The 143,261-nt window shown below is 51.6% G+C and overlaps 1 protein-coding gene across 5 annotated transcripts; it reads right to left on the bottom strand.

Annotated features, from left to right (window-relative positions):
• Positions 1 to 2,346: 2,346 nt before the first annotated feature.
• On the bottom strand, positions 2,347 to 70,138 carry Shisal1 (shisa like 1). Of its 5 annotated transcripts, none has more exons than XM_034517343.2 (5): positions 69,797 to 70,138; positions 44,399 to 44,494; positions 41,143 to 41,356; positions 29,925 to 30,242; positions 2,347 to 7,649 (listed from the first exon to the last, which is right to left on the bottom strand). In XM_034517343.2, coding segments are annotated over exons 2-5 (600 nt in total). In that variant the 5' UTR covers positions 44,466 to 44,494; positions 69,797 to 70,138; the 3' UTR covers positions 2,347 to 7,648. The 5 variants fall into 5 exon arrangements, with proteins under 5 accessions (XP_034373234.1, XP_034373236.1, XP_076767896.1 ...); XM_034517345.2 differs by lacking the exon at positions 69,797 to 70,138 and adding an exon at positions 69,143 to 69,245; XM_076911781.1 differs by lacking the exon at positions 69,797 to 70,138 and adding an exon at positions 67,050 to 67,072.
• Between the last annotated feature and the right edge of the window lie 73,123 nt (positions 70,139 to 143,261).

Consider the following 143,261-nt stretch of genomic DNA (forward strand, 5'->3'; position numbering starts at 1 on the left):
CACCCTGGGCAACATGAATGGATGCAGACCTTTGGCCTTATTTCTGGACTCATTCGGTTTTTATTTTTTGAGCAAATATTTTTAAATGTAGTTTCAAGTTCATGACACCTCCAGCCCCCATCATGTGTAGTGTCCCCAAAGCCAACATTCCACTAGAGTCATGTCCATGTCACAGCCAGTGACCCACGTTGACATATCATTGCCACCAGGCTTCTGGATTTTCCTGAAGGTTCCGTGTACTCCTGGATATATATCCTGTTGGTTTTGACACAGGTGTAGAGCTAGGAACCCAACCTTATAGCACCATGCAGGGCAGCTTTACTGCCCTGAGAATCCCTGAGCTCTTCCCTTTTGCCCTTTCCAGAATGACACAGAATTGGGAATCATGAACCAGCATAGTCTTCAGATGAGGCTCCTGCACTCAACAGTATGTACTTCAAGGCCCTCTCCCACCAGTCTTTCCTAGCTTGATAGCACATTCCTTTTTAGCCCTGTATGATATCCCATTGTCTACTGACTCATCCTTCTGCTGAAGTATGCTTGGCTGCTTCCAAATTCTGGCAATTCTGGACTGTGGTGGTCTGACTATGCTTGGCCCAGGGTGTGGCACTATTAGGAGGTGTGGCCTTGTTGGAGGAAGTGTGTCACTGTTGGGATGAGCAATGAGACCCTCCTCCTAACTATGTCTTCTAGTAGCCTTCAGATGAAGAGGTGGAACTCTCAGTTCCTCCCACGCCATACCTGCCTGGACTCTGCCGTGCTCCCACCTTGATGATAATGGACTGAACCTCTGAATCTGTGAACCAGCTCCAATTACATGTTGCTCTTAAAAGGAATGCCTTGGTCATGGTGTCTGTTCACAGCAGTAAAACCCTAAGACAGGGACAAAGTTGCTGCGACACCTCCAAGGCTGTGTGTGGTCAGGCTGTCAGTGTGTTTGAGTAAAGAGTGAGAAGCATGACTGTGGCGAAAACACATATTTGTTTAATCTCATTTATTGAAACCCGTTGCCCGGGGGACTAGAAGCAGTTGACTCAGGTTTGGGAACTGGGGGATGAGCTGTGAGGGCTCATGAATGCTAATTCCTGGGGACCAGCCTTTGGGGTCCATAGCGATCCCTAGTTCAATGCCGGGCAGCCTGGCCTCACCCTGTGCTGTCTTCTCAGTTTCCCCTCCATCATCTCCCATCCCTGGAACCATTGAGGACCAAATGTTCTCTGGGGTGGAGGGTGTGTCTAAGTGACCCAGGCAAGGCTAGCTGGCAAGCTCCTGTCCCCTTGGTGAGCACTAATAATTATGGTCCAATAAGGAAGATGAAGAAAATCTTCCACTAGAGAGAGGAGAGGAAATGGAGGGGCAGAAGTACCCCCATAGCCAGGACCTGATGCAGGCAGGACAGGCTAACACCTGTGTGGATTAGGGATGACAGTCTAAAACAGTCTTTTGGTCTGGTCGCTGCATGTAAGTACCTCCCTTGGGGACCTGGGCTGCTACTCCCCTCCTCAGGGAAGCACCCAGCCTGTCCCAGGACTCAAGGACCACGAGGGAAGCCAGTGTGTCTTTAGTGTCCACGGTCACCATTTGGCTACCAGGAGACCGGGCTAGGCTGTCTTTTCAAGTTCAAGACCCATTAGATGCCCCAGAGGATACACCAGTGAAGTCTCTCCTACCCTAAGTCTGCACCCAGCTTACTGCCCATGCCCCATGTCACTCAGCTGCATTCCCAGGGCTTGAGACTTCCAAGGCTAAGAGTGTCTGGTGTCTTCCATGTGAGGGATCAAAGGAACGAACAGCAGTTCTTCAGGAAACCAATGCTTACTGAGGAAGGTTACTCTGTCCCTTCTCCAGACACACAAGGAGCATACTGTGTTCACCTGGAGGAGCGCTGGTGTGGGTGGGTGAGGCTGTGCTCCTGTGTGCAGCCCGTGCCCTGGCCTGGGGACTGCAGCAGAGAAGATGCATTGTCTTCTCCTGAGAAGCTCAGCTGTTCCCAGGAAAGGACCCAGGAGGGCATGAGGACAGCCATACCTAGGCTCCCCCAGCAGGGTACCCAGGCTATCAGGACAGTCACACCCAAGCTCCTAAGCCTTATCTGGCTGTCACCCTCCTCCTTATGCAACTCAGGCTGCACCCACTCAGGACAGCGTCTACCTGGCCTTACTTTTGACCCTTGACCTTGAACAAACCTTGAGTTCTTCACGATGGATCTATGACTTCCCCCCACCCCTCAGCTGAGCCCCCAGGGCCCAATCCTCTCCCTCCTCAGCCCATGGGAACAAGTTACACTGCCGGGTTCCCGGGCATCTGTTTTGAAACATCAAAACCAGCTTCAACCAGGGAAAACAGTTGACTTGATTTCTCCTTTATTAAAACTAAGGACGTCGTTATAAAAACCACTATATAGAAAGACAAACGCAGCAAGACAGCTTCAGTGTAAAACACACCGTTATTACATCAGATTAGGAAGGGGGAGAATATCGAAACCAGTTTTGTTTTTTGTTTTTTTGTTTTTTTTGGTTGTTCTGGTCGTGGGCTCTGAGAGAGACCCCCGTGCCTGCTCAACACAAGCCTGGCATTTCTAGCACAGAGATACCTCCCTGCTCCATCCTGTCTACCTGCTTTGTCCCATTGACCCAGGGAGGAGCAAGTCCTTTGCAGGAAGGTCTCTTGCCTCTCTAGGGTGACTGGGCTCTGGCCCTGCAGCTTTGTTAGTTATTGCACGTCGCCCATATGCTCACCTGTGGGTATTAGAAGGGGACATTTCCCCCTAGCTTGAACACAGACAGTGGGGGGAAATGGAAAGAGACTGGATGTGAGAAACCAAGACACGGGCCTAAAAGCTCACACTAGTCAGGTACTAGCTGTAACCAAATAGGAGGCCACGGTGGCCCCATGACTCTAGCTGCTAGCCCCATGCTTAATTTACAGTTGACGCTAACTGCAAGGGGACTCTGTATGTTTTTAGAGGACAATTCTAGTTTCTCAAGGGTAAACGGGTTAGGGCTTTGACGTAAAGATAGGAGTGTTAACCACCGAGTAACTGACTCATGGTTAAATCCATTCACTCATCAAGCATTGCTAGCACCAACTACCTGGCAGGAGTCTGGACTGGAAACAGGGTGGAGTGGGACAGGCAATGCCACCTCCAAGGCCACTTTTGTGGGAGGGACAGAGAAATGTTCTGTATTTTTTGAGGGGGAGGTGGGAGTGTTTCTGTTAGGCACAGAGTCAGGTCAGCAATGGTAGACTACCAACCTGTCAGGGGACCACTGCATGTTTTCTGATACAACACCTGTGTCTGCACAAGAGCGGGTGGTTTCAGGTGGGTGCCAACGACACAGCAGGGGCGGCCGGAGCTGCTCAGCAAGTGTCAGCTGAACAGATGTGGATTTGAGCAGCATGGGGGGTAGTACTTGTCCCTGTGCTGATGGCCTCAGCTGTCAATCAATCCAACCACAGCCATGAAGTGCAGGCACATTGTTGAGACTGCGGAAGGGGCAGGAAACCATGGTGATACCGACACATGGTAGGCACGAAGCCTCGTTTTCTAGAGGGTACAGAACACCAGCTTTGCCCTCAGGACATCATCTCCTCACAGTCCTCTGACCAGGCAGACACTGGCATACGTACACACACAATGAGCTGTGTGACTCAGCCTGAGGCTGCCGCTGCCCCAGCAGAGCTCCCGGCGGACGGTGTGCTGGCACCGCTCCTTCGCATACACAGGAAAGGCTCAGGAGAACGCTCAGGTTGTCACCTGTGCCCAAATGCCTGGGGAATTTCATGTTTACCTCCCAAGCAATTCCCGTTGGTAGGAGCCAAGCAGCCAGATTGAAAAATTAAAACAAGCCACTAAGAAATGTCTGGAAGCCGGAGGATCTTCTCACAGCCTCTTTCAGAGCATTGTATGTGTGTGTTCATGTGTGGGTGCATGTGTCCGCGTGTGAATGTATTTGTGGACACGTGTGAACATGTGCATGTGATATTCATGGGTGTGCATGTATACATAAGTGCTTATATCTGTTTTCAGTATACATGTGTATGTTCACAGGTGTTCATTACTGAACATGTGTAAAGTACACTCACAGGTGTATCATGTCACACATGGATGTGTGCATATGTGTATACATTGTGTGTGTGCATTTGCATGTATGGACACATGAACAAGTATAAGTTATGTTCACATGTGCAGGTACATGCATATGTGTGTGTATACATGTGTGTGATTCCTGGGTATGCATGTTTGTGTGTGTGTATGTGTGTATGCGTGTGTGTGTGTGTATGCACACGCGTGCATGTGTGTGTGTTTGTGTGTGTGTGCACACGTGCTCCTGTTTGGATTAAGGCCTGTTGCACACTGGTTACAGTCACCATCAGATGCTTGGCCACTCCCACATGGGATGAGCAAGCCATTTCCTTGGTGAGTCCAGCCAACCAGGGAGGAGTTCTGAATGGAGGCTCCAGAGCACACAGGACAGGGCATAACACTGATCACTAGGGACATAGAGTTCCCACTGGGAAAAAATCAGGCAGACACGAGAACATTCCATGCCCCTCCATGAGCACACAGTGTCTGCAGCTTCTCTGCTTCCTGTGGCTACTTGTTGCTGCAGGCCTGTACTACAGCCTCATGGGAAGATGAGGACAGATGCAGCTGGAAGAGACAAATGGGAAGCTTGGCAGAGACACAGCTCAACAACTGTTCGGGACCTTGTCTCTACTCTGTGTCCTTTTAGGACATGCTACTAATTGGCACATCTGTCACCCACAGACACCATGGGCAGGAGACAGATTTTCATCATGGCCACCTGGGGTCCTGCAGCCCACCTGGGCTCTCACACCCACATGGCCGTAGATCCTGCCTCCAGTAGCTCTGGAGGCAGCATTGGGTAAGACCCTGACCTCTAACCCCTGTTTGCCAAGTGAAGAGAGGAGGCTCAGAGAGGTTGGGTGGTGGGTGAGCCAGGGGGTGAGCCAGGGTCAACCAACCGGGAGAGAGCAGAGTGCCCAGGGACTTCTAAATCAAAGGCTATGTTGTCCTCTGTGGATAGGAGGACTCCTGTGTCCTAGACAGTGTCGAGACTCTTAGCCTCAGACACATACATGAGAGATGCATCCCAGCAGACCCCAACCAGAAGCTTCATGGGGACCTTCAGCTATTCCCTAAGAGGCCTCTGATGGGGACCTCCATGCCCACCCAGTATCCTGCTGTCTGCATGGCCATGACCCTTCCTGTGTCTGAGGAAGGAGGCTTCATAGAGGAAGTAGCTCCAAGCCCTGTGCAAGCAGCTGCAAGAGTGTCACCCAGAGCCACCCAAAACCAGAAGTTGCCTCAACACCTGGTATGACTCCTTTCTCTCAGTTTTGGGGAAACTGAGGCAGGAGGGCCTGTGATCACTCTGCTCATGTGCTATCAGAATCTTTATCTTATGCATCCCAGGATCCTTTTCCCTGCAGAGGCTCTGCCTAGGGGCTTTAAGTGTGGCCTGATTCAGCCAGTCCACTGCTAAGAACCCTCCAGGGCGATGGCTGCCCCATACCCTAGGATGTGGGTGAGGATCCACACCCATCTTTAATCAAGATCCAAGCATAGGCTCTTCGGGGTGTGTGCAGAACACAGTAGTGTGTCTGAGAAAAACAGGCTGGGTGCAGAGACGGAGGCCAGAAGGTCCAATAGGCCTCTAGAGCCATCAGAATGACAGCTTCCATGTCTACAAATTGGGCCATCCCTCCCTCGTGTGGGCTGAAGAATGAAGAGCCAGCCAGAGTGGAAAGAGCTTTGTGTCCTAGATCACAGCATTATCAATGGTGAAGCATTGTGTGTGTACGCCATTACGGTCACCACAGAGATCAGCACGTGGATCTATCCCTTCACCTCTGCCACTCCTGGCCATCCTGGATTGTTTACTTCCAGGAACCTGACAGGCATGTGGCCTTTGGCTTGGCTGCCGCTTGCCTGGGCACACTCCTCTTTTCTAGATTCCATTTAGACCCCGGCTTTGACATCTCTGACCACCCAAGCCCCACTTGGCCTCCACGATATACCTCTGTGGTCTTCACGGGCACCCCCATGCTGGCTTGTCCCTCCTTGCTGCCCCTTGCTTATTGTTCTCCACAGTGTGGGGGAGGGAAGGTCACCAACCCTGTGGGGACAGCACTGACCAAGCAAGGAAGCAGCTTCAGGAAGAATGAGCCACAGGGCTGAGGGGAGGGGACACTTTGGCCTCCTTCACAGGGATGAGATGGCCGTGTCTACATTGGCAGTGTGACCTCTGGAGATTTACAGAGTCACTTCTGGGGGATGTCCTTCCTTTTGTGTGGCTTTGGAGCAGAGATGATGAGTTCTTTGGGCAGATGTCACAGGCACCCAGGCTTACTTGGAAACCACCATTTTAAGTGGACAGATTCACAGAACCCTCTGTTCTGAGTTTCCACAGGACCCATCATTTTGGCTGTGTGGTTTCCTCCCGCCAAGGTGTGGCACTCCAGGGCAAAGCGCAGAGCGCCCCCCCCCCCCACACACACACCTCTGGACCTTATCGCTGCCTGGCCTGGTGCACAGCAGGCATGTGGCTAGGGCGAGCTTGTGGGTGAGGCTCTGGCAATGATAGCAGAGGACCTGGGCTGTGGAGGTGCTGCACTCACTGGGAAAATGTCAGGCACGTGCTCCAGTGACCACACTGGGGGACCTGGGTTATGGAGTCGGTTACACCCTGGGAATCCAAATCTGGACTCAGGTTCCTGACATCCCGGGACTAAACTGTGGAGCAGATCCCTTCCTGCCGTATGAATGTGGCACCCTTCCCCAAGCTGCACTGTTCCCAATGACATTAGCACCCCCACCTCCCAGGGGCTGTGAAGGCACACACAGCACATCCAACCTAGGCTACCCAAAGCCAGTTAAGATGCTTCCTCTGTACTGCTGCTATGGGAACGGATTCCATCAGAACCAACCGTCCCTGGTCTGCTCCAGTCCCCACTGCCTGTGGCACAGGAAGGCTGGGCCCTGTGCCTACGGACTCCACCGGCTCACAGTTGCTGGCCACAGCAAGAGGCCTGGGCCTCAGACAAGGACAGGGGCATGACTCCTCAGCCACATGGCAACTTGTACTCATCAGAGAACCTGCAGCCAGTGGCCATGGGGCTCAATTAAAAGCTAACTGACTGAACATATAGAAACACCCTGATCACACACGTGCGCGCACACACTCAAGTTCAATATTCCGACACGGATAGGCCTAAGGGGGCCGCTATTGGAGGGAGTGGAGGCAGGGGAAACATCAGTGTTTGGACCATGGTACAACTCACGGCCCCAAATCCCTCTGGCTGGGATCAGCCAGGGCAGCTTAGTGTTGGTCACCTCAGTCCACACCAAGTCTCTTCTCAGAAGCCACCAGCCCCAGAGAGAACTATTGCTTGCAGACAGGTGGCTCAGAGCCCCTTTCCTGCACCCTGTCCCCGGACCCTGAGTTTGCTCCTAATCTCAGAAGTTCACGGAAGGGGGTTCTGGGCACAGGTGGTATTTCCTCTTTTGTTACCACGCCACTGCCCCGGCTCTCCCTGGTGTCTTGGTCGAAGCTGGTCTTGGAGGCTGCACCAGGTGCTCTGGGTTTAGCCTCCTCCATCCTGAGGCACAGCAAAAGGGTTTTCTGGAGAGAGTGGAAGAAAGAAGTACCAAGCGTTAGAGTGAGGAAAAAGCCAAGAACATATGGCATTTGTACTTTGGACACAAGAAAGTCTGTGACGCTGAGGTTCCATGGGATACCAGAGCTCCTGGCCCGTGCAAGAAGATAAGAAAAAACATATGGAGTGCCAGGACTTTGTATACAAAGACTCGAATCACAATTAACTGTATACAATCTATCTGGGAAATCCAACAGAGCCAGCAGGCTTCTTATTAAAGCAAGGATTGCGAAGGTAAATACAATTCTCACTCTTGAAGCCATCAGATCAACTTATAAGGCCAGTAACATTCATGTCCCACAGCTTGTTTATATATCTTGGCTTGAAACAGTTCCAGTGAACACCTGTCATTGAGCTTATTTTTTTTTTTAAATACTCTTTTGCCTTCCAAAGTACTCTGATTTGGGTGAGAATAGATCCTTGTGTAATGAGCTAACAATTGTTCAGAACAAATACAGATGCCATTCATATGAATTTTAAACATCCTGTTATGCCCTGTGGACTCACACCTTTGGAAGGGTCTCCATGGCTTTGGGACAGATAAAGTCACGGAAAGGAATCCAAGGCTTTCCTGGACCGGAGATGAGACAGAAGACCCGTGTGTAAGAGCAAGGACGCAAGAGAGGCCTGATGACTGAGGACTGAGGGCCGTGACTGACTGAGCCAGGCTGCAGGCAGGACAACAGGGAGCATGGACAAACTCATCTATGCCTGTGTCACAGATCACCGTGCTAAGGACAAGTGAGCTGGCTCAGTGGTGATGGTGCTTGCCCCAAACCTGATAACCCACACAGTAAAAGGGAGAATCGACTCGCAAAAGTTATTCTCTGACCTTCACACATGATTGCAGTGCGCATGGGCACACACACACACACACACAGACACACACACACACACACGAAATAATGAAATGAATGTAATAATAATTTTTTTTAAAAAAGCCCAAACAACAATGAAAAAGCAGCTACCCAATTTCAGATCCCTGACTTCCCAGAGACCTTTGCGGGTAACCACATGACAGGGTGACTGGAACAGGGAAGTCAAACAAGTCTACCCAGTTACAAGAGGGCCAAGGTGGTTCGCTGTTTCCTTATCGTGTACTTTCAGGGCCTAGGATGGCAACTAGCATACAGTAGGACCCAATAAATATTTGTTAAATGCATGAATGAACCAAGCAATTTAGAGCCTGGACAAGGGAATCATCTTTCAAACAGGAGGTCAGCAGAAAGATTTGCTTGATATGGTTTTGAATTTCTGTCCCCATGAACCCTTCTTAAATAAATCACCAGCAGGTAGGCTTGGGCACGTGAGGGGGCACAGAGGAGGCTCTCGCTCTAGGAGTATGTTTGAAAAAGCTTAAGGGTTCTGACAAGAACACAAGAGAATGGGAATGAAAACAGGGAAGTGGTATAAATAACAGACCGTAGGAGGGACTAGGTGAGGAGGAGGCGGTCTGGATAAACCAGGTCTGACTCATTTAGAGTTGGGGGTCTGAAGTATTCTTCAGAAGTATAAGTCAAATTACAAGTATGAAGATGCTGAGGACAAAAGAAACCGGTGATTAGGAGACAAGAGGAGAGGAAGGCTAAGTCAGCGAGTAATGACATTGTTCATTGTGGGGAGAAAAGAAACACCGTATCAAGAAATAAATGATTAAGCCCATCACATCCCGTTATAATTATGGAGGTAACCATGGCATCCAAACACAGCTTTCCAAGTGATCAGAAGACATTTACACGGAAAATAAAACAAAGAAAACCCAGGCCATATGGGGGAAATTGACAGCCCCCACCAAAGCTATAAACGCAAAAAATGTATCATAAACCAGGACGACAGAAATGGGACTGTGTTTGCTGCAGCAGTAGACATTAATGAGCCGTACAAACTAGCTAAAAAAGTGGGGATTGCAGAGACATTTCACTTCAGGCCAAGTGACTCAGAAAGGCCCACACTTCAAGCCGCTGGAGCCCACGCTTCAGAACGGTCAGATGCTAAGTTCTGCTCCGTGTACTCTACCTCATTTCAGAAGAAAGCATGCATGGTGACACACAGTTGCAAACCAGGAGGAACTGAGGGTCACGGTCCGAACAGCAGACAAAGGTGAAGTTGGGTAAAGCCCTGTTGAGTGCTTTCCTGATACATAGTCTTGAGGGTCCATCTTCAGCACTGAATGAACTAGGAGTGGTAGGAATTCTAGGCTACCTAAAACAAAATGGGTGTTTGGGTGGTGGTGGGCGGGGAGAAGCAGAGAGAATAAGAGAAGCAAGGGCAATTGTGAGGGTGGAGGGCCAGTTACCATCAAAGTCCGACACTAGTGAATCCCTGTGCACAACACAACACAGCCTTGGTATTTGTTCCACAGGAACAGCTTGGAAAGAGAGGCAGATGGACTATCATTGGTACCCCCAGTTCTCCCTCCATTATATACAGAGTGGCCAATTTACATAAGGGAATCTCTCTCTCTCTCTCTCTCTCTCTCTCTCTCTCTCTCTCTCTCTCTCTCACACACACACACACATACACAACCCTCACACATGTGTATATTAAACGGAATCTACCCTTTATTCAAGTGTTGTTGAAAAAGTGTCTAAATTTCAAAAGCAAAATTAAAACATTATCTGGTCATAACACAACAGAATTTGAACAAACAACACAGGTCAGATGTAAGAGGTGTAAGTGATACACACTTATAATCTCAGCTTTCAAAACACAGTTTGAGGCCAGCCTGGGCTACACAGCAAGACTCAAACAAACAGCTGGAGCTTAGCTGGGGCTTAGCTGGTGCTTAGCTGGTGCTATACCTGCCATACAAGCATAAGAACCTGAGTTCAGAGCCCCAGCACCCATGTAAAAACCTAGGTGCCATGGCACACTCATGTAATCCCAGAACTGAGGAGACAGACAGGAGAATCCTTCGGCTTGCTGGCCAAATGGTCTAGCCAAATGGGTGAGCTTCAGATTCAGTGAGAGACCCTATCTCAAAGAGTAAGGTGGGAAGTGATTAGGGAAGATGCATGGTTTTACCTATAACTTCCACATGCATGTGCACACACATGCACATATATACACGTGAACACACATGCCAGAGGAAAACAACAAGACAAAATAAAGTCTACAGTGGAAAACTTTATAAACTCTTTGAAATAACTCCTGAGTCAAAAAATGTGAGGAGGCTGGAGAGATGGCTCAGTGGTTAAGAGCACTGGCAGCTCTTCCAGAGGTCCTGAGTTCAATTCTCAACACCCACATGGTGGCTCACAAACATCTGTAATGGAATCTGATGCCTTCTTCTGGTGTGTCTGATGAGAGTAACAGTGTACTCATATGTAAAATAAATAAATACATTTTTTAAAAATGAGTGAGAGAGTGAAGAATAAAAATTGTAAAACACCAGGTAAGAAAAATGGGAGTTTCAAAAGTGGTCAAAAGTGAAAGTAACATCTCCAAATTTGAGTGGTGTAGCCAAAGCTGTACTGAGAGGTGGTTTCATAGCCTTAGATAAGCCCTTCAGAAACACAAAAACACAAGTGGATCACCAGACTCGAAGAGACAGGACAAAAAGCAAACAAAGCAAGCAAAACCAAGGAAGTCACGGGAAGCAAGAAAGATTAAAACAGAAACACCAGTGCAAAGATGACACTCATAAGTAAATCTAGCTGTTGGCTCTTCAGAGAGCAATGGACTATGTGAACAGCTGGGGATTCCAACACCTCGCGGAAGTGAGGAGAGACAAAAGGGATGATGGTAGCTGGGAAAGGAAGATGCTGCAAAATCTGTGGTCAGCAACTATTAACCCTGGTGCTGGCCTAGTGGTGTTGCCTCAGTGATACCTCCTGCTCTAGGATGCTACTGCTCTTTCTCCTGATTCTTTCTGGTTTCTGAGGCTGCTGCTGCCCAGGTCCCTGATGGCCAACCCTCCCAGACATCTTCATCTCTAGCTTACAGGTTACAGTTGCTCATGGAATAAAGCCAAGGCAGGAACTCAAGGTGGGAACCTGAGACAGAAAGAGTACTGCTTAGTGGTTGCTCCAGGCTCTCCTCCAGCTGCCTCCCTTACTCAGCACATGGCCCTCTGCCTAGGAGAGATATCACCTACAGTGGGCTGGGCCATCCTACACCAATAGACAATCAACAAAATGCTTCACAGACATGGCCACAAGCCAATACGATGGAGGTGATTCTTCAGCCCACCTTCCCTCTTCCTGGGCGTGTCAAGTCAACAATTTGCCATCACAGGCTAACGTTACTTTTCCTGTTTCAGTGACTGTGAGAAGTAAAACATGAAAATGAAAATGGACCATCAGGATCATGGGATCAGCTACGCATGATCAAGAAGTATTGGACCTGCTAATACCTGTTCATCTAACTTCCCCATCCAGGCTAAAAGTTTAGAGTAGAAAAAAAAAATTGCTAACTGCCAAACTTGCCCAATGACTCAAAGACGTTGACTAAGTCATGGACCCCATAGGCATGTAGGATGTACAGATAAAGCATGCGCCGACTTTGTGAGTGATGGATGGTGACATGTGCCAGTGTACCCATTACTCGGCCAGTGAGGACAAGGGGGAAGGGCATGGGTTCAGGGCTATAGAAACAGTCCTTTGCTGCCCGAATTCATGAAGTCAAAATAAACTAACAGTCTTTGTTACTCAGTCACTAGTGGTTATTATGAGTGGGGTTCTTCGTTCCCCACAGTGACATTTATGTGACTGGTCTTCCACACGGACCAGATTTATCTGGGTCCATGGTTTGAGGGTACAGTCCATCATAGCAGAGAAGGTCATGGCAGATGGAACAGCTTTGGGCAACAGCCCACAGAAGTAGGATGCTTCTGCCTCAGATCTGGGAGGATCAAGAGGGAGACATCAGACAGGAAGTAGAGGCCAACCCCAGTTACCTAGTTCCACTGAGGCTCTGCCTCTCAAAGGAAACTCTGATGAGGTTAGTGTTTGAATGGGAGATGAGTGAAGGGGGAGGGGCTTGTCACTGTGGCCAGCTGTGTCCCTTCCACAGAGGCTTGGGGAGGGGACATCACCTCTGCCAAATGTCTCTGGGCTGGAATGTTGGTCTCTTGCCTTCAGACCCAGCTGGGGCTGACACTCATCCCTTTAGTGCATGTGATGATTAACACCCATTGGGAACTTCATAGACTCTCGAATGACCTAGGAGACAAACTTCTGGTCCTGTCTGTGTGGAAGCTTCTAGATGAACTTCACTGAGGTAGCAACAGTTGCCCTAAATGTGAGTGACACAATTCTATAGGTGGGGTCCTAGGTGACTAAAACGCAAAGGTGAGGTGAACAGGAGCAGCCCTCCCTCTCTCTTTTCCCTTACTAGATGTGGCCTAACCAGCCACCTTTCATTCCCACTGCCACGCCTTTCTTGCTATGATGGAATAAACCCTTCTGCTCTCAAGTGGCATTTGTCAGCTGTCTTGTCACAGCATTGAGCAAACTGACACACAGTACCCCTGATTGCCAAACCCTCATCTGGAACCTTAACTGTCCTGTAGTGGTCCCTGGCTTGCCGAGGCCTGGCTCAGGGCATCCTGGTCTCCATGTCATGTGATCTGTCATTATCAGTCACTATGGACACAGGATACACATATCATCTCCCAGCATGCTCTGTCCATTCTCCCCCAGTGGTACCTGTTGGCTGCCAAGGTTAAACCATGACTCCCTCAGCTCCCTCTGTGGCAGCTGCTGACAGCCCAGGTCATTTACAATGTGTCTCTCCTTAAGCTGGGCTTGGTGTTGGTTTGGCTACACTGAACCCCCCCAGGGCCATGATGTTGGACAGCTCACATAGACTACAGGTTAAACTGAGTGAACCAACCAACCAACCAACCAACCAACCAACCAACCAAGAGGGCCAGACCCAACAGACAGTGTTCTACTCGCCCCAGCTTTATGAGAAAGCCACCCTGACATAACTGCCTCTCTGGGAAAGAAGTATGCAAAAGAGCTTGTTAAAATTAAAGGCATCTACAGTAGGTGACAGGGCGGATCAGAGCCCAGACTGCCTGGAGAGGCCTATTTCTTTACAATTCCTCACTCACTGCATGGGCCAAGTTCAGAGAGGGCTCAAAGGAGCACACAGCAGGGACACTCAAATCCCACATCAGGTGGAAGGGTCTACACCCATGGGACAGATGCCTGTGCCCTAATCCAGTGATGTCACTCAGTTCCTCTAGTCACTCACAGGGTGAGAAGAATCTGTGAAGCAACAGGGGTCACAGTGGAAGGCTGTCCCAGCTCAGAGGCACTGACTCCCACACCCGGGTGTGGCGGGAACTCAACCAGCAACCAGAGTGGCCAGGATGCTGAGCTTGCCCCAGGTCCTAAACTTCTAGGTCTCCTTCCCAGGGGGTTAACAGTGACCTGCATGGCATTGATACAGGCTGAGTAAGACCTCAGCATGGAGGTCTCAGCCTCCCCTTGAATCCCCCCTCCCCATGGTTCCCAGGCATCTTGCCTTTATCAGGTCCCACACCAAACTCCTACCTATCCCTCTAAAGTTAGACCTGCTCCTTCCTCCCTCCGTTCTGGCCTCTCTAATCCCTGCAGCTCCACCCTCGCCTCCTTTCCGTTGTTCATTCCCAGGATGTACAATCCATTGCCAGGCCCACTGAGCCCACTTTCAAAACAGTTCAAACACACCAGGGCCATCTTACTTCTGCAGTGTCTGGGTACCTCTGCCTCAGGGCCTTTGCTCCTCGGGTCTCTCTACTTGAACTGCTGGCCTGGCCATTGATGCAAGACTTGATTTTCAACAGTCTCATGTCTCAATATAGATCTCTCTCTCTCTCTCTCTCTCTCTCTCTCTCTCTCTCTCTCTCTCTCCTTCTCTCTCTCTCCTTCTCTCTCTCTCCTTCTCTCTCTCTCTCTCTCGCTCTCTCTCTCTCTCTCTCTCCCTCCCCTCGATTCCTCTCTCCCTCCCCCCTCTCTCTCCCTCTTCCTCCCTCTTTCTCCCACTTTCACTCAATCTCTCACCCTCTCACATCCCAGGCTCAGTTTCCCCTCCTGCCTCTCCTCCCAGCCCCTCCCTGCCCCCTCTCACCCCCCCCCCCCCGGCCAAATCTACCCCTCCTCTGTTTCCCTTCAGAAAAGGACAGGCTTCCCAGGGATATCAACTGAACACACACAGCATGTCAAGTTACGTTAAGACTAGGCACAACCCTCATGTTAAGGCTGGATGAGGCAATCCAGTAGGAGGAAAAGGGGCCTGGGAACAGGCAACAGAGTCAGAAACAGCTTTCCACTCCCACTGTTAGGAGTCTCACAAGAACACCAAGCTATACGACCATAGCATATTTGCAGAGGACCTAGATGAGACTCATACAGACTCCCTGATTGTCAGTTCAGTCTCTGTAAGCCCCTATGAGCTCTGCTGACTTGATTCTGTGGGCCTCATTCTCCTGGGGTTCTCCACCCCTCTGGCTTCTACAATCCTTCTTCCTCTTCTGCAGGATCCCCTGAGCTCTGCCTAATGTTTGGCTGCTGGTATCTCTCCACCTCCCTCCCCACACACACACAGTTTCTGGATGAAACCTCTCCGATGATAATCACGCTAGGCTTTGGTCTATGGGTATATCAGAGTATCATTGCACACCTGGGTTTTTAACGTGGGTGCTGAGGATGGAACTTGGGCCCTTATGTTTGAATGGCAAGCACTTTACTGACTGAAGTCAGGTAATCCCATTCCCCACCACCTGACTGCATTTTAAATAATATCTTGTACACAATGAAATGTTTTAAAAGTCAATAAAGCCATTCTATACTGGCTTCCTCAATGGGTTCAGTCCTGATATCTGAGCTGAGATTTTAGGGGCCTCTCCCTGTTGGACTCTATTCCTCTTCCAGGTTTGTGGCTTCTGCTCTGAAAGTCTCTCCAGAAGTCCCAGGATACGTTCCACATGCTAGACATATCCTCCCTGTTTTCACCTGGGAAACTCCTACACATCCATCAAGAACCCTCACTGGGTGTCCTTTATCCAAGCTTCCCTGCCTCCCACAGGCCTCAGTAACATATTAACCCAAATCCCACAGCCCTGCAGAGGGACCTGGGCTTTACTGACTATCAAGCAGTCCTGGGTTCAGAAATGCTATGTGATTCTGGGCAAGTAAGTTACTTAATACCTTAGGGCCTCAGGTACCCACTAGTTGCCACCCCAAGCCTGCAGGACTTTTTCACAGCAGATGGTTGACCACAGTGACATGCCTAGGCTGGATATTAGCCACAGCAGAGACCACGTGTGGTAGGATGTCTGGAATTGCCCTAACTTTCTGGAAGGAACTTTCACAGTGATCACAGCTGGTCACACAGAGCCCAGGATGAAGAAACTGTTCCTGATTGGTTGCTGGCACCTGTCCCACAGGAGCGCCTGTTCACTATACGTCTTGCTGGCCCCCAAACCTTCACTGGCTCCAGCCCTAGAAGAACTAGGCCCAGTGGCAGCCACATTCCTTCACTCGGTGCCAATGCCACTGTCTCCCACGTGACTTTTGGAAGCCTGTCTTAATGGTGTCTTCTGTAGCCTGTTTGAGTTAGTGCTGGGATCATGGGACTAAGTCACAGGTCACTGCCTCCCTCCAGGACTCTGAGCTGAGACAGAAAACAAGAACCCCAAACAGAATCAGGGGATTTCCTGCTATGTGTGGCTGCATTAAAAAATTGGGTCCTGGGAGACCTGGCCTGGTCCTCAGCTCAGTGGGGCCTGAGCAGAAAGTTGGTTGATTCTGGGTGATGGGTGGTTGGGGGTACAGCCAACCTGGTTGAAGATATCCAGAAAGCCATAGCAGATCTGGTAGGAGAGACAATAGCTGCTATAGACCTCAACTCTAGATGAAGGTCCTTGGACTCCATCTCAGGGCCCTGGGATTTTAGAAAATTCTAAGAAAGACAAGTTAAGGCTGGGCAGTGCTGGCACTTCCAGGCTAGGCCTTCTCAGAATTCTCCTCTGTATTCTCCATCCTCAATAGCCCACTTTCAAATTTTACTAGGAAAGGACTTTGGGCTCTAAGGGGACTGTTGACTTGCCCAGGGTCAATGTCCAGCCAGTGCTAGGGTTTGGAATCTGGCCTGTGCCACTAGCCACTGGGCAACATTGTCTCCAATCTGCACTTGAGCCAGGCAAGGGGCGGGGGCATGAGAGAAGAAGCTGTGCAGCTGGCAGGCAGGCTAGGCCAGCATCTGCAGCCTGGTTGAAATGAGATAGAGCACCTGGCAATTTGAATAGTAATGAACACTTCCAGAATGCCAGGCGAGTCTGGAACAATAAAAGCAAAGGAGAGATAAAAGCCTTCTGACTAACTGCAGGTGAAGTGTGGACACGGCTCTTGGGATGACAATAGCTCACAGCCACTTAGCGCCGGCTGGATGCCGGGCCAGGGCAGGACCGTGACACATTTCCTGGGGTGTTCTCCCAGCAACCCTATGGTTGGGACAGCGTTAAGCAAGTTTTACAAGGGAGTAGAAGGCAGGGACGCTGGAAGAGCCATGGGGTGGTGGTGGCAGTGGATGCAGTCCCAGGGCACAGCGGCAGCCTGGGCATCAGATGTGGTCTCAGCAAGTGGCAGGTCTCCAGTAGGAGGCGCTATTCCTGCAATGATGCAAAACACATTCAGATGCCACAGGCTCTCACTGGGGCTGGATGAAGATGTGAGCAGGCCAACACCCATCCTTAAGCTGCAGGGGAGCTGAGCACGCAACTGCCCTGACTGCCACACCCTAAGTAGATAGAAGCAGGCAAGGTCTCAAAACAGGTCCCCTGCCCCCATCCCCGGGAACTGTGGCTCTACCTTACAAGTCAGGGAGCTTGGTGCTGGGAATTCTGTTCAGGATCCTAACAAGAGGCATGGTCAGTCGAGCACAGAGAGGACAGTGTTAGAGACAAAAGGTCTCAGAAGCAGTTAAGAGCACTGGCTGCTCTTGCAGAGGGCCCAGATTTGATTCCCAGTACCTACAAGGGAGTTCACAAATGCCTATAACTTCAATTCCAGGGCATGTAACTCCCTCTACTGGCCTAACAAGAAACAACCTTGCAAATGGTACACTGACTTATGCTAAGCACATAAAAATTAAATTTATATATATATATTTTTAAAGAAACAGAAATAGAGGTCAGACAGCAGCTGCCATGGGTAGGGCTGTGGGCCAGCGAGGGCCTCGAGACATCCCCTCATAGCCTCCTGAGGAGGAGAAATGCCAACTTGATATTAGGGTCAGACATGCCATGGCTCTGGGGTCTCTCAATTCTATAGTCCCTGGGTTCCAGGGTCCCATGACTCTGGGGTCTCTGGGCTCCAGAGTCCCTTGGCTCTTGTGTCACTCAGCTCTGCCCCATACTGTAGGCGTCTGTAGCTTGCCTCTGCACCCGACCTCCCTGCACCTCAGTGTTGTGTCCTTTCTTTGTTGTGAGTAAGTCTTGGGTAGTCATCGAGGACTGGCTTGGCCACTAGCCATGTGGACCAGGTCCTGGCTAACCCCCAGGACAAGCCATTGCCTCCCTTCCTCCCAGTTGTTATCACCTGCTTCCACGAGCCTCCTCCCTCAGATCTGCTCAGCCGGGCTCAGCATGAGTACTATATAAGTAGGGAGAGCCTCTGAAGGACAGAAGTGACCTTCAGAAGCCAGTGGCTGGCGCCACCTTCACTCCAAGAGTTCCAAGTTAGCAGTCATAAGCTCCTGGAGCAAGCTTCCAGGTCCAAGTTCAAGCAGCAAGAGGTAGGTAGGGTAACCCATTGGTTCCAACACAGGCTCTAGAGGGGAACAGACGTGTGTGCGTGTGCGTGTGCGTGTGCATGTGCGTGTGTGTGTGTGTGTGTGTGACCCAACACAGACTCTGGCTGTGGCCTCAGTGCATAAGAGACAATTTGTGAGGGTGGTGTGCAGGAGAGTGACTCTGGCTTGCACGCATCTGTGCTGGGGACATGGAGGCCTCTTGGGACCAACTCCTCCTTTGCTGTCTGACCTCGGCTGTGCTCACGACCTTTTGGAACTACTGTAGTATTAAATGGCAGGAAGAACTCCCACCATGAGGTGGGTAAGGTAGCATCCCTTTCCTTCTCCTCACTTGGGGTCTGGCTCCCGTTCTCCCCCCACTGGATCTCCCAGAGAAACAGGGTGGCCTCACAGAGGATGATGCTGTCAGCAGAGAGGGCCCAGTGAGTCCGCCTGAGAACGCTGTGCTACTGTGAAGAATGAAGGTGTGGATCGATTGGTGGAGGGCTAGCCTAGCATGCATAAAGGCCCGTGTTCCATGCCTAGGACATCATAGAGTGGGTATGGGAAGGCAGGAAGATCAGAAGTCCAGGGCCAGCCTGGGCTACATGAAACTCTGTTTCAAAACAAAAGACTTTTAACACGATCCCTGTCCTTTCCATCAGAGGGAAGCTGTCTGGAAGCTGAAGGAACGTCCTTGTCCTACTGGCCAGGGGGCCTCTGTGGGGATGGGCCAGGCATTTCTTTGGCACAGGGTAGTGGGCAGCACGGCTTGGGAGTGGGGCTACAGGTGGGTTGTGCGCTCTGGAGCTCCTTTAATCTAATCTTTCCTGCTCCCCTCCTCCCTGTCACCTTCCTCTCTCAGCTGTGGGAGGCTCAGGCCTTTTAACACACACATCCTGCCCGTTAATTTTTAATGTCACGCTGGTCAATAATTGATGGTGCCGCTTTAACAGGAAACCCGTGTTCTACATCATCCGCCTCTCAGTGCCGCCCTTCCCTCGAAGGCCTCTGTCTGGAACTGCCCACCTCCCGCCCCACGGGAATCAAGACTCCTTCATCTCCTGCATCAAAGGTTTCAAACCACTTACCCACTCTTGTCCCATTAGCATCTCCGGCAACCCGGGAAGGTCAGGAGGCTCTGTGGAAAGGTGGAACCCAAACATGAAGGGTCATGGCTGCTCACAGTCAAACAGCGAGAAGGGGTGGAGAGAAGAATAGGGTGCCCACTCCTGCCCAGGATTCTGCCCTGGCCCTATGGACTCTGGCGATTCAGGTATGCCCTGCTCTCCTCCTGGGCAAGGTTCAGGCCTAATGGTTAGGGCTCTTACTGCAGCAGACACAGGAAAGGAGGGTCTGCAGAAGTATCACTCCGTCAAAGAAATGGCCTCAGCAAGGTTCTGAGGGATGAATAGGAGTTTGCTATGGCTGGGAGCAGTACTAAATGTTGGGATCAGGTCTATTGTGTATCCTCAGCCCTGACCTGCAGCCCAGTCTTCAGCCCTGTGTCTTGTGGAATATGTCTATGGCCCCTAGGGTGTCATCCCTGATTATCCATGGCTGTCTGTCCCTCTGGTCTCACTTGCATTCTTTTAAACCTGGGTGCAGACTGGGACGTGTTGCTGGTTTCTGCGATCTAACCTGTTAGTCACCCAGGCCCGGCACAGACCCTCTATCATGGTTAGCTTTAGCAGTCAACTTCACACAAACCTAGCCTGGGAAGGAGAACTCTCAGCTGAAGAAATGTCCAGATCAGAGCAGCCTGTGGGCATGTCTGTTGGGCATTTTTTTATTGCTAATTGTTGTGGGTGGGCCCAGCCCACTGTGGGAGGTGTCACCTCTAGGCAGATAAGCCTGGGCTGTATAAGAAAGCTAGGAGCAAGCCACCAAAGAACATTCTCCTGTAGTCTCTGGTTTAACCTTCTTCCTTGAGTCCCTGCTTCGGCTTCCGTAGATGGAACCTGCAAGCCAAATAAACTCTTTCCTCCCCAAGTTGCTTCTGGTCAGTGTTTTACCACAACAATAGAAACCAAACTAGGACACCCTCCTACCACTCTCTCACAGGGGTGGGGTACGGAAGAGACACTCTATCCAGGGTCAAACCCAAGCACAGCATGTGAACACATTCACTTCCTGCATGGTACACAAGGACATACCACGTCACATGGACCTCATAGCACACTCACATGCTGGTTCACATTCAACCATGAATCAGAGAACATGCACATACAGATACACACACACACACACACACAGACACACATACACACAGACACACACAGAAAGTCTCACACACAGAGAGACAGAACACACACACATAGACACACACACAGAAATACAGACAGACACATAGACACAGAACACACACAGACACATGTACACACAGAAAGACAGACACACAGAGACAGACATACCCAGACACAGACACACAGAGACAGACACACCCAGAGAGACAGACACAACCAGAAAGACACATAGAAAGACAGACACATAGACACAGGACACACACACACACACACACACACACACACATATTCCTCATCTTTGTTCACTGCTGCCAAGACAGCCAGAGACAAGCCATCTATCATGGGTGGTAACCTACCCAGCCTCCCTGCTGGGCCTCCATGCCTGCTGGAGACCCACCTGTCCTTTGGACATCTTCCTCTTTTTCACCTGCAGCCTATCCTGTACTTAGGATCCATCCCATCCTGCCTCTTCTCTCCTGAGACCCAGAGTGCCCCATCTTCAGTACACTGACCTACCTGCCTTGCCCAAATCTCTGGAGTCGCTGTGCTCTCTTGCCTGCCCTGCACCCACCTCTTTCAGGTCCCATCCACTCCAGAACAGACCTTGCAGCCCCCACCTGCCCTGGCCTCAGCCACTGCTCCCCTGAGCACCACCTGCCCATTGTGGCACTGGCCTCCCCAACCCCCATGTGGAGGCTCAGATTTCTCAGACTAATGGACTCTTTGCTCTTGTCTCCAGGCACCACAAAGAGCTCTGCCCCCTCCTCCTGCTGTCAGCTGGGAGACACACTATTGCCATCGACTGACTAATGGCTTTTAGGAAGACAGAGTATCGGTCCATTACATGCGTGTATTGATCGGGACCCATCTGGATTGGAGCTCTGCAAGGCAACAAAGACGTGCGTCCTTGGAAACACAAAAGTGGCACAGGGACACAATGATTACAAGAGGGAGACTTGGAAGTGCCTCTCTGAGCGTCAACTAGCCCTCCATATATCCTCTGACCCCTGATCCCATCCTACAGAATAAGGTGTCTTATAGGGGAGTCACATTCCCTCACTGTAGGGGCATTGGTCAGGAAATGCCTAGAGAGGCCACTGGGCAGCTCAGGTCAGGAGATCACGGGTGGAGGAGCAGAGGAAGCAAGGCCTGACCCCTGGTAAGTAGAAGCCAAGGGTCCCTGGATTGGAGGAGGCTCTTGTCTCCATAAGTCTCCAGTAGAGTGTCAGGTGGTTACTTGGCTGGGGTGGGGGTGTTGAGTACTGGAGGCTGTGGGCCTGGCCTAGCTGTGCATCCTGGCTCTTCTCACCCAGACCCGGAACACCTAGCTCCAGCTGCCGAGTCTTTCTGAACCCCAGCCAATGGCAGCTGGCATGACTGAGGAAGTAGATCCTGGAGTACAGAGACCCAGGGACAAAGCCGACGACGGCAACAAATCCAACCCCAGGTCTCTTCTCCATGTGGCTGAAGGAGCAATGGCATAAGATGTCCTCTACTTCTAGCTGGGGTGGGGGATGGGGCAGTGACCCTTCTTCCAACTCACATGAGTGGGAGGAGACAGGTGGGTGTGGGCTTCCTTGTGGTCCTCATGAGTAGGTTGCTGGGGCTCAGACGGTGATAATATGGACTCTGTCATGGATCTGAAGAGATGTCCCCTCTTGGAGGGTCACTCCTGGCCTTTACGAAATGCCTCTTTGTTAATGACTCGTCGCTCTGGTATTTCTACTTACACAATTTCTGTATTAGGACACTTTAGTGAAAGCTCCATACAAGTGTGTGGGTTGGGTCACCTCGGTCCCAACACCAGGGTACAGGCCTATGTGAGGCAGGCCAGCTGAGAAATGGATGTCATATTGCCAAGCTCCCAAGCTCCCAGCATACCTGTCTGCACTCGCTCAAAGTCCCTGCTCTCCCCGTGTGGGCAAGTAGAGGCTTACTCAAAGACATGGGAATCCAGACCCAGAGCTGCCCTCCCCCAGCCCGCTGAGAGGCTGCTGGTCTTTCAGACCTACAGTCTGCTGGGAACTGAGGCTGGAAGAGGCACCTGTGACCTCCCTGCTCCACTAAGGTCACCCTGGAATGGTCTTCAACATGGCTTCCCCGCCCTCAACAGAAGGCATTGATTTTTCCAAGCAAAGCAGGAGGAGGTCAGTGTGGGCCTTCTCTGAGTCGGCAGTGGCTTCTGAAGGCTCTGAGCTCTACCTTCTTTGTCCCTTGACTCCTAATCCTCAACACAGGCCTTGGACCCGGTAGGCAGCTTCCAAAAAGCACTGGTTGTCCAAGTGGGGATTCTGTGATGTCTACTGGAACCCTTGGCGCCAGCCAGGCTGGCATGGGGGCAGCCTGGAGCTGTGAGGCTGGCAAAGAGGAACCCATGATTGCCCTATCAGGGACCAAAGACATGGCAGTACAGAGCCAGTGGCCAGCCCTACATTCTACTCTCCCCTGTTTCCTATGTCCTGGAATGGGCTGGAGTTGAGGAACTGACTTTCTAGAACTATGGTAGGACCCATGTGCTGACCATCAGCTGCCTGTCTGGGGGTAACCCTGCAGACGTGTTATTTTTTAACATGAACAGAAAAGACACGTTTGTCCCCAGAGAGGTCACAGCCCAAGGGGCAGGTGAGGCTATTTGAGGAGACAACATTCCAGCACTGGAGTCCGAATGCCTAGTGACAAGGAAGGAGTTGGCAAGCACTGGACACCATGTCCTCAGGGACCAACAGAGTCCTCCTATACTGGCTGAATCCCAGCATCCTGGACAGGCATATGCCACCTGCTTCTGAGGTATAAACACCCCAGCTCATCATTACTAAATGCAGAAGGGATGCCCTAGGCCAGCCAGCCCATCCCGCAGATATCTCCTGGACAGACAAGATGTACCAGTACATACATTCCCTAACTCAGGAGACAGTCACAGTCAACATGGAAACAACAAGAAGTGTAGAGTTTTGAAGGGCCACCCTCTCCCTGTCCATTACAGTGTATTTAATCATCAGCTTCTCAGTTTGTTTGGTTGGTTAGTTGGTTTGCCATTTAACAAGAGGCTCCCAAATTCCCACTCTCTTCTTGGCCACTCTTGGCATGGGACAAGTAAAACCCCATCGCATGTGGGAGACGCATAGGAAACCCTGAGTTGTGCCATCCAAGGCAAGCCTGTTTTTTTTTTTTTTTTCCAGAAAAGCAACTTGACTGAAAGTTAATTAAAAATGTCTTCAGTAAACAGTAAGAGGGGGTAGAGGAGAACCCCAAGGAACCAAGGTTTGAGAAATAAATGCTGCTTTATGGAAACGGAGACAATTATCAACGGTCTTAGAGGCACAGTAAAATAGATGGGAGGCTCACAGAGACAGGAAACAGAATGGATTAATAATAACACCATGACAATTAAAGAGATGAAGCCCCAGAGTTGCGTCATGAGGCCATCTGTAGTGCCACCAGACCCTGCAGCTGTGCATGGAGCTGCCTGATTGTGACCTCAGGCTCCAGCTTCTTCCCGCCTGGAGTCCACCTGGAGGAAGGAACTCAAGTCAGGGAGAGGCCGGAGCCTGTGAGGTGTTTGTGCACCCCTTGTTTTCCTGCCCCCCCCCACTGTCACTGTTAGTTGTCACAGCAAAAGAAAAAAAGAAAAAGTGTGAACCATCTTAAATGTCGCTCTGTGGGGAACTAAGTTAATGCCAGCGCGAGGGAACTTCACAACCCAGTAGATGCTAAAATGATGTTTAGAGACATTAAGGAAATTCGCATGATAATGGCCAATTTACTGTGAATAAAACTGAATGCAGAATCCCACACAGCCTTTCAGGGAGGGCAAAAAAGCAGGCACAGGGGACGGCAGGAAACAAAACATCAGCCAGGTGGGGCCTGGTGACCTTCCCCTCCCATCGGTTACTAATTAAATAGCAGCAATAACAATAGCTCCTGTTCACCGAGAAACTGGCCATACCTGGACCATTGGAGTCCTCTCTAAGAGTCCCTGCAGCAATCTGCTTTATACCCACTTCGCCTATGAAAACACTGAGGTTCCAAGAAGCTAAACGATTGTGTATGAACCCAGGTACAGCTCTGAGACAGCTGCTCTCAGCCCTGCAAATCTGCTGGAGTCTGACCAGGAGATGAGGGAGGGCTGTGCCGCCTGGCCTCCTGTGGCGGGGAGGGGCTAGCTGGAAGACAGATAGACCAGGGGGCAGGTGAGGAGCAGGTGGCTGGCTGGTTGGGTGGACTGTCAGAAGGGTGGGTAAGTGTGTGGGTTAGTAGGTGGGTAGGTAGGTAGGTAGGTAGGTGGATGGGCAGGCAGGTGGGCATTGAGTGGGCAGGCAGGTGGGTGACTACTTCTGCTGGGACCTTGAGTGCTAGGAACAACCTTGGTATAAGAGAAAGGACAGAGACCTTAAACCCAGGCCCCTGGGCCAAGCATGTACCAGGACAATCCATCAGGTCTCTTCAGCCTTCAGGAAGAGGCTGGAACAGCAGGAGCCCAGGCTGAGCTCAGATCACTGCTGCCCCAAGCCAGAGAGCGCTTTTTTGGGGGCTACTTGGAACTCCGGACTTCCTGTGGTTTAGGGGACCCTTGGAGTCTCTCCAGGGATGGGTGAGGCTGGGAAGCCACACTCTCCAGCCGGCTATACACCCAGCCTGAACCAGGTGTCTCAGGAATCTCAGGAGGTAGATGTCCCAGACGGGAAGGGACCTACACTCCCAGGCCATGCTGAATTCAGACATCAGCCACGCTGAATTCTCCCTGGGCCTCAGTTTCTTGCATTAGCCTGAGGACACTCATGCTGTGGGGCTGCTGGGGAGAGTCGGTGGCCCTGCCCATAGGCGCTGTGACACTCTGTTGCCTCAGCCTGCTGTGCACTCTGTGGTCCAATCACTGAGCTGACCTTCACAGGAGCCTTCAATACACCATCCCACAGGCCATTCACTCAGAGTGTGCCTACCGTGAGCTAGGTGTTTGTTCTCTGTGCCAGAGCTCTGTTGAGTCATCCTGCTTTCCAGGGTTCCCTTCTAGTGGGACAGACAGACAGACAGACAGACAGACCAGCAAACAGGAAACCAGACACAGTGCCAGGTGTTGATAATGTGCCAAAGAGTGTGCAGGGAGTTCTGTGTGGTGGTGTTGGGGTACGGAGGAGATGGAGGTGAGGGCTGAGGACAGTCTGTCTGGGAGGAGACTCTGGGCTGGAACCTGCTGGGAGGAACCTAGCTAGCCCCACAGGTTACTCGCTGAAGTGGTGACATGCTTGTTAGGTTGGGAGCAACAGCTGAGGCCCTGGGGCAGGGAGGCCACTGTGCTGGGTGAGCAAGTGAAGAGGGTTTTAATTCCATTAGCTGGTTTTGATTCTGTTTTAAAAGGGTCACTCTGCTGCCAGGTACAAAGATTAGGGACAGGAAGACAGGCTTTTGTTTGCCTCAGTGTGGGCAAGACAGGGATGGTCAGCCTCTTCCAATCTGGCTGGAATCAGTCCACCTGTCTTCAAGTGCTGACCGCTGACTTGCTGGCTGACCCACGGCCAGTCATCAAATTGCTATGTGCCTCAGTTCCCTTGTCTACTGACAGAAGTGGCAGAGTGTTGGGCAGGGAACCCAGTAGATGGGCTGTACAGATGTTTGAAACACCCTCTCCTGGAGGAAGGGAGGCAACATAGAAAAGTCACAAGGCTCAGAGACCCCAGCAGGAGGTGAACAGAACAGTGAACCCTCTTGTTGCTGGGGAGAGGAGACCCTTTCAGTAGAGTTGACTTGGAGGTTCCCCGGGGGGCAGGGTAGGGAGGAGGTGGCGGATGTCCAGGGAGCTTTAGGAGCCACCACACATATTGGAGTGGGCTTTTTGGCGATGTGGCTCCCTGAGTGGCCCATGCTTCAGCTCTGCCCTGTGGCCCAAGTGCACATGAGGCCTCAGTTTTCCCATCCATGAAGTAGGAACAATTTAACCTTTGAGACCCTGATAAAAAAGATACCAAGTCCCAGTGAAGCTTGGAAGAGTGGTGTGTGTGTGTGTGTTCTCACACACGTGCGTGTGTGCAAGTGCATGTATGTGTGTGCATGCATATTCCCCTACACATGTGCCCGTGACTGCAAGGACAAGGATGGGGTGGCCAACATGACAACTGACCTCTCTCCACCTGTCACAGGATGCAGAGGCAGATATCCTTCATGAAGGGCACCAGCAGCTCCCTCCAGATGGCCCTGGGGGCCTGGGCTGGAGGTGACCATGCTCAGCCAGATCCTGCACCACGCCTGTGCATCAGCTGACCTGCTGCACTGTCAGCTGTCAGCGCAGACTCACTGAGCATCTGCTGTGAGCCATAGGCAGCCCTGACATGGGCTGAGAGCCTGGAACCACCAGAAACCACAGGATAATAAGCTGCTGGGACCATCAGCAGGGGACAGAGTTGGAGAGGAAACCTAGAAGCTGGTCTGGGGACAGTGGCCACTATTCTTTGTAGCCAAGGAGGAAGCTGGAACACTTCTGCCTGAGGAAGGCAGAGCCCCGGAGAAGGTCAGGAGAGATTCCAGGTGTGGAGGACACTGAGGCCACAGGGAACGGAGAAGTCTCAGGTCATCCGAACAGAGAATCTGAACAAAAGTTCCTCTGTAAAACTCAATGAAGGCAGCGACTCTCCAACTCACCCAGACTCCACTACTCCCTAACTCAGTTAGAGACATAGAGCTGGCTGAAGCTCCGTACGCCTGGCGACTTAATGTGGCGCCTGGTTTTGCCTTCAGTCAGTCATATTGCTTAAGATAGAGATGAACAGAGTAATGAGCAGAGAGACTGTTGTTCACAGGACCTGAGGGGCCAGGGCTGTGCTACAGCCCCCGGGGTCTTCAGTATTGCTGCAGAAGTGGCAACTTAGGGGCCACCCAGAGCTTGTCACTTATCAAGCCCCAGCTGGTAGCCAGGGGCCTGGTAGTAACCCTGCTGCTAGCTGGGTGGCTGGTAGCACAGCTTTCCTGTCTCCTCTATAACAGGGCAGGGGTACCCTAGAGCCTGGGCAGCCAAGACCACCCATAGCTGCCTGGATTTCCATCTTGCAGGAGCCTTTGACCTTCCCTGCCAAGGTGACATATGGGTCTGCCACCATCATCTTCTTGATGACCTGGCTCCTCTGCTGGAGGCCGTGTGCCATAGAAGCCATAGAGTCAGATAGCCAAGATGCAGAGGTCTTCTACACAAGTCAGGATGAAGAGGGGAGAAGCCACGGGCTGAGCTCAGAAGACATCCTCCAGAGTCCTGCACCTGCCCCTCTAGTCTCCCAGGGGACCATGGGGTGACAAAGGAGGAGGTCTCACAGGACTTCCTAACCCTCTCCCCTTGTTTCTCCTCTGGAAAATAAAACCCCCTGAAGCCTCATGCAAAGTCACAGCATATCCAAGGACAGAAAGTAACTGAGAAGTGGTATGTGAATGTGGCCAGAGGCTAGAACATTCCCCAACACGTAATATGCGGGCCTCTGAGCCGTGGTTTGAATGGGTAACCGGGTGGCCTCAGGCACAACTTTCCAAGTCTGAAGAGGAAACCAGGAGGCAGGGACAGTTGGGCTTCACAGTATTTGTGTCCCACACGGCCAGGTAGACACCTCTCAGACTCCATAAACTCCAGCTTCTGTACAGTTCCATGCTCTGGGCACGCTCCTGCCACCTCCTCTACGCCTGTATCCCAAAGATGCAGCATGGCACTTGGCATACAGTAAGTGCATAATATGTCCATGTTGATAAAAACCAGTGTGGGGGAGGGGAACACTGAGACAGACACAGAGCTCACAGCAGGTAACCCCAGGACATCAGGAGCAGAGGTGGGAACTACAGCTCTAGGCACTGTGGGCCCCCAGACAGCCGAACACTCCATCTGTGAGTACAGAACACTAATAACCTTCAACATCCACCTGGGCAACAGGCGGGGACCCCAAAGGAAAGGATAGAAGAGGCCCAGTCCAACTAAACCCAGGGTGCCCATAGGCACCCCACCAGGTCCTGTTAGCCAGTGGGCTCTGGGGGTTCTGTTACACAGACATGAGCTGTATACTTTGGGATTAGGTACAGTAAACAAACTGCTCACTGTCCAGCTTCTCCTGGGTCTGGGTCTTGCTCTCCACCTGATGGTGGCTCTCCACACCCTCCCCTCCTACCACAGGAGTCAGCCCAGGGCTCGCCCAAGGAAGTACAGACAGTGGCTGTCTCCTACATGATAGACAGGCAGGTCCTCATTGCCTAAGCGCAAGAGTCTGTAAGTGCATCTGATTAATTATTCACGTCATTCATTATTGAAAAAGGTCGCTACCTGGGAGCCGCTCCAGCAGTGCCTAACAAGCTTGCTTATATCTCCCAGGAGAAGCAGCAAAGGTGCACCGCGTGCCTACTATGCGCCAGGCAGTGCCAGAATAACCCAAGGAATGGTACACCACACTGGCTTCTCACAGGGATGGAAGATCAGAGGGTGATATAACAAAACTGGCCAGCATGTGCTGGCCGAGTCCAGTGGTCACTGTACTAGGAGGTATAGGTGGCCAGTCACCCACAGAGCCTGGTGGTCACTGTGCTGAAAGGTGCAGGTCACCAGTAAGAGGTTCAAGATGATCTTGCAGGCTGGGCTCTGGGCTGCAACCCCCAGGGATGCCTGTGTTCAGAATCTGAATACTACAGCTACCACCCAGGCTGCAGACCCCGCCCACCCATGACCCTGAGCCAAGGCCTTGCTTATCTCTGTCCTTGGGCTAGCTGACCTCATGAGACACCTGTTCTCAAAGTTCTCAGTTCTGGGCAGTAGTGCTACCTCCCCCCACCCCCCACACACACACCAACATCATACTGGAGTAGGGGAGAGATGACAGCTGCCCAGATGAGACCAGCCAAGCCTTTGATATGTCACATCCCTTGCCAGCATCCCTTCTCCTGAGCTTCCACGGGACAGCCTGCCTGAGTCACCTCCGGGTATGTATGGCAGAGGAACTAAAGGATACATTGAGATTTACTTCCTGACCTCATGCTGAAAACTCTTCTCCCAGTCATGGATAAGCTTTCTCTCCTTGGACCAGACCACAAAAACTTGATAAGCCATCCAACTTCCCCTTTTGCCTTGGCCACTAGGAAACTCAAGTGACAACCTATATTTTCTGGCTTCTCCTCTAGACATATGTACCGCCATGAGTGAGTGGCTTTAAGCCCTCCTTGGCAAACATTAAGGACAGCAAATAACCAGGTCACCTGCGGTCTGAACGCAGCTGCGGTCATAGAGTCCGGTCCACCCAGGCTGCTGTTGCAAACACTCACCAGGCAGATGAGCTCTGGAAGGTCATCAAGGGTGGGCTGTGTGTGTCTCCCCGCAGTGTGTGCACGGCCTGGGGGGCTTGCGGCAGGGCACCAGGGGGAGGCTGTGGCTGTGGGGCCGGCTGTCCTGGCCGAGGGGCTCGAGCAGGGTTCCCCCACCGCCGGGGGTCCTGTTTCATCCAGCGTCCCTGGATCCCCCACCGCGTCAGGTAAACCTTGCAAATATCGTAGTTCATGGCGGAATAATAGAGCAGATCCAGGACCAGCAGTGTGAGCACGAAGAAGCCGTAGATCCACACTCCCAGCAGTGCCGTGTAGTTGCTGGGAAAGAGAAGCAGAGACTGAGCCACACTTCCAGAAGCCCCAGCCCTGTCTGCCAGCATCCACCACAGGTTGACAAACATACTTCAGGCACTAGGCTCCACCCCTACCTGCCCTGTCCCTCGCACCCCATAGTCCACTGCCCTGGCTCTGCCCGCACCCCATAGTCCACTGCCCTGGCTCTGCCCATGCTCTAGGCTAGACTCCGTGGATCCTTCCCTAGCAGGCACTCTGCAAGAGCTCTGGTTTTGCTAAACTGAATATTGAGGTTCCCATGACTCAGGGGCCCTACCTCACCCACCTCTCCTTGTATATGCCAGGCTCCCTGCTGGCTTTGCGCATATCACAACTGCCCCTGGGACACTCCTGTTCCATCCCTCCTGGCCTCATTCCCAAGGGTACATGCTGGAGTCCTATCATGGTTTTGAGGAAACAGTAAATCTTGACACCCCATGTGCCTCAGAACCCCATGGCACCCCTGCAGGGGCAACATCTTCAGAACCTCTGCAGAATTCCCTACCCAGCTGTCCATCACTCCCACCTCAGCTCAGCCCCGCCCTCGCTAATCGTTTCCTTCTGACCACAGAGAAATCTTAATCTCAGTGACTTATTTATTTCTTTTAAAGATAAGGCCTTTTGTAGCCCAGGCTGGCCTGGAGCTTGCTATGTAAGCCAAAGATAACCTTGAATTTCTGGTGCTCCTGCCTCCACTTCCAGAGCGTTTCGATGACAAGTGCTTGGTTTGTAGGCCAAGGGAATAAAGCTTGGGGGCTTTGTGTGTGCTAGGAAAACACCCTACTAGCCAAAACACATCCCTGGCCACTCCATCACCCCTTTGTTCCCCCACAGAGGCTGCAGTCTCCTGGCAGAGGTGGCAAGAGTCCTTAGAATTTAATACTTCAAACGCTCCCAACCCATTGTAAGCTCGGCTGTCTCTTTACATGTGTTGGGCACTGAAGCACACAACTGGCCACTCCCTGCCCAGTACCAAGCCCTCTGCCAGGTAGCCTTTCCCACATCCCCACCTCCTTCCCCTCTGTCTCACTGTTTGGGGCACCCTCATTTGAGATTGCTCCAGTCCCCAAAGTCTTCATGAAGCCCAACCTCTTTTTTGCCCCCCCCCCCCGTCATCTTGGCATATCTGTGCCCCTGATGCCCCCGCCCCAGGTTGGGGTCTTATTCCTTCAGGGTGGGCTGCCTCAAGGTTTGCCACCACAGCTGGGTTGCTGCCTCAAACTTGTCAGGGACTGGGACGTTTAAAGGGACTGGTTTATTAACTGCTCAAGTGACACCCACTTCAGTCTGTTCCCTGCCATGGGCATCTGCTTGAGTGGGCATGGGCCAGCCAGGGTGTTGAGAAGAGGCTGCTGACCAGCCTAGAAGAAGCAAGCTGGAAACCTCCACTCCAGAAGGACCTGGAGCTACTGCCTGTATAAGCTAGGAACTGAGCTTAGCCTGATCTCCTGGGTCTGCTTTGCTGTGTGGTCTATGAGAAGCCACTCCCATCTCTATGTGGTCTTAAGTCTCTCCTCAACTAAAGATGCCCTTCCCTTTATCTTTCAAGGCTGACCCCTAGTTCCAGCGGTGGGCTCTGGTGGTGAGATAGTGGCTATCCTCCTGCCCAGCCCTGCCAGGGCAGAAGCAAAGCCAGTAAGCCCACTTTCTTTCTATATTCAGGAGTGTTTCCCAGCTGGCCAATTTCTTGAACAGAAGACTTGTCTTGGGAGTCAGGGCAGTGGGGGTCTAGGGGGGAAGGGCTATTGGTAAGGCTCTGCCATGCTGTGCACATGGAGCTTGGCAGCCTCAAGACAGGTGCTTAGAACTCAGTACCAGTCAGTACTTGGGCTCAGTACCCAGCAGAATCCTAAACAGGGAAGTCTTAGCTTCTTTCTGCAACCTCAGCTCTCAGCCAACTACTACGATGAAAAGGTGTGAATGACTGACAGCCAAGCGTTGAGCCTTTTATTAATGGACACTGGCTTTGCCTGGAAGTGTCAGGGCACAGAAGAGAATGCCTGCCAGAGGAAAAAGGCCAAGAGCCCAATTCACTTATAGGCTGGAGTCGCGTGGGAGACAGATGTCTAGGTGGGCTCTGGTCCCAGGCACCCAGCTCTCCCCAGATTTCTCTCTCTTGCAGCCCCCATGGCAGGGCTTTGAAAACCAGGCTGTTCCTGGTGGTTCCTATGGCAGCAGCCTGGGGGCTGAGGAGGCGGGGAGGGAGCAGGGCTGCTCTCTGCAGATGCTGTTTGGCATCCAGAGCAGGAGGGGTGGTGGCCCTGTCTAAAGCTAGAAACACTGGAAAAGTGAGCACAGGGCAAGGGGCAGCTGAAGGTCCCCTCTGCCCTGCACAGTGTTAAGATGGAAAGAAACAGACCTGTCATGTCTAAGGTGGAAATTGGGTAGGGAGAGTTACCTCTAGGGGACCAAAGTCTTCTCTACGATTTCCCAACCATGACGACAGTATCAGGATTTGAATTTCCCAGAGCACCTTGGTGAAGCCCAACATATGCAGTTCCAAAGTTACCACACGAGACTTAGAGATCTAGCCTCACATCTGTGATGCACCTCTGCCAAGCCGGCTCCCTGCTTCCTGTGCCCGGCAGATCCTGATGCTGGGTCGCAGTGTGGTCATCAGGAAGCCTCCTTAAAACTTCATGTGGGTCACAATGTCACTAGGTTTTTGTAAGACTGTAGTAGCCCCATGAGACAGCTCTAAGGCAGGTTGGGGTCAACCTTGTCCTTGCATGTCAAACACACCCGTGTGGTGCCGACACTGTGAGAACTGGGAATGGGCAGGACACAGCATGATACTGACCAGCACTGGCCAGGTGCTACAGTTGTGTGATGAACAGGGACACTTTCAGTTCTGACCCTGTGCCACGTGCTCTGGGCACAGAGTGTGGACCCCATTTTACAGGTGAGCCCCATATAGGCAGCACATGCCATCACTCACAGTGACTAAGCCATTTGTGTTTCGCAGAATTGGAAACTGGGGCTCATCTCCTTAAGACTACAGAAAGTGACTTTTGAATTTGGGTCCCAGTGGCTCCCACCTGCTCAGCCTGCATCTCCATTGTGAGGATGACAGGGTCGCTTCCACAGTATGTTCTGTGATTCCCGGTTTATGGATGAGGTCTGAAGAGGGCTATTCACAGTTCCCACCCAGCCAATCCAACCAGCAGGGCTGGACTGCTGCAGCCAGAGTCTTCCTGCTCTGACTGATGGGCTGGACCAATCCTCCCATGACTTCCGGTTGGAGGGGGACAGGAATTTCCATGCCAGGCCAAAAGTTTGGAGTCAGGTCCCTACAACCTCAGAGTGTGCTAAATCTTGGGAAAACCCAAGGTCAAATCTAAAACAGACACCAGAGAGGGAGTCTCCAGCCTCTGTGTTCTCCTTCTGGCTCCGCCTGTATTAGGGATGAAGAGCAAGTCCTGTCTGAGCATTCTCTCTAATGAAAGCCCCATGTGTGTGGAGCTTGGGCTTAGGCCTTTGCAGCCGGACAGTATCCCCACCTGTCTGTTTATTTATTCCCAATTCTGCAGAAGGTGCTGCCTACAGGGGACATGCCCTGTGTGTGGCAGGTGGGGTGCCAGGACCACAGAGCTCTCCACGACAGCTTGCAACCCCCCAGGCCATGCTCTCTAAGGCCTGCCAGCTGCAAGGATTTGAGTCTTTAATTTTTAAAATGCCATTTAAAATATGCAATCTGGAAACTAACTGCACCCAGATGCCGGGTCTTGGCCACGCCTGCGTGGAGGGCAAAGATAAAAGACAGATGCTGCGGCCAGGCTTCTGTGACCGCCCAGCCTCAGACGGTGGCAGGCGCCGCGTGCAAGTCTGTGTGAGTCAGCTTCCTTGGGGTTTCCAAAGCGATAATAGAACCTTCCCGCTGGAGGACTTGCAATGTGTCTGCGGAGCAGAGAAGCCATTAGCAGACAGCTGCAGCCTGGCCCAGCCTGGGATGGAAATCACCACCACCACCACCACCACGCCCAACCTGGAAGTCATGGGAGCAGTAGCCCAACCCATCAGTCAGAGCAAGAAGACCCTGGCAGCAGAAGTCTTGTCCTGCTGGTTGGGTTGGGCAGGTGAAAATGGGAACAGCCTGTGCAGACTTGATCCATGAAGTAGGAACGCAGAGAATACTGTGGAAGTGGCCCTGTCAGCCTTTCAATGGAGACTCAGGCTCAGCAGGTGGGAGCCACTGGGACCTATATTCAGCTCCTCAAAATTCACTTTCTATTAGTCTTAGGGAGATAAGCCTCAGTTTCTGCCTTGAAGTAGGAGTGAGTACATGTCCTGCTTTGGGGGTGTAACTGTAAGCCTTTACAAACTGGTATGAGGTCCAGAAAAAAGAAGGGACTTTGGAGGCAGGGGCTGCAGTTCAGCTTGTAGAGGGTTTGTTTGTTTGTTTGTTTGTTTGTTTTCTGGTGCAGGAAGCCCTGGGTTTTATCCACATACTACATAAAAGGTACATAAGATGCCTTTAATCTCAGCTTTTGGAAGGTAGAAGTAGGAAGATTAAGCCTTCAAAGTCATCCTTGGCTTCCTAGAGAGTTGGTAGCTAGCCTTGGCTACATGGGACCCTGTCTCAAACAAAACAAAACAAAACAAAACAGATAGAGAAGAAACCTATAAGGACAGGCTCATGTGAAGCACAGAGGAAGCCAGATGTGGTGGTGCACACCTGTAATCACAGAGGAAGCCAGGTGTGGTGGTGCACACCTGTGATCACAGAGGAAGCCAGGTGTGGTGGTGCACACTTGTGATCACAGAGGAAGCTGGGTGTGATGGTGTTCACCTGGGATCCCAGCACTGGAGAGACTGAAGAACAAGGATCTCGAGTTCATGGCTAGCCTGGGCTATAAAATGAGACCCTGTATCTAAACAATCACAAATAAAAATCACTGAGGATGCCTCAATAGGTCTAGGTGCAGACAAGCATGAGACCTTGCCTAAGGTCGAATGTCCAGGAAAAGGCTGGCTGCTGTGGTCATGGGTGGCATGGGTCTTATGTTTACTAACTTGGGAGGTAGAGCTCACTTGTATAAAAAAAAAATAAAATAAAATGTCCCTTTCCTTGCCAGGAGATGGATGTTCCAGTGGGGTCAACTGCTGTCTCTTTGGGCCTTGCTGCTAATAGGCTTAACCAAAGCACAGGACCACAGGGTCAGGAGGCAGGATGCTGCACACAGAGCCAGTTCGACCTATAGCCCACCCAGACTCGGTCCCTGAACAAACATGCAGATGCCTCTCTCCAGGGCTGGAGTGGAACTGGGTGTGATGTGGACAGCACTGGCCAGAGCCACGTGACACTTCATTTTTGTGGCTTTTCCTCTGCCACAGATCATCCTGCACTAGATGGGGACCACGACACCAGCCTGGGCCATGACATTCCATGTACAGAGCTACAAGTGTCCCATGAGGATGTTACCTCAGTACAGCTGGGTCCAGGTGACAATGGGATAGGTATTGCTATGGCCTCATGAGCTGTGTGGTTTCAGGCACACTTCCTCCCTCTCTGGGTCTTAGACCTGCTTATTGGACTTGCTCACATGTTATAACTCTGTATGGATGGCAGGGAAGTCCTGGGGGGGGATATCTATTTGTAGGGTTCGGGGAAGAGGTGTTCAGGCAAGAAACTATGATAGTTCTAGAAGGCCCTCTCAAGAAGGATACTGTGGAAAGAGATTTTACACCTGACAAGCCTTGGCGAGACTGTGACCCAGTGATTCCTACCCTACTCTGGGTAGCCAGGCAAAATTCAAAGCTAGTCAACATTCAAAGCTGGAGGCCACATGATAGGCCACATGGGGTCACTAGGGTGCTGGGACTCAGACTGATAACTCCACACTGGAAGCTTCACTATGACCACTGAGAAAGGAGGGCTTTGGCAGAGCCCAGGAAGAAGAGGCCTTGACTTGTCTGTGAGGCCCAGGAGCGCCAACTGCTCTGTTTTTTTGGAGACTCATCTCCACACCTGCAGCCTCCTCTTCCCTAGTCACTGCCTGGCATCCTGCCCCTGGTGGGGGGGGGGGAGAAAGAGAGAGAGAGAGAGAGAGAGAGAGAGAGAGAGAGAGAGAGAGAGAAAAAAGAGATTCAGAGAGAAATTCACACAGAGAGACAGAGACAGAGACAGACAGATTCAAAGAGAGATTCACACACAAAGAGAGACAGAGAGAAACAGAGAGAGACAGAGAGGGGGAGAGAGAGAGAGAGAGAGACAGACAGACAGACAGACAGACATAGACAGAGAATGAAACAGACACCCACACAGAGAGAGCATGCATGCAGGCATGAGAGAGAGAGAGACAGAGAAACACAGAAAGACAGACAGACAGAGACAGAGAGACAAAGAAAGGGTGCTGATTGCTTTCTTCTTCAGCTCTGAGCAAAGCTCTCCCCTGACTTGTCAGGGACAAGGCCTGCCTGGGAGGGGTGCAGGATGCCTGGCTGGCCCTCATTTGGCCCCTGGCTGCCTGCTGGGCTGGAAGCAGGCATCTCGCTGTGGTGGTGGAATTGGCAAAGCACCCTCCTTTCGTTCAGTGGCTTGCTTTTCTGCCAGGCAGCCGGAGTCGCCACACAACACTCTGTTCATCCAAAAAACACAAATAAATAAGATCAGGTCACCAACCCACCTCCTGCTGACTCACTGCGGTGGAGGGGGAGGAGCCTGCACTCTGAACAAGGCCCTCTGGGGGGTCACAACTGGCTTGAACCATTAGGACAGGTCTGAGATTCTGGATCTCCAGCCTCAGTGGAGAGTGGACAGCTTCCCTAGCTTCAGACAAGGCCCAGCTTTCTGGACCTGTGGCTGGATGACAGAACAAGGGTGTCTGTGTCCCCAGCCTTGACTCTTGTCAACCTGCTGGGGTTTAGGACAAGGGATGTCATCAACATGTTTTTGGTCCCTCCCTTCTCCCTCCCAGAGAGTCTGAGGCTGAGAAAGACCCAGGGCGGCTACGACTTTGGTATGACAAAGGCCCTAAATGGTAGTGAATCCACAAGGGGTCTCCACACTGTGAGCCCACCCTACAGTGACCTTCCTTGACCATGTTTCAGGCCATCATCCTGACTTCTAACTCCCAAAGATTCACCTCGTGTCACCCCTCTATAACTGAGTCCACCTGGAAGTCAATCCCTGCTACAGGTCCCTGGGCCTGGGTCCTCGCCACAAAGCCCCAAAGCCTGGAAACAGGACAGAGGCCTCCCATTGCCCCTCTGTGGAGCTTGATTCCCTTCTAAGCTACATTCTGGCTTTTGTGGACTGATTAGGTCCCCAGGGTCCTCATGCCAATAACTTGCTCTATGATACAAAAATGCAGCTTAGAGCTTTCAGGAAATCCCAACCAATTGGGATTTTCTACCTCTAGCTGAGAAGCCCCGCCCTTGGTTGGGAGGACCCACCCCTGACTAGAAAGCCCTGCCCCTGGCTGAGAAGCCCCACCCCTGGTTGGGAGGCCCTGACCTTGCCTTGGAAGCCCTGTCCCATCTGGGAGACCAGGGCTAACACAGTCTCATGTTTGTCCCCTCCTCCTCTTCGAGGAGTCAGCCCAGAGTTACTCATCCCACCTGCTTTACTTTACTTTGCTTTACTTTAGATCTGGCTGCCTTGGCTCCCTTAGAAGAGGTGCGGGCTTGGTGATGAGGAGCAGGTTCCGGCTATCTCACCTCACACCCCCATCCATGGAGAGGAAGTATCAGGAAGACGGCTAGACACTAACAAAAGGTGGATGCCCTAAGTCAGCAGGCCCCACATCTGTCAAGGGTCACTGGTGTCAGCGGGGTGCGTGTAGGATCTCCCTATGATCAGCACAGCGATTCACAGATACCTTGCCCCGGGAGTGCTTCTGAAAGCCAATGATTAAAAACCCAAGTGAAGCTTCAGAGCATCACGGTTCCCACTCCCTCTGGGGGAAGGCCCTTGGTATTGGCAGCCAGCAGCAACAGCCAGGCCCCTGTGCCTGCTTTGTGGGAAACCCTGTGGGAGCAGATTATAGAAACCTGTGGGCTTCTAAGGGAGGCTCCCAGACCCCAGGTGCCAGACCTCGAGGAAGTCTGGTTGTGGAGCCCAGCCTCTTGCCTGACTTTCACAGGGCACCTGTAGCACTCTGAGTCCCAGCCCCAGTCCTGGCACTACCCTCCCCCCTCATGGAAATAGCCCGTGGTCTTACAAAAGGCTTAGGCCAAATTCCAGGCTCGGTTCCAGCCCCTGCTATGATGGACGGGGCTTGCTGAGCCACTTCACACACAGGATTATTCAGAGGCCCAAGCAGATGGCAGGATATTCAGGGGAAGCACCGTGCATCTGAGAAAGGAGCTCTCAGGAGCTTGGCCATGGTGGGAGGAGGAGAGGTTTGGATGATAGTCAGAGAGTCTGCATCTCCTGCCCACCCAAAGGAAAGAGGCACCTTCTCCAGAGTGAGCAGAGCCTGGTAGCAAAGCCTCAAGCTCCAGAGGCAGACAGAGCTAGAGGCTCAGCTCCTCAGCCCTGTTGCTCCCAGCGCTACCACACGTCTTATCAATAGCCACTCCATAATATCCACATTCAGTCCATCCTTCCTACATGGGAAATCCTTCAACCCCCCAGGGAAAGATTTGAAGCTTCCCATAACGACAAGGATAATAGAATGCCTGACCGTTGGCATGTTTTAGGGACACTAGCCTATGTAGCTGGAAAAAGAAAACCAAATAACCAAACAAAATCAAACAAAACCAAGAACAACAAAAAGCCACGCCTTTAAGCTCAGCACTGAGGAGGCAGGGGCAGGTGGATCTCTGTGAGTTCAAGGCCAGCCTGGCCTACAGAGAGAGTTCCAGGACAGCCAGGGCTACACAGAGAAACCCTGTCCGAAAAAAACCAACCATCCAACCAAAACCCTGAGGCCACAAAATGTGAAAGTAAGGCTGGCATCAGGACTCAGGAGGCTGCACGCAAGTTCGCAAGTTCAGGACCACCCTGCCTCACAAGCCAGGAAAGGGGGATATAGGGTTATTTCTTCCAAGTGGCATAACTGGAAACAGGAGAGAATCGATTGACAAAGTGTTACAAAAACTGAGGACAGAATTCATGAATAAAGATTCCTAATTTTTGATCATCCCTAGTCAGGAGGGTAAAAGGAAAAGAGGCTATTTCTGAAAGCAACGTGAAAAGAACAAGCTAGAAACAAATGCAGACGTCACCCACGTCTTCCCTACATAGAAAACCAAAAGCATTACAAAAGAAAATCCGAAGGGCTGGGGACAGATAGCTTGACGGTGGAACATTTGCCTAAGAAATCTGAATCAATGGGTAAACAGGCTGTGTGTTCATGAGTGGAAGCAGTCAACACCAAAAACTGAAAAAGAAACAATATCGCAAGAAGTTGTTCCTTATGTGAAGCTAACTGCAGTAGGGGGATACTAACAGGACCTTTTGGTTTTGTTCTGATGGGGCTGGCAGAGCAGGAGAATCACATAAGCAAGTTTTAAAACTTGGGGTCTAAAGAGCCGGGACGATTGAACCATAGAAACATGAAGTCAGACTAGAAGTCAGCAATTCACACAGTGTAACGCTAGCATATGACACGGACCAGCAAAGGCCATAGAGTTGTGACACTCTGCCCTAGGGTTCACATGTGGCACATTATAGCATAGGGTGAGCTTGAATGTCACACCAGTAGACAGAAAGAAGGCAGACAGCTCAGCAGGAACATGGGGCTCCACAGGCTGGAGTGCTTGGACACTGGCCTCCAGCTGGTGGCGCTGTTGGGGAAGGCTGTGGAACCATTAGGACAGGGAACCTTGCTGGAAGAAGTGAATAACCAGGGCTGGTGACCAGTCCTTATAACCTGGACCCAGTTCCTCTTCACTCCCTGCTTCCCAGGTACAATGTGGCCAGCCAGCTTCCTTCTTTTTCTGCCAGACTTTCCCTACCTGCTGCCATGTTTGCTTCCTCATGATGGACTGTGTTCCCAGAAACTGTGAGTCAACTAAGCCCTTGTCAGGGTATCTTATCACAACAATGGGAAAAGAAATTAAGACATTCTCGGTATGCAAAAGATAATAAAACCCAGTTCTTGTTGGAATATTTACACTAGAATAAGTCTGACCCTAACAACAGGTAAGAGACTGGGAAGCAAAAATTTGAAACATGAAATAGAAGACGGGAGAATTTTTCAATGCTCTTAGAAGAAAAGGCCTTTCTCAAGAGGGCAAACATTAGACGCCATAAAAAAATAAATAGGTATTCTGTGATTCCCAAGACTGTGAGCATGCGTAAAAAGCACCTCAAAGTGAAAGACGTGCACTGGAAAATATTTGTAGCATGTTTCCGTCATATATCAAGATTTCTTGTTAAAAATTAAAAAACACCAAAAATGTAGTAGGAAAAGAAATTGGCAAAACCACATTGACAGCCAGCACACAAGAAACACAATAATCCCTCCTCCCCCCAACACAGTAAAAGACGGTCAATTCAAATAGAATTGTGTACCACTTTAACCCGCCATGCCCCATGCAGTACAGCTCCTGCTTCTGTGCCAGCAAATTCCTCTTGGAGATTTGATCTCGATGTGTTTTCACTACCTCTGAAGGATCGAACTCAGCATCAATGCTATTACCAATATTATTGAGTGAAAGCCATCAAAGAGTTCTGAGGAATTCCAAGCTTCACCGACATGACCCCACTCAACCTCTGCAGCAGGCCCCGCCAGGTGGGCTCCCTATGCCCATTTCTCAGATGGGAACTGTAAAGCTCAGAGAGCAGTCAGGCCAGGAACCCAGGTTGCCTCAAGTCTTTGCGAAGCTCCTTCTAGGCCTGCCTCCTGGCGTGTGTTGTCTGGAGCATCCCCAGGGCAGGGGTGGGCCAGTGGCCAGTGGCCAGAGCAGTTGGGAGGTGAGGGGAGTTGTTACTCACTTGTGCATGTAGCCCTCGGGGCCGGCCGTAAGGTTTGCCTGCATGACCGCCTGGAACTCCGTCTCGTTGCAGCAGTATTTGAAGACCGTGTTGTTATGGTGACAGCAGAGGACAAAGGTTTTGTTGTCTGAGAGCCGGGGGCAATGGAAGCCAAAGTGGTAGCGGCCTTTGTGGTCCGTGTAAGGCTCACAAACCCGGAAATGTGCAGACAGGACTGGAATACAGAGACATTGGGTTTGCCAGGGACCCCTTGGCAGCCCACAGGTGATGAGCAGAAGGGACTGGGAGCCTGCTCTGGGGTCCTACTGCCTCCTCCCTTCCTTAGGAATTCTTCAGGGTCCAGAAAGAGCCTCACTTCTGCCCCAAAGCCTCCTGGACCTCTTATCCCCAGCTCTGACACAACAACAGTCCTAACAGCCCAGGCTGGATGCTCCCTGGGGCTCCGTGAGGCTCACCCGTAGGTGGGTCACCTCCAGCACCTCAGCCCATAGTGACTAGGCACCTATTCTGTGTCCCGGGGGTCTCCTCACTAAATTCACGGTCACCCTAGCAGGCATGTGATGTCACTTTGAAAGTAGAGACACTGAGCCTGGGAGGCCTAAAGGACTAGGCAGGAGCTGGTCAGTGGTGATGGCACAAGACTCGAAGCCAGCTTCTGCAAACTAACTCTCTCTCTCTCTCTCTCTCTCTCTCTCTCTCTCTCTCTCTCCATCTCTCTTTTTCTCTCTGTTTGCCCCAGAGCAGGTTGGTTGTGAGCCAGGCTTTCCTGGTGTCAGGCCACAAAGGAGTGCATGACCTGGGGTCCACCTATATTGAAGGTAGTAACTCCATTATAGAAGCTGTTGTCGTAGGCCTGAGCAAGGTCCCCTCTGGGTTCCACACATACAGTGAGACAGCTGTGCTGGCCCATGATCCTCTCTCCCTGGCCCACAGAACGAGGCCCCTATTCAGCCTTCTCTGCCTCAAAGCAGGATGAGCTGATAGTGATAAACAGGACCGAATTCGAACAGAGCAACAATGGGAAAGCAGAGCGGCTGTCTCTGGTTTAATTAGTATCTTCATAAAGGGCTTGCTGTATCTAATTTGTATCACTGAAAAGGGGCTTCTTGGCACAGGCAAATCGCAGGCACAAAGGCCCTGGCTTCTTAGAGCTCCCACAAGAAGCTGTCAGTTGAGAGGTTATTAGATTGCAGCCCACACAGCGCCACCACAGGGGACCCCAGCGGGCCAGCTGGCAGGGGGGCGGACGCCCTGAAAGCTGGGGCCTAGGCTGGCTCCAAAGGCCCTTGCCTGCAGGATAGTTTCTCCTTCTGTGGACACACTGGGGAAGTAGTGACTCTCCAGTGTACCCCTGATCTTGAGAAGAGCCTATCCAGGGACACAGAGACCACTTGGTGTGGTGCCCCAGGGAGACATACCACCGAGTCCCATCTACTCCCACCAAACAGAAGAGAGAAGGGAGGCTCAGAGCCTTGACCCACCAAGCATGCTAGTCAGAATGGAAGCTCTTTGGCCCTGCCATAGCACAGAGCTTTAGGGTAGGGAACATGAGACATACCACTGCCCCAAAGCAACTGCACATGGGGAGACTAACAGTGGAGGCCGAGGACAGCAGTCAATTCCCACGACTCCTGCATGGCTTGAAGCCCTGCCGTGGCTCTGTGTGCTTAGCATGGACACCTAGGAATGCTGGACACACCTAGGGTGCTAGCAGAAAGACCAAGCCTAGCTCTAGGACTGCCCTCTTAACTATGAGATACAACATATAGCAGGGGGCTGTCAGGCCTTGGCAGAGGGCGAGACTGGCAGGTCCTGCCCAGGACTTAGCTCACAAGCCCATAGCTGTCCCTGGACACTCCGGCCTTAGCCATTAGCCAGTGACCAGGAGACCCTGCTGCTTCCCCAGGGACAGAGGATTCCTGGGCTGGGGACCAGGATTAAACCTCCCCCTTGCCTTTTCCCCTCTTTGGAGAAGGATCGGAGCCCCTGAGGTGGGGTTCCAAGGAGCTCTGAACACTGGTGGGTGCAGGTTCACTGCCTTCAGCTCTTGTGAACCCCAGTACTCCAGTACTTATGTGAAGCATGGTGAACCCCAGCTCTGGTGGCCCAGGCAGAGTCAGCTCTTGTTCAGCTGTGTGACCACCACTCACGTGTCTCCTCTGTGTCCCTGTCCTCAGTGGCAATAAGAGGTGACTGGGTCCTCACACCCAGCATAGTGAAAACCAGGGCCCTCTACCCCATGGGGAAGAGCTGGGAAAGTGAGAACCAGGGCCCCCCATTACATAGGGAAGAACTGAGGAGGTAAGGACCAGCCCCCCATTATATAGGGAAGAGATAGGAAGACACAGCACATAGCAGCACATAGTCAGGCCTCCCTCCATAGGCTTGCCTTCACATGGGAAAGAACTGGAGAGGTGGGGACCAGGGTCTCCATCACATGGCAAGAGCTGGGGAGGTGGTGGCCCCAGACTCTGGCCTCAGCTTGGCCTCTACTCTGCTCTCCTGAGAGTCCTATCACAATTTCCCTCCAAACTACATCTCAAGCAAAGGATGAGGGAAGGAAGCCACCAGTCCCAAGCAATGGCTTGGCCAGGGCATGAGGAGGGTCAGAGAGAAGAGACAGAGCCACACACAATAGAAGAGACAGACAGTTGTGCAATAGAGGAAGAGGGCTGGGACATATAGAAGAGATACATGAGAGAAACAGAGGGGCACATAAGAGAGATAGATGAACAGAGATGTGGAAAAACATACAAAGTAACAGAATGATATGAAGACTGAGGAATGAGACAGACAGATGGTGCCATGAGGGCCTTTGTGAAGGGCCAGGCTCTGACTAGGTCCTGGCTGGCCGTGCTGGGCTGTCTCTGGTCTTTGCTCAAATCTAGTTTGGAGACATGGAGAATCTGGTTTCTGTGAGTCCAAGCTTGCATGCAGTATCAGCCCAGGTACCAGGAGGGTGTGGCTACAGTGCCCTGGGTCTGAATCCCGGCCCCGCCACTAGCTGTGATCTCCAGGGTTAGTTTTGACTTGCAGAACTAGAGAAGCAAACGTGAATTGAAGGTTCCTGGCAGCCCCACCATCCCCCCAACATCCAACATCCAACGGACCTCAGCTTATCTCAGGGCTGGGAAACATCATCTGGAGACTGAGGTACCCTTGCCCTGTTGACATGCAGAGCCCCAGCAGCAGCCGTACCCTGGAAGGGACCCCCCCCAACTCTCCCTTGAGCCCCCGAGCCCCACAGAAGTTTTACCTGCGGGAAACAACAGAGAGAATACTGCGAGCACGTTCCGGGACCGCTGGCCACAACTGGTCATCATCCGGCTGGCATTGACCCGTCCGGCGCTGCCTGTATAAGACAGAGAGTCTCAGCAACTGTCTCCCCACACTATTTGCTTTGTTACCCGCAGAGGACAGCAGACAGGCAGCAGCCAGCAGGAGCTTGCGGGAGCCGGGAGCCAGGAGCCGGGGCTGGCAAATGGAGGATAAAAAACACCTCCATTCAATTTCCTCTCTGGAATGAGTGACCTTCCCCCAGCAGCCCCGGCACCTCCTTTGCTTTTCACGGCAAAATGAGACTTAATCAAAGGATGCCGATGGCTCAGGTGGTGAAATCACCATCCATCCAAAGTGTCCAGGAGAAGGGGATGACAAGTGCTCTACCTCTGCCATCTCAGGGCTAGGAACCCTGCCTCTGTGTTCTGTCTCTAAGGGTGACTTCCTTACTGCAAATAGATGCTGGCTTGGCTACCCTTCTAGGCACCAGGGACACAGCAGCCGACTAAAGAGGAAGCAAGCAGTAGAGAATAAGCTTTTCCTGATTGTGTGTGTCCCAGAGAGGAAGCCACAGACAATATTCCCAGGACAGCGCTAGGAGACTCCAGCCACAGCAGAGGCTTCGCCGTGCACTCACAGCCCCATAACCAAGGCTTTTGTTTACAGCAGCTAAAATAACCTAAGTCTCCACAGACAAGAGGGGATAAACAGACCACATGTATACACACAGTGGAATATTACTCAGCCTTAAAAAGGAAGGCAATGGAGAGTGCTTGGCTGGCACACAAAAGGTCCTGGGTTCGAGTCTCAGTACTACATAAATGACAGAAAAGGGAACTCTAAAACAATCTACCCTATGCAAGAATTTGCCAGCCGTTGTGTTTGTGGAAATACAACAGACCCAGAAATGCAAACATGGAATGGTCTAGCTCACTGTCACTCGGGGAAAGTGCCCAGAACAGTCATATCATAGAAAAAGGGACCCAGGACCGCAGCCTATGTGATGCAAGGGGTATATCTTGGCTGTATTATGCCCTCCCCCCAGTCCCTGCCATCTTCAGGGCAGCCCACATCTCCTTCACAGGGTTCTGGTGTCTCTACAGCAAAGACCAGCCTCCCAAAACCAATCTGGGACTATGTCCAGGTTCAGTGCCAATAAAACAGTTCAGCATGGAAGAGCCACGCCCAGGCAACAGAGAAGCGCCCCTCTCTCGGCCCACACTGTCCCAGACCCTAGCTCAGCCTTCTGCCCTCAGACACTCTCCACCTGGTCACCAAGGGAGCAATGGACTCTGCTTCCATCTGGATCAGAGAGCTGACGGCCACCGGGGTAATTCAGAGGTTGACAACTAGCTCTAGGCCTGACATATATGTGTAGAGCCCCACTTCTCCTAGTAGCCTGAACCTTGAGGTGTGTGTGTGTGTGTGTGTGTGTGTGTGTGTGTGTGTGTGTGTGTGTGTGTGTGTACCTCTAGGGACAGATGCTGACCCTGGACAGTTTAATTTGTCCGAGGGAGAGGACAAGCTTGACTATCACACAAATGTGACAAAAGCTCAGAACTGAGTCCTGATGGTGGCACAGCTCCTATAGCCTCGGGGAGGACTCCTCTAGCCCTTGGGAGGACTTCTCTGTACCCTACTTGCCTTTCCATTTCCTCTAGAGCCCTAAGCTGCTTAATTGCTCTGTGCTTGGCCTCCCGCCCCTGGCCCTCCTGGGAGGAAGAACAGAGATTAAGGCTTTTGAGAGCATTTAGGAAAGGATTTCCATGTGGAAACCCACAGGGTCAGCTCTGAAAAATGTACTGTGAGAAACAAGTGCCTCTGAGATGCCCACACCCCTCAGGGCTCCTTACACTATAGAAGTGAAGCAGGGAAGGTGAGGCCTCCAGAGGCTGCCAGATTCCCAGCCCTGCCTCCAGGCATGAGAGAGGCAGGGCTGCTCCACTTCTGTCTCTGTACGGAAGGGTGGTTGGAGGGCACTGAATCTCAGAGCTTCTAGGCTTGAGCCCGAGGTATCCACCTCAGCCCTCTCTGGTCAGTTTCCAGCCCCTGAGAAGGCCCAGTGTATTGGCTGATGTTGAGGCTATCGTTCACACTGGGGTGAATCCTGCTATCTTGGGGGTCACAGAAGTACAGCCCCCTCCAGGAAGTCTGCCCTTATTTCAGCTTGCCCCTCAACCTAGACCCATGAGACCCCATCTCTTCCTGACACCAATTACTCCCCTGCTAGGCTCTCCTCCCTCTGCTGGCCACAGAAACAGGAGGCAAAATGGACTTAGAACACACTCTACCTCCCAGAGTGAAACAGCACCCATGGCCTGTGAGGCTTTCTGTGGAATGCATGCCACTGGCTTCCTCTGAGACTTACACTTGTGTATCCCAGCACTTTGAGGATACACCAGACCCTGGGTTTAGTGCCAAGTACACTGAGGTAGAAGTTACTGTCCAAGGGTTCCTGGTGTCCAAAGCTGGACTTTAGAGGGTTCATTCCTGGGTTCCTCTGTCAGGCCAGAAGGGTCCTGGGGTAGGGCCTGACTGCAGGGCCCAAGCAGGGGGCTTAGCTTAGGGTTCCCAGGCCTGTGGGAATCCTGGCCCTACAGGATCCCAGCCTCATATCTGCAGGCATCTCTGGAACAGTGGCATGAGGCCATCCCCAGGCCCAGCTGTGTACACTTCACCCTGTGGTCCAGCAGGTCCTGCCCATAGTAAGTGACCCTGTGACTGAGTCTGACAGTGACCCAGCCTTCAAAGGTCTCAATGGTTTTCAGCTCCATGGTTCAACCGAGCGCTCAACCCTCATCTGGGTGTGGCCTCAGAGAAGTCTACCAGGATTGTCATCCCTGGTCAGGAGGGAGCATCATAGTCAGAAGTTCCGATCCGGGACATGCAGAAAGTGACACCTGTTGGAGTTCACTGCACTGAAGAGGGACAAGAGGGACAAGGACGGAAAGAGATCTGTCTTGCCTCTGAGGACTGTGACACCCCTAGAGGTGGCTGTCTTATGCTGGCTGGGTCTTCATGGAACATGCTCTACTCTGCACACAACTATATTACCTTGGCTAATGTCCACACTAACCCAATACCCACAGACCAGTTCATCAGAGAGGAAGCAGAGGCTCAGAGAGGTAGAGCGAGTTGCCCAGTCGCACACAGACACTCAGCCCCGAGGCAGGAGGCGAAGAACATTCTACCTCCAAGTGCCAAAATAGCGTGGAGGCTCAAGAGGTCTCCCTGGGAGCGCAAGGCGTAGGCTCGTCTGAGATTTCTCCCTGTGTGTTCCAGCACTTTGGAAAAAATGGTCAACTGCCTAAGATGTTAGCTCCGTCACCAACAGTAAGACCTGAGTATTTGAGAGTGACTGAGGTTTGACAGGGTCCAGGACCATGGTCGGCACGCACCGCCACAGCCCACCCTCTCTGTGGGTCAGCTGGGGACTGCTGCTCTCAGAGTTCAGGGTTATTTTTAAACACTGAATTTGGCGAGGCCGGGAGGGGAGGAAGAAGGGCACGTGAAGAGAAACAGACCTTGGTGAGACAGATGAGACCCCACCGCCAAGAATGGATCTGTTTTCCCATCAGCAGGGCTCGCCGCGGCAGGGGCATGCTGAGCAAGGGACAGCAGGACCTGAGGGAGATACTGGAGGGCCTCATCAATGGCCTGGACACTCAGCAACTTCAGTGACCCCCTGCTGCCTGTCTTTAGTCCTGACAACAGCTTGCTGGGCAGGAGCAGGGTATCCCGATGTTCTAGAGAGGCAGAGGTTAGACAGACTTGTGGGTGGAGTCCTCAAGGCCAGCCACTCTGCCTGGGGCTACTTTCTGGCCTTGCCACCTCTTGTAACCACATCTCTGGTGACTGGGAGAGCCACCTTCAGTCTTATGTGCCCTAGGGCAAAGAGTGAAACTGTGCAAACTCACAGGATCACGGTGCTACCCCAAGATTCTCCCCAAAGCATCAAGCCCTCACATGCAGCTGCAGTCCGGTCCTTGCCTTTAGCTCTCAACATAAGTGCCACCCACCAACGCAGCTCCCAGGCAGCCACGGTCCCCATCCCACAGAGCACGCCAGACCACTCACCCACTTTAGAAATCAAGGCCTTGCTTCATACTGGGGCCTTGACTCTGCCTAACCACCCATACTACCTGCTGCATAGATTTCTGTCTTCAGGGCCCGTGTCTCCCCTGCTAGCTCCCAATCCCAGGCCACCCCCCCCCCACCCTTCAGCCAAGTCTAGAGGCTCAAAGGGTGGAGCCCACTTACAGCTTTCCTTCCTTTCTCACCCCTCAAGGGCCTCCCAAAATGGTGCCCACCCTAACTGTCCAGATGCTCAGTCTGGGCAGGGGCTGTGTGGCTCATGTGGCTTGTGTTCTGTCTTGAGAGCGAAGTGAGGGGTCAGAGGTCTTCTATGCAGACAGGAGCCACAAGGACAAGTCCCCGGTCAACTCCAGTCCTCAAAGTATAGGAAGAAGCCGAGAGCCATGGAGAGGATGGACTGCTCTGCTTTCTGGGTTCCAAGTGGCCTCAGGGAGGTCCAGAGTCTTGCCTGTGTCCTAGCCTGCCATGCCCAGTCACTCTCTTCTGAACCATCTGGGACGTCCCTATCAGATCTGCATATGTGGCACAGGTCAACGTCATCTTGCCTCTGAAGTAGCCATGGTATCCTATGAGCTGCCATAGGGAGTTAAGCAAACCTGATAGACAAGGTCTCATGGCCACGGATGAAGGGCCTGGTAGGGACAGGCCTTACGTCAGTCATGTGATGAGCTAGTGACTAAACTTGGACAGCACTAATAGTGACACAGCAGTGGCGTTAGTGTTCATATAAATAATCCCACCAGGCCAAGGCCCTCCAAGGTTTCCAAGGTCTCCTTGTGGGCAGCAGTGCTAGAGCCAGACATAAACAGGGGAACAGAGGAACCACAAACAGGGATCACAGGTGGCAGCTGACAGGACCCATCTGTGTTAGCACAGGACTCAGCATCTTCCCATTACCTTGGCTCACCATCCTTGTCTGTGCCAGGGCCTGTGTACACGTAGAGGGAATAACATGGCAGGAGAAAAGTGTCAAGCCTGGGTCTATACACCAGAAACCGGGGCGTGAGGCTGCAGAGCCGGCTGACAGGGTGAGGCCCACATGCATTCAGACACAGACGTCAAGAAAGCATATACGCCCTCATGTCTCCTTGGCATATATACAGCTAAGAAACATGCACTCATGCATGCACCCACCCCCAAAACAACCCAGAGGCGTGTGTATGTATACCCCATGCCCAATAGCCCGCTCACAGCCTTGTGTATATGTGTCACCAGGGACAGTTGTCACTCAAATTCCCAGCAGTCAGCCTGATGTCAGGTGCGAGAGTTTTGTTTTTTAGGACAGCATGTACCTGGGACTTGGGACATGTCACTGAGTGTTTGAAGGCAGATCAAAGCATGTGCCTCTGATCTGGTTCAGGTAGTAGGAAGACAAATGGTGCACTCCCTCACAGTGTTAGCCAGAGTATGAATAGGGGAAGGGCCAGGAGAAGTGACCTACCCAGTTGCCACCAGGATACATGGTCCTCAGTGGGAGGGGCAGGTTAGCCCCTAGGACAGCTACTGTGTGTCTGTCACTGTTGGTGCCAGTCCAGTTCATCCTGTTTGAGATCAGTTTGCTTTGGTTCTTTGCCTGTGGGGCAGCGAGTGTGGCCCATAGTAGGTATAAACTCATGATAAGTTGGTTGAGGTCATCTTCTCCTCCCCCAACCATACACAGGGTTTCTTTATGTATCCCTGGCTGTTCCTGAAATTCACCCTGTAGACCAGGCTGGCCTTGAACTCGCAGAGTTCTGCTTCTGCCTCTGCCTCCCAAGTGCTGGGATTAAGGGGGTGTACCATCATCCAGCCCAATCTCCTTTTATGAGAATCACAATTCAGAACTCAGAGAGGCCTAGGGATGTGCCAGACCTGTAGGGTGGTGCACCATAAATGCTGACTGAGGCTGTTCAGCCCCAACTACAGAGGGACTCACGCTGATTCGGCGGCACTGAATACCTGGGCACTGAACTAGCTAGGTGAGGTGGCACAAGTTGCTTCACTGGTCTGTTTCCTGGTGTGTGACTGGACCCATGCCATCCACCTTGAGAATCACAGTGAGGCTAGACCGAAGGGCTGTAGCTAGCAGGGCAGCAGACGCATCAGCCGTGGCTCTGAGCTCACAGGTGGAGCTGCTCCCAAAGGCAATGATTAGGTCCTGAGAGGTTCCTTGTCCTATCAAAGGTGTGCCGGCCATGCCAGTCATAGATGGCACTCCCTGCCCAGCTTTGCTCAGCCCTTCCTCAGCCCTGTTATGTTTTACTACGCTTGCTGGTGATAGGTTTCCTAGGCTGGCAGTCTCCCAGATTCTTAACACACCTATATATTTTGCACAGGGTAGGCACTAAACATCGCCCCACCCCCCACCCCTGCAGAGTAGGAACCCTGCTGACACTCAGCCTGGACATTGGCAAAGCTTTAGAAACTTCTAGATAGAAAAGAGAGGCCAAACAGAGGCATGGTGAGAATGGCTAGCTCCTTCTGCCGAGCTACTTGGCTTGGAGTGATGGGGCAGGCATAGGGCCCAGAGCCCCAATGTGTATGAAGCCATCTTCCCTAGGAGCCCCTGTCAGGTGAGGGAGAGGTGAAGGCTCTGAACACTTGGGTCTAACTGGGGAAGAATGCAGTGTTACTGCCTCTGGTCTCCCTAGGCCCTCCCTTCCAGAGATGATTTTATCCCCATTTAAGGTTCCTTTCCCTCAGTGACTGCTCCCTACCTCACAGCCAACCAGGCTCTGGAGGATTCAAGTTCTGAGCCCAAGCAGGGCTGCCCCTTCCAGAGGCTCCCCACGCTCCACCCATCAGAGGTTCTGTGCATGCCACTTGCTAGATGTTTAAGGCAGGTCCCCACTGCCAGTCATCCCATTTCATAGGAGAGGAAACTAAGGCCTGAGGAAGGCAGGCAGTATGGCGACAGATAACTGTGGCTTTCCAGGCCTGCTGCAGGCCTCTGGTGCTCTTCTCTTTGGGGGCCACCACCAGCTCCCCATTGTACTTCACTATCCCTCTGCCCCAGGTAAAAGAAGATTCTGGCTGAGATCACCCTTGGCCTTTTCAGTATGGCCAGCCTCTGCCTCAGGCCTCCCAGCAATTGGCTGTTTAGAGGAGGGGACCAGCATCAGGAAGCCCAGGCTGTCTGGAAAAGGTGTGACTTGAGGGATGTCCCTTATAGAGATAGGCAGGGGGAAAGGTAGGCACACCCACTGCCTATTGGAGCGTGGTCTGGTTTCTCTCCCAAGACCTCCTCAGTGTCAGGGGGCTTCACCAGGGAGAGGAGCTATGGCCCTGAGCCTGTTTCCTCTCACAGTGGGGCAGCCCACCCATCCTAATAGATGTAAGAAGGACTAAGGAGGAGATGAGGCAATGATTGACTGGTTCATTCATTCACTAATTCACTCCTTCACACAGCGTGTGAGACTAGCCTGGATACCAGAAATCTGCAGTGGGGCTAAACAGGAATCTTGACAGCAGAGGGAAGGTCCAGATTGGTCTAGGTTGAAAGCTGAGGTCTGGTAGGTAAGCAGGCCAGAATCAGCCCAGAGGAGACTGAGTCTGTATGCTGGGGTACATGGCCAGCAGTGAGCCCAGTTGTGCAAATGTTCTGAGGCAGGAGGTGGGTATGGCCCACTGCCCCCTGGGGCAGCTTCTGCCTAGCAACCCTGGCTGGCCTACTGGCTGTGCACAGAGAAAGAGAAAGCCATCCCTGGACACTGGGTAGGGAGGGGACCACATGGAACAGTGCATGTGTCTAAAGCCACTTGTCATCAGGGTCAGGGCTTCTAAAGGTGGTCAACTTTCCAGAAATAGAGGATTGTCCAGAAATTAGGAAGTCTGGGTCAGAACTTGATTCTCCCCCGCCCCCCCACACACCCCCAAACCATCACCATGTTGGGCTGGTCCACAAAGCATTCAACTTACCCCACCTCAGACCTATAGCTTTTGGCACACACCAGGCCCTGGTCTCTCACCTGGCTCTCTCTTCCCAGGTACCCTCCATGTTAGGCTCTTACCACCAAGGCATTGAGGCTGAGAGAGGGTCAGCACAAGCTCAAAGTCACAAAGAAAGGTGTGGCAGAGCTAGGACACAGACAGGCCATAAGCTGCCTATGCTTCCCCACAGGGCTTCTACCCCTGAACACCCAGGCTCCCACTAACAACCCCAACTGTCTTTACCTTCTTCTGGAAACTTCCATAAGACTTTCCCTGTTTGCAGAGTTCTGTAAGGCAGGGGGCCAGAAACACCTGTATATACTGCCTGCAATCTCCCTGCAGCCGTTGGTCTCTCTCCTGGCTCTCCAGTCACCATCAGCCCCTAAACCCCAACAAAGGCAAGAGGCTGGGTCAGGCCTTGTATAGGCAAAAGAGGCTTCCAGTCTGCCAGCCTGCCACCACACCCACCTTTCGTGTGCTGAAAGGACTCCGTCTGCTCCCAGGGATGCAGAGGCTAGGAACATGTCACCGGTGACCCCTCACTATACTCTACAGAGGCCAGACTCTGGGCTCACCGTCCCACGGGGCCTTATCAGCTCCCAGTGAGAGTCAGTTCTCAGGTGAGCAGCCCTGTGAAATGCCCCAGCTGTGCTGGGGTTCTGAGGCCTTTTAGCTGTGGCTCAGCCCACATGTGAACCCCCTAAGTCTTGGCTAAGAGGAGACAGATAGGAGTTAGGGTACCATTGTATGGACCCCTCCTATACCCTCACTGCCCTGAGGCATGCAGGAAAAAAAAAAAAAGAACCTTCAGCATCAGCAATAAGGACAGATGTCTCTGGAGCCAAGAGAGATGTCTGGCACCCTAGGCAGTCAGTTATCACTGGTTGACTCCATAATGACTGTTATCTCTCACCCTCCAGCCCGCTGCTCAGGGTTGAATCATGTCCTGCTGGTTTATAGAGCATTCAACTTACCCCTGCCTCAGGCCTGCAGCTCTAGCATGTACCAGACTCTGGTCTCTCACCTAGCTTTCTCTCTTCCCATCACCTTCCATTCTAGAGCCTTGCTATAAGGACACTGAGGCACAGAGAGGGTCAGCACAAGCCCAAAGTCACACAGCAAGGACATAGCCAAGCCTGAGGGGCTTGTATATTGTCCTCTCTGCAGGGAGAGCCACCCTTTCCTGCTCTTTGAGATACTTCAGGTCCAGGACAACCCTGGCCCCTGCATCCCAGTTTACATGTCAACTCTGTTTCTGCCTGCCCCCTCCCCCCACAACATCTCCTAGACTGGATTTGTGTGGCTCAGCTCCCCTGCCTGCCCTGGGCTGGCATTCCTACAGCAGCCTGCACTGCAGCTTCTGGGTGGCATTAAGAGCCAGGCCATAAAGGAGGCCAGCTCCCTCCCGCTGCCCCTGGAATCCACCCTTCTGAGCCAGGCCAGAGATAAACCTTTTTTATCCATCTTGGCAGGCAGCACACATGGGTCTGTGTGTCCTTATCTAGCCATAATCCAGATGGACCGTGGCAGCCCAGAGGGCTGGGTGCCATGTAGGGCACCCATGTGACAACCTTGTGGTAGGGGCTGGCAGGTGACATCATCCTTAAGGATGGGGTGCTGTGCTGATCCTCAGTGTACAGCGGGAGCACAGGGTCTGGGGGGGGGGCGGGTTATACCCAGTTAGCTTGTGACAAAGCTGAGACCCAAACCTAAGTGGCTGACAAGGAGAGGGAAGGGCTCTGAGCTTGGAGTCTGAACACAGGTTCAACTCTCAGTTCCGCCATTTCTTAGCTGTGCTGCTCTGGGTGAGTCCCTTTGCCTGTCTGGACTCAGGCCACCCGGCTGCTTTTGTTACTGCCTTCTGAGGACCATGGTGATACAAAGTTGATACGCCTTTTAGTATCTTCTTCTTCCCCCTCGTCAGATTTAGAGCCACACAGAAACCAGTTGCATGCCAGCCGAGCAAAGAGTACCAGGAGGAGCCTGTCAGGGAGGCTCACTGTATCACATCCTGGGTCCTTCCCCCTCTACCCACCCAGACCCCAGGTATGGCTATCACCCCCTCCTTGGCTGAGCAGAGGCCCCACTGGTTCAGGGGCACCAGGTTCTAGAATGGTCTCACAGTAGCACTGTTTATAAGAAAGAGACCTGGAAATAGACCAAAGGCCAAGAGATCAAACTGTGTCTCGAGATGGTCAAAGGCAGGCACCTCCTCAAAGCAAAGCATGGTCACACTGAACATCCCAGACCACCCCAGCTGGGCTAAGCCAAAGGAGACACTTACATTCCCCACACCGAATTCAGATCGACGCTCTTGTACAAGGCTGAAGAGAGCTCTAAAATGTAGATCTTTTAGATGTATCGGAATACATCCGGCTGTGACAAGGCCCACCGGGGAGGATGGGGGGCTCTGGCAGCTGGCCCTGGTGAAGACTGACAGGGATATTTGCTCTATCACTGACCAACAACAAATGGGTATCTATCAAGGCCAACACATGGATTTAGGTAGGAAAGCGCTAGAAGCAAGGGCAGCAATAGCTCTAATTCCATGGTCTAGGTCCCTCAAATAAAATAGCAGTAGAGAAAATCCCTACATAAAAACCAGAAGGGGGGTTGGGGAGATAGCTCAGTGGGTAAAGTGCTTTGTCACGCACATGAACACAAGGACCCGATTTTGGATCCCCAGCACCTGTGTAAAAAGCTAAGTACAATGGCGGGCGCCTGTCACCCTGACACTGAGGAGGGAGAGATGGGAGAACCCCTGGAGCTCAGCAGACAGCTGAATTGGTGAGCACCAGGCTGAGTTAGCAAATGACACCCCCATTGCCACCCCAGTCTCAAAACTTAAGATGGAAAAGCAATTGAGGGAAACACCAATGTTGAACTCTGACTACATAGCTACACACACACACACACACACACACACACATGTGCACGCGCATGCATACACTCAAGCTTAAAAATAAAATATAAATGATCATGCCTCCTCAGGCAGGCACATGGGACACTGGAACCTCCTCACTGAGGTTGTGCTTCCTGGGGGCCGGGCTCGGATGCTCTTGTCCCAAGAAGGACTTGTTTCCTAGTGATCCCCAGCCTCCTTCAAGGGAACCCCAGAACCCTGTCCTTTGGGAGACTCTTTGGTCAGGGACTCCATGTCTGGAGGCCAAAAGTAACAAATACCTTTGTATCTCAGTGTTTTGGTCTAACATGGGCGATTCCACTCTGAGAGCCCAGGTCACCTCTTATGCGGCCATACACTCCTGCCATGATGCTCTGCCTTACCAGAGGCCCAAAGCAAAAAGGCCACTGACCATGAGCTGATGGTCCAAAGTGATGAGTCCAAACAACCTTTCCTTGTTTTAAGTTGATTGTCTCAGGTGTTTTGTTACAGTATGGACAGCAGTTCCCCAGATATGAATGATCACAGTACCAGGAGTGTGGCTGTTAGATAGTGGAGTGAATGGCCAAGGAATACTTGGCCTCTTGGGAGCTCACTCCTTCCTCTGTAAATAGTCCCTCTTAGCTCAGGGGAAGGGAGAAGCCCGTGTTCTGGTCTTCTTCTTGGCCTTCCATGAATTCACAGCTCACGGGGGTGGATACCTGGACAGATGCTGGGAGCAGAAATCCAGTTCTGCAGATTGTTAGAAGGAGGGTGAGAATAGCCCTTACTGGTGCCGGATCACATGCCTTGCCCACGTCCATAGGGAGACCACATAGGTCATTCTAAGACCTGTCTGAAGTGGGGGGGGGGGGGGGGGGCAACTAGTCCTAGCAGAGGCTTTTGTTTGGATCCAGACTGTCAAGAGATGAGAGTGACTGGCCAGCTGGCTGGCTGCTGCTCTGGGGCAAGGGAAGTATGCCATGGATGCCAATGAGCATGGCTTACCAGCTTGGAACCTTGGGCAAATGAGGAGCCTCTCGCAGCCTCTGTGTTTCCATCTGTCTAATGGGATGGTGCTTGGGTCCCATAGTTTAATGTCTATGTGCTGAGGATTTTTCTCTTGTTTGGCACTATTGGGAGGTGGTAGTTAAGAGGTAGGGCCTAGTGGGGACATGAGTGAAAGGGCATGAGACCCCAGCCCTTCTTCTTCTTACTGTCTTTTGTTCCAGTCAGAAAGTAAAGGAATTTCCTCTACCATACATTCCTGCCATGATGCTCTGCCTTACCAGAGGCCCAAAGCAAAAAGGCCACTGACCATGAGCTGATAGTCCAAAGTGATGAGTCCAAACAACCTTTCCTTGTTTTAAGTTGATTGTCTCAGGTGTTTTGTTACAGTATGGACAGCAGTTCCCCAGATATGAATGATCACAGTACCAGGAGTGTGGCTGTTAGATAATGAGGGATGGATCAGGAAGGCAACATCACTGTTCCTAGACCTGCTATAGCTCCAACACTGATGGTCTAATCAGAGGCTGGGCAACTTCCTATAGAGGGTGGGTCACCTAGGTCTCTGTCAGTGCTGTAGTCAAGAAGTGGCTGTAGACAGAGCTGGTGAAAGGCAGGTGCTGTATTCAATAAAGTTTTATTAACACAAACAGTTAGCCCAAGCTTGCAAGTCCCCAGGCTACCCCTGGCCCAGCAAGGCCCCTTCTCCTGGGAGCTGGTTGGAAGTGTAGGCTCTGGGTTGTCCCATTCTGCCTAAGAACCTGGATACTTGCTAACTGTTCCCAGTGTCTACAGGGTTAAGCTGCCCTAGGCTGGAGTACCCTGGCGGGAGCACACTGAATCCAGGGAAAGGGAGATCAACAATGCCAACTGTAACAAACCAAGTCTCCAAGGCGGCCAATTGACAGAGGCTGCTGTCCCAACCAGAGGCTTGTCATCTATGATAAAGTAAATGCCTCTAGGCCAATCAAGTTCAGATTTATGCAAATAGGACTATTGCAGAGGTGGCAGAGCCCCTGACAGTCACAGTCACAGTCTCTTAGCTGACCTGGAGGACTGTGGCCACTCACACATCTGCCCCCAACCTAGTCCGTGGCTGAAATTAATGAGTCCCCATGCACAGCTTCCAAAAATGGCAGCAAAACGGCCACCATGAGCTAGGCAAGACTTGAATGCTCCTCTCAATGGTGGCAGTGGCTTCAGGAATTACCTATGACAGGGCCTCAGTGGGCCAGCCTACCTGTTCTCATTAACTGTCATCCAGGATGGTTTCTCAGAGGCATAGCTGGGCATGGAGAGGACCAGGTACTTCCAAAGGCTACAAGGAGTGGCTCTTGATCCCCTTGGTGAGCACATGTAAGCTCTTACTGGGCCAGATCTGAGCAGGCAACAGTCTCTCCCTGCTGGCTTGCAACTCTGCAGTCCTTGGAACCCCAAATGCATCAAAGCCCTCAAAAGAATTTCTCATCAGTCCAACCCCCAAACGCTTCTATCTCAGACTGCTACCTCCCTGTCCTGCCTCTCAACCCAGGATGAGTTACTGGGCTGAGGGAGGGGCTATAGGGTAGGTAAAAGACACCCCCATTTATGACCCCCAAAGAAACACCAGCTAAGACCCAAGTGTCCTGTCTGAGCCTACACCTGGGACCCCCGTGTCTCCTTACCCAGGCATGGCTGGAGTCACTGGTTCTAGTTGAGAGCTTCCCTGAGGACCACACCAAACATCTGATTGTCTCACCTAGAAGTGGGAGATACCCAGCTCCCAAGGGCTTTCTTCTCCTGTCTGTGCTTCCTCCTAGGTCAGATTCAAATTCAGCTACAAACTCCTCCTTCACTGTCTCCTCAGCCCCAACCCTGCACCTCCAATGGAGACAAGAGATCTAATCACACTAGGGCAAGACCATCAATACAGCATTTCTCTGAGGGCACTGGGCCCGTCCTTCCCACCACCAACTAAGATGCCAAGAGGCAATCAAGAAGGGGCCATTCAACAACCCACACAGCTTTGGGGACACTCACCTAGTTTATTTGTGTGTGGGGGACTCACCCTAGGATTTTCATCAACTTCACACAAGCTAGAGTTATCTAGGACCATCAGCTGAAAGAAGGCTTCCATCAGACTGGCCTGTGGGCATGTCTGTGGTGAATTTTCTGGAATGGTGATTGATGGGGGAGCCCCCAGCTCACAGTGTGCAGTACCTCCCCTGGGCAGGTAGTCTTGGGCTATATAAGAAAACAAGTCATGAAGAATAAGCCAATAAGCACCGTTCCTCCACGGCCTCTGCTTCCGTTTCTGTTTTCCAGGTTCCTGCCTTGACCTCCCTCAGTGATGGAGTGTGACTTTGGTAGGGTGTGTGAACCAAAAAAAAAAAGCATTTCCCATTGGTTCAGCTCCATATTTTATCACAGCGATAGGGAGCAAACTAAGAAGTTTACCTTGGAGGCTCACACCCTGGGTGGGGGTCTGGGGGACAGAGGCCTATCATGCACACTCAGAGGGAAACAGGTCCCCCTGGTCCACCCTAGGAAGTTTGCCCTTTCCCAACTGGAAAGGGTCTGGTTATGGAGAGGAAATTGCTCCCGTCTTGTGGTCTTGTGGTCTCGGTTGATGGTTGATGTTCGGGTAAACAATAAACATTTTGGAAGTCTAATTAGCATCGCTTTGGGAGACTGTGAGCTCAGAACTTCCTTCCACCAGGGAGGTAAGATCAGAGGCTTTTGTGAAAAAGCTTGTTCTGCAAAAAAAAAAAAAAAAAAAAAAAAAAAAAAAAAAAAAAAAAAAAAAAAAAAAACAAGGAGACTCAGCAACAGGGGATTTGGGGTGGAGGGCATGCCTGCAGAGGGTGGCCACGGCTACAACCATTGAAGACAAAGTGAAGCCAATCTGGGAGGAATGACCCTGCACACATGACTTACTCTTTAAGTAGGGTGCCAGTTTTGGCCTGATGCGGGAAGGCTTGAAGGTGGATTTTGATCTCAGGATTGTCTCTCTCTCTGCTGGGCCTCTGTGTGCTCAAGGAAAGCAAGGAGTAGCCGGGGCCACTCATGAGCCTCAGAGGAGGCCACAGGCCTGGTCTGAGACACCACCACTTTTAGGGGCCACACACCCTGTAGCAGATCACTTGTGGCAGGTGAGAACTGGAGCCACATCTCAGACTTCTGGGCACTGGGTGTCTCTACACTGTCTCTAGCAAGTCCAGCCCCCGTTCATGTGACACCTGAGTGGCTCAAGGTAGGAACTCAGATACTCAGGGCCCAAAAGCTTCCTGTGGTCTTACATTAATCCTACTGTCTGGGGAAACACCTTCTTGTCCCAGAGACTAGAATCCTTAGAGTGAGGCAGAGGTTTAACTGCTTCCAGTGGGACCAGTTAACAGTGGAACCAGGAGGGAAAGACAGCCCTGAGCACCTACTGTGTGCCCAGCTCCCTAAACCTTGGCTTGGCACCTTAAATATTCTAAAGTAGGGCCCCGTTCTCAGTTTTCAGAAGAGAAAACTAAGCCCAGAGAGACAGGCCTGCTTGCCTAAGGTCACACAGCAGCTGAGCTCCTGGAACTTAGACCTAAGCCTGTCTGATCTCCACAGTCCAGAATCTTTCTGAGCCTTGGCTCTTGGCTTTGGGCTTTTTTTTAAAAAAAAAGATGGGGTTTAGGGGAGATTAACTTAGTCCCTGTGTCCCCAAACCAACCAGCTTTACTCACCAGAAGTCCCCTCCCATCCCTGAGAACAAAGAAAGAGCAGGAACATTTAAACCACTAGTGTTCCCATTGCCCAGAAGTGCCTATAGACACCTGCAGACAGCAGCTCCCAACAGCCCTTGAGACCCCTTGGTCTCAGTGTCAACTTTCTGGCTCTTTGGTCACTTTAATTAGCTTGTGGCTCAGATTCCAGCTATTGGGTAATAAAGAATGGAATGCCCCACATAACCTGGGGATTGGGGGCGGGGAAGGGGATTGGTCATCAACATGGAGGCTCTAAAACTTCAAGGCCTGCCTCTTGGCTCCAGAGGTGAGGCACTGGAGACCCACCTGGCTTCAGTGCCACCCTCTACCAGGAACAGTGTGACCAGAAGCAGATGCTTGAATCAAAGCCTCAGCTTTTGTCTTTCTTTCCCTCCCCTTGCCCTTCTACCCACCATTCAGATTAGAACCATTTACTGAACAGCTACTACATGTGCCCAGCCCAGGGCCTGGGGGAACGTGCCAGACTAGTCCCTGGGATCTTGTGCCATCCTGAGGCCCTGGTGTGCAGGGCCTTGGGTCAGTGGAGGGGCAGGGGACGTGCTTTTTCTGGGAGCTACCCCCACCAGGTGTCTGGGGAACACAAGGCCCATGGCTGTCTCTGTGGTCTCTGCCAGTGTTGACTTCCCAAGGTTGAAACAGGCTGATGTCACTCAGAGAGCCCCCCCAGGTGTCCAGCTGGAAGTGGGTGTAGAGGAGGCAGCTGTGGGCAGGGGGGCATGAGTGGGCAACGGGGAGGGGAGAGGCCTGGCTAGCCTTGGCCAGGTTACAAATAAACTCCAGCCCAGCCGCTTCCCAGCCGTGCCGGAGGGAGAGAAAATAGCTTTCACACTGTATTTGCTGGGTTTTTTTTTTTTTTCACTCTGCCGCTTCTAAATCGATCCCGAACAGATTGTCCGATTGTTTGGATTTCAGGAGAAAAGTCACACGCCTTTGGCTGGTCTCTCTCCAGGTGACATTCTCCCCCTCCTCTGTTAGCCAGGGTTTAGATGGATACCCAAGGCTGTCTGGGCTCACCCTGGGACCTGAAACCTGCAGGTGACAGGTGAGGGACCAGTTCCAGAAGGAAAGGCTCTGCATTCCACAAGGTAACCCTTACCTAGGGCTCCATAATGACATTAATGTCGCTAGTGGGCTATCTCTGTTGCCCTAGGAAGGACAGGACCCTCCAAGCCTGGGGCCATGGAGCCACACCCTCCAACTCACTTGTCCAGGAGAGTACTGTAGGTGTGGGGCTGAGCCACAGACACAATGAACCATGCCAGCACTGTGGTCCCAGTGCCCATAGCAAGCAAGGTAGATATGTGCCTTCTTAGGGACTAACAAGACCATATTGCACAGAGGACTGAATCACCTGTTCTGCTAGGATGGGTTGATTAGTAATGTCTGCTCTGGGCACAACAGTGGGTGGTAGGGGTATTCGTGTCATTCTAAGTCTCCAGGGTAAAAATAGAGCTCCGTGCTGCATGGGTGGGGTAGGAGTTCCATGGCCTGTACCTCCAATCAGCTTTCCATGGATGCTCAGGGGTAGACAGGTCACAGTGTTAAGAGAGTCTCCAGTTCACTCCTCAATGCTTCACTGGTGCTCCATTTGCCTCTCTAGCCTTACCAGCACCTGGGTTGCAACTCTTCCAGGCAGGCCTCCTTGATGCCCCCAGCTCTGCTAGACAGAGTTGCTCCATATCTGTCATGCCCAACATTTGGGAGTTTCCTCACAAAGAGTCACATCCTAGGGTAGGGAAGGTAACTTTCCCATCTGCACCAGAGGCTCTGACTTTGTTGGATAAGCCCTAGAGGTCAGTCAGATCAGAAGAACCCATGCCACATGGGACAACTGGCCCTCCCAGTTCTGCTTCCCTGTCCTGCCTCTAGTCATTGAAACCAGGCTTCAGAGTTACCACCCTTCCTCATTTGTCAGACACCCCAGAAAAGCCAGAACCCCTAGAATGGGGTTCCATGTCTCTCATACAGGTCTGTCTTTCCTCAGGGCTTGTTACCCTGTCTTGTTGTCCCAAGCATTTAGATAATAGGAGGTAATAAATGGACCCTGCACCTTCAGCAGTCTGATGTGGACCCACTTTACAGAGAAGGAAACTGAGGTAGAGAGGTGAAAGAGCATCAGCATTCTGAGGGCTGGGCTCAGGGCAGAGACCATTCTCCTTTTCTTGCTAGCTGACCAAAGCATTCTCCTGCAGGCAGACGGGGGAAACTGGCTGGGCTCTGAGTCCTGCTTTAGAAAGCCCCTCTGCTGGGACCTACTGCTTGCAGAGTGGCAGAATAGGGCTGTGGTCAGGAAGGGGCTCTCCCAGCCATTGGGCCCCAGGGTAGCTAGCTAACCTGCCCAGCCCTGTGGATGGCTTTCAGCATCCCTGGTTTCTGCCATCCCGTCGCTGTTCTGTCCCCTGGGCTCTTGAACAGAACTGGCATTGAGGGCTGTGTGGTCCCCACAGCTGTGCCATGATTTTCTCAAGCCTCCCCTGCCCCCATTGCTGCAGCTCCGAGCCCAGGCTCCTCCTCTGATTTTGTTCCCTTGCAGGTGACAGGTGCCCTTCAAACACAGTTTCTGCTCCCAGGACTCTGAGCAAAGATAGCACAAGGCTGCCTCTTGCATGATGGGGAGAAAAGAGTCAGACCCACTCCAAGGCAATGGGGAGGAAGTAAGTTCAAGCCGAGTGTTGCTCTGCCCAGCTGTAGGACCAAACTCTGGGATGCCAAGGGACCTGGCCCCAAGCTGGATCACCAACCCAGTGAACAAATCATGACAGGGAGAAACCACAGAGTGTGCCGCCTCTCTGCACTAGCTCTTTGAAGTTTCCTTGGGCTGCCTTGACATGAAGCTGTAGAGCTTCTCCTGCCATGATTCATTCATTTATCCATCCATCCATCCATCTATCCATCCATCCATCCATCCATCCACCCATTCACTTGGCCATCCCTGTCTCCCTTCAGTCAGAGCAAACCTATCCAACCTGCTGGGTCTAAGTAGAAGCAGAAGGCTTCTCCACCCAGAATAAAGAAGGCTAGCCCTGCCCTGGCTTCTGTGGTATTTATGTCATCCTATGACAGTGTGCACTGAGCATTTACTATAGACCAGACTCATCTAAATCCCACAAGACCCCCTAAGACAAGGAAACTGAGGGTCGGAGAGAGTCAGAGGTGGGGTGGGGCAGATGAGCCACCAATGGAACTGGTGGGGTACTCAGAATGCTACAGTCCCTGCCTCCACCCTCTCTGCATGCGTGTGACAGTTGTCACCATGCTTATCCAGACCCACCAGACTTTGAAGACACTGAAGCTCAGAATAAAGCACAAGGCCCTTGGCTGGCTAGCAGGGGTGGGGCTGGAAGAGAGTCACAGTCCCTCACTGCCTCTTCACCCACCCCCAACCCCCACGCTGGGCAGTTGACACTGTGCTGGGACAGGGATGATGCTGGGCTTCAATATCCTTCCATGACATTCCAGTTATCATTGTGGATGCCCCTGTCGTGGGGGTCCAGGCACCATGGGTTGCTTCTTCCGGGTCTCCTCAATGCTGAGGCAGCCATGGCAACAGAGCAACTGCTTTACATCACAGAATGGGGCTTCTGAAAGCTCTGGCTGGGCACTGAAGGCAACAACCAATGCATTCTAAACAGTCACCCATTTTTCAGAAGAGGAAACTGAGGCTGCAGGGCCACATAACTTACCCAAGATCCCCCAACGAGCGGCATGCAAAAGAGACACTTGTCCAGAATAGAGCCCAGTACAGCCTCTGTGACTCCCAGGCTCGTTGCCTTGGTGACAGGCCCCAGCACAGCAGCTGGGCTCAGTCCCAAAAGGGCTCCAATTCCAGGCAGTTACACCCAGTAATGTCACATCCAGGACCTGCTCTTAGAAGCCTGAACTATCTAAACACCACAGTGGAACAAACAAGTTGATGGGGGTGTCCTGCTGTGCTGACAGGGGGTGGGGTGGGGGGTGGGGTTGATCGAGGATGCCAACCTGTCTGCCATTTCACAAAGGCTCCATCAGCCTGTTTCCAGGTGTGCAGAGAGTGGGACTCAGGCAGCCTCAGACCCCACATCCTAAAGCCCCAGGTCCTGCCACAGCCCAGGAAGGAGGGCTCTAGAGCCAGGGTCTGGAGCTTTTCAGTTTAGTAATGAGTTTCAACAACAGCCTGTATGCTGCCCCCAACCCTTACAGAGCCCACTCAGTCCAGGGTCACGCCGGACTGACTATAACTGGCCACCTTCCCTCTCTTGCTTTCAGGATTCAGCTCTCCTTAGAGAATCAGAGATCTGCTTCAGGCTGTCTGAAGGTGACAGTTGACAATGGGCACAAAGGTCTAGGAAAAAGACACATGTCAGGCTAGATTGTGACAAAGGAATGTATTCAAGCCTGAAGATGTCACTTTAGGGCCAGGTCTCTGTGGGACATACAGCATTCCTTCCAGAAATGTCCTTCGCTTCCTCTGCCTGCACACTCTGCCTTTCACTCCTGCACACCCTTCAAGACACCAGCCAAAGCTCCCATCTCCAACAGTCCTCCCGGCCCCCCTCAGGTACCTCTGTTCTCCTGCCTCCAGTCTACGCAGCACAGCCAGGCAAGTGGGTCAAATTCTCTCTGCCGCTCTGAGCCTGGCTCTGAGCGAAAGGCTTGCAAGGTGCTCTGGGAGCCGGGAGTGAATGGACGCTAACTATGCTTGTTCTCAGCTGGGTTCCAGCTGCAGGTTTCCCACAAGCCTCTGTGAAGCAGTCCCCATCACCGCTGAAGCACGCCTGGTAGCGCCAACGAGATGCTGGGAGGGCTCTGCCTTTAATTTGTGCTGATGTCTAAGAAAATGACATTTTATCCTGAGCCCCTCGTTCATCCAGGAGCTTCGGGACCTGGCACAGGAGTTGAACTTTCCCAGGCCCGCTTTCAGAGCAGGGCACTCTGCCAGGGCAGCTATGTCCCTCCTCCAGCCTCTCCTCTCCCTGTTCCTAAGAGGCCACCAGGAAGGAATAAGCAGATTAGAGACCTGGCTTTTAAGAGACCATGATTGGTCTTGTTTTCCATGGATGTGTGAACAACAAAAATAATTTTTTTCTCTCCCAGGCTCATAGAACTTAAAACAGGCGTCATCTGAAACGTGTGAGGAGTCTTTCTCTAGTCTCCAAGGTGTGTGTACCCATGTCTGGTGAGGTCAGCAGCTGTGCAGGGAGCTAAGGGGCGCTCAGTGCCTCCCACAGGAAGGTGAGAGCTGGGTGCTTGGCACGTGGTAACCTGTATGCCCTATTCACGGAGGCTTACTTTAAATTACAGATGGATGAGTGTTCCCCTGGACAGAAAAGGGATTCCAGAGGTGACTCTCAGGAGGTAGCCTGGAGGGTGGGGTGGTTGCAGTGAAAGTTCATACTTTATGAGGCATCTACAGCCCTCCCCCAGGCTCTGAGTGACATCCACCATCTCCAGCTAGATAACCTTGGCCCTCAAGGACCTCCTGGGGACATCTCCTGTCCTCTCAGAGTTCCAATGTCCACATCTACCTATCTTTAATATAAGCTATGGAGGGCAGGGTTCACCAGCTTCAATTGTCAGTGTTGTCTAGTACTCTCCAAAGGCATGTGTCTCCAACCTGCCAGGGATAGGCTAAGTCAAGACACCCAGAGACAGTCACTGAATATCCTCAAAGGAAGGGAGTGAGCTGAGGAGTGTGTCTATGGAGGTAACATCAACAGGACCCGGACAGCTGGGACAGCCAGGGCCCAGTTGGAAATGGTCTGTTCAGATAGCCACTGCTGAATGAGGATCTGGCCCTGTTTCTAGATGGAGTTTCTTAGGGGTAAGTCTGAGTAGGCCCAAGATTCCCGCCACCATCCCAAGGAGGTATCATTTAAAAGCGGCCCCCTGGAACATGATGAGCTTGCTGGAAGGAGGGAAGGGCAGAAAGGGAAGGAGAAGAAAGAGACAGGACCTCATCCACCAGGCCTATGAGGAGCACCTACAGTGCAGGGGGCACACAACGCACCAAGGAGGTGTGACCCAGAACAGGCAGGACAACCTCCTCACTCACCCCTGCCGCTGAGCTTCTAGAACCCACCGTATAGGACAGTGACTGAGAAATAAGTCCCCACAATGCCTAGAGATTGCCATATCAATGGAGGGTGAATTAACAGAGGAGGAGTACAGGAAGATAATATCTTCCAGCACAAGAAGAGCCATATTCTAAGACCATCCTGAGGAAAACCAAGAGGATAATACTGGCAAGAAGATGCCCAGAGCACGCTCCCCAAATCCCCAGTGGTCACACAGCGTCTGCAGAGCCAACTCCTTTCTCTCCCAGAGAGTCAAAGGCTGAGTTCCAGACCTGTCCTCAGTAGCAGGCTGCACGCTGAGCTCTTATTAGCAGCCTCTCCCAAGACAGGTCTTCCCATTTCTACAGAAGAACCAGCAAAGGTACCCTTGACGGCTAAGGTAAGAGTCCGTAAGACTCCAGGCACAAGGCTGGGCTTTGCTCTGAACAATAGTCCTGTGTGCTGCCTCAGGCCAGCCTCATGGAATCCCATCACTGCGGGCACAGCTTAGAGTCTGTGTCAGTGAAGTCCCTTCCTGCAGACACCGGCAGCTGACACAGCCAGGCCTAGAGTCCACCTGCCACCTTCCCCCCAGAAGCCAGGCCCCAGGCAGCAGGAGTGGGGCCGGCCAACGGCTACATTTGTGCTAGACGGACGCGGCCCTTCCTCTGGGAACCTCTCCTCTGTGCTCCTCTGTGGGAGTTTTGCGAACTAGGGAGCTTCTTTCTTCACTGACCACCCCCTACGCCCTATCTCCATCCCTAGACTTAAGATACAGTTGTCGGTTGCTAGGGCCCTCCTGAGCCACCTCCTGATCCCGTAGTGTAGCCTCCCAGCCCTGCCTGGCCAACGAGGGACTGTCCCCTCCGCGATGTCTGCAACTTTGCTGTGGAGAGTTAGTTTATCTCCCTTCTAACGGATCCACAACTTTCGAAGCCCTACCCTCTCCCGTGTGCCCACCTCTTGTGCCCCACGATCAAATGGCTCAGCAGGGCCTCTCCTCAGCTGCTTTCTCCAGAGCCACCAAGTCCCAGGCACTGCACGGGGCCACTAAAGCAGGACAGGGCAGGAGCAGTGGATGGACAGATGGATGACAGGTGATGGGGAGTGGCCTTCAGCTGCTTTCCTCTTGGACAGGTCCCAACCGCTTTCTTTTCTCTCGCCTCCATAAAAGGCTGAGCAAGCAAAAATGCTCCCAACCCCAGTCGTGCCCCTCCTTCCTGCCCAGTTGCCCGACAAGCTCCAAGCTGAATGGCCCAGGACAGCAGGATGCCCCAGAAGCATGCCCCCCCCACTCCCAGTCTCCCAGTTTTGTGCCCACCCTGACAGAAACCTGAATCAGCACAAGAACTCAGAGTGACTGTGAAGGTAACCCTATCATCCCCCCACCTCACCCCCACCCCCACCCCCTGACTGGCCAGCAGTGGTGGCTCCTGCTGGTGCAAACCCACCCTTTTGAAGCTGAAACAGGATGATCGCAGTGAGTTTGACCCGATCCTGAGCTACATCATGAGTTCTAGGCCATCCTGTGTTACAACGTGAAACCATGTTTCAGCAAAACAAACAAATAAACAAACAAAAACCTAAACTAAAACAAAATTTAAAAAGAAATCCTGATCGGATGCTTTTGGCTTAGCTCGAGCCTGGAGGCTCAAGGGCTGTTGGGTAACAGAACTTTCTATCCAGCTCTGTTCCAGATTCTTCCTCTACCAGGACAGAGGCCCAGCAGGCAGCCCTGTGTAGAGGAAAGAAAGATAGTCCTAGGGAGGTCTCAGCATAAGGGGAAAACCTAGGTTCTGGACAGCCCTGACCAGCCTGAGTTGATACCAGGGACCAAAGTCTGGTTTCGAATTCTGGTTCCAAAGGACATTTCCAATCAGCTCCCTCAGCGGTCAGGGGTAGACAATCTCAAAGGTTCCCAGACACCTTCGGGCAGTTGAAATCAAGCAAGAGAACAAAGGGACAGAGGGGGGAAGTTCTGGGTTGCCTCACTCTGGGTGGAGCCCAACTTGCAGTCACAGAGTCTCAAAGTGTCAGTGGCCAAGGCATCTATCTTAGCATCCTGAGAAACCCGCCTGGGGTCACACAGCCCATAGCAACTTCACCGGGCTTGCTTTCTCGCTACGCTCCGGGTTACAGCAGCCTCTGCTGATGGGAACCACCCCCCTTCTATCTGAGAGGTGAGGAAACCGGTTCAGAGGAGTTGAGAGCCCTGCTCAAGGTCACACAGCCTCAAGAGAGGTACCTCTAGTTTCCCACGCAAAGCACTTTTCTCTTCCTATGCCAGGCTGGGGTTCCCTGGCAGGAGCACCCACTAAGCTCAGGGCATCAGAAAACACAGAAAAGTCGTGGGGGTGGGGGGGCAAGGATGCTTACATGTAAATACTCTGGAGACAAATTATGTAACTCCGGTTCCTGGTCCCTCTATGGCCCCAGGGGTCCGACTGGGGCAATAAGCACCCACTTCAGCACCCACCCGGGGACCCTAGCCTGGGGGACCCTGTCAAGAACCAGACTCTGCTTGGCCCATCAGGCAGTCGGCGCTGCTCCTTCCAAGGAGAACAGTTGGAGGCGCCAGGATGCGCTGCCCCCCTTTCCTTTATTTCCCCCTCTGGCTGGATAAGAAATACTAATACTAATAATGATAATAATAATTAGAATAAATAGAACCCGAAGACGCTGGGGTCTCGTTGCTATGACAACAGCTGGCGCTAATGAGCTTCTCGGAGGCCGCCGCCGGGCCACCCAGCCCCGGGCGCGGGATCACTATGGATCCGGCCCTGGGAGGCGGCGGCAGCTGAGCCTCGGGGTTCCCGATGTCGCCGAACGGGAACCCAGGGCAGCCAAGCGTCTCCCAGCACGGCTCCAGCGCCCTGCCTCACGCGCACTGGCTCCCCAGCCGTCCGCGCTCCGCGGCGAGTCCCAGCCCGGCCCCGCTGTTGTTCCCCGCTGTCGCCCAGTCCTGGCGACCACCACCTCCCCCTGCTCCGGCTCCCCCGACGCCGTCCCGCCCGCGCTCCGCAGCACTGCGTGGACCCCGCAGCCCCGCTCACCTCGTGCTCGCGCCGGTCGCTCCTCGCTATGCAGCCGGGAGCCGGCGCCCGCGGGAGCCGCCTGCAGGGGCGCGGGGCTGCCCACGCGCGCCGCCGCAACAGTTGTCCGCCAGGCTGCGGGCGCGTGGGGCTCCGGGGCTCCGGACGCGCTCCGCCCGCTGCGCCCCACGCGCGTCCCGCGCCGCGTTCAGCTCTGCCGCCGCGCCCTCTGCTGCCCCGCGCCGGCTCGGCCTGAGCTTCTCTCTCTCTCTCTCTCTCTCTCTCTCTCTCTCTCTCTCTCTCTCTCTCTCTCTCTCTCTCTCTCTCTCTCCCTCCTCACTCTCTCTCTCTTCTTCACTCTCCCTCTCTCCCTTTCTCTCTCTCTCCCCCCTCCGCGCGCGCGTCCCAGTCGCTTCTCCACCTTGCTTTCGCTCCGCCTTTGTTTTTTCTCCATCTTTCTCCTGCCTTTCTCCTTACCCTCCGTTTTCTTTCCTCTCATTCTCCACTTACTTCCTAGCTTTTTACTTTTTCCTCCCCCACTCCATCTTCCCCCACCACCCTCTTCAGTTTCTTCCTTCTCCCTTCCCTCCTTCCCCCTTCCCAATCTCTACCAGAGGGTTCTCCTCAATCCGCCCCCGACCCCATCTCCTTTCCACCTGCTCCCCAGCTCGGTACCTGTTCCGAAAGACTCCCGACACCAGCAACTGCCTGCGAGGATGCAACCTCTCCCTCCAGGTGGACAGATTCCGCTCCCTTGCAGCCAGCGACATTCTGCCCCACCCACCCTGTGCACCTCCCCAGCCTCTGACTGGGAGATCTATTCTGCTAGCTACCCCTGAGGCATTGACTTGGTCTGCATTTCACTGGGGCGTGGGGGAGAAGCCCTGCTTCCCCAGCTTCCTAGACCTGGGTCTAAACCCTCAACCGATGTCTCATTCTCCCCAGCACGCCCCTAGTTCTGACTTCACCCCTATTTCATTGCTGACTTGCAGGGCAAGAAGGTACTGGACTCCACCCTCAAGCTTGTGGGCCTATATTTCCCCATTCCCTGGACAACCTCAGAAAGTCCTGTGGGAGCATGTGGCAACCCTGCATTCCTCCCAGGGGACAGCCAGGACGGAGCTACGTCACTGTTCACTGAAGGAGAATACCCTTGAGCATCTGGAAAGGCAGACCCCCAAGATCCACTCCTCTAGACCCAACTGCTGGCATCTACCTTTCAGGGTGACCTTTGACTTTTGAGACCTCAATGGGACCTCAAGGAAAATGGAGCTGAACCCTTGATACTCTGAACTCACCTCTTGCCGTGGCACTGAGTGGTTCATTTGCACTCTGCCTACAGACAACCAGGCTCAGAGCTGTTGAGAAAGCACCTCAGGGGCACACAGCTGACAAGGGACAGAATCAAAGCTCAAACTGAAGCCCAAGCACCCTCCACAGATGCCTTGCTGACATGGAGGGAACAGACCATCTCCCTTTTTCACTGCAGACTCTTGAACCCCGCGGAATACTGGAACCTGCCTTGCTCTTTGCTACTTTCGAGAGAAAGGGACTCAGGGAGGTGCCAGCCAGGGAGAACCAGGGCTTCCTCTCACCCAAGCCTGTGCAGGCGAAGGGGCCGTGGCTCCCATCTGTCACAGCATCCAGGCCCTGGTTCTCTTCATGGATATAGCCTGGGCTGGCCTACTGGACTCACCTAAGACTGGGACTGCACATAGGAAAGACTTCAGCCAATGGCCAGGGCACCAAAGCCACCAAGTTAGGTAAGGCCAGGCTCTGAGAGGGCCAGAGGGGAGGCAGAAGTGTAAGTGTGTGTGTGTGTGTGTGTGTGTGTGTGTATGATCATGGACACAAACCAAAGCAAGTCTGGGTTCCTTCTTGTTAATAAAAACCTTCCAAAGAGGAAATTAAGGAAGACCCTACTTCAGCTGGGGTCAAAGCTGGCAGGATGCCCCTCTAAGCCCTTTGTCTTACACCATGTCAATGTGGGGGCCAGACAAATTGAGACAACTGCAGGTCTTGGTAGGAGCAGGATTAGGTTAGGTTAGGTTAGGTTAGGTTAGGTTAGGTTAGGTTAGGTTAGGTTAGGTTTGGGCTCTCTGGCTTCTGTTGAGACCCTGGCCCCAAGCTCTCTGCAGTGGAGGCAGAGACTAGAGACAGTGTGGACAGCAAGGGAGCAAGGCAGGCTGGGAGAAGTGAGGTATAGCATGGGGTACACTGTGTGTGATGCCTGTGTGACATCTGATACGTGTGTGTTAGGCACTGGTATTGTGCAGTGTGTTGTGCCTGTGTTGTATGTTTGTGTGTGTGTGTCATCTGTATATGTGTTATATGGCATGGCGTGGCGTGTTTGCATATGTGGTGTGATGTGTGTATGGCATATGGGATGTATACAGGAGCCAAATGTAGCCTGCTTTGTGTGTGTGTGTGTGTGGTGACTGTGGGTAGCTTGTTTTCTGTGTGTACATGGGTGGTGTGTGTTGGGTGAATGTCATGGGGTAGATCACAGTATCTGAGGGGATGTATCCACAGATATTTGGACACAAGGGGTAGGAGGGATGAATGGGCATCTCACTTTGCCTGGCACTCCCATGTGACTTCCAATGCATGGCATGTCTGTGTGTGTTCCCACGTGTGAGGCAGGCTGTCTTGGTGAGAGGGATCTGTGTATGGTGTCTTCTGGGTGAGGCGTCCCCTCCCTCCCTCCAACAGGAAGCTAAGCATCTCATGTTGTAATGCATGTAGGCACCTGAGCACATGGTGGCCACTGAGGCCAGCATGGACACATGAGGTCCCCCACACCTCTCTAAACACGTATTTTCTCCACAGGTACAGGGTCCAATTCTGCCCGCACCCCATTGCCCAGGTGTCCCTCCCCTGAACAAAATCCCTTAGCCTCCTTGAGCCTCAGCTTCCTCATGTGTAAGTCGGACGACCACCAGGACCAACGAGAAGATTAATGACAGACCGCATCACACCAGCCCTGTCAGGCCAACAAGCAAGTGCTGCCTTAATGGGTCTTTGGTCTTGCCAATGTCCTCCTGTCCTCTAGAGGAGAAGGTGGCCTTGTCATTTGTATGGCCCCGCCCCATCTCTCTCTCTCTCTCTCTCTCTCTCTCTCTCTCTCTCTCTCTCTCTCTCTCTCTCTCTCTCTTGCCTCTGCATCCCGGTGCCTGTGGTTGCTTTAACAATGACCACACGCTAGGAAGCCCTAACTTTTTTATTCCACTCCTCACAGCTCTGAAGTTATGCTGCCCTGGATCAAGAGGCCACCTCAACTATTCCTGTTAACTTCTCATCTCAGATTTTAAACTCAACTCCAAGCTATTTCTCTCTCTCTCTCTCTCTCTCTCTCTCTCTCTCTCTCTCTCTCTCCCTCCCTCCCTCCCTCCCTCCCTCCCTCCCTCTTTCTCCCTTCCTTCCTCCCTCCCTTCCTTCCTTCCTTCCTTCCTTTCTTCCTTTCTTATCATTTAGCCCAGACTGGGCTCAGATTCCTAAGGGTGACCTTGAACTTCCTGATCCTCCTGCCTCCACTCCGCAAGAGTTAGGATTACAGGTATGCACCACCAATGCACGGGTTATATGTTACTGGGGACAGGATCTAAATATGTATGCTAGGCACACACTCTTCCAACTGAGCCACACCCCAGCCTCCGTTTCCCTTCTTTTTATTACATTCTATTTGTTTACTTTTCTATGTGCATATGTCTATGTGCGTACATACATGCCATGGTGCACATGAGAAGGTCAGAGGACAACTTTCAGGAGTCAGTTCTCTCCTACCATACTATAAGGGTCCCAGGCATTAAACTCTGGGTCTGTCAGTCTTGGTCAGAAGGCCTTTACCCACTGAGCCATCTTGCCAGCCCTCCAGGGACCCACCACAGGCTCACCACAGGACCCACCACGGGCTCAGGAAGGGCGCTGAGATGTCAGGGGGAAAGGGGAGCATTTCTCAGCTTCCTTCCTCCTTGCATATGCAGAGACAGACTGCCAGAGCAGGGAGGACCAGGTGAGGCAGGCAGCTCAGGGGTCACCTATGGAGCCATTGATACATCTGTGCTGCGTCCCCTCCCCCACTGGGAGCCGCGCTGGGAGGTGGGCTTGGTTTCTTCCCAGCTGACCAAGCAGATGCTCCCACCCTCTCTCGGCACCTGCAGTGGGGAGCCCTGCTCTGCACCCAGCACCACCCTCATCCTCCGGCCTTATTTACTACATCTCAGCCTTCGGGAGGCCTGCTCCCCCGCAAAAGCAACTGCTCACCGGGCGGGTGAGCGGCAGGCAGGCCGGCCTGGCGGATGACTCATGCTCTCTCCGTGGAGTGCAGCCTTTTCAAAGGGCTGGCTGGGGAGGAAGCTAAATTTAAAGCCAGGCTTCCCGAGAAGATCACCTGCCACGTCAAAATCGCTGCCATTTAATTAGAAGTTGGGGGCATAAGGCTTTCCACCCTGCTCTCTCTGGAATCCTCCTGGGGAAGGCTGTGGGGGAGGCACAGCCCCAGGGGGCAAGAGCCAGCTGGCTCCCCAGCTGTGACATGTCCCTTCCTCCACCCCTCCCCCCAGATTTCCTTCAGGGAGTGGCCCCCACCTTCCAGGGACCATCAGTCTCTTTCTTCTCTTCAAGGGTTCTAACCAAGGGCCCCAATTCCCCAGTGTACATGCAGTACAATGTAGAACAGGACTCAAGATGTCTAGAGGTCCCTGTTCCCCCAAGAAAGGATAAGGCCGCATCAGGCTTCAGTTCTGTCTTCAGACACATGCTGGGCCGGGGGACTTTCCATGGGACTTTCTGATCTTTTCATGGAGGGAGTGGGGGCACCTTGTTGCCTTGTCTATCCACAAAGAGTGAGAGACGTTTGCTGGAACAAGTACTTGGAGGAGCCCCGGAAGAAAGGCTTCCTGGTGGGAGGGAGAGACCCTGAGGTGAAAGCTACCCAGATAAAGCCTATTGGCCTCTGAAACCCTTCCATTTTGGACAGCTGCATGTTCGTCTGTCTTCCAGTCTCCTCGGGAGCCCTGGCTTCCCTGTGCTGCATGAACAGGGCTGCCAAAGCCAGGCTGCCCAGAGACTTGGAAAGCCAGTCATGGCGTCAGCTCTCCACAGATGCCTCGAAGGAAGCATGCATTCCTTCGCTGCACTTATCCAGGAGGTACATGCAACTGACTGACCAGGTCAGGCAGGGTGTGGATGCTCAGACTTAGAGAACTGACCCAGGGATCCAGAAAACTTCCCAAACCACATGCCCTAAAAGGTGGCCAAACACCTGGTTAGTCTACACTAGGACTCCATGGAGACGCCCAGTTCTCTTCCTCTCCTGGCCACCTCCCTTCTGACTGTAGATTTAACAACCATTTTCCATGCTTGTCCTGAAGGAGGTGAGGCAGGACAGCATCCAATCCTCACAGCTGTGGCTGACCCAGGTCCACGATGGACCCAGCATCTTTCTCCCGCTGCTGACCTGGAACTATGTGGCAAGGAAGGAGGAGGGAGGGTGCAGACATTACTAAGAATGTTGATCTGTTGCATGCAGGATGAGGAAGCTCTGGGTTTGAAGACTGTACTCTGTGAGCCCTTAGAAGCAGTGACTGTCCCCAATGTCCAAGTGCAGGAGGGGCTGGGTATGAGATTGGCAGATGCTGATGAGGTTCTCCAGGCAAGAAGGGGAGGGGTTGAGAACACTCTGGTCCCAGCAGGGAGACAGGTCCCTGATTTCACCTAAGGATACCGCTCTGACAGCCTGTGTGGTCTGAGCAGAGGGACCTCAGAGCCGAATTGGATATGTTCCCACTGACCACAAGGCCACGAAGAGATGCTAGTGGTATACTAAGTATAACTTTCTAACCAGCACACTCAAGAAAGGCTCGTATCTGTGGCTTCTACAAAGATCCTGCCTGATAGTTCATCTTTCCTGCTACAAAAGGACAGTACCAGCACAGATCTGAACTGTCTATCCCCCTGCTTTACAGACCTGTGGTCTAGCCTGGTCTGGAGTGGGTCTTGTCTGATGTTTTTCCTGGGAAGCTAAGGCTCTGGCCCTGTTAGTTCAGATGTAGCATCGAGGGCCTTCAGGCTCCCAGTTTACTGTGGTGACTAAGTCAGGCCCTGCTATGTGGGACATAAAGCTATCAAGGGGAATCTGCCTCTAGGGTCAGTAGGGAAGCCAAGGGACAGGCCACTTACATCATTGTCCCAAACTGAAAAGCAAGAGCCCCTAGGGGGTAGTGTCATGCCTCAGTTTCCCTACCTGTGACATCACTGATAGTTCCCCTACTCCATACCATATACCCAGGAAGTGCCAGGTCCCATTCTCAGGATAGAAAGCGCATCACTTTGTAACACCAGGGGAGGTGTTACAGCCTGTTTTCACAAATAACTTCCCAGGTGACAAGTTGACAATAAGGGCAAGCCAAGGTGTGGGATTCCACTCAGGCTTTCGGTGATACTCTGAACCCTGAACCTGAACCTGAACCACAGTTCACCCTGTGCCAGCTAGGATACCCCAAAGACCCGCCTCTCACTGTTTATTCCCAACAGGAAACTGTGCTGACAGAGGGGAGGCCAACCCAGGCCTTGGGAACATCGTTTGTGTTTGTATCGGCAGTGGTAACCTCTCTCATTTGGTCCATGTGGGTTTGGATTCTCTCCCAGCTTGTCTTATCTTCCCACAGAACCAGCACAGACCCGAAGCTGAGACCACAATAGAGTATCCATCAGTTGGCTCATCAGTTGACCTCCCCCCAGCCCTGACTCTCCGAAGCAGACCCAGAATCCCTGTGCCAGCATAAGGCTGATCATGGCCCTGGCACAAGCAGAAACCTTCCCAGCTCACCAAGTGCCCTTGAGAAGTACGAAGACCAGGGCCAGGGACAATCTGGTGCTTAGACTGTGGGAAGGGGGCTCAGAGAAATGGTATAACAGGCCCCAGGCCACATAGCTCAGATGCTGGGTTAAAGGGGCAATGTGGGGATTCCCAATGGCCTGGGATATCCCTTCGGGGGTGGGGACTCTGTCTTGGAAGATAAGACTGAGGGGCCTTGCTCTACAAGCCAGTTGTGCAAGGGCTGAGCAAAGCATTACTGACCAGAACAGAAGGCTCAGCTTGACTGTGTGGCCTCACATCACAAGATGACACTCTGCCTCTCTCTCTCTCTCTCTCTCTCTCTCTCTGACCTATTTATTGGGGCAGGAAATTGTCCTCTAGGGTTAGGTGAGATGGTGGGGCTCAATAGCACATCTGTTTAACTGAAGCTAGGTAAGGTGATACCTTTACCTCAGTACCACTCAGATGCTCTCCCCGCCCCCCAACCCCCCAATCTTCACAACTGTCATGGAAGTCACTTCTCAGTTTCTGTTAGAGAACAGAGCAAGCCCAGAGAGGTTAAGAGCATAGAGCCACACAGTTGGAACTGCCACTCCCACTCCAGGCTGCTACCCTTGACAGAGTAGAAGGCCCTTGAATGGGATCATGTCTGTCTCTGCCTTCCAGACCTCAGTTTCCCAGATTGTTCCATTGCTTACCTGCCCACCAACAGTGCAAGGTTCTGGCAAGCTCACTCGTGATGGCTACTGGACAGCTCTGCCCAGGTATGAGGATGCAGGATACAGGTGGTCCAGGGTTTAGTGGCACAAGCCCTGGGGTCCTACAGGGTTCCTAGCTCCTTTAAGATGCTAAACTGTTGGCTTGGTGCCCCCAGACACCTTCATCACTGAAAAATTGTGTTAGCACACAGCCCAGGGAGTACATGGTCCAGGGAGCAAAGGGCTTGAATTCTCTTCTGGGGAGGCTCCTGGTAGAGAGCCAGCTATAGGTTGGGCAGCAGGGCAGAGTCACGGTCCAAGCCAACTGACCACTGGCCAGCCACAGTAGCTCATATATATAAAGATTCTAAACTTACAAGGAGACTGATGGGCTGTGAAGAGGGAGGCTGAGGGAGGGTGTGTCATAACCAAGGGTTTAGGGACACCTACAGATCATGTCAGAGGGTTTTCCTAGCTGACCCATCAGCTCAGCCTCAGTTCCTTTGGAACAGAACACAAGGAAATGCAGCTGTTTAGAGCCTAGGTCTGTGCACCTTGCTCAGGCTTTGTCCCCACACAGGTTTCCTCATGAATCTCACTGGCCCGTCAAGAACAAGATATTAGTTGTGCATACAAAGACTAGGGAGGACCAGGAAGGTTAAGTATCTCTGACTATCTCACAGCTGGTAATCGGAAGATGTTACCTGCTGTATTAAATCACAGCAGCATCCTTTGTGTACAGAGAAGCAGAGCCCTACCATGGAGGCCTAGAGGTACCCTTACCTAGCCCTCCCCACCCAAGCTTTGCAAGGGGCCAGAGCTATTCGGACAGATTCATTCATGGTTGGTGCCCAGTCTCCTTTGACTACCGAATTCCAGGCTAAAGAAAACAGGTTGACTTCTGCCCCAAAGCACTATGGGAGCATCTTGGAACCACCTACCAAGATGGAACCCAGAGTCAGAGCCCACCAGTGAGGCTATGACTCTAATTACAGATGAGGAAGCTGAGGAGGAGCACTTAGAGATTTGTCCCAGGCTACCCTGCTTTAAGGTGACTACGTAAGCCCAGGCCTCTGGGTCTGCTGCTTACCTGGAACATGCCACTTGGGACAAGTCTCTTTCCTCCTCAGTAAGCTCATCTTGGAAGCAGACTAATCATCATATCTTCTTCTCAGAGACCCTGAGATGTAGCTGTGTCTACCAGAACCTTGGCAAGATGTGGGGATGGTGCTGGCCCTCAGCAACCCCAGCTATGTAGAGGCTCGTGCCCAGAGCTTGTCACTTCACTTGTATCAGCTCCCCTGTGTGGAGGGCTCCCAGTAATGCATTGGCAGGAGACTGTCGGTGACAATATGGTCATGTGTCACTTGATGACAAGGATGCCACTAAGAACCAAGACACTAGGGGACATGTCACAGTGCAAATGTCCCACAGGGAATCTATTAATCCCAGGGCCATGGTGAGCAAATCCACACTAGGGTGACTCAAGTATAAGGTAAAACAGTGTCATCAAGAAATGTCGTCAGCATAGAAAGGGTGAGGCTGTCGCTGGCCCCCATCAACTTTCCCTTCTTGAGCAGAGTGCATGATCCAGAAGAACAGTGTCAAGTCAGGCAGTGCTAGTTACACAGCCACTCACGGCCATCAGTGCCTGGAACCTAGCAACACACTAGCCACATGTTCACTACTCTCGATACCACAGATTCACGGGGACCTTGCTGCCTGCAGTGTCACTAGATGACAGGAGCTTTTCCACTGCCATAATCCTATGCGGTGAATGCTGCCCCTGAACAAAATGTCCTCACTTTATTTGTGACCTTAGCCAAAGCTGTAGTCTGGGCCATGTATTGGGTACCACTCAAGCAGGAGCCAGATGTCACCTGCACGACCATGAGATAGCCTCCATCATTGCCACCTCCTCCTCACAAACCCACAGCTGAGAAGCAGCGAGCTTTGAGCCCTAGCCTGGCACCCTTTCTTGTTGCTGTGACCATTGCCCAATGAAAGCAACTTAAGGAAGGGTTTGATTTGGCTCACAGTTTGAGGGTCCAGTCCGTCAAGGTAGTAAAGGCACGGAGGCAGGAACGTGAGGCAGATGCTCACTGTTCCCATGGGAAGTTGAGAGAGATAAATGCTGGTGTTCCATCTGCCCTCTTCATTCAGCCCCAAATCCCAGCCCAGGGGATGGTCCCGCTCACATTCAAGATGGGCCCTCCCTCTTCAGTGAAACCTCTCTGGAAACATTCCAAGAGACAAACTCAGGAGTGTGTCTCCATGGTGATTGTAAATCCAGTCAAGTTGATGGTGGAGATGAGCCCTTGCAGTTCCACCCCTCACAAACTTGACACAAACACATCACTGTAAACCACAGCATCCCTCCCTAGCCCATAAAATCTCCCTTCCACCTCAAAATGGAAGACACATCTCGTCCATCTCTGAAAGTCCCCATAACCTTTACACCTTTAAAACACTGCTCAAAAGCACAAAGTCTTTTCTGAGACCCAGGCAATCTCCTACCCATGAACCCCTATAAAAATAAAAATAAAATAGTTACATATTTCTAACAGTGTTATAGAATGAGTGTTCTCATTCCAAAAGGGAGGAATGGGAACACAGCAAGGAAGGGTAGACATAAGCAAGACTTAGATCCAGTGAGCCACACACTGCAGATCCATATCTGGCATCTGGGACTCAGGATGGGATTATCTGCATGCCAACACCCTTGGGCCACCCCTGCCCCTCTAGGTCTGCCACCTAAGCACATCTGACCACTCTGCTGGGCCAGCTTCACTCTGTGCCTGTAGCTTCCCTCAGAGGTTGGCCCATGGTCCTAGCATCTCCAATATCCAGGGATCTTCATGGCAATTTAGGCTTTATCTTCAAAGCTTCATGAAATGGTCTCTCAGACCCTCCCTTCTTGCAAGGACCCTGACCCTAATCTAAGTGGTTTTCTGGAATCTCCATGGAAGTCCTTGTAACACCTTTACTTTTGTATCTTTCATGCCTGTAAAAACATCTGGAGAGATGGCTCAGCAGTTAAGAGCACTGACTGCTCTGCCAGAGGTCCTGAGTTCAATTCCCAGCAACCACATGGTGGCTCACAACCATCTATAATGGGATCCGATGCTCTCTTCTGGTGTGTCTGAAAACAGCAATAGTGCACTCACATACATACACACACACACAAACACACACACACACACACACACACACACACACACACACACATAAATATCTGGGCCATGCTGTCCCTAGAGATGTAGCCCTGACCTTTGGACCACAGATGATCTACACTCATCTCCAAGGGGCACTCTGGAGTGGGGATCCCTGTGGGGGCCACCTCAGCTCAGCCTCTCTCCTTTCAAATGAACTTGCATCACTACTAAAACCTTTAATGGGTGAAGCCTTGACCTGGGGGCAGGCATCTTTCCAGGGAGTCCCAGTGGAGACAGGAGCTGCTTTCTCTGAGCCTTCTTGTCTGCACTGTGAACTAACTCTCTCTCTCTCTCTCTCTCTCTCTCTCTCTCTCTCTCTCTCTCTCTCTCTCTCTCTCTCTCCTCTTTCCCAAATTGTAGGCTTCCCCATTCTTTCTCATGCACGGGTTACTTTCTGTTACTATAGACCTGGATAGAAGCATTGAGCAATTGCCACGCCACGCCCTGGCACTCTGCAGTCTGGAAATTTCCTTACCTAACAAATCCACCCTTTACTTTTGAGTCCAGTCTCATCCAAGTTCTCAGGACACAGACAGAATGAAGCTGGATTTTTTGGCTAATCTATGTGCTCTTGCACAGTTCCTGATAGAGTCCCACTGGCCCTCCGAAACTGCACAATCCCACTAGGCTCAGTTTACGGCTCCCTCTAGAGCTTCTTAGCCTATAGCTCCAAACTGCTCCACATCCCTCCCACAAACCAGTCCCCGAACCCTAAAAACCACACCCTCAGGACTCAGGTTTATCAAAGCCCTACTACTTAGCGGCAATTTTCCTCAGGGCTCCGACCAAATACTTGAAAGAAATCAGGTGAAGAAAAGGAGGGAGGGAAAGAGAGGAGCCTCGTAGTTTAAGAAAGAACAGGCTCTGTGATGGTGAGGAAGGCAGCAGGAATGTGGGGCAGAGGGGCAGCCCACTTCTATTCATTCAGGGACTCAAGCGCGGAGACGGTGCCTCCCACACCCAGGGTGAGCCTTCTCAGTGAAACCTTTGGGAAACCCTCACAGACACACCCAGGGCTGTGCTTCCGTGTCTTTCCAATCCAGTCAAATTGACAATGAAGATCAACTCTCATCGGTGTGGAGCCAAGATCCTCCCGTCCCTGTGAGAGACAACCTCCACAGCAGAACCTGGCATAGCAGGAGAGAAAGCAGAAGCAACAGGAAAGGTGGGGGAGGGGAGGGGATGCCCAGGACCTCCCCAATGGGTGTCAGAAAGGCTGAGGAGCCCTCCCCCCCCCCAAGGTTCCTTTCCAAAACTGAAGTTGGAACTCAAAGCAGGAGCTTTGTACAGTGGTGAGGGGAATTGGGGGCACGAGGGGGGGGGGGCTGGTCTGAGAATGACAGGAGGGACCCACCCTTGCCATCTCAGACTTGCTCCCTACCACCAGCAAGCTGGCCTAACTGAGCAAAGATCTTCTTCTCTGCCTTCCAGCTCTCATCTCTCAGCTACGACTTCCCTACACTCCCCCTGGATACCCACAGGTGCCACTTGACCCAGTGGTAGGCAGCAAGTCTTACCCCAAGTCCATTCCCTGGCCCCTGCGTTATCAATTACATATGTATATGAAACTCTGATCCAAATCGGCACTCTCCTGCTCTCAACCCTTCTTTGGCTCTCTACTGCCCTCAGTTAAGGTCTACAGTGTACTTGCTGTTCTACAAGCAGAAGGTATCCTCCTAGCCTTGTGAAGGTAGCCTTGTGTGGCCTGTAGGTCCTTGTGGTCTTACAGGCCACAGGACCCAGCACTCTGTCTTGGCTAAGCATCTTCTCAAGCCCTTGTTAGTCTTGGGTCGCTTCAGTCATTTGATTCCTGTAAATTCCATTCAGGGCACCTGCATCCCTTCTGCCTGGCCCAGCCCTAAGCATGGAGTCTGTCTATGCTTATATGTCACCATCAGGAGTTTCCCGAGGACTCAGTGCTCCCAGTGTTGCCGGTGGTACAGGGATCTGTGTGTCAGGCTTCAGAGTGCCCTTGCAGGCCCAGGCTCAGTGACTCCTCCCAGAAGAAGAAGCATGTGACAACCCTCAAAGTTCCCAGGCTGTCCTGTTCTGCCTAGCCATTGTGCAACTTGATGCTGGTGCTTTATTAGTGAGCCCACTTGCCGCTGGCCTCGCACCTTCGTCCTCTCCCTTGGAATGTATCCCCCAGTTTAATTACTTCTTTCCACACCCCAAATGCTGAGACTCTTCCCCTCAGCAGATAATGATGTGTGAAGTCTTTTTTTGTACACGTGCTGTAATGAACTTCATACAATGTTAGGATTCTCTTCAGCCTTCTGGCCAGATCACTGCCTCCAGATCTCTGCAGCGTCACTAGAAAGATAACAAAATAACTGGAAGAGAGTTCCTGCAAGTCATTGGATCTGCTCAGGGGACAATGGAAACTCAAAACTTCCCTCCTCCAGGAAGCCTACCAGGCCTGGCCAGTCCACTCAGTGTGGCCTCATACTTTGCAGCCTTCTGTTCTTAGAGCAGTTAGACCTGGCTTTCCTGATTACACTGAGAGGCTTCATTGTGGGTTCCGATTTCCATGTCTGTGTATCTGTGGGAATGATGACAAGTGGGTATCCAGAAGGTGATGTGTATGAGTAGGGGGTTGCAGGAATGAGTAAATGGTAATTAGAAAGATGGGTATGTAGGTGAATAGATGAATAGGTGTGTGTGATGAATATGTAGGTGATATGGTAGATGGATATGTAGGTGTATAGATACAAAGGTGTGTGTGTGTATTGGTGGATAGGTGGGTGGATAGATGGATGAAAAGTTGAGTGGATAGATGGTGGTGGATGGATGGATAAATGGAAAGACTGGTGGATGGTTAAATGGATGGAAAGTTGGGTGGGTGGATGAATGGATGAAAGGTGAAATGGAAACTTAAGGGTTCTTTGGAAAGTTGGTTAGATGGTGTTTTGCTGGGGCAAACTCATGAAGGAAAGTTTAGCTAAAGTGGACACAGGTGAAAGCCTAAGGTAGGCTTGTGAAGGACATTTAGCTGAAGCAGACACAGGAGAGATGTCCTACTAAAGCAAGCACATGAAAGGACACGTGATGAGGGATTCTTTGCTAACAGCACTTGTATTGGTTCACCTTGCACTGTGTAGTTGGGCTGCATTTGTTGAGACTCTATAGAGAGAAATGCACCAAAAAACTAGTGGTGTGCTGCAACTTTTTGCCATTCAGGTTGATTGGCAGAGTGACCCAATCACCTCAGTTGATTGTCAACTGAGACAGATGCATGTGCTGAGGCAAGACCCGGGGAGGACATTTGGAGGGTATAAATAGGACTCAACAGACAGTGATGGAGGCTGAGCTAGGCTTGCTTGAAGAGCCAGCTGTGCAATGCTTGTTGGTCTTGTGTGTTCACTGATCTTTGATTCACTGAGAGAGCCACAGCAGAGAACTTCTCCTGGTGTCCCTCCTGATCCCTCCTGCTGACTTCTGCAGAGGCTGAGGCCTGGCTGTCTCTGCGAGGTCCTGTCACCACTGTTGCTAACCTGAGTCTGTGGAACTGGACTACTGGTGTATCTGTGAAGTGTTTGCAAGTGGATTGAGCTGTCACCGCTGACCTGTGAACTGAACTGCTGGGTTTCCAGACAACATAGATGGGGGTTGCTCCAAAGAATCTTTCAAAACAGGTTCACTTCCCTGTTGGAGGCCGACTTTTAGCAGAAAGTGGCTATCAGCTTTGCAGCCATCTTGAGCCATATACCCTGACCTGAGACTTGGATTACAATAGCCTACAACAGCTGAGCACACTCCGATAATCTTGGTTTAGATGCCTTGGGTGTGTGAGATTAAAGGTGTGTGAGATTAAAGGTGTGTAATTTAGAAGTGTAGAGATCAGAGTTAAAGACAAGACCTAAGGGCATGATTATAGGTGTGACCAAAAGGCATGGCTTAGAAGTGAGAGATATAAAAGGCAGAGGCAGACAGGAGAGAATCAGACACTTAGGAGAGAAAGAAGACACTTCAGAGAGTACAACTTGGAGTACAACTTGGAGTAGGAATTAGGCATTAGGTAGCAGGCACTTGGAAAAGAACTTGGAAGAAGTAACTTGGAACTTGGAGGCACTAGGGACTAGGAACTAGGGACTAGGAACTTAGGACGAGAGACACTTAGAGGAAGAGAGACTGAAGAATAAATGGGATTGAAACACACTCTGTCTGGTCTCCATTCTTCGAGTCTGCCCTCACCCTCTCTCTTGCTGAACCCCAACCCACGGACTGGAGCGGCAGCTTGGACCGGGATACAGTGGCCACCAGACGCGGGGCAGCCCGGGCCTCAACATTTTGCTCGGGGCCGTGACATTTTTGGCCGCCTGAACGTGGGGCTAGTGCGGCCCCCAACACTTCCCCTGTATCCTTTCTTTCCTACTACCTCTGGTGGTAGGTGAGCTAAAAGGGAGGTTAAAGTGTTTAAGAACCATCATTAAGTGTAGACTTTGAAAAAAAAAAATAGTTATAGAAAGGTGGGTGGTGGGTGGTGGATGGATGGATGAATGGATGGATGGAAAGGTAGGTGGATGGATGAGTGGGTAGATGGATTAGTAGATAAGTGGGTACGTTGGTGGTGGTTGGATAGGTGGGCTGGTGAGTGGGTGGGTGAGCCTTTCTACTTCTACGTATCCTTGAACTTCCCAGAGCTCTGAGTGTCTAGACCCCCAACTTTGCCCCCTCCAACTCTTGCTGGACTTTGTTACAATCTCCTCATCTGTCTTTTACATGAGCCCCACCACCACCACAGCAGCTAAAGGAGCCTTGCCAGCCAACTTAATTTTATTGCCTCCCCGCCCCAAGCCCCACTCTTTTCTGCCCCTTACACACATCTAGCAGGTGCAGCTTCCAGCAGACTGGACCACTCTCTAGCCATGCAGGAGCCCAGGGCCCCTCCATCTCCTGGCATAGCCACTATCACCATCACCTTCTAAAAGTCAGCGCAACCTCACTTTCATCCAGGATGGCCAGCACCTGGCGGTAACCTTAGCTTCTTCTGTAGCTTAAAACCTGCCCCAGCCACACAGGAGGGTGTGAGTAATGGCAGCTTGTGCTGTGTCACGTGGACTAGCCAAGAGAAGCAGTGGTCCACGCTTTTGTTGCTATTATCACAGTACTGGGACCCAAAGCCAGGGTCTCGTACATGCTTGGAAAGTGTTCCACCCTGAGCCACATCCCCAGCCTTGATTTTACCTTTTATTTAGAGACAGGCTCTCACTAAATTCCTCAGATTGTCCTTCCACTCACTGGATGTATCCCAGGATGACCTGAAACTTGACTGTCTCTGTCTCAACCTCTTGCTTGAGTAGCTAGCATTATAGGTCTCCAGCATGTACCACCCACATTGGGCTGTGATATGGCTACCTTCCCCACCAAATGGTGGGCTTCTGGAAAATAAGGCCCCAGCTTCCCTGCTTCCCCAGGGATGCATGGTTACATCTGATAATAATTCGTGAGATGCCTTGGGGATGGGCACCCCAGTGAGTATGGACTATCCCAAGACATGGTCCAGGCCAAGCTACCTATTGAAGAATGGTGACCAAATGGTGGGATCATGAATCATGTTTAAATGACAGCAAACAGGACAAGGCACAGGGCCTACGGACCCCACTGTCACCTGGCTATTTACCTGTGCCAGTTGCTAAGCCTTGAGCATCCCTTCTGGAGCAGGGCAAACCCACTGCCTGAGTATCCTAACCAAAATCAACTGCCTCCCAGGAATAAAGGTGACATTGTTCTACAGCTCGAGGATCTGAAGCTAGCTTGGGACACAGCAGTCCCATTACCCACCCCTGCTGTGTGTTGTGTCCCCCCACAGTGTGGACAGCTGCTGCTGGAGGCTCTGGGCACATGAATAAGCCCTGCCAGCTGTTGAGAGACAGGAGAGGCCACCTTCAAATGTGCTGAGCCAGTACCTGGTTATTATTCCTGTTTGTGAAGTCTCTGTAGGATAAGGACATCCTCCTGCCACTTACGAAGGGGTAACCTTAAGTCTGTTGCCCAGAAGAGCCTGGCCTTGCCTGGCTTCAGGGTGTGATTCCCTACCACCTAGATTCTGCTCCCATTGAGAGACATGAGGATGGGAGCCCCCGATCAGCCCCCATGCAGACCTGCAGCTGTCCAGCCTTGCTAGCTGCATGCTTAGTCTTGACCTCCCATAACTACTTGCAGAAACAGGAAGGGCTACCTGCTGAGTGCTTCTCCAAGCCCTGGGCCTGGAGCAAAGCTCAGGTCGGGCAGTCCTGAACCTGGTGACTTCAGAGGAGTCTCTGCATCTTTCTCAGACTTCTGTCCTGCATCAATTGGGGATGTAGGTGTACATGTCATATGGTAGGAGTTTCCAACTCAGTGGGTCAGACAGTCCTGGACCTGGTACCTTTGGAGAAGTCCCTGCATCTCTCTCAGTCCTCCGTCCTGCATCAAATGGGGATGTATGTGTACATGTCATATGGTAGGAACTTCTGACTCAGTGGACGGCTCCTGCTGCCTCATAGGACAACTACTTTGGTGATGTTGCTTTTCTATTTGGAGAATAGAAAGCAGCCTTGCTCACTGTGTCTGAGGATAGGGGAACCCGGGTGGTTGTTCCATAACAAGAGCCCCAACAATTACTTTCTGAGCTGGAAAAGACCGTCCACACGGGCTGCCACTCCTGGTAGGATGCTTCCCATTCCTAGAGGCTATCAGCTATCTTCTGGGTCTCTGCTTGGGGATATCACAGCACAGATGCACATGTGTGGGTCAGGGACTGTCCTAGGATTTCATGTAGTCTCACGAGTGACAAATTCAGACAAAATAGACCCTCCAGCCCTGGCCTCCCACCTCAGTCCCCGATGGAGCTCTGTGTCTCGAAGTCAGTTAAAGGCTGGGCAGTGACATAGGTTTGCCCTTCAGAAAAGTCTGTGGACAAAACAGAGAAAAGGTCAGCATCCTAAACTGGAAGCAGGAAGAGCTTTCTCCATGCTGGCCCAAGGGGTAATACCCTGACTGTAGCCCTGCCCACTATACCTTTTCTAATGCAGAAACTGGCCGGTTACATCAACCTGCAACAGAAACACCCCAGAGGCTTCTGGGAGTGAGGAGGCCCAGGGATGCCAATGGTTCCCCACACAGAGGTGAAGTGGAAACTTATGGCTACTTTAGAAATTCAGTTGTATCAGAGGGCGCTTTGCTGGGGAAACTCAACGTGAAGGAGTATTGTCCTGAAGCAGACACAGGTCAAAGGGATCCTTGGCTAAAGCAAACAGGTGAAAAAAACTCGTGATGAAGGATTCTTTGATAATGACACACATATCGATTCACCTTACATTGTGTAACTGAGCTCCATTTGTCATGACTCCATAGAGAGAAACACACCAAAAAATCTTCTGGTGGTGTTCTGTCGGCTTCTTGCCACTTCCGCGGACTCAGGCTGGTTGGCAGAGTAGTGTCAGCTAATATAGAGTTTTGCTAAGACAGACTCACATGCTGAGGTAAGACAGGTTGGTAAGGCAAGACCTGTGGAGGACACATGATATTTGGAAGGAGTATAAACAGGACTCAGCGGACAGTGACAGAGGGTTGCTTGTGTAGCTGGCTTTGCAAAGCTTTGTTCGCCTAGAGTCTTTGCTGATACTCACTTCATTGAGAGAAGCACAGCAGAGAACTTCTCCTGGAGTCCCTGCTGGTCTCATTCACTCTTGCTGAGCCATGCCAATTCATCAGAGGCCTGGCTGTTTTGCTAGGTTGTACCACCTCTGCTGATTCATGTTGGCTATCTGGACCCTACTGAACTGGACTGAAATATACTGAAATATACTGCTGGTATATTTGTGAAGTGTTTGCAAGTGGATCGAGCTGCCGCTGTTGAGTCCTGTGAACTGAACTGCTGATTTCCTGACCATGCAGATGGGTTTTGTTCCAAAGAACCATTTCTAAAACAGGTCCACTTCCACCATAACCTAATAACCTTTCTTTCCCACTACCTCGGTGGGTTGTGGGCTAGAAGGGAAGTTAAAGCATTTAAGAGCCGTTATTAAAAGTAGGGTTTGAAAAAAATCTAAAGCTTCCAATGGAGGAGCCCACAGATGGGCTTCCTGGAAGCCTGCATTGATGATGGCGGGTCACAGCCAGCTGAGATCTCTTCTGCAGCCAACTGTTTCTAACTGGTCACTGGGAAGATTGGGGGATCCAAGGAAAGGGTATTAGAGCCACGGCATACCTGGCTACTCAGCCCTCCATGTTCCCTGTGTGGCACCAAGCCAGCCCACAGGCCTCCTCTTTCTAAAAATGTTCCAACCTAGGGCTAACCGGATTGGCTTATAGAAACCTTCCCAAGATGCCAGTGTCTCATCAGGAGCCTGGCACAGCTCACTCACCCCGGATGTCTTCCCTTTTGTCATCAGTCGCTTAGCCCAGTGGCCTCCTCCCAGCGCCTAGGCAACTTGCTTTTCATCCTTGTTACAAACTCACACCCTTTGATCTAGGTTTGATCTTCAGAGTGGGTAGGCACTGGTGAGTCTGTGTGTGCCTCCCATAAGCCTTAGGGACAAGCCAGCAGATGAATAGATACACCCTCAGGGACCACTTTGAGGGCAGCAATTGCCTGGAGCTGTGGAACCTGGGTGGGGCCGGGGCAGGTGGCTCTCACTCAGGAACTGAATTTTTCTCGATTCGTTTATCAGCACCCAGGAATCTAAACACAGAGTAACCCGTTAGCAGGAGAGGGATGCTTGGTGGTAATTAAGGTGAGGCCAGAGGACACAGGGAAGTCTGAGGATTCCTTTGTGCTTTCTCTAGAGAGGGGATCTGATTCCCACACAGCTGTGGGCTTTGTTTCATTATTTCTGGGACTTTCTTCAGCTCTCTGCCCACGGATTACAGGATATTATTACATAAAGTGATCCCAATAATGAAACTCAAGAGACTTGGTTCTTGCTGGTGTAGGCCAGGCTCAGAGTATACAGGCAACCACCTCTGGGGCTTGCATGGGACTCAGGATTGGGATTTAAAGCTTCTCCTGATGCCAGGGGGCAGGGAGTAGAAGGGATTAGGCTCTGGAGAAACCAAGACCTGGGCTGGGTTGGGCTGGGACATGGTCTCCTGTATTCAGCTCCGTGGGCCTTCAGCTAAGCACTCAGCTACCTCAGGACCTTTGTACTAACCACTCTCCTCCTCTCAGGAGAGCGTCTCTGACATACCTACATCCCACACACACATTACTCTCTTCCTTCTCAACCACCATTCCCTCCCCATCCTACCCTGACTTACACACTTAATGGAAGTGAGCGACTAGATTCCAGAGTTCTTCAGAAGATATGGAAGTGGGGGCAGAAGGACTTAGGAATGAGGAGTGCTCCCTTAGTTTCTGGTTTGAGAGAGTGAGGTATAGGTGAAGCCATTTAGGAAGGTATTCCAAGATAGTATTGCAAGCTCAGGTTTCCCATGTGCCCCAGTAGCCTCAGAGACCCACCCATGGTCTCCCCCTTACCTGAGCTATAGCTATACATAGTAATTGACTTAATTGTAATGGGGCCCCAGACTTAGCACAACTGACTCCATGATGGAAGTACCATTCAGACTGTAAGACTCAGCATGTGGACAGCATCACCTGCCAAAACTAAAACAGACCTAATCCATCAAAGTCTATTATAGTTCTGGGAAAGTCTCTGTATGTACTAACCTTGATTTTTGGCTTTTGTACTTCTGCTTCTGGCTAACTGTTTTTGGTAACTGAAGTATGTCAACTCAGGATATGGTTTTGTTCTTAAAAGATCACCCTGGGAAAGGTTTGGGGCTACTCTGGGATCCCAAACACCCAGTGTAGTCACTGGCTGGCTAATAAAGACTTTCTATTGACTTAAACCCGTAGTCAAGTAGTCTTCTCTGGTGGATATCCCACAGCACAAGCCGGCTTCCCAGGTCTGCAGCCGGCTTCCTGCAACATTTCCATGCTGCTGCCTAGAGTTAAACTATCTCCAGATCCACATGTAGAGCCCAGGCCATGGCCCTCAGAATGCAGCTTTGTGTAGACAGAAACTCCTGCCCTGTAGCTGACTGAGAGGAGAGCATCCCAGCTACTCCCTTATCCAGTCAGACTCAGGGCTCACAAAAGCTCAGTTGGACACAGGAGCAGGTACGCTAGGAAAACCATGCACACATGTAAAGACAGGGGTGGGTCTATAGGACCAGAAGGGCAAGGGTAGATACTGAAGAAAGCCTAGAAGTCTGTTTTCTCCATGCCACAAAAGGACTTCACCTGTGCTCACTCCATCAGTGATTGTGGGTGTTGTACTGCATACCCCTCCGCCAGTGGTACCCATGAAGACAGCCTCAGAAAGCTAATGGTGTTGCCATGCTGAACTGGGCTGTACCCAGTCATCAACTCTCTGCCCTACTCTGTCCGGGCAGCTCTCTGTGTGCTTCCGACGTTTGTGGGGAGCCCAGGAAGCCTGAGTTGATGTGTAAAGAACAGATGGAGTCTCCAGTGAGTGTGTTTTGTTGACAGCCATGTCAACAACCAAATGCATCAGACCCACGGGAATGGCAAAGCCTTCCCCCTGGGTCAGGCTCAGAGGGATGGCAAACTTCCTCTGATCCAAGTACAAATGTTGACTGTGTGCGAAAGCTAGCAACTAAAGCTGAGGAGGACGAGAAGTCTAGGAGCAATCAGGGACCTAGGTGAAGGCAACCTGAGACTCCCCGCCCTCAGAGGTCTCCTACAGAGACCCCTCCCCCATGCCGTACCTAATAAATGTGCTGGGTTCGGTTCCTGGAGTTGTGGTCATACTACGCTATCAGAGTGGGCACAACCCACTGGGCACCAGCTTTTCTGCACATGTGTCTTTGTGTCTGTCCTTTCTCCATTTCCTACCTCCCCAGTGGGGTCAAGTCTAAAGCCATGTAGGACATATAGACATTAGCATCCATGTCTTTACTGTCCCGATGGCAACTCATTGACACCAGCGTCCGAGGAGGGAGTCATGTCCAAAGGCAGCTTAGATGATCAGGGCTCTGAGGATGTGACTTCAGAGGCTTTGAAGGCCTAGGGGAACCAGACACAGTCTAAGAGAGGCCAGACTGTTCAAGGAAGTGCCACGGAACGGGCAGTCTTGAATGTTGCATGACAGAAAGAAGGAAAGAAAGAAAAGAAGGAAGGAAAGAAAAGAAGGAAGGAAGGAAGGAAGGAAGGAAGAAAGAAAGAAAGAAAGAAAGAAAGAAAGAAAGAAAGAAAGAAAAGGGAGAACCCCCAGCTGCCAAGTTCTGGGAAAGGACCAGAGAATGCACACTGGTTGAGCCTTAGTGTCCCCAGGCCCTGCCCTTAAAGTCAACCCAAATAAGGATAGTTGTTAGTTACCCGTGAGACAGAGACACTCAGGCAAGGTCAGACCCGCTCTGCTGACTTCACAGTCAGAGCCCAGAGCTGTGTGCCCGAGGATAAGAAAAGCCCCCCTGACCAGCTGCTGAACATCCCTTAACAAAACCCAGAGCTGGTCTGGAGGAAGACCTGTGCCCAGCGCTGCGGCTGTCACTGCTGCTGCCAACAGCCTCTCGCTCTGATGAACAAGGCTGGCCACCCACCGGTCCTTTTGTTGGCTGAAAAGGAGGGCTAAATGGGGAAGCTGGCAGATGTGGCCAGCTCTGAGAGATGCCACCTGGGACTTTGCTTTCCCCATTGAAGACAGAATCCCCCAGCGACACAGCCTCTCTTTGATGGCAGGTTTAAAGCTTTTGTGTAAACAGGAGCTAGAGAAAGAAAAAGAAGCAAGCTTGCCAAGGCCCGATCCTGGCCAGGCTCTGGGTTGTGGACTCTGCGTGTGGTTTCTTCATTCCATCACGATTTAAAAGGAGACAATGAAGGAGCAGGAGCTGAGCCCACTCAAGAGGGTCGCAGCCTGGATGTGGTTTGTGTGTGTCACCTCACACCATGAGGCTAAGGTGTCCAGAGGTTGGATTCTAGAGCAGATGGGTGAATAAGAGGTGAGGGGACCTTTAAGAGGCGGGGCCTAGTGGGAGGGTGTTAGATCACAAGGATTGCCCAGATTAAGATCATTTTTATGGGATCTCTCAAGTCTAACTGTAGTCACACTGGTTTCATCTCTCTTCCCCTATACATATACCCACTATCTGCCTAGCCTTACGCTGTTTAGACTTTCAGCCTCCAAAACAGTAGCCTAAATAAACCTTTTGGTTTTTCTTTGTAAAACAATCTGCCTTGAGCCTTTTACTATAGTAACAGAAAACAGACTAAGACAGGGTACAAGGGGGTAAAGCTACCCCTCTGAATGTTTGGCCCCAGCTAAACCTAATCATGGACTAGTTTCAGGGACTTTTAATGAAATGTTGGGAGACCCAGGGTTTGTCTAAGGAAGAGAAATTGCACCCAGTGCTGGTTAAAACAAAGAGGTTCCAGAGTTCAAGGCCAGCCTCAGGGACATAGCAAGTAGATGCAGGATTGAGTTGGGGACGAGAAGATGAGCTGAGGCAGAGTTGTCCTTCAAGGAATTCTGCTGAATGGCTGAGGGCTCAGATGGGGTGGGAGGGACGGACGACAAGGAAGCTAATTGAAAATGGGGATCCCCAAAGCTAATCTGGTAAGTAGGGCTCTAGGTGGCTAGGAGCAGCCTCCTGGGGAGCTCAGGGCAGCTGCTGGAGCTTGGGTCAGGTGCAGGAGTGGGGAGTTGGCTGGGGGTTGGGGGGGGAGAGAATCCTTAACCAGACCAAGACCTCCACAAACTTGATGAGGCTCAGCTGTATCCTAGATATGGTGAAGGGTGAAAATGGATGTCTAAGACCAGGAGAAAGATGGTTAGGGTCACACCGAGCAGCACTTTGGGGCCTCCGTGGGTACTGACAAAGCTGAGGCTTCCAGTCATGGTCTTGAGAGGAGTGGGAGTGGGGGTGATGACTTAGGCAGGGTGAGTTGGCACGGGGAAGGCAGTAGACTCAGGGTTGGGTGTGAACAATCACTCAGTTCCCCATGCGTCAGAAGGGAGGCCCTCTCCTATAGCTGTGAGCACTTCTCAGGGGGGTGTGGGGTGGGATAATCACCCCCAAGCATCTATTTCTCATTTCCTGCTAGCAGAACACAGATTTTGGCATGGGGCATGGCCCCCACCTGCCACCTAAGGTTCTCCAGTAAGGCCAAAAGTCAGGGTCCTTGTGGCTACAGAGGCCCATCCATCTCTGCCATGTTTAGGCAGGAAAACACAACATTGGTCCAGGTCCTGCAGACAGAGATAATCAGGGCACCTGCTCCCTGGGAATTGTCGTGAGGTTTACACGTCCTTAGCCTGGCCCAGATAGTGACTTGACGGGACTGAAGAATTAGCTTACCCCACAGGCTCATGCTGGGCAAGCCTGGCTGATATATTAAGTCCCTCTTCTGTGCAAAGGGTCAGGGGAAGCTGGTGGTGACATCCTTTGACACTTTCTTTTAGAAAGCCATTCCCTCCTAGCTCCCATCCGTCTTCTCTTGGTAGGATGATGCCTACTCGCCTCTAGCCTGTGATTGCTCTAGGGAGGAAGAAACTGAGTGAGTATGGGAAGGTGGCTGCCCAAGTTCCCTATGAAGGACACTGGGCTTTAGGACCCAAGAGGGGCTTCCCTGTTCCCAGTGGGGGCTAATGTGGGCTGAGAGAGAACAACTCAGACCAAGAAGAAAGGAGCTATGACCTGCAAACTAGGGGGAGGTGTGACAAATGGCCTCCACCAGAACATACTCCAATTACCCTCTGATGTTCCCTGACAAAACTCCACTCTGTCCCTTTCTGGGGCAGAGCCTGGGCTATTGAGTTGAACCTCTGACACAGGATTTTGACAGCCCAAGTAGGTGGTTATGAGCACCTTGTATACACAAAAGAGACTCTGTCACTTGTCCTTTGCTGGTCCTCTTCTGCCTGGTAGCTCAGGGTTTTGCAAATCAACTGTTCACAGAGCAGATTCACCACATGCAATTCAATCTGTGGGGAAATTTCTCGGTGGGAGGCAGGCACGCATTCTTCACAACCTCAGCTTTATGCCCTGCAGTGGCTTGGGCTGGTGACAGCTGGCAGGGCCTGGAGACCAAAGTGAAGGAATTCAGGGCTGGGGCTAACACGGTGTGTCCTTCCAGCTAAGACGTGTCCCTGGTGCATATTTCTGGTGGTGTGTCAAGTGGCTCCATCCGGCTGGTGAGGAAGAGGCAGAGAGAACATATGGGGGCCAGATTTCCATGAGGAAGGCACCGTCTTCTCGGTGACTCAGTGAGAGCTTTGGGAAGAGCCATTATGGAACCAGTCTAGACTCTGACTCTGGCTCCCAGTCATCCTTGGTGTCTAGCATGGGCAGCCAACCTGCCACATGGAGGACTGTGTATACCTCTTGAGGCTGGAAACCAGCACTGTGTGACCCACAGATTCAGCTGACAGCTTCCAGGCAGCAGCGGATGCTGAGAGAAGTGTACCAGGTTCCCTCCTTATCCAGTCTGCAGCCTGTGCATCCCTGACATGGCCCCTGCAGGTAGCTTGGGAAACTGTGGTACGGTAGAAAGATGACAGTCTTTGGGTCCAGTTGTGCTTCAGCATCTGGTGAGACAGCAGACCCGATGGTGCAGTCATGGGTCTTACTAGGAGATGCTGTTGGAACCTCCATAATGGGTGCGCCATAAGCTCTGGAATCCCGATAAATCCTGTGGCTAGGGTCACACTGTGCTCCTCCCTCAGTGAGATCCAGCCCCCAGCTCCTGAGGATGTGATGATGTTACAGACAGGGTCTCAGGGAAGAGATGATTCAGAAAGAGGAAGTTAAATAGATGGGGTCCCTACAGGAAGGGGTCAGGACACCAACCAACACAACCTTCTGAGGACAGGGACAAGGTGGTCTCTCTACAGTAAGGAGTGGGGCTCCTGGCCTTGCCTCAATCTTGAAGAGGCCTTGAGCAAGAGTAAAGCAGTTGAAACTGTCTGTCACTTAGCCAAGCACACAGACTCGGGTGTCTGTGGTGGTGGCAGATAACTGTAGCATGGTAGCGAGGAGGAGACCGGTCTGGCCATCAGAGCCTCTGGTGGTCACCATGGGTTTCACTGACCTCAGGTCCCCTTCCTTCTTGAGATTCCAGGATGAGATACTACTGAGCAGTGGAAGTCTGTGCAATACATCTGAGGCCCTGGGGTCCATTCCCAGCAATGCAAAACCAAGAAGCAGCTTGCAGCAGAGGGTTGTTCACCGTGACATTGTCCTGTTCACAAAACCTCTGGGGAAGTGGGGTACATGGATACAGTTTGTACCAGCTCAAACCTGAAGGATCTACAAACTACACTTGGGGAGAGGGTACTTACTGCATGATCCCCAAGTGGCTGCTGTCCCCCAACACACCTTTGTCTTATGTGTTTTGTTTTTAATCACTTGTGGATGCTGGATTTTTATTTTATTTTATTTTATTTTATTTTATTTTATTTATTTATTTTTTTATTTTTTGTCCTGGCTTTACTCTCCAGGCTGAAAAATACATCCTGGATCATGTAGCAGTTAGCCTCAGTACTGGAGTTAATTCACTGATCCAAGGGGACAGATTTAATCCAAGCTCAGGGGAACCTCATGGTAGCATCCTGGGAAGGACAGGGTGGTGGGTTTTTTTTTTTTTTTGCATGGGGGAGGGGGAAGCAGGAAGCTTTCTTTCTCAAATACCACCATCACAGACAGAACAAGAGTTTTCAATAGATTGTCTTTGTGAGACCACTCCTGTCCAGGCTCACACTGTCTTCTGTCTGCCAGCATCATGGGCATCGTGAAGGCAGGAACAGTGACTTTCTCACCATCCCATGTCCCTGCGCCCTACACGAGGCTCCATGGCAGAAAGCAACTGGGAAGCAAACATTGGGCAATACCCTACTATGTGCTAACTCATTCAGTGCACAGACCCATTGTACAGATTCACAGATGGAGTCCAGAGGGACAAATAACCCGCCCAAGGCAATCACTCAAAACAGCCAGAATTTGTGTGTATGAACTCATTGTTTTCTGGCTCTCAATACCTGCCTGCTGAGTGACTGCGTATGTGATTGTGATTCTGAATAGCTCCAGGACCTGGGAAAGTCCCTTAACCTCACCTGCTAATTGGGCCTCTGTATGTCCCCACCAGAGCCTCCTCAGGGCACTGTAGGGGAAATCGGACAGGAATTGGTGATACACGGACAAGATGTCCAGTTGTATGAGTGGCAGACTTGGAAGCAGAGAGGGTGGTGGCCATGAAAGTCCACCAGTGACTTGGGAGCTGGGGATACTGCGTATGAATGACAAAAGTAGTCTCAGACTTCCAAACATGATGACTTTCGGCTCCTTTGGTCTCTTTGCAGTCCCAGAGTTGGCTCCAGGGATCTCCAATGGGACCATACGCATATTAGCATGCCCGAGTGCCCTGAGGGTCAGTCAGGCTCACTTCCAAGCTATGAGGTCATGGTGACCAGACCCTGTCCCTCTGCCCAGGACAGCCCTGGCCCTGATGGCTTCCAGTTCTCCAGAAGGAAAGAGCCTCTCCTCCTGGATCTGGGATGCTGGCCGGTGAAGGATTCCCTATGAATGAGAGAGATTCCATTCGGCTGATGATGTGGCCTGGATGGTACCCAGCGCCTCCCCAGGGCATTCCGGGAATCCCGCCCTGGCGCTCAGTCTAAAGAGGCTGGAGTTGGGGCTGGAACCAGCTGGCTCTGAGCTGACCCAGAGAGAGTACTAGAAAAGGTCATAGCCCTGACGCAAACCTCCCATTTCACAGATGTAAAGGTCAAGGCCTCGGGCCTGCCTCCTGTCCATCATCCTCATCCTTTCTCTCCCTGTCATATGTAAGGTTGGACCACCTGTACTCCATCTCTTGATACTGGGGACTCACTTAGCCCTGAGAACAGGAACTTTGGGTGTGGGGGAAAAGGCCCTGTAAGGTCAGCATGGGAAGTCAAAGCTAAGGGGCCGTGTAGCAGAGGCAAGGATGCTCTCAGGATACCCACCCCAGTCCAGGCTCCCTGGGCCACACTGGGTCTGGTCCCCTTTCCCAAGGAGTTCTGGCTTGCACACACTAGCTGAAGCCTTCAGTTGTCTATGCACCCTCTCAACACTGGCTCAGGTCCTTGTCCAGGAAGGTTTCTTTGCCTTGAGACCTTGTGTGGCAGTGTGACTATCTCTTACCATGGGAAGGACACAGTGTGACCAGGCAAGCTAGGTTGGGAAGTTTGAGTTCATGCAGAGAAGACACCCTGTATGACTGGCCCTTCCAATTCTCTGCCTGCTATGGCTCCAGCAAAAGCCACAGCCAGTGGCCATCTAGAAGGGTCAGCAGTGGCCATGGGCTGTGATAGGAGCTGGGATCAGACTCTTGTCCAGCTAAACCTGTGAGGCTACAGGAAGGGCCTGGCTGGGTTTGTCCACATCTGAAGCAAGTTCTGGGAGCCATGCAAGAGGGTGGGTACAGCAAGCTACTCAAGAGCTAGACACGTGTCCTAGTGGCCAGGAGCGATCCTGTGCTAGAAGCCACTAGAGAAAGGGACTCTGTCCAGTCTTTAACTGGTGTGAAGTTGGAAAAAGCCAGCAGATCCTAGATAAGGGGGACATTGGCCACCAGGGGCCGGTAGAGAAGGTCACCAGGGAAAAAAAGGCTGGAAGAGAAACAAGCCACACTTGGTTCTTGTTGCCTCCCAGAGCTCATGATGGTCCCTGGGAATGAGAGGGCAGGCAGAGGCTCTGGGATATCGAAGTTCACCTATGGTGGCCTTCAGCCCCCTAGGCTGCTATGAGGAAGGTGACCAGGGTAAAGTGGAAGCTTAACGGTTCTTTGGAAAGTCAGTTGTGTCAGACCGTGTTTTGTTAAAGCAGACACGTGAAGGAGTGTTTCACTGAAGCAGACACAGGTGAAAGGCTATTCTGCTAAAGGAAGCAGGTGAAGGGACTCGTGATGAAGGATTCTTTGCTAACAACAGGCACTTATTGGTTCCCCTTACATTGTGTGGCTGAGCGCCATTTGTGACTCCATAAAGAAAAACACACCAAAAACTTCTGGTGGTGTCCTGCTGCTTCTTGCCATGTCTGCGGACTTGGGCTGATTGACAGTGATGTGAGCTGAGACAGACTCACATGGAGATTTGCTAGGTCAGAATCACGCACTGAGACAAGACCAGTGGAGGACACGTGATGCTTGGAGGGAGTATAAACAGGGTTCAATGGACTGTGAGGGGCTTGCTGGTAGAGCTGGCTATGCAAGGCTTCTTGTTCTTACGTCTTCGCTGAGTTGAGAGAGGTGCAGCAGAGAATTTTGCCTGGTGTTCCTGCTGGTCCAAATCTCTTTTGCTGACTTGTGCCAATCTAGCTAAGGCTTTGCCGTCTCTGGTGGGTCATACCACCGCTGCTGTTATCCTGACTCTACTGAACTGGACTGCTAATACATCTGGGAAGCATTTCTGAGTGACTCGAGCGGCCACTGCTGTGAACTGCTGATTTCCTGACAAAACAGATGGGAGTTGCTCCAAAGAACCATTTCTAAACAGGTCCACTCCCCCCAAATCCTTTCTTCTCCACTACCTTTGGTGGGTGGTGGGCTAGAAGGGAGATTAAAGCATTTAAGAACCCTCATTAAAAGTAGGCTTTGAAAAAATTAAAGTTACACTAGGTTATGGGGCAGAGCCCTTTGTGGATTGGGCCCCCCCCCCAGCCTAAGAAGAGATAGCAGGGGCATGAGCTGGTGACCTTCTGGGAGCTGGCAATGTGTCCTCCTGCCCATGGTAGCTACCCATTGCCATAGCCTGGTGCACAGAGGGGCTTTGTGAGTCAGGTATGGGGAGTGGGAGAGGCAGTCTCCCACCCCAGGGTCTCCAGAAAGGCAGCCAAGCCCTTGTTCCAGGAGACCCAGAGCCCACATTAACCATGGGGCTGGCCCTCAGGATCAGCTGTAGTTGGCAGTGCCATCTCAGCATAGAGCGACCCTTTCTTCCTCACTGCCTGAGTGTCCCACACTTCCTGAAGCTGCGCCTTTATAATGGGCCTTTCCATCTAAGCCAGGGATATTAAAAAGAGGCTCTGGTCTTCAAAAGCTTTTTGAAGCAAATACATCTTTTCATGACATGAATGACAGTTTGAAGAAGCCAAATCTGGGCTACAGCTCTGATCTATCCTTAGGGTCCTTGCACAGGGAGGGAATGGCTAGTCACACACACACACACACACACACACACACACACACGCGTGCGCGCGCATCTACTTATGTCCATGCACACATACAGTATGCTCACATGCACACACATGCACACAATATAATATGCACACATGTGCACACATGCACATACACATACATACACGTCACACACACACATATGCTCAAAACCACACTCATTCGTGCATACACATACCTGTGCACACACATCTATATATATATGTGTGTGTGCCATATATGCTCCCACACTGACACACATGCACATTCATTGACATGCACATACATGTGCACACATACATGTTCACATGCAGATACCCACACATTTATTAACCCTTATCTGAGTCACGTGGTCACCACTAGTAACAAATTGCCTATTAACTGAAGCACCGCATCAGGAGTACAGTGCATAGTGACCTGAGCCAGCCCTGGCGAAGAGCCTTAAAGCTGAGACCCCGAGAGTGGTTAGGGACCAGCTGGTTGGTGGAAGGGCTGGCCTTGGGGAAGCCTGTGCAAAGGCCCTGAGGCAGCATCTTGGGATGTAACTGAAACAGAGAAAGACCCAGGGTGGTCCATTGAGATGTTGTTTTTTTTCTGAGAGTCAGGATCCCTTGAGGATTTCTTGTGGAGATGTCACCAGGCTCCTGGGCTCTCAATTACCATCACCCTGGTATCTGGAAGCATTTGGAGCTTTTCTCCAGCACTGTCCAAACCAGATGCCATGGGCAGCGGTTAAGGAAGTGTTGACGCTTGAACATCCGGGACCAGTTTCCTCGTTGAGAGAGGGAATGGGTTGCAGCTGTCCCTGGCAAGGACAACTGTGAGTACAGGACCCTGCAAGGTAGCCTTGGGGACAGTGACCTGGCTCTGATTCTGGGGGAAGTTGGCTAGAGCTGGGGTCCCAGTGCAGAACCCTATGGGGAAGGTGTGACAGTTTCTTGGTGGTTACATGTGAGAGCACACTTCCTCTGGCTCCCCTGTGAATAACAACCAGGCTCTTGTATGAGGTGACCAATGTTCCAAGACCATCTGGGAGCTCAGAGTATGAATGTGGCTGGTGTTCCTATTTCCTGTCTGCTGCTGTGACAAACGCTATGGCCAAAACTACTTAGGGGAGGAGATGGTTCATGCGGCTTTCATTTCCAAGTCATGGTCCATCACTGAGGGAAGTCAAAGCAGGAACTCAAAGTAGTCCTGCTTGCTGCCCACACAGCACTGCCTCCAACCAATGGACTTGCTTCATAGCCAAAGTAGTGTGGCAGGAACCATAGAGGAGCTGCTGGCTAGGTTTCTTATACAGCTCAGAACCTCCTGCCTAGGGAATGTTGCTTCCCATAGTAGGCTGTACCCTCCTGAATCAATTAGCAGTTGAGATAATCCCCACAGACACATCCACAGGCCAGTTTGATCTGGACAATCTCTCAACTGTCACTCCCTTCTCAGTGACTCTAGGCTGCATTACACTGACAGTTAAAGCCAACTGAGAACTTGGAAACAGGCTCCTATCAGATGTATTCATCAAAATGAGGTTGTGCTAGACTTGGGGAGTTCTATGCCCATGACAGAGACACACAGCTAATGAAGGGACAGGCAGAGACTCGAGCAATGCAGGGGCATTGCCGCCGCTAGGATCTAAAAGGAATAGGAAGACTTCTCCCTGGGCCCTTCAGAGGGGATCAACTCTGCTGATACCTTGATCTTGATATCTGTGTCCAACACCATGTAGCATTGAAAATTGGTCATTTCTAGCCTCAGGTTTGAGATCATCTGTGTCCACAGCTCTAGACAGTGACTATAGGTATCAACTCACAGGAATCCCTGCATTGCTCTGACAAGAGACCTCCAACTGGAGGACTCCAGTTATCTGTCAGATGACTGGGGTCACACAGCACGTGAGCTCCCACCCACCTCAGGGAACCCACAATCTTATGCCTTTTCTACTAGAAATGTCTCATCAAGAGATGGTGATCATGTGACCAGCTTAGCCAATCAGAGGCTCATCAGAGCTTTGCCTGGAGGTGAAGAAACAGGAGCTGTGGGCTCTTAGAGGAGATGACATCATCGGTGAGCCTAAAAGGCATTCAGGGGCCAGATAGCCAGATCTGCCTAGGTCCTGGGCTAGGAGGACCTAGGAGCCAGGAGCCACCACATGGTTCCTGTTCCTTTCCTGCCTGGGAGTTAGGACTGCCGCCCAGCACTTCCTAAGTGTGTTGGGGCTGAAGAGATGGTTTAAATCATTGAGTGCGCTTGTAGAGGTTCAGGCTCACAACCATCTGTAACTCTAGTTCCAAGGGATCTAGTATACCCTTAGACCTTCTACGGCAGCAAGCATATACATGGTACACAGACATGTATGCAGGCAGACACTTACACATAAGATAAAGTCTTTTAAAAAAGAGATAGATAAAGATACAACTTTTTTTAATGCTAAAAAAAATTGGTTTTGTGTGTAAGCAGCTCCTGATGCTGCCCTTACCTGGGCTTTATCCACTCATGATAGATACAGAGGTCTGTATGTGACCTATTTAGTTTACCATGCAACTCCCCCCCACCATTGCTGCCACCAGAGGAGGGGGACTGAAGGGACCCATGCAGGGTATGCATCTCAGCTGTTGTTGGATGGATCCAATCCCTGATGATGGCTGCCCCCTTCCCCTGTTGCCTCCAGCCTGTCTCCTCCTTCCATACCCTTCAGGAACAGAAGTTCTGTGCATGACCAGTGTGAGTATTGGGGGTGCCATGGAGACGAAACGAAGATGAGATAGGATGGAATGGGTGGAATAGGACGGGGATGATGGAGATATGATGGGGATGATGGGGATGATGGAGATGTGATGGGGATGATGGGGATGTGATGGGGATGATGGGGATGTGATGGGGATGATGGGGATGTGATGGGGATGATGGGGATGTGATGGTGATGATGGAGATGTGATGGGGATGATGGGGATGTGATGGGGATGATGGGGATGTGATGGGGATGATGGGGATGTGATGGGGATGATGGGGATGTGATGGGGATGATGAGGATGTGATGGGGATGATGGGGATGTGATGGGGATGATGGGGATGTGATGGGGATGATGGGGATGTGATGGGGATGATGGGGATGATGGGGATGTGATGGGGATGATGGGGATGTGATGGGGATGATGGGGATGTGATGGGGATGATGGGGATGTGATGGGGATGATGGGGATGTGATGGTGATGATGGAGATGTGATGGGGATGATGGGGATGTGATGGGGATGATGGGGATGTGATGGGGATGATGGGGATGTGATGGGGATGATGGGGATGTGATGGGGATGATGGGGATGTGATGGGGATGATGGGGATGTGATGGGGATGATGGGGATGTGATGGGGATGATGGGGATGATGGGGATGTGATGGGGATGATGGGGATGTGATGGGGATGATGGGGATGTGATGGTGATGATGGAGATGTGATGGGGATGATGGGGATGTGATGGGGATGATGGGGATGTGATGGGGATGATGGGGATGTGATGGGGATGATGGGGATGTGATGGGGATGATGGGGATGTGATGGGGATGATGGGGATGTGATGGGGATGATGGGGATGTGATGGGGATGATGGGGATGTGATGGGGATGATGGAGATGTGATGGGGATGATGGAGATGTGATGGGGATGATGGAGATGTGATGGGGATGATGGAGATGTGATGGGGATGATGGAGATGTGATGGGGATGATGGGGATGTGATGGGGATGATGGGGATGTGATGGAGATGATGGAGATGTGATGGGGATGATGGGGATGTGATGGGGATGATGGAGATGTGATGGGGATGATGGGGATGTGATGGAGATGTGATGGGGATGATGGAGATGTGATGGGGATGATGGGGATGTGATGGGGATGATGGGGATGTGATGGAGATGATGGAGATGTGATGGGGATGATGGAGATGTGATGGGGATGATGGAGATGTGATGGGGATGTGATGGGGATGATGGGGATGTGATGGGGATGATGGAGATGTGATGGGGATGATGGAGATGTGATGGGGATGATGGGGATGTGATGGGGATGATGGGGATGATGGAGATGTGATAGAGATGTGATGGGGATGATGGAGATGTGATACAGATAGGATTCAATGGAGGTGTGATGAAGGCTGAGCAAGGCTTCCCAGAGAAGACAACATCCAAATTCTGAGGGATGAACAGGAGTCTATCATCAAGACCTGGAGGTGGTTAGGAAGTAGTTAGGAGCTTGTCTGTGGACCAAGAATCTTCTGGAACTTTAGAAGAATCAACCATCCTGGGTCTAACCTTATGTCTCAGCCCACATGGCCTCAGATAGCCATTCTTCTGGTCCTACCTACAAACCCATCACAGGTCCTCAGGAAGTCTCCATATGATACCTGTGAGTGGGTCCTCGTGAGGGGTTTTCAGTGAGTGGCCTTGTATGTCCCGCTCCCTCCAGCCTAGTGGACCCTGTGCCATTTCTGCCCCTGTGTCCTTGTACACCTGTTCCACTGGGGTCCACTCCACAGGTGACTTAGTCCCCCACACACGTGTCACAGAGAGTGATGCTGCCTTTTAGCTTTCCCAGGCTCCTCTCAGTCTCTCCAACCTGAAAGTGGGAGGAGGCTTGGCCCAGACTGCTTGGAGGCTGGAGGTAGCCGGGAACCAACGGAGTAGCAGAATAATAGGCTTGGGACTCAGTGGCCCAGTTAGAGCTGGGTCCAGGCGTGCCAGCTGCTTAGGGGACAGATGGTATGGGATCTGGGGATCATCCAGCTTTCCCATGCCAACTCAAGCCTGGGTAGGGTGCAGGGCAGGGCTTTCCAGGAGCCTTGGGGCTCACCACAGCTCACTGTTCATCAAATCCTTGTACCTTTAAGCACATCATTCTTTTATGGTGACTGAGTCTGGCACATTGTTTGGAACATGGTGGGTGGGAGAGGTTAAACCAAGCTCCCTCCAGGTGGGCAAGGAGATGGACAAGGACACACATCATGGACACATGGAATGGTTGAAGATGTGTAAGGTGCTCAAAGAGGAAGCTAGGAGCTCTGCTGAGCTGGGGTGGGCACTTGATATAAACTTTTATCTCGAAGGGATAGAGGACATATATTCACTATGGTTCATAGTCCCTTCTTTTCATGGTGTGAATCCTCAGAGACATAGTCACTCCCTCTCTTTCTCCCTTTCCCTTCCTCCCTCTCCCTCCCCCCTCTTTCCCTCTCCTCACTAGTAGACAAAATTTTAAAATTTAAATTGCTTACAATAGCATCAGAAACACAGAGCACCCAGGAATGCATTTAAAGAAAGCTGCACGTGATCCAACCAGAAGAATCAGAAAGTTACCAAGAAAACAAAGTAAGGTTTCATAATAACAGAGATGCCCACCTGGGAGAAGACTGGGCCCTGTGACGATCCCCATCCCACCCATGGTGACCTATGCATGCAACACTCTCCCAATCCCAGCAGGCTCTGGAGTATGCATTTATAAATTGATAAATGGCTCATAAAAGTTGTAGAGACACAAAATATCCTGTCATATCCAAAATAGCAGAGTTGGATGTCACAGTGCTGGATCTGAGACTTCCTAGTGAGTCCAGCATACATAGTTTTGAACATGGAGGACCAGACAAAGTAGGCACTTAGGGGTGCAAAGACAGCAGCCTGTAAGGATAAGGTGATGAGGATATATTGCTATTTGGGACACCAGGACACACTTTGTAACTCACGCATGAGCCTCTGAGTCATCTGTAGGACCTCTTGGTATCCCATTTCATAGATAAGTAAACTGAGCTCAGAGAGTAAAATTCACTCACATTAAGTCACCCAAGATTAGAGTTTTCGTAGATCTAATTTAATAGTCTAGGCCTGGACCAGAGTAGAATGTCAGGGACAATCAGGAAACAGCTACACAGATAGGCCAGCATCCTTCCTTAGAGGCAGGACCCTTTTGAGGGGTAGGTATAGTGTGTCTGGGCTGTCTGCACTGTTTTCCTCCTATTAGAATGGTGTGGGCTCCTGTGGTCCCTGTAGCTGGGTGGCACATAGTCCAGGTGGCACCTGTCTACACCTCCTAGGTCTGGGAGGGAGGTGAGTGGTGAGAAGCCAGGAGGAAGAAAAAGGAGAGGAAGAGAGGGAGGAAGAGTAGGCGAAGGAGGAGAAGGGGAGGGGAAGGAGGTAGTAGAGGAGAGTGTGGGGAGAGGGAAGAAGAAGAACAGGAAGAACAAGAAGAGGAGGAGGAAGAAGGAGAAAGAGGAGGGTACAGGGAAATGAGGGAGGAAGAAGAACAAGAAGAGGAGGAGGAAGATGAGGAAGAAGAAAAGGAGGAAAAGGAGGAAGAGGAGGAGGAGGAGGAGGAGGAGGAGGAGCAGGAGCAGGAGCAGGAGCAGGAGCAGGAGCAGGAGCAGGAGCAGGAGCAGGAGCAGGAGCAGGAGCAGGAGCAGGAGCAGGAGCAGGAGCAGGAGCAGGAGGAGGAGCAGGAGCAGGAGCAGAAGCAGAAGCAGAAGCAGAAGCAGAAGCAGAAGCAGAAGCAGCAGTGACCGCAGCAGCCTCAGAGTTGGTGAGCAAGGCAGGAATGGGCTCCTTGTTGAGCTCAGCCCCAGCTGGGGTGGTTGGTCAGCCACACCCTGATCCTGTTCCCCAAGCACAGGAAAGCAGAGCCACGAGTTTACCTAGAACAGCTCCAGTACCTGCAGCTCCTGCAAGTGTATTTATTGCTGCTCTCATTAGTGCTGTTACTGTAGGATTTGTCCCAAGAAAGGGTGCAAAGGACTAACCAGGGGTGGCAGGCTTGTGACTCCACAGCAAGGAGTCATCTTAACAGATGTCCCCAGGTGCCCTTATCCTTATCCTCTGTGGACATGATGAGAAGGACCCAGGAAGGAGTCCACAGGAGACTGGAACTGTGAGAAATGCGTGGCCCACACCATCAAAGCCTCTGGAACCAGGTGTGGAGCAAAGGATGCCACAGAGACAGAGATGGGAGAGGCCCGGCCAGGAGTAATGCTTTCCCCATGCCCACGGTCAGACCACCTGGATTACCAGGACAGTGGAGATTGGGAGTGAGCTTTCCATTAATCAGGGTGCACAAGCACAGGCTGGGTATGTGAGAGGGGCTCCGGGGTGGGGGGTGTCTCTGATTTTCTACTTATATATGGGACAGTACTTAACAAGCGACGACTCCCAGTTTATGGGGTTGCGGTGAATTCAGAATACACCCTCATTTGCAAAGCTGACACAGACTGCTGGTGTGCGGGAAGGCTGGCTGGGACCACCATCCCGTGCTCGTGGGCTCCAAATAGATGGCAATTCAACCTGCTGGCAGGCTCCTTGAGACGTTAAAGCCCTGGGTGGGGGAAGGCGGCTCCGCTCGGCCCTCAGAGCATTCGTCTTGATCCCAGATCTCAATTAGCGTTGCTAGACCGCAGGGCGGCTTTATGGAGTGGAAAAAATCCATTAAGGATTTTAAAGCAAAGCTCAGGACATAATCACCTCATTGGCAGGGCTTTCGCATGGGCTGCGGTCTCCGCCAGCTCTCAGGAGGCCCTCGGCCTCCACCCACCTGGTTCAGGTGTGGGTTGTGCCTTGGGGACTAAATGAGCCAGGTCCCTAATAGCAACCCTCACAGCCTGGGCCACAATCACAAGAGTAATGTGCCTTTGGATCTTGGAATTCAGCCAGCCAGTTCCTCCTCCACCACCACCCCCCCCCAACCCCCTGCCCCAAAACATTCTGGAATAGTTCAGACCTGACACTGTCTTTCCCTTGCCCGACGGCCTGGCTGGGACACTGCTGTAGCCAGGTCTCCTCTGCTAGATGCCAGTTCTGCCAACTACTAGGGGCCATCTAGCCTCTGTGGACCTCCATACTCTTGCCTGTTTCATGGTGGGAAGAGAGGAACTGCCCAGAGGGGGTTGCTAAGGAAACGAGGGAGGTGACAGTGCAGTGGACAGTATGGTGGCAGGCCTCCTCTGCCTCTCTGCCTCCACTTTTCTCATGCATTAGTTGTGTCTCTGTCAAGAATCTTCACCACAGGCCTGGCTGTTGTGCAGGCACAGTCAGTCTTTGCCTCCAGGAAGCCCTCCCTGGTTACCTAGAGCAGCCTGGCAGTATTGGAGCACACAGGAGGGATGGGGGTGATTGATTTCGAATGACCAGTCTTTTATAAGGCAAGGCCCAGGTTGAAGACCCATCACAGAAGGCTTCCCAGGGATTCCAGAAGCTTCCGACATAGCCCTGAGTCCGGCCAAGCCCTCCCTCCCAGTCCTCCTGTCCTGGCTTTCCATCTAAGCGTATGGAGTTCAAGTCCACCTGCTACAGGGAGCTCGCAGCTCTCATTATGTTAAAGCAGGGTTGTGCATGCTCGCGCACACGCACGCACATGTCCACACACACACACACACACACACACACACACACACACACTCACTGCTGGTCCCAGACATGGGCGCTTTGCTCCGAGAGCAACAATGAATGCAGAAGACTGAACCAGAGGGGTCTCCCCATAGCTCATCCAGACTACCCAATATCCCCTGCCTGTCTTGGAGCATCCGAGTTTGTTCAGGATCACACAGTAGGTGTATAATGTGAACTCACCCAGCTCAGCCCAGTCTCCTTCCACATGCAGACCCTTCCTCCGGCTCCCACTGTGCAAGGTACTGAGCCCCTGAGGCCATGGCTCATCGTGCTAGGCTGAGTAGGGAGAAGAGCTCACAGGGCCCTAGAGAGAGATGAAGTGCACTTGCCTGGAATTAATGGGGGGAAGCGGAGAGCTTCTCCCTAATTACCCTCGTTTCCAGTGTTTACAAGCCCTGATTTCCCCTGGCTCCAGGCTGCCTGTCTGTGGGGCCAAGAATGTAAAACCTCCAGGTTCTTATGAGATCCTGGGCTTGAACGCTCTCAGGTGTGCCGTGGGCAGAAGGATGAGAACAGTCTGCCTTGAAGAGAGAGAGAGAGCATGGGGGTGCCTTCTGGGACCTTCTGAACCTGGAAAGCTCAAGAAAGAGCTTTGCATCCCAGTGGCTGGGTCCTGGTTAGAGGTGTGTGTGGGGCGGGGGAAGACAGGAATATGCGAAGGTCTACATACTGGGTTCCTGTGCCTCCTCTGCTAACAGATGGCCAAATGACTGTGACTTTAAGGATCAGGTCTAACTCAGAGGCAGTGTGTACAGATCTGTCTTAGATACTGTAAAATGCTAATCCCTGCCGTAGTGAATTCAAAGGCTTCTCATAGTACAGGCAAGGATGTCTGGTCAGCTCCCAGACCCTGATGGTCAACTTTACGGGGCAGTAACTATTAGCTTTACTGCCTGTGCACACTGTAAGGTGGCTTTCAGCGGTATCTGTACTTGGGTCCCTGGAAGCCATGAATGTGCGCCCTCCCACAGCGAAGGGGGTCACCTACCAGAGGTCACCATGTTCTTTCTCTTTTCCACAAGGATGCAAGGTACCTGGTCAGCAGGGACCCATCCAGTCCTCAGACTACAAGCTACCATAACATGGCCTAGGGGACCTGTGGCTGCCCTCTTTGTGACAAAGGAACTTTCCAACTGGATTTCAGGAAGAAATTCTTGGTGGGAAAACTGGGCCTTGTTGTCTGCCGAGGCTGAGTTAACTATTGGTTCCTAGAGTAGAAATCAGAAAGGAAGATCAGGTGGAGATGGGCAGACCCGATCTCCAACACTGGCCAGGATGCTGTGGACGAGGTTGTGAGCTGGGGAGTACAGGCTCCTTCTGGAAGCTGAGAACACCTCTCTACCTTCATCTGGCAAGGGCACAGGGGACCTAATACTCCATCTCAAAGAACAGATTGCCCTCAAACCCCCGAGGTTCCAGAAACTTCACAGAGGTGCACATCTGCTCATGCCTTGCTTTCAGCCAGGGAAAGTGACTGGGACTCTCCATAGACAGTCTGGAGAAAGTAGATCAGGGGCGGAGTCTGTTTGTTTGTTTGTTTGTTTGGGGTGGCACAGGTGATACAACCTGGGGCCTCACACATGTTAGGCAAGAGTTGTCTCTTTGAGTCATACTCCAGCAGGAAATGCTGTTTAAACCCCTGTGCTTGTAGTTGTTCAAGACACAGCAAAAGTAAAACAATCTACCATCAAATCCCTTCAGAAAGATGCTGCCCTGGAACTTGGGGTGAGCCTCACTGGTCACTGGCAGACCCTGAGGTACACGTATCCTCAGGGCAAAGAGCCAAGGAGCCATTGGAGATGCTGGCAGAGCCCCAGGTGAAGTCATGCCGGGCTCATTTGCAGGGCTCATCCTAATCCCTATGGTAGGTGGTTTCAGAGGCTTAGGAGCTGAAAGGGAGGTGGGGACCATGGAGCTCTCCTCTGCCTCCTGCTTGAGTGTTGCTAAAGACAGAAAGACTGTCCTGATGGCCATTGGATACTTTGGGTTGTCACTGGAGATAAGACTGTCGGAGCAGAGAAGATCCAGGGAGGTGGGTCGAACCCAGAACTCTGCACAGCCAAGGCATACCAGTGGATCCCCCACTTCTTTTCCCTCCCACTTTAACCTCATATGGCATCTCCTGGGGTCTTGTGTCTATTGTTGCCAGGCATTCCTGGAAGGCAGGGATGTACTGGTGCCCATGTGTCTCCTGTCCCGGGCAATGCAATAAGCACCCACCACAGGCCAGGCCCTGAGCTGCAGGAGTTGTGTGAGTCAGAGGTCTCTCTCAAGGGGTGCTGAGGCCTGGATGATGATGATGGGGAGACCTAAGTATCAGCGGATATGGTGAGCAAAGCAGCTGTGGACATGCTGGGGAGACACAAGCAGATGATGGGGCACACAGAAATGGTGATGGTTATGCAGTATGAGAGGAGAGAAGCAGGGACTCCCTGTGAAAACCGAGGCAGTGTTAAAATCATGTAGGGGCTGAGCTGAGGAAAGGGTATGTCCCAGGTGTCATGTCAGTGAAATGTGGTAGATGGGCTGCAGAGGTGGGGGGAGGGGAGGTGGCAGCATACAGGAGCACATCCCAGGCCCTCAGAGGAGCTGAGATTTTAATGTGTGGATAGCTGGGAGATAAGGAATAGACTCCAGAGAGAGGGACTCAGGCGGCTTTATGTCTTGAGAAACTGGCACCAGACTCCCCCCAGAAGTCTGCAAGTACTGTTACTAGAAGTGCCTGGGTAGCCCTGGTGTAAGGAGGGATTCAGGGACGAGGTAGGCCCTGGGATCCATCAGAGAGGAGGTCCAAGCAGGCCCAGCTCCTTCCTGGGCTGCCTGCTGCCTCTCCCTGACAAGTTGTCTAAAACTGTTCTTGATTAATAACAGAACACCGAACGACAGAATTCAAACAGCTTGTCAGCCCATCTCTTCGCAGGATTAGCTGCTGGGAACTAATGATTTGTATTAATGCCATTGGTTGTCACAAGTCTGATTACAATGACCACAGCCCACAGTCTCTCCTGAGGGCTGAAGGAACATTAATCACACCAGATGATCACTTCTGAATGCTGATGGGCTGTGCTCAGAGCCCACGGCCAAAGGCAGAGACTAGCAGGATAGCCAGGCACTTTCTTCCAGGCTCTGATGGCAGTGGATGAATACCAATTCAAACAATGAGCTGCCTCTCCTTCTTAGGATCTGAACTCATTTCACCTTTTAGACTCATACCACCCACCGCTCCTGCTAGAGAGAATATTGTATTCTCTGGGATGCAAGAGTTGTGGTTTCAGAGAGGTCATGTGGTTTCCTAAAGGTCACACAGCATGCTGGTGCTCAGTTGTACAGTCTGGAAACCCTGGGTGTGGTGATTTGAATATGCTTGGCCCACAAGGAGTGACGTATTAGGAGGTGTGGCCTTGTTAGAGGAAGTGCATCACTGTGGGGGTGGGCTTTGAGACCTTCCTCCTAGTTGCCTGCCATGCCAATAATCCTTTCCTGGTTGAATTCAGATGAAGATGTAGAACTCTCGGCTCCTTCTCCAGCACCATGTCCACCTGCATGCTGCCATGCTTCCCTGCCATGATGATAAGGAACTGAACCCCTGAACCTGTAAGCCAGCTCCAATTAAATGTCGCCATTTATAAGAGTTGCCTTGGTCATGGTGTCTGTTCGCAGCACATAAAACTGAAACTGAGACACTGGGTCATATCTCATCTTCCTCTGGGCTGATGCAGTGAGAATTTTAATTTCTTAAAAAACCCAGTTACGTTACGTGACTGTGTTTTTGCTTTAATCCCAGGTGTGGGATATGGGGCCGCTTCAGATTGTTCACAGCCGCTGACTGCGATTGTCTCGTGTTCTAGGAGGGCTGTGATTTTTTTTTTTTTTTTTTCAGCTGCAGATAGTTTCAGGTTTGGAGTGCTGAGGACTCTTGAGAGGATATAAATGCAAGCACCCCAAGAGCGTCTGTGGTGGCTGCTTCTGCTGCTGCTGCTCTTCCTCCTGCTGCTCCTGATCTCTGCTGCTGCTGGGTTTGCTATTGCTGGACTGCTGGTTGGAGATATTCTGGAGATGAAGTTGGACTTGCCCCAAGGAACTTGACAACCCTAATCAGGAAACAGTCTAAAGAGGTTCACGGCCCGTTTCCCCTCTAACCTCTTTCTCTCCTACCCAGTGTTGGGGCTTGGGAAGGGATTGGAATAAGGGTAGAAGGGTGGTAGATATCAGAACCCAATAAAGCAGCCCCCCAAAAGTACGCCAACAGGATGATTCTCAGGGAAGCGGAATAGGTAGAGACGTTCCCTCAAGAGAAGTGATGGGCATCCTTTGTGTTATCCACCTAAGGGGACCACACACACGAGTCCTAGGTGCTGGCTTGTGCCACATGACACGGATCTCATGCCCATCTCCCCCTGTACACTGTGTGGTTTTAAAACGTGAATGTCATATGATACTTTGAGTCCTTCCTGGTACCCAGTCCTGGTCTGTGAGCCTCAGAGCAAGCCAGTGAGCAACATCCCTACACAGTCCTGCTCCAGGTTCCTGCATTGAGTGCCTGCCCTAGCTTCCCTCCGTGATGGACCTTAACCTGTAAGCTGCTTCTAAGTTGCTTTTGCTCATGGTGTTTATCACAGCGACAGAAAGCAAACTAGGACAGGCTGGTAGCAGCCTGAGGGACTCAAGGAACTGAGGCAGGGGCATTGCTGCTTTGTGGGCCAGACACAAGGTAAGCAGAGGCTCGGAGAGAGGAGGTGTCAGAGTGGAGTGAATACAGCAGATGTCCCAGGCTCAAATCAACTGGACACTGGACAGATGGAATCCAGCCTTGACCAGAGGTGCTGTTGAAGTGTGCTGGGAAATTTGAAGTGGGGGACAGCCATGATGTCACCAGCTATTGTCTGATGAGGGACACAGGGACAGAAGGATGATAGAACCGGGAGTGACGGTTAGAATCAGGCAGCCTTAAGTGGTCTAGGTTTGAAATCATGAAGCCAATTAGACTCTGTAAGGGGAACAAAAAAACACTGCGGGGGGGGGAGGGGGAGAGAAGGGCAAGAGATAGAGGAGGATGGGCCCACGGAGAAAGCCACACTTCAGAGCAGAGGACCCGGGTGTGCGGCAGAGCCACACCCGGTAGATGTGTGGGGTTGTGCTGTTAAAGGTAGAAAGAGGACAGACAGTATTCAAAGCCCAAACTGAGAACAGCCTTCAGCTGAGGGGAGGGAGCCTGGGTGGAGGATGGGAGCAGGTGGGGAAGGCTGGCACTCTGTTTTATACTCCGTGAGATTTGCATGTGTAATTCGCATGGCCGTGCTCGTGTGTAACTTTTTTTTTTTTTAATTAAAAAGGAGGGGAGTTGAGAAGCTAGGAAGATGTAGCCAGGGCCCCCTTCGAGAAGAATCAAGTCACTAAGGCTAACTCCATGAGGGGAGAAGACACGGTTAACAGTGTGACCTTGAGACACACAGCTGTGACCTTGAAGCAGGTGGGAAGAGGTAATCCATCCATGAAGCCAGGACCGGAAAGGGTGTGGAAGTACTGACTGGTGAATCTTGGGGAGGTGGGAGCTGAGGGGTCCAGAGGAGCTGTGAGGATGTGGGGGTTGCCACGGGGAGGGGGACAAGTAGGGAGACTTGGGGCTGTTTGGTGATACCACCCGTAACTCATGGCTGTGTCTGACAGTCACTGTGGACAGATGCTCCCTGTGTCATGCCCACACCAAATGTAGGACACAGGTGACCTCCTGACTCTTTGAAATGGGTACAATTGTACCCATTGTGTGGATAATGAAGCTGATAACCAGCCTCTGAGGAGGGATCAATTAGCTCACCCACAGTCAGAGGATGTGTCAACAGCAGATGCAGTACTTGAACCCAGGGAGCTAGGCTACTGGCTTTCTATGGGCAGCCCCTGCTGCTTCCTCCAAGGGCCAAGATCACCTCTTGCAGTCCCCACTTACAGATAGGCGACAAAGGCAGAGATAGAAGCCCCACCCAACAGCTAACCATTGAACTGATCAAGGGGTTCCCAATGGAGGAGTTAAAGACTGAAGGAGCTGAAAGGAGTTTGCAGCCCATGAGGAGAGCAACAATACCAACCAACCAGAGCTCCCAGGGTCTAACTACCAGCCTGGGAGCACTTAGGGAGAGACCCATGGCTCCAGCTGTATATATAGGGGAGGATGGCCTTGTCGGGCATAGGTGGGAGAGGAGATCCTTGGTCTCATGAAGGCTGGACACTGTGTGTGTGGGAATTCGAGGGTGGGGAGGTGGGAGTGGGGAGGTAGGTGGGGGCACATCCTCATTGAATTGAAGCAGGAGGAGGGAGGATGGGATGGGGGTTCCTGGGCGGGGGGGGGGGTTGGAGGGGAGGAGCAGGGGATGGGGAAAGGGGATAACATCTGAATTGTAAATAAAATATCCAATTAAAAAAAAGAAGCCCTGCCCAACAACAAAGCTGAAGCAGTAGCACCAACTGGGTCCAGGACTCTCCAGGAAACAAAAATCAGTTCAAATTGTAAATACAGCAGCAGAAGCCTTGGGCCTGTGGAGACCCCAGAACACAGAGGTAGGAGGCAGCAACTGATTCTGCTTCCTGACCAGTCCCCCAGAGCTCAGCTTAAGTGTCCCTAGCTCCCTGAGCTGGAGCACTCCTTGTCCCCACTTATATAATGACATCACTCTTTCTCATGTTGTGCTCTGCTTCTCAGACATCCAGCTCTTCTACAGACTCCATGCTCTACATGAAGGAACAAGACCCAGGCCTCGCCCTGAAGAAGTCTGAGGAGAGAGCAGAGCCCTGAACCTAGACCTTGAACAAGACATTGGAGTCACACAGGAGGACTAATGGAAGGCAGAGTCAGGGTTCATCAGACATGGAAAGGCATTCCAGGTATACGAAACAGCCTTGCAGAGGCCCAGAGGTATCTGACTGTACCAGTAACATACAGTCTCCCGTGGTGGCTGAGGTCTGTGTACCCTGTGGCAATGAGTCTAGACATAACCTTTTGCAAGGTCAGGCCAAAGTGGAAGGTAGTATCTTGAGAGCCTCCAGTGTTCATGCTGCACCGTGGATTATGGGAGTGTCCCCAAAATGACCCCTGAGGTCCAGCTCCTCTTGGCTTCAGGTTTAAACCCTCATCAAGAGTGTGTGGTATCCAATACCAGATCCAGATTGCCTAGTCCTGAGCTCTCTCTTGGAATGCATGGGTTCTAAGTCCCATTTCCAGGATGCAGATTAGTGAGGCTCACAATATATGGGCATGGACTGCCAGGGGAGAGATGGAGTGTGCAGGAGCCGATTGGAGGTGCTGGGGTCCCAAAGGAAGCCGAGTCAAAGGCCTTGACTCTCTGGAACAGAGCAGGGCAGGGGCAGAAGCCAGAAGGAGCTGCAGAGGTGAGAAAGGGCAGGGATGTGGGAGGGGCTTCATGGTGGGAGGTGAGAGTAGCTGATGGACCAGAGTGAAAGGCCAAGGAGGTATTACCCAGTTCTGTGCTATGCAATGCTCAGTTAGGTGAAAGGGGAGGTTTTTTACTGCTAAAATGGACAGACCTCCTTATAGACATGGTACTTTCGGGTCACAGATCATACAAAGTCATACAGCCAAGGCAACGTTCATTCAAAACACGTCCTCCTGCCTCCTGAATGATACCTCTGGGGACAGACCACACAGGGCTCCACACAGAGACCAACACAAAGCCTGTCCGATGCCCTGGTCACACATGCTCATTGACACATAAGGGTTCTAGCAACTTCCTTTGCTGTCCATGCAGCGCTGCCAACAGCAAAGCATCTGGCTGTGTCATCCTATGAGATCTGGACAGCAGCCTGGCAAGGTACAGCTTATTCTCTTTCCCAAATGAGAGGCGGGACCTGCCCAGATACATGAGGAGCCAGTTACCTGTGCCTGTCACCTCGCTAGCCTTGCATTTAGCAGTTGTTTACCGAGAGCTGTCACCACCAACTTTGTTGGCCTTTCAGACCTTGCCATCCATCCCAGTGATGGAGGACACAGGCCAGGGTCAGCATTTTGCAGCCCCTGTTCTGTTTCCCTATGATGCTAGGATTGAAGGCATTTGGTACCTTCTACAACTCTGATCACAGGTCCAAGAAGGTTCTGGAGTCTCAGTCACTTACCAAGGTCGCAGGTCACCAAAAAGGAGACGAGCCCATTCACACCTCAGCCCCAGCCTTCCCTCCGAACCCTGCTATGAGAGTTCAGATCTGACAGCAGGGTGAAGCTATCCCCTTTGGGTCCCCTTGGCCCTGCCCACCCTCGGAGCTCTAACCTCAGACCTGGAACATCGAGAGTCTTGACAGTGCTCGGAATCCTCGGTGAAGTGGCTGTTCTGAGGAGCAGAGGCAAGAACCAGGAGGCGCAGAGACCCTGATTGCTTCTAGGCTTTTATTGTGTGTGGTGTTCTCTCCACACATCTGCAGGGCTAATTGGCAGGCGAGTGCAGCTTGCCAGAAGCAGCTCTTCCCTCTAAGTGACTGATCTCAAGGAGATCAGAAAGCTGAGAGCCACCCTCTGAGAAGTTTCTGTGGCAGGACTATGCAGGGCTGGGGGCTTACTGCAGAATGACTGCATGGGACTCTGGCACAGAGGTAGCAAAGGGATTTATGACTTGAGGCTATCAGCTGAGGCACTGGGGACTTGACTCTGAGGTAAGTTGCCCAAGTCAAGGGGGATTGGATCCTGACTCTAAAGTGATGGGCACAGTGACGGTTAATAGCTTCTGGGCATAGGAATTTCTGAATCTTTGCTATGTAATCTAACCCTGGGAAATCACCAGCCCCATGTCCACATTCTGCATTGGGTCCCAGTCAAGGAAATGGCAAATGACCAAGAGCGGATCACAGAAGATTCTGTCCTTGGGTTCATGTTCTCAAAGGACCAGAGAGTCCAAATTTCTACACAGAACCCCTCATGTTCTTCCCAGATGGAAATAGATGTATTCATACACAATGCATACATTCATATATACTTACATATATGCATGCATACATACATGGTATCCACTTCTAGAAGCTATCTCAGGCCCTCTTTGTACATCTCAGGCTCATTTGCATATCATTTGAATACCGCCTCGGTCCTCCTCAATGGGTTTCTCTCTGCTTCACTGACTACCAACTGCCATGGAGAGTAGCCACGCGAAGAAGGCTCCAAGATGGACCCAGCTTTCCCCTTTCTCTTGGCTCAGTCCTGTTACCCAAAGCTCATCCTCAAATTCTATATCTCAGAGATCCAGGGACCAGCTGTCCTCAGGACCGTGCATGGACAGATCCCTGCCTAGGAGACAGTGCATAGTCAGGGTTCCTGTGCATGGGCATTGTACCGCTGGGGTTCATGGGAGCTCAGGCTGCCCCCTCACCAGGTTCTATGCTACAGACCCAATCAGCCACTGCTCCAGGCAGCCCTCCAGCAACAGTTGAATAGGGACTAAATATTTACCAGAAAAACTGGTGTCCTTGGAACAAGAATAACAGGGGCCAAGGGACAATAGAGGGAGATAAGACATGTCATTGTAGTATCCAGGTATGGGTTGCTCCTTCTGGGTCTGCACAACACATGCTGGGTCCCTTTAGCTACTGCCACTAGCTAAGTGGCCAGCAAGGTCCTTTCCACCTTGGTCCTCATCAGTGGAAAGGACTGATGGAACGTTCTATAAGGAAGCAGCCAACAAAGAGGTTGGCCGGTAGGATCCCCACACTGGGCAGAGTCACCTGTGTCTGAGACCCTGCCAATCATTCTGTTCCAGTGTACCAGGTCAGGGCTCCACAGGACAGAGGAGAAGGGAGCTCTGTGCTACAGAGGCTGAGCTGTGAGTCTCTGGAAAGGGTGATGAGGCTCACAAACACTGTGTGTCCCTCACCGGTTATCACAAGCACTGCCATCACCCGATGACAAGGAGAGACCCGGGTTTGCCCTTTGGACCCAACAGGGCAGGTTCCCAGCATTAAGTTCCTCCTGCTGAGGGGGATTAACATGAATGACGAGGCCAGAGGCCTCTGGGGAGGGCTGGAGGACGAGGACGGCTCAATTAGCTCAGGCGAGTGGCTTTTATTGCACATTTGTGAGACAGGAGAAGAGAAAATGCCCCACTCATCCACGTTTCAAATCAAGAAGGGAAAACATGCCCTGCATTTGAATTGCTGACGAGGCCAGTTGGGGTGAGAGAGGGAGAAGAGAAAGAGAGGTCAGTAGCCGAGAGAGGCAGTGGTGGAGAGGAGAGGAGAGGCAGGCAACCCACACTGGGTCGCCTGCAGCTGTCTCCAGGAACTCAGAGGTACATCACAAGGACCCCAGGTAACCCATCTGCCCACACAAGTTTGGCGGTGGCTCCTCTCACCTATCCTGTCCCCTTGGTTCAGGGGATGTGTCCAGGGCAGGGACCAGGAAAGGCTGAAAGTGAGGAAGGAGCCCCAGGAAGGATAACCCTGAGTTCTTTGCCTCTTCCAATTGTCTGTTGCCCTAGGGTCAGATGTGTTTCCTGGAAGAGAGAGGCTTGGCCAGGAGTTTCCATACTATCTCTAACCAAGAATTCAGTAGGTGATACCCACATGGAGAAGCTGGCCTCACAGCTGTTTCTTATATCTTCATTTTCAGAACCTCTGCTTCTTAACACACTCCTCTCTCTCTCTCCTCTTTCTGCTCTCTTAGAGGATGGTCCCAAGCAGAGAGCATCACCACATTCTACATATGGATAAACAGAGGTTCAAGGGGGCTATAGATATGCCAAGGAAACATTCTCAATGGACATAAGGACCCAGGGCTCCTACCTCCTGGGTCTCACCAGAAGGCTTGTGTGAGGAGGCACTTCACACAAATGCCATTGTCTCAGATTCATGTCCAGTGTCTGCACTCTGCCCAAAGCCTCGAGGTCTTGGGGGACCTGGGAGTATTTAGCCAGGAAAAACAACTTCAGTTTTCTCAGTCGTCTGCATAGGCTGGCATTAAACACCTTCGCCGATTAAGGGCGCTCAGCCACGGATCCTTCATGCCATGGATGAATGTAAAGCTGTGTTGGCGAGTGACCTTTAAGCCATGGGCCTCTCTTTACTCAGCCGGCTGGCCAGCTCTCCAGAGCCCAGCCGCTGCCTCCAAGGCTGCACTGGCATGAATTGATTTAAGAGTGGGTAATTCCAGTTCCAGGACTGGGATCATGGGGTCCTGGCACTGAATCCAGGGCTGGAGCCAGAGGGGCTCACAGGGGTTCTGAGGGAACAAGTCTGGTGAGAGGTACAAACACCCGATAAGGTCCTAGGGTGGCCCCTCTGCAGTGTCCACACTGGAGAGAGATGGGCTTGCTCAGCGCGAGGCAGCAAGACAGCCAGAGTACAGGTAGCCTTCCAGCTCATCCCAGTCTGCTATTCTGCCTGTGGGACCCTGGCGTCTTGCCATTTTAGGACCTCCCTGGGAAGAGTCTTCTATCTTCTCCAAGATCTTCAGATGCTTGCTGGTCTCCTTTGCTCATCTTGGACATTGTGTAATCAGGGGGTTGGGGGATGTTTCTACCTGCTGGTGACTCCGAACTTGACTTTGCTCATTGCAAAGGAAGGGAATGATTATTTGGGTCACAGTTGTAGGACACAGTCCATCATGCTGGTGAAGGCATGGTGACAAGTGCCCGGGGCAGCTGGTCACACTGTCTCCACAGTCAGAACCAGAGAGAGATGAGGACTGATGCGCAGCAGGTCAGGACCCCGGCCCACCCCATGACACCGCCCACTGTTTAGATGGGTCTTCCCTCCTTGGTTAACATAATCTAGAAACTTCCTCACGGGCATGCCCAGGCTTGTCTGTCTCCTAGGTGAATCTAGACCCTGTAAGTTGTTGACATTAGCCATCACACTTGCTGACCTCTGTCTCCTCTGCTTCAGGCACCTCTATTAAGATAAAGCGTCAGAAAGGTCCCCTTAGAGGTTCTGGGCCAAGGTTTGCTGCTAAGAGAACACTTGACCCAATAGATCTAATGCAAGAGGCTTATTGGGGGAAGGGGGAAAACGAAGGGCTATCTTGGAGTGGGAACATGAGAGAGAGAGACTGGGAGACAAAGTGAACAAGACAGACAGATCTGGGGTATCAAGGACCTTTCAAAGACAACATATGTTGTTGTGCAATTCGATGCATCTGATGGAGGTGGGTGGGCCTCCCAGGAAGACACACTGGCAGAGCGCCCCTGATTTAGGACAACCTCCACTCTCCTCCCCATAGGGCATGGGTGGGCCTGCCTTCAGGAAGTTGTGGCAAAGACAGGAGTGGGTAGATGAATCAGAGAGAGGAGGAGGAAGACGGATGTAAGGCCGGGGTCCTCTGCAGAGAGGCAGATCTTTGCTGTTTTCCCTACTATTTGACCTTGTCCAGGAGAGCAAAGAAACTCTGCGACCTTAGGTGTGGCTCAGTGAATGAATGCTGTGAGCCTTCAATGGACTAGTGGCATTTGCTTTGGCCTGTCTGCCATTACCAAGAGAGGCGTAGGCCCCAGACTGGCTGATAGGCCAGCATCCCAGCCATGTCACAGCTAGAAATTGAGAAGAAGCTGGGCATGTTTCTTTGAGTCAGGAGGTTGCTTAACACACAGTCTTGCTGCTTCAAGAGCTGATCAATGTAGCAGAGATGCATTGTAGACCAAGGAAGGGTCCTTTCTTCCCGGTGGGCAGTTAATGTTAACGAATGGTACAGTAGTGAACTAGGGTACACCCCTAGGCAGAATTCACCCTCTGTACCACCAGCCAGGCAGGCGATGCCCTGATCAAGGCCTCTTTGAAGACAGCACACACAGCAGCATTTGGATCTGATGTGCTCACATTGGAGTGTGAGTGGAATCAGATTTTTTTTTTCAGTGAGAATGGCCAGCAAAATGTCTTCTCAATCTGTAAGGAATAAGTAGGCTGTTATTGCTACTCTAGGACCTTGTTTTGGTTTTCAGGTGTCCTTTACAAAGCCTGCCTGACCATGGCCTGGCCTCTCAGACTCCATGGGTAACTGTGGATACAGCCCTCCATCCTGCACCATGGGTGTATATGAGCAGCCTTAGAGAACAGGCTAGAATAAGAGGTATCAAAGAAAAGGACATGGCCGCAAACCTGCATTAAACAGGAAACCAAAGAGCCGACATAAAGCCACTGTTCCCAGAATAGAGAATCAGTGTGGTTCCTGAAGTGGCAGTGGCTTCTGAACTAAGCTGGGCCCCAGATCCACCCTCAACATGAACCTTTCTCCCACAAAATGGAGTTGTGTAAGGCTGTGGACCAGCCTCTGTCTACAGTACTGACTGGACTCTGAAGGAAGAAGCAGCAGCAGGGGGAGGAACGGCTTCCAGGGCATTGTTCTGACCAGGTGGGGTTAGAGTGAAAGTTGGAACCAAGGACAAGAAGCCCAAGGAAGAATTGTTACTAGCCTGTGTGTGAGTGCGCATGTACGTGGGCCGTGAGCATGCGAATGTTCATGTTCACTGGGCTTTGTTGTATATCTACGATATGCTGAGAAATACTAGCCCTGGAGTCACAGAATTTGATCAGCAGACAGGAGCCATTCCTGCAGATGCTGAGGCAAGAAGACAACCACAAGTTCAAAGCCAGCCTGAGCGACATCACAAGTTCTAGTACAACCTGGGTTGCAGAGTCAGACCACGGCTAAAATAAAAGTTCCATAGAATAGAAGACTGCCAGGTAGAAGGTATGCCCCTCCCTGGCTGCAATCCTGAGGGTAATGTACAAAGAACACTTCCCCTCTGGGCGCGACCTCATGCTGCCCGCCCTCTTCTGCCCACAGTACCTGAGCTGCTGCTAATCCTCTGGGTCATTGATGACAAGCTGAGAGCCTTCCATTTTTATCATGAGAAAATGGAGTTGCAGAGGGACCTAGGGCTTTGTCAAGTTCACAGAGCAAAGGTATGCTGGCTGCAAGATCAAGCCCATGATGAAATTTTAGCCAAGATGAGAATCGCCTGGTCTTAGTCACACATGTCACATACAAAGATTGGACATGGTGTGGGAGCTTGGAGTCGGGGTAGGTGGACTGGGACAGCCAGAGGGCTGGATCCCTAATGTGCAGAAGCAGCCAGAGAGAGCAGGGCTAACCCTTATATGATGGTGAGCAGGCAGTAGAGGAGGCATTGGTGGGGCATGGGCATTTTGGGTATTACTAGCAGGAGCCATGTGTCCAGCTCTATCCTCAGCCCCAGCTCTCATGTGGTCCTGCCCCAGTTCCAGCATTGCCTGCCTGCCATTTCTCAGCTGACCAATAGAATGTCTCCCTCCCAGACCTGGGCCCCTTCTTACAGCCAAACACTCCTGAAATGCCGCTGCACCATCCTTTCTGTCCCACCAGCCTGACGGGATTCAGTGTGGAAATTTGCCAGCTCTTCCACAACAAGGAGAACCAATCACAGCGTATTTTTCCCTCTGAGTTCCACAGAGTATCATCCCAGTTCCCTCAGGCCTGTCCACAGCACCCACACCCACAGCCCATCAACACTAATGGCCTCATCATTGGGGAAAGATGCTGTGTGTCCAGGGACAAGGCACAGAAAGCCAGGGAGGCAGAAAGCCCAAGCCGACAGCCCTTCTGAGCTTCCAGTCCAGTCCATGATGGTTCCTGTGCTTTTACATCAGTCCCCTTGGACCTGGCTTAGCACCCAGTGCAGAGCCCACTCAAACAGGCTCCTCCTGATGAGCTTCGAAAGTTCCTAGAGTCAGGAAACCAGAAACTCGGGCCCAGAACAGCCTCTATCACTTTGCAGATCAGTAGCTGGCCCCACAGCGATGTAGATCCTCAACCAAATTTGTGCCACTCACCCCTCAGAACAGGAAGGACCCACCCTTCTCCCAAAGGCCCAGGCAGGCTTCTTGCCACTCAATAGAACATCTCTTCTGAAATGGCACTGCTGTCTCAGCAACACATCTGCCGGAGGGGACGGGATTGTGATGCTGGGAAGTAGCCAGAAGTCGTGAAAGTCAGAACATTAAGCAGGCACAGACATTGGCCCCTTCCCCCGGAGCTGGATCCTTATTCTTGGCTTCCCAACTAAAGTAGACACAAGAACCAGGGGAAGCCACCCCTGCCTCCCACCAAATTTCTTTCATCCCAGGACCACAGACAATAGCATCCCCAGGAAGCAGTCCCCTACTCCTTACCTGTACAAGATGGTAGTCTCTGTCCAGCAGAAAGGGAAGGCTGGCTCTCTAAGCTAGTCCAGGCATTCCAGGGCCAGCCCACCCTCCCAAGGCATGCACGTCTCATGCTGGGGCACACGTGTGTGCAGGCTCTTCTTAGGGGTGTTCAAACCTCAGGTCGGATATTCCTAGAGGTCATTGGCCACCAGCCCACCCAAGGGGGCCACTTCCCCAGAGCAGGGCTCCAGAGCCAGGAGGGGTCACTGTCATCTGTGTAAGTGTCAGGCACTGTGCTCAGACTCCAGCTATGCTGGCCACTCTCTGGCTGAGGCTGGGTTTATTTTTAGAGCCCGGCCCTTCCCCAGACGCCAGGATCCCAGCTGAGATTTCCAGCCACTCAAACAAACCCATTATGGGCAGAGCTGTCCCTGATTTGGGAATGTTCTAGAAGAAGAGACACTTAGAAGATTTGGTCCTAAGTGTTCTCATGACAAAATTGAGGGCTGAACCTGAGTCCCAAGGTTCTGGGGATAACAGAAGCTCTTAGGTTATCAGTGCCTGGAATGAACTGAGGCAGGGTGCTCCCTTCCAGGGGCTGCCTCAGTTTCTTCAGTATTCTTCAAAGGTGAAGCAGACCAGACCCACCCTGTTTGGAGCAGGTCTGGGTTGGCATCACCAGCAATTCCTATCCCATACTTTCCTCACTTGGGGTTACACAGGGGCTCCTCCACGGCCCCTCTTACATCACAGAAAGTGCTGGACAGTCTCTAGTAAATCAAGAGATAGTCGATTTCCCTACCCGTATACTAACTTCAGTCTCCTCCTATCCTACCAGCACCCCAGAAAGGCACATATCTAACCAATGGGATCCAAGGTCTAGAAGCACAGGGAATTTGTCCAGGGGCCCACCAAATGGTGGTAGCGTGAGGCTCCCAACAAGAGAAACTTGCTGATCTTTGCAAACTGGACTCGGCAAGCTCTAGCCTCACTGCAGTAGCAAAGTGTACTGACTGCAGGCACTTGAACCTGAGCTGAGGAGGTTGGATCTTTATGGCCTGTCCACCACCCTCCTGGGCAGGTATTGCTCCAGAGTTTAGGAAGTCTCTCATCTTCCTTTCCTACCTGGAGGATGCCCCAGAGCCCCCAGGCTGACACCACTGCCTCTGTCTTCTGAGACTAGCTTGTGTTCTCAGAGTCCCCAGAGGGCTGGAGTCAGGAAAGAGGAGCTTGATGGATCAGATGCTGTAGTGGGGCATCTGGGGATACAGGCAGAGATCAATCCCCTCCCAGTACGGACATAGATGTCGGCCCATCCCAGTCTTGCGACAGGAAATGGGGAACCCCTTCACCCTCCCCCAATTCTTCAACCACACTGAGCATTCCAGGATGGCTCACCAGGCTCAGCCTGTCTTAGAGAGATGCCTGGGGAGGTAGTGACCTGTCCCTCTTACTCTGGAGGAGCCAGGAGAAGCAGGCCACTGCCCACCCAGCCTGCCCTGCAGGAGTGGCTGTCCTGACTTGACCCGTACTGCTCCCCACAACAGCGGACCAGTCCCCAAGGTAGGAACACAGCCTCAAAGGGCCTGTAATTCTCATTCAAGGACATTGTCTCCCAGGTGAGGGGGCACTAAATGATGGGTTCCCCATGATGTCACCCCACAGGGACATTTCAAATTGTTTTCTAAAAAGTATTTAATATCCTGGGGAATGTGGCGAGGGAGTAAAGTAGATTACAGGCTGTAAATATAGAATGATTTCAATTTTGTCTAAGGCATGTATTTATAGTTGGATATGGGGAAAGGAAGAGGCAGCTCCCAGCACCAGCCTGGTGGGAGTGCTGTGCCAGGATACTTTCCTTTTCCTGTTGAAGTTTCATGTGTTTCCCTTATTTTACACCCTGAGGAGGGCTTGTTCAAGGATTCATAAAACAATACCTGAAACAGTTTAAAGAAGTCTTCTCTATACTGCAGTCCTTAACCTAGTCTCTCAACGCAGAGGACTCTGTCAGGAGCTCTTGCTGGTGGTTCACAGGAATGGTAGCCATGGCAACCACCACTGTGGTTGACCTCTGACCTCCAGAAGACTTAAATCCCAGGGTCACCCTTAGTCACCTGCTTCATCCAGGCAAGAAGTAGCTCTGTATGCTTCTACCTCTGATCCCAACAGGCAGGCACAAGTCTTCCCTGACCCAGTGACCTCAGGAAAGTGACAGCCAGGCCTCACTGTAACTGGTGGAGAAGGGGTAGCCTTGGAAAACCCCTGGAGACAAATGGGAGGGCCGGGCACTTGGAACCAGGGTTTTCAAGGGACTGATTTGGTGCTGTCACAATGAATGTGTGCTGTGAGGAAACCAGTGTCTCTGAGGCCAGATTGGCTCTAGAGGGAGGAGGGTAGGACAGTGCCTTGATGGACAGACATCCCAAGATGGCTGTGAGTGAGGAAAGGCAAGGCCAGCATGGCAAGTGGGAACTGGCTCTGGAGATGTACAGGCCTGACAGAGTGTGACATAGACAGGTAACTGTCCTCTCTGGCCTCAATTTCCCCATCTGTTCAAGGGGTTCAGATTGCAGGACCTCTGAGGCTGTGTGCAGCTGACTGTATGAGGCAGGCTAGGGCTTCACTGTCAGGTGTCCACACCAGCCCTGGCAGGAAGTTAGATATTAGAAAGAGGGGTATGTACTTGTCTGCTTGGCACCAGCCATTCACTTGCCTGGTCATCTCTTCTGTGCCAGTTCTTCAGAGGACAGGGTGGGCCAGTGTTATGAGTGCTGTTAGCCCATGCTTGAATCTTTCCACAGGGTCAGAATGTATTCAATAACAGTTCACATGGGTTCGGCGGTTTCAATGGCGGCAATGCACCTCATGTTCCCATTCTCCTTGATGGTGAAGAGAGTTCAGGCTTTGGCTTCAAGCTTAATTACTAACAAGGCAAGGTGTTTCAAAGCGGCCTGCGAGGCCAATGCTGAGAAACAGATGGGACGCAAGAGTCTCCATACTGATAACAAATCCTACTGAGCTGGGGAAACTGCAGCTCCAGAGTCAGGCTCCAGAATCAGAGTTAAGTACAGGACCAGGTCCAGACAAGCAGGCAGGATGGATGGATGGCAGGTCCTGGTGATGAACAAGAAAATGGATGGGTGGCAGTTCAAGGAGGCCATATGGACAGCAGAGACAGAGCCAAGCTGAAGCCCCAGGACAGTCAGGAGTTCTTTGCCCTCCGGTCCCTTGACACAATCAGTGGGGCGTCAGAGGACAGGTTGGTGGGGATATTGCCACTGCAATGTTAGATGTCTGTGGGCCCAGGTGAGAGCTTTTCCTTGGCCTAGCATATCTGGTAAGTTCTTGGGTCTGTTTTTACTGAGATAATACACTCATGTGCCCCTACATGTTAAATTGTCCCCATAAATTTATAGAGTGGCACCCTTTCTACTCTTAGGAATAAGTAGCTGGCATGGCTCACGTGCCCAGTGTCCTGTAGCTTCATCTACCTTGTGGCAAATGCAAGGACCTCCCAGGTTCTGTGGCTGGATGTGTTTCACTGCAAAGCGTGACGGCACACCTGGTGCAGGGTGTGAATATACACGTGTCTGTGAAGTACAGGGAAGTGCACTTGCTCACCTTCTGATGGACTTGGAGGCCATTTTTGCTCTCGGTATCCCAGACGGGGCTCTGACTTCCACCTCTTTCTCTTTGGATTCTTTCTTTCTTTCTTCCTTCCTTTCTTTTTTTCCTTTTATTGGATATTTTCTGTATTTACATTTCAAATGTCCCCTTTCCAAGTTTTCCCTCTGGAAACTCCCTATCCCATCCCCGCCCCCCCTGTGCTTCTATGAGGGTGCTCCTCCACCGACCCACCCTCCCTTTGGATTTTCAACCTGTGTTCAATATAATATACTGGGGTCCAAGGTGGGGGTGGGGAGCATTAGACAGAAATAATGTAATACGTGGAGATCAGAACATGATCAGGATCTTAGAGGAAGGAGAGGTGTCCCTTTAAAGCCTGGAGAGGAACTTCATAAAGAGTGTGTGTGTGTGTGTGTGTGTGTGTGTGTGTGTGTGTGAGAGAGAGAGAGAGAGAGAGAGAGAGAGAGAGAGAGAGAGAGAGAGAGAGAGAGAGAGAGAGAGACCTGGGTGAAGCTGCAGGGAGGTGTGGCCTTCAGCTCTTCAGACTGTGGGTGCTGGCTTTTTGGGTAGTATGCCTGTGTTCTAACACTCCTCAGAGTGGTGGCCTGGAATGCCGTATTTCCCTTTGTATGTGTTTGTGGGGTCTCCAGACTGCCTACCATACTGCATGGTCCCTACCTCCACCCTGCTCTGGTTACCTCGTGCTTCCTGTAGCACTAGTGTCCTCTGGGCTGGGAGGTGACACAATGACTGATGCTAACAACCATGCTGTGTTCCCACTGAGCTTGTCTCAGGCTCATTCATCTTTCTTTAAAAAAAATTATTTTGGGATTTGTTTTGTTTTGAAGACAGGGTCTCTCTCTATAATCCTGGCTGTCCTGGAACTCACTCTGGAGACCAGGCTGGCCTTGAACTCAACGTTTATTTATTTTTAACAGTGACAAATTGACAGTCTTAAAAAAAAAAAAAACACAGAGATTTATTTCTTTACATTTTATGTGTATGGGTATTTTGTGTAAGACATGACTATGTACCATGTGTGTGCCTGGTGTCCTCAGAGGTCAGGAAAGGTATTGGATCCCCTGGAATAGGAGTCACAGGCAGTTGTGAGCCACCATGTGGATGCTGGGAAGTGAACCCAGGTGCTCTGGAGGAGCAGCCAGTCTCTTATCCACTGAGCCATCTCTCCAAACCCAGCTCTTGTTTTTATACAATGCTTTTGGTGACTGCATAATCCTAGCCTGATAGAAATTTGTTTTTCATTTCAAGTCTCTCTGCACATTACGCTGATGGTGTTTTCATTCTCATTGCTTCTGCTTCTCACTGCTTCTGTCTTCCAAATGCATACTCACCGTGCTTCCCTCCTCCTCTCCCTCCTCCCCTTCCCCCTCCCTTTCCCTCCTCCTCCTCTTCCTTTTCTTCTGATGTGACTTGCTTTCTCTGGCTTCTTTTTCTTCTCTTTTTTTTTTTTTTTTTTTTAAACAGGTTGTATTCAATACTTCTTCTGACCAGTATTGAATGCCTGGAGTCACAGGTGGTTGTGAGCCGTCATGTGGGGGCTGGGAATCAAATCTGGTGCTCAAAGTACTGTGCCATCTCTCCAGCTCCTCGGATGCCATTTTTACATTCAGTTTTGACAGCTTCAATATGACTGTGTGTGTGTATATGTATGTGTGTGTGTGTATGTCTGTGTGCATGTGTGCATGTGTGTGTAAGTGTGTATGTGTGTGTATGTGTGTATGTGTGTGTGTATGTGTGTATATGTGTGTGTATGTGTGTGTATGTGTCTGTGTATGTGTGTGTGTATGTGTGTGTGTATGTGTGTATATGTGTGTATGTGTGTGTATGTGTGTGTGTATGTGTGTGTATAAGTGTGTGTATGTGTGTGTATGTGTGTATATGTGTGTATGTGTATATGTGGTGTGTGTGTGTGTATGTGTATATGTGGTGTGTGTATGTGTGTGTATCCAGCTTGGTTTTACAGACTTATCAGTGGTTTGCCCTTCCCCATAAAATTAATGTTGTCTTACTTCTTAAAGAGTTTTCTTCTGCAATTTAAGTTTTTACACTACCAACTACACACAGATTATATGATATTGTTTTTCAGCACCCCCCTTTCTCTGTGTGTGTATGTGTGTGTGAGAAATAAATAAATAAATAAATACCCCTGTAGACACCACCTGAGGTTGACTCCACTCCTTATGTGGTTGTGCACACGCGTGTGGAGGCCAGTGGCCAACCTGAGGAGCTTCCTCCCGGTGCCATTCATTGTTATTCATTTATTTACATAAGACAGAATACTTTGCTGCCTTGGGGCTCAATGATGCAGTTAGGCTGGCTGGCCAGGGAACCCCAAGGGTACTCAGCAAGCACTGAAGCCCTTGCTCACCCCATCCAGGTATCTGCTTTTCAATATTTATTTCCAGTAGTTTTGCATCTGCAGGATTTTTATAGAACCAGCATGGAGTTCTTGTGCACCTAGGGCTACGTCTCTGTGGTCACCCGTCTTGTCACATGGGGAGTGGCTCACTGTGAGAGAACAAATATTCTACATGACTGTCAACCAATGCAGACACTTTATGCATTTTTCCCTAGTCTTTACAGCCCCAGGATCCTGCCAGGAGGCCACTTTACAGTCTTTTGTTCTTTCTTTCTTTCTTTCTTTCTTTCTTTCTTTCTTTCTTTCTTTCATGGTTTCTAAGTGTCTCTAACGTTGTTTCTGATGCCCTTATGGTGTTAAGGCTTAGTGTATAGATATTTCATAGACTGAGGACAGTTTTTCTTATGGTTAAACTGAGGGTACAGGTTTGGAGGAGGAGGAGGAGGACCATGAAGGCGAGGTGACCACATAACATCCATGGGACATTTCTCTGTTGCTGCTGGCTATGTGACTTGATTGTGTAACTGATAAAGCAGCTGCTGGTTCCCCCCACCCCCACCCCCGAAAGTTCATTCCTCTCACCTGACCAGCCCGTAGTCTTTGGGGGAGAGTCATCATGTTCCTCACCCACTTCTGGTAGAGCTCCCCAGACCCTTTCAGTGTGGAGCAGCTACATGGTTGCCTTGGAAACCCTCAGCCTAGGATATTTGAATTCTCTCCCCATTTACTTGTGGCGTGTGTAGGTGTGGGCACACGGGCACCTGCCTCTTGCTTGCCTTACCCACATGGGCACCAGTATTTTACCAGTGCTTTACCAGTACTTTATGGCTCACAGCACTCCATCATCCTTGGCAGCTCTTTCATTGGCTTGTGTGTCCTGCATCCTCTCTTACTTCCTGATGCTCAGATGTTCTAGGCTCACATTGTGTTTCCAGACTCGGTCCTGGAATCGGCCAAGGCACCCTGAAAAGATAGTAGAAGGTCAGACTTCAGTACTTGTTCCATGGGCTTTTCCAGTATATTACTGCCTTTAGGTGGTTGTAGCTGGCAAAGCAAAGGAATGTGAGTACATATGTGTGCTTGTGCATTGTGTGTGTGTGTGTGTGTGTGTGTGTGTGTGTGTGTGTGCAAGTACATGTCCCATCATCTTCTACTGACTATCACAATAGCACAGGGAATAGTTTCACAGGCCAAGAAAGTCTCCTGTTCTTCACCTCTTCAGTCTCCATCCCTTCACCCGGTCTATTAGCAAACACCACTTGGTTTAAGATTCTGTTCTTTCCTGTCTGCAGCACTCCTTACTCTAGTAAGCTAGCTCAGCCTCCTGCACCAGCAGGGATGAGCGGTCCTGTTCCTGGTGCCTCATGCTGCTTCCTCCTGACAGCTCATCCCTCTTTATGGCCGCATGATACTCAGCTGTAAGGACTTGCTACAGTTTAGCCATCCTCCTACCGGCCAGTGTCTGACAACTGTGAATAATAGCTCTATAAATAACTGCCTGCCGCAGGTTTTTGTATGGGCATGAGTTCTCAAGTCTTTTAGGTGGATACCAGGAGAACAGCTGCTGGATTGTCAAGCACACCAGCATCTGGTTTTGAAAGAAACTGTCAAGCTGAGTTGCTGGGTGGCCAGGCTGGTTTCCATTCTCCCCCGGCAGGAACACAGAGTCTAGAGTTTCTTTGCTCTGCATTCTCACTGGGGCCAGACGCCATAAGGAAACTCAGCCGAAGTCCCAAATCAAGGTGATTTTCCTCACTCTTCTTCGACAAGTTTTATATATTTCTATTTCCCATTTCGGTCCCAGATCTGCCTCTCACGGACTCTTTTTTTTTTTTTTTCCTTTCATGCATCTGAACGTATTGCATATGTCGTATGCAGGTGGTGCCTGCTGTTGTTGCCATATGCAGGTGGCGCCTACTGTTGTAACACCATTGGTGCAAAGGCTGTTTTCCCGCCTTGTTCACTTCTTGCGTTTTCCCTCTCTGTTCTTAGGTTTGGGTGACTTCTGTTGACATTTCCCCTGTCGTTTCCGGTCTGTTGCAGGCCCACCCTGTGAAGTTATCATTGTACTTGTTATACATTTCATTTTCACATTTGCATTTTTAAATAGGTTTTTTGGGGGGCTGTGGGGGGCTGATGAGATGACTCAGAGGGTTAAAAGGCTTGCTGCTACACCTGAGCTCAGTCTCTGAGACCCACAGTGGAAGGCGCAATCTGACTCCTGCAAGTCCTCACACGTTCTATAGTACATGCACACACACACACACATACACACACCACACACACACACCACACACACACACACACACACACACATACACACACCACACACACACACACACACACAAATAAGTAGATTGTAAAAGAGGTCATCTAGAGGACCAACCAGACCCCTAAGGTGTGTGGCGTGTGCTCTGCGGCATTCCCACAAGGAATGGCCCGATGACACAATTCTCAGAGTGTGTCCCCATCAGTAAGCGGGGCGCACTGTATCTTGATGGGTTTCTCCCCATGCTTAGCTCTGCCTTACATACTTACTATTTCACTTTCCTTGACAGAGCTGTGGCAAGGCCTCCTGCACCCCTTTGCCATCTGCCGTGCCGAGCCTTCCGCCAGCACCCTGCCCCCACGCACACACATTCTTATTCATCCTTTTCTCTCGCAACAGAACCAAGTAGACACACCATCCTGGTGGAGCCAAGTCTATCGGGAAGCCTCCATCACACTCCCACGCCTGGGCCCAGAACAGAGAAAGCATAGCAGGAAGTTCCTGAAACACAGGATGTGAAGAGCAGGAAGCAGGGCTCACACTGGGGGCTGGGTTCTGAGTCCTCTATCTTGGGAGAGGCTGCCCCAAGGTTGCAGCCATATGGTCCTGAGTCCCTAAGGCACATGGCCCGGTACCCTTAGAAACTGAGGGAGTTGAGAGCTGGTGGATCTGGCATCTTCATTATACAATGGTGCTCATCACTCCTGGCAGATCGGGGCATCACAGCAGGACTTTAAAACTGTGTTGACCCGCTAGATGACTCAACAGGTAACTGAGCTCCCCCACAAGCCTGATGACCTGGGTTTGATCCCCAGAACCCATACAAAGGTGGGAGGGGAACCCATACAAAGGTAACCAACTTCACAAAGTTATCCTGCTCTGACCTTCATGCATGTGCCAAGACAAGCATCCACACACATTATTCATGAACGCAGACCCAAACCAGGAATTTTAAACTCTGCCTGCTGCTAACGTCTGTCCTCACCAGAACCACACACCCGAGTTGGCATTGTATCCTTCAGAGCAGTGGGGAGATTCAGAATCCCCACCATTAAGGGACAGAACTGTGCCTGACACCCTTGTGCCCCCAGGTGGAGAAGCTGAGTTGCCTCTGTTCTACCGTACTCTGCAGGCACCAGGGCCCAGGGCCCATGAGGTTCATGGGTGACTTCTGGAGCTGCTTGCCGCGCAGGCTTAATGAGCTATTTGTAAATTCAGTGGCAAGCGGTGGTCAGAGTCTTTCCAACAGGCAATTCTGCGGTCATTGGTGTTTGTTTTCCTTTGTTCCCAGAGGAAATAGGAAATGTTAACAGTTGCTAAGTCTCATCCCAGCATAAGACTTCAATAGATGACATGGGGGACAAGTGACCTCCTGTACCACAGCGCCTTCTCTTCTGTGGCCCCAGCCAGGCAGAGGTGAGGCCTGTACACTTGGACAGCCAGTGCCAACCACAAAGCACATCCTCAGAAAGTATACCAGCACTTCATGAAAACCAAACGTGTCTCCTGTAACCAGATTCTAGAATGTTCTACAGGCTGGCACTGGTGTAATGAGTACCTCCAGGCCCCTTCTCTTGGAGCAGTTGGAGAGAGTAGACAGTGTGGGGGAAAAAAAACCTCGAGGGGGAAGAGGGAGTCCGGCGGCGGGGGTCCCGGACAGGCTTTCCACACCACCGGCGGCGGAGGGTCCCACATTCACGCAGCCACTAACTGGAGGCTGCGACAGGAGGTTCCAGGGTTCCAAAGGCTGGGAATCTGGCAGCGGCAGGCCCAGGAGACACGTGGAGTCCGGTTTTCCAAAGCTTTTATTGTTCATGGCGTGGTGAGTGGGTGTAGATGGCGTGCGCTCCTCCCACCCCCACCCCACCCCCAAAAGTCAGGGCGCCTGGCTTTTTATAGGGAAAGGGGGTGGGAATAACTTAATTAGCTATGGCCCCCTTTAGATAACTCATTAATATTTTAATCTCTGTAGGTGGAGACTTGCTAATCACACCCTCTACCTGTGTGCTACGTGACTGAAGATATACAGGTTAAGTGGAGTTACCTCATCCAAGGCTCAACAAGACAGCACATAGGATGGGAGACTGTGGGTCCCGTATTCAGTTCTGTCTATGCCACACAAAGCCATTTACTTTGTGAAGCTTGATTTCTCCTCACTGTGATATGGGGGTGGGGGTGGGGAGGATGGGAGGAGCTGCAGGGAGGGTCCTTTCACCCTTACTACTCAAGGGGGGCCCCCTGTCAATTCTGCTGTCCCCCCTTACCTGGGTTACCTCCCTAAAAGATGATGCTTGACATCTCCACTTTTCTCCTAACAGCTCTAGTGCAAGATGACTTTTATCGGCCTTGCAATATTCTTTTGCACACACCTGCTTGATACTTCTCTTAGCAGATGTTTCTCTCCAGTGACAGAGGCTGCTTTCAATGCCCCATTTAGACTGCATTGCCTTATTCTGCACCTCTGAACACATCACCGGATGATTCTTCAACATAAAGCCCCCTAGGGGAATTTCCGGAACGAAATAATCAGATTTTTCAAAGCTTATCTCTGGTGTTTCTATTGATTTTACAGTTAGGAGCTATTACCTCTGCTTTGTGGACGCCAAGCGATTTCTCTCCGACCATCTGGAAAAGACTCCCTGCCCACCCTTGCCCTCAGCCCACACTACCTATCTCCAGGCTTCCCTCTAGCCTAAGACATTCCAACCCTGAGAGCTTCCCTGGGCTCTGAAATGCACATTCTGATGTTGGAGTGTTTGGAAGAGGGGCTCCCTTCACTACTGAGATTTGCATGTGTTTTTTTACTTTGGTCCTTGAGCAGCCGACAGGCAATTGCTTCACCCCTCTGCCCACAATACCTGGCCCCTCTTTATCTCCCTCTGGAGCTTTCTCTCCAGCTGATCGGCTGACCCTCTGATCACTAGGCTGCGAATTAATTACTCACAGTATGTCAGAGGACTCAGGAAAAAAAAAAAAAAAAAAAGGATTTTAGAAAAGAAAGCCTTTTTTTTCTTTTTTCCTCGCCTGGTGACTTTTGTCGGTGGGGGCAAGGGATGGTTATGAATTACATCAGAGCTATTCTGGGATATGGGGGCAGGGCAAGAGTTCCAGTTCCACTCTTTGAGCAAGCGCTGGATTTCTGGGTACTAGAAGAGCTAATGCCCTAATGTCATCCCAGCAGGGACAAGAGTATCACCCTGAGCTGCTCAGGTTCTGATTGCTGAGTTTACCTCTGTATGGAGGGCTGCCCTCCCGGAACAGGATGCTCCTGATTCCTAAACAGCATCCAGAACAATCTTTTTATTAAGGAACTGGGAGCCCTCAAGAAGAAAGGGAGTGTTCTACATTACAGAAGGACTGACAGTGGCCTGGGCTTTGTCCCCTTCACCAGATGACCCTTAGTTTATAGAGGGAGGCATCATCTTCAGTTGGTTTCCCTGGAAACAATGATCTCATCACAGAAAGCAGTGGTTGCTGAAGCCTTGCCATAGACAAGTCATGTGGACTTGCCATGGCTGGTCAGTGGGGGGGTGGACTCTCCATAGATGCTTCTAACAGGTTACATGCTGGCCTCATCCCAAACCTTGATACCTGAGAACCTGATTTTCTTTGGAAATGGGGTCTCTGCCAATGTAAGCTACACATCTCAAACCTTACTCGGGGCAACTGGGAGGAGCTGTAAATGCAAGGACATGCATCCTTATAAAAGAAGAGGTGACAGGGACCAGAGAGCTATATGATGACATATGGCAAAGTCTGAGACTTGATTTATGGGGCCACAAGCCAAGAACTCTGAAGCCATAGGGAACTGAGGAGGCAGGAGGGCCCTCCAGGACCAGATACAAGGGAGCGTGCTTAGTGGATAAAGTGCCTTCCAGTTTTGAGTATCCTGACTCTACATTCTGTTGCTTTAAGCTACTGAACACTGAGGCCTTTAGTATGGCAGCCTCTGGGAGCCAGCACCAGGCATCTGTGGGATGGTGATTTCAGAAAAAGGAGAAGAGGCCTAGATGGATCTTCTAGGAAGCTTGAGGGCTGGGTAGCTCTTCAGAACATTTCCATTGCCTCTTGGGAGGCACGAGACCTGCCCATGACTCCTGGATCCAAGTCTAGGTCCAGTCCAGGTGCAGCCGAGCTTGGCACTATGGATGCGCTGCAGAGAGATCTGTGACAACATAGTGGGGGACCTTGACTCCTAAAAGTAAAGAAAACAGAGGAATCCACCACAAGTCAGGGGAGAGAAAGAGCTTACCAGCCCCATAACAGAGGCTTAATCGGTTCCTTCTGAGCGGGTATGAGAAGCAACACGAATGGCATCCCCAACAGGATGAGAATGTGGGTAAAATATGGCAGGAGACACACAAACACACACACACACACACACACACACACTCCGCCTCACTAGCAATCAGGAGGCAGAATGAACGCAACACCACATTATCCTCCCCCATCAGGGTGGCTGGTGATGCTGGAAGGGGTGAGGATCTGGAGTTTGCCGGATCTGGATGGTGCGGAGAGGCTCAGCTACTGTGGAAGCCTCAGATTGAGCCGCACGCACCCTTCTGAGTAGGCAGGTTTGCACAGTGAGGAATGTCGGCTGAGACACTCCACAGGTGCACAGAGCTGAGCCCTCCTCTGGCTCCAGCGCTCTGCTTCACAAGGCGACACACATGGTGTGCGCAAGCCGACGCCTAGCACACCAGCTGCGCTGTGATTCTCAGCGGCATACATGCAAGCACAGGATCCGTTTCTCCCAGCTAGGAAAGGTCTCCACAAGGACACTCAGCAAGCCAGTTCTAGTGTGACCACCACGAGTGAAGAGGAAACCACATTTTGATCCAAATGAGGCTGTGAGCAGATAGCACTCAAGGCCTCTCTATACACGCTCTGATCTCTGCTCAGCCATAACCTGCCTTCACTCTCTCTAGGGAGCAGAAGCCACCAGGTAAATCTGACCTGGGTCTTTTCCACACCTGTCTCCTAACACAGGTACACATCGCTGTCTCCATACAGACCCCCAGCCACGACATGTCTCCTCTTCATCATCCATTTTCTCTGTCAGCACAGAGCACCCACCCTGCTCTCCAGAGAAGCTTGTTCTTCGGTGTCCTTCAGAGCCAAAAAAAAAAAAAAAAAGTCAATCCCCCCAGCTTCCCCTGAAGTCTCAGGTCACCTCCTGGACCCAAAGGTTCCTTCTCTGCTTCTGTCTGTCTTGGTGCTAAGCAGCTTGCACACCCCTCCCCCACACCCCTTCTCCACAGCTCTCTTCCATACCCCTCCCATACAGCCCTCCCCCACAGCCCTTCTCCCTCCTCCTTCTCCTCCCTCCTTCTCTCTTCCTCTTCTACTGCCTTTCTCTCCACTTCCTGTTTGCATGAAGAGGCCAGAGAATAATCTCAAGTGTTCTTTGGGCACAGCCTTGTTTGTTTGTTTGTTTGTTTGTTTTCACAGAATCTCTCACTAGCCCCCAGGCTTACCAATTCAGTTCAGTAACTAGTAGCTAGTGAACCCCAAGAATCCTGTCAAGGGACCCCAGCTTTTCTTTTTTATCTGAATTCTGAGGATCATGTGTGGCTGAACCGCCTTCCCAGCTCAACTCTCAATTAGTTTATTTTTAATTTTAAAATGATTTTATACAGACGGGTGTTTGGGTGGCATGTGCATCTGTATACCATGTGGAAGCCACAAGAGGGCTCCAGATCCCCTAGGATTGGAGTTATAGACAATTGTGAGCTTCTGTGAGGGTGCTGGGAATCGAACCCATGTCCTCTATAAGAGCAGCCAATGTTTTTATCCCCAGAACCATCTCTCTAGCCCCTCCTTTAATTTATTTTTGTGGTAAGACACACGTATGGCAAATGCATGGCTTTGAGTATTTTCATTGCATTGCTCTTACCTGCAGCTGTGCAGCCTTTGTGATGTCACCTCCAGAACTGTCTTCAGTCTGCAAAACCATGTCAGTATCTGGGTGCCTAGCCCCAGAAGCTTCCATTCACTTCTCATGTCTGTGAACTGGACAACTCTGGGGAACCCATAAATGGAGAATCATTCTGTGCTGGTCCTTTTGTGACTTGTTTTTTAAATTAAAAAAAAAATTTTTTTTTTTTGAGACAGAATCTCTTATTTCTCACTTTGACCTTAAGCTCACTATGTAGCTGAGGATGACCTTGGGCTTCTGATTCCCATTCCTGTACTTCCCATGTGTTGGGGTAATGGGTGTACACCACCACGTCTGGTTTGGGAGGTGCTGGGCATGAAAACCAGGTTCTCCTGCCTACAACGCTGCATCCAGCCCTTCCCCATGCTATAGCAGGCGCTGGGATCCATCCTCCTTAGAAGTTGAGTCACTGTTCCTACCCAGCATCATGCTTGCCGAGGCTCAGCTGTCATTGGCATTCATTACTCCACAACCCTAGCTGAGCACCAGAGAACATGTCGAACATCACTGAAGGAGCTCTGGGTACCACTGAGCCAGAGTCTCCCCCGTCTGTGGCCCCAGAACTAGAATGGAAGCCAGCAGTTTGTCATAGCGAGATAATCTGTGAAGGCTGAACGGGGTTCAATACAGAAGGCACTTTCTGAGTAGCTACAGTTACTGAGTCTGCACCCCACACCTCAGAGCCTGCTATAGATTCTGCACTTTCTGAATGACACACTTCAGCTCCCAGAGAAGACAATCCGCTTCTGCCCCTCCATGGGGTATCTCTAGGCTCCACTTAAGACACTGAGATAAAAAAGAGACTGGACCAGTGCGGGACATCTGGGCTCAGCTTTGCAGTCTTCACCTCAGGCAGCCAGTCAGGCTTGGAACTGCAAGAGGCTAGAATAGAGGGGCTGAACTACCCTCTCCCATAATCAGGACTACCCCTCTTAGATATGGGAGGATGTGGATATTGACCCGGTCTCAGAGGCACAAGCTCTGCTTCTAGAAGTTTCCGGCCCTTGCCCAGACTTTCAGCTGGATAGGGTTTGTTCAGTAGATTCTGGCTTGTGCAAGAGTGGGCTCACCTCAGAGCTAGGATGGAAAGCTGTGGATTGGAACTCCATTTTAACTGGTGAGTGACAGCCATGTGACCCTGTGAGGTATTAGTGGGTGGCCGTGAAAAGCTCTGGAAGTCCTTAACCCCTGTGCCATCCAGAGCAAGTGGGGGAGGGGTGATTGTCAGCCGAATGCAATGACTGTTGCATTGAAGAAGGCAGAGGCTGAGGGAAGTAGCCCTGGTTGGGGAGGGGGGGTTCACACAGTGTCTGAGAGGCCACACTGCCATCCTGTGCCTAGCATGGTGGCCCAGACTGGCTTACTAGGAGGACACCTAACAGTTGGCAGAGGAGCAAGCCATGTTCCTGTGGTGGCTCAGTGGATGGAATTGGCTTCACGGCAGTGGCATCTTTACCCAGGCTGTGACTAAATTAGAAGTGACAGGCTGCAGAGCAGGACCAGGTGGCAATTTACCCGCTCTGTCAGACATCAGATCTGCAATGAGGACCCCTCAGATCCCCAGGGCTAAGGGACCCTAAGCAAGCAGGCAGGCAGGGCTAGGTGAAGGGTAAGACAAGGACACCTGGAAAGGCTTAGGTAACAGAAGGCTGGCCATCCCATCCCATCAACCCATGTGCCTCTCAACCTCAGCATTGGGAAACCAGGACTGAGGATCAAGATGTTAGGGTCAATGAGGACTCAGGCTAAGGCCTAGTGAGCTCTCCAGGGGACTGCTGAGACATGACTACTACCACGCTGATTTTCCAGAAAGAAAGGATGGGCCAGCATGTGGTGGAGACTTGGGGTTCATCAGAAAAGGAACTAGACCAGAGGCATCAAGGTTGAGCCCCCCAACCAGGACTCCTACTTCCCTGAATTCAGTCGAATCCAGCCTCACAGGTGCCAAGCTTGACCCACTAACTTGATCTCCAACCTCTGACCTCTATCCCTGCCTTGCATTGGCTTTAGCAGCCACCCCTACTGTGCCTTTCCTGTCTTCTTTTCTATCAGGCACTTCAAACAGTGATCCCCATCAACAGTGGGGAGCAGAGAGAGGAGGTGACTGGGTGATGCTCACTTGTGTGTGCTCAGCTGGATTAACCCACTGTCATCATTAGGGTTTCTATTGTAGGATAAAACACCATGACCAAAACCAACTTGGGGAGTGTGCTGGCTAGTTTGGGCTAGTGTCATTTGAGAAGAGGGATCCAACAAACAAACAAAAAACCTTCATAAGATTGACCTGTAGGCAAGCCTGTAAGGTCTTGTCTTGATTGGTGATTGCAGTGGGAGGGCCCAGCTCCCTGGGAGCAATGCTGCCCCTCGGCAGGTGGTCCTAGGTGGTAAAAGCAAGCAAGCCACAGGAGCAAACCAGTAAGCAGCACTCCTCCAATGGCCTCTGCATCGCTTCCTGCTTCCAGGTTCCTGTCTTAAGTTCTTGCCTTGCCTTCTCTCCTGCGACCTGAGAGCTACAAGCCAAATAACTCCTTTCCTCCTCAGCTTGCTTTTGGTCAATGGGGTTTTATCACCGCCATAAAAAGCAAACTAAGACAAGGAAGAAAGGGTTTATTTCATCTTACAACTTGTAACATTAATACAGGGAAGTCAGGGTAGGAACTCAAGACAGGAACCTGGAGGAAGGAGCTGATGAAGGGGTGTGGAGGGGGCTGCTCACTTGTTTGCTCATGGCCTGCTCATGGCCTGCTCATGGCCTGCTCATGGCCTGCTCATGGCCTGCTCATGGCCTGCTCGTGGCCTGCTCGTGGCCTGCTCGTGGCCTGCTCGTGGCCTGCTCCGCCTGCTCTTTTATACTACTCAGGACTACTGCTGTTCTGATTTTTTTTTTTTAAAGGTGAGACCAAGATATGTTTGACAGAGTCAGGTTTATTTAGGGCATGGGAAGGGGAGCTGAGAAGGAAGTAGAGACAAGGAAGGAAGGGGGGGGAGAGAGAGAGAGAGAGAGAGAGAGAGAGAGAGAGAGAGAGAGAAAGGAGGGAAGAAGGGGAAGGAGAAGAAGCAGCAGGCCAGGAAGAAGTGGCGAAAAGAGGGGATGGGAAGAGATGGAAAAAGGGGTCAAGGAGAGAAGAGAGTCAGAGAGAATAAGAAAGTGAGGAGGGGGCAAACGGGCCCTTTTATAGAAAGCCAGATCTACCTGGCTGTTGCCAGGTAACTGTGGGGCGGAGCCTAGAAGAAATGCTAACAACTACTCCGAGGGTGGAACTACCCCACAGTGTCCTGGATCCTCTTACATCAATTATAAAAGAAAGAAACAAAGAAACAGAGAGAGTGGGGGAGAGAGAGAGAGAGAGAGAGAGAGAGAGAGAGAGAGAGAGAGAGAGAGAAGAGCATGCAAACACCTCCAGGCAATCTGATGGAGTATTTTCTCAGTTAAGATTCCCTCTTCCCAAATGACTCTAGATTGTATCAGGTTGGCATGAAACTAGCTGTCACACCATTTATACAGTTTAGGACCCACTGTCTAAGGAATATGATGCCACTCACAGTGGGCTGAGCCTTCTCATATCAACTAGTTTAATTAAGACAGTCACCCTACAGATATGCCCATAGGCTTGATCTACGTAGACCATCACTGAGAAACTAGGGGCAGTGAGGAAACCTGGCTATCTGCCCCTCCCTGCCATGCATTCTGCTCCCTGTGCACCAAGGAACAATCTTTCAGTAGCCTTCATTCTCATTGGCTTCTGTCACCAGCCATGGCTTCTGAGATTCACTGGAATTTTCTGAGACACACTGGACCGTGCAGTTGAGGGATTGGACAGTTTAGCTGCAGAGCATGATTTACCAGGAGTCCTGCTCTATCCCGAGCCTTAGAGCTCCAGGGAAGAAGGGTGCTCACTCTGGCTGTTCGGTTGTTGACAAGTCAGGTAGTGCAGAACTTGGGAGCTGTAACTCAGGTTTCTTCAAAGACTTTGGAAGCTCATGTGACGTGATTGCCTTCCTGTAACTAGGGCTGGGAAAGCAACTCTGAAGCAGCCTCAAGAGCCCCAGGCAATTTTGCCAGAACATAAGAAGAGCTGACCTCCTGAAGCATCTTAGGGCTGGGGGCAGCCTTTGCAATCTACAGCAGGTTGTAAGAAAGAAATAGGCTGTCTACAGGGGACTTCCACCTCAGCCTACCAGCCCCTCATCCCCTCAAACACTCACTCATCCCACCCACACAGTGGCTTTCCTCTGTATCTAGATGACGCCCTCTTGGCCACACGGGCCTCTCCACACATGGGACCCGAGTGCTTGCCCTGCCCCTGAGGTTGGGCATGTTTTCACTGTCCAAGCTCAACTGTAAGGTCACCTCTCAGAGAGACACCCCCATCTTCCTGTCCCTATCTCTCCTCTGCCCTCTGAGCATGTGTACATGTGTGTATGCACACATGTGTTTATGTGCATACATGTGTGAATGCAGGTGTGTGTGTGTTCATGTGTGTGATCCCTTAGGTGCTTATGTCCCATGCAGGTAAACACCATTCCCATGAATCCTGATTCGGCCACCAGAGCAAGAATGGGTACAGGAGATCATACCTTCCACCAGGAGTCTGGGTCTGTGAGAGACAGACCTCTCTACCAGCTTCCTCACTGGGTGCTTCTCAGAAACCACAATGTCTGAGTGAGGCATTAGTGTGTGTGTGAGGGAGGGGCGGGGGGGTTTACAACCATCCAGAGAACCATGAGGTGGCAAGCAGATGAAGTAACAGAATGAACAGATTTCCTCCTCCTCTGCCTGTGCAAACAGCCAGGACAGTTAAAGAAGAGTCCTGAGGAGCCCTGAGGGAGCAGGTGCCAAGGACTGTCATCCACACTTAGCACAGGAAAAGGGAGAGGAAAGACAGGGAGGAGGAGGGAGCAGGTTGAGAGGAGGGGGATGCAGGGAGGGAGAAGCAAGGTTGTGGTGGAGGGAGGAGGAGGGAGTAAGTGGGGAAGGAGAGGAGGCACAGGGAGGAAGGGGATAAATGGTGGAGGAGGGAGGAGAGAGCACATGGGAAGGGCGAGGGGATGCAGAAAGGAAGGGAATGAATGTGGGGAAGGAGGGAGAGGGTGGAAGTGGGAGACAGACAAGGAATGAGGGGGATAAGGGGTAGGGAGAGAAGGAGGAGGAAGGAGAGGGGTAGAGAAGGGAAGAGAAGAGGGGGGAGGGAAGGAGGCCAAGAGGAAGAGCACGGGGAAAGCTGTGGAGGCAGTGGATAGAAAGACACTTAGCTGGCCTGGCCTTGAAGGAGGCAGCTTCTGTGATGCGGCCAGAAAATTCCCTTCTAGCCCCGGGGACATGAGGATTGTTGGGAGGATGGCTCTCTGCACTCTTCCTTCCCTCTTACTGGGGATGGGGAAGTGGGTTCTAGGATCACAGAAAAGTCTGGAGGCTCCTTGAAACCAAAGCCTCTCTGGAGACCTTGAGGTAGAGCTCCTCAGACTCAGATGGATTAAGCTGTCCCAAATCTACCAGGATCCTGGACCTGGGAGACACAGGGGCCTCAGGACCCTGGGCCTGGGAGACACAGGGGCTCTGGTGGACCTGGGAGACACAGGGGCTCTGGTGGGCCTAAGCCCCAAATTTAGACCTGAAAAGTTGGTGCCTGAAGGAAGCAGGCAGTTGCTAAAAGCAGGAAGCCTTGAAAGCATCTGCCTTGGTCTAAATGGGTTTGATGTGCATGGTCCAGCACCACGCCATCCACGCATACCTACCTACAAAAGGAGGTGGTGTCACCAATCCACACAGATAAACACACACAAGGTATGCACAAGTACACACACATGTCATACACACACACACACACACACACACAACGCACTTCATACACATACCACATAGACAAACACTATGCACACACCACACACACTATGCAAACCACACACACTGTGCAAAACACACACACCATGCACACACCACATAGACACACACCATGCACACACCACATAGACACACACCATGCACACACCACACATACTATGCACACACAGAGACACACACACTCACTCAGAGGAGGGTTGCATTGGGTATTAGGACTCGTCTGAAGCTCCACAGGGTCCCTCCTGAGGACAAGACCAGGAGACAATCCAGCTGTACCCAGCCAATCCAAAGTCAGGCTGGCTTTGCCGGAGAGTATATGACCTTGGACAAGCATCTTTTCTTGATGAAGCCAGGGAACAGCCCCAATCAACTGTGTCTTCACTTGACACTTGAGTGCAAGCAATATAGCTCCCATGCCCTTCCCATGCCCTTCTGCCCAACAGAGAGATCTCTGATTAAAATATTCTAAGGTGGCCATCCTCGGTGTGGCCAGGGATCATCTGGACCCACCAAGGTTTCTGTCACAGCTTCATCACCTTCATCACCATGACCCTCTGCCATGGATGGTCTCCAGGCAACACACAACTGCTCCCAGCATAGGCCATCCCATCCACCACCACCCCCAACACGCCAGATGCTGGGATGCACCGGGTTCTGCCTCCCCAGGCATACTGAGTAGAGATGGAGCAGGTC

Source organism: Arvicanthis niloticus, chromosome 13 (genome assembly GCF_011762505.2).
Source record: "Arvicanthis niloticus isolate mArvNil1 chromosome 13, mArvNil1.pat.X, whole genome shotgun sequence".
NCBI classification, from domain to species: domain Eukaryota; kingdom Metazoa; phylum Chordata; class Mammalia; order Rodentia; family Muridae; genus Arvicanthis; species Arvicanthis niloticus.

Bases quoted from the DNA above. Each gene is read 5' to 3' on its own strand.
- Shisal1 (XM_076911780.1), bottom strand. From the start codon at position 52,801: ATGGTGACTGGAGAGCCAGGAGAGAGACCAACGGCTGCAGGGAGATTG. The intron at 44,495-52,668 runs GTAAAGACAGTT...TGTCTTATACAG, and splicing joins ATGGAAGTTTCCAGAAGAAG to GCAGCGCCGGACGGGTCAAT. The intron at 30,243-41,142 runs GTGAGTAACAAC...TCTCTTTCCCAG, and splicing joins CCCGAGGGCTACATGCACAA to CAACTACACGGCACTGCTGG.